This window comes from Nannobrachium achirus (assembly GCF_963921795.1).
Source record: "Nannobrachium achirus genome assembly, chromosome: 13".
Classification (NCBI taxonomy): domain Eukaryota; kingdom Metazoa; phylum Chordata; class Actinopteri; order Myctophiformes; family Myctophidae; genus Nannobrachium; species Nannobrachium achirus.
The window spans coordinates 50,446,127-50,568,022 of record NC_137833.1 but is presented as its reverse complement, the minus strand read 5'-3'; the positions used below and the strand labels follow the sequence as shown (position 1 = coordinate 50,568,022).

The following is a 121,896-nucleotide window of genomic DNA, read 5'->3' as shown; positions in this document are numbered from 1 at the left end:
TGTACATAACCTCCACACAAACTTAGGACATCAACAAAGCATGCGTCATGAAATAAACCTTTTGTAGCAGTACAACATCCCTCCCTTACTGTGCGTTGTTATTATTGTAGAATAGATGGTTTACATATAATATTCCGGCATTGGTCTCGGTTTCTCTAGCTGCCCTGGGGTTAGGTATTATTAAAGACCCCAAATGAACTAGGTTCACTTTTCTAAGGATCATATGACAGATAAGTCATATATAGTAGTGTAAATTACGAGTCACACATGAACACATACTGTACATACACAAAAGAATAAAGGCTCGCCGCTATTCACTTGTCAGTTTACAGAACATGTGCAAGTAATATTTTTGAGCAGCTACTCAGGATTATATTTGGCAATGCCCATTTATGGCCAAGACAGAATTTGTTTTCAAATCAAGACGGCTGACTGGTTTTTCAAAAAACATTAGGACTTGAAATATTCAAAGACTTGCACACATTTTCAAAAATAGCAGATCTATAAGCTCGCTGAGCTTGTACATCTGCTGTTTTTCAATAGTTAAAGCTCAAAATAATGCGTAATAATGCATTCCCAGTTCCCCCTATGAAGAACATTCACGGGGGGCCCGCAGTGAATCCTTGTACCCAGGGCCCAGAATTTGGTGCGACACCCCTGCCTGCAATAGCAAGGGGGCAAGGGCCGAATGACCGTAACTGCTGTAGGTACTCACAGCTGGGCGCCTCCCTTATCACCCTGAGAGAGGGAGTGGAGGCCTAGCTACTACTGTACGCAGGGGCGTCACAAGGGTAGGAAAGTGGGACTGAGTTACCAGGGCAGAAGGTGGAGGGGCCCAAGTAACTTTAGCTATTGAAAAATAGCAGATCTACAAGCTCACATCTGCACATCTTTGAATACCGGTAAGCGAACATTTGTAACTCAAATTTTGCTTCCGGGGGGGGTCCCTGGAACTAAATATTTTGAGATGGGGGTCCGTGGCCAAATTCATATCATTTTGGGGGTCCTTCACATGAAAAAGTTTGAGCATCACTGACATGGAAACATGGGTTTCTTGCACACATTTTCACAATTTTTTTCGAAAATAGCAGATCTACAAGCTTGCAGCGCGGCACTCGGTGCCGCGCTGTGAGCTTGTATATCTGCTATTTTTCAATAGTTAACATTCATGGGGGGGCCCGCAGTGAATCCTTGTACCCAGGGCCCATAATTTGGTGTGACGCCCCTGACTGTGTACATAAAGTCTGTGGTGATGCTGACACTCGGCTTGTGGTGCTGCAGAGTTTGCTGCAGGTCGGTGGCCCGAGGCAGAGCGGTGTCTTATTCCTACAGTACACACGGTTTCCAGTTTCATACACACACTCGCTCACATGACTTTCAAGTCAAACGAGCCGTCGGGTCATTGGCTGCTGAGGTGTCCAGGTCTTTCAGTACTAGTAATGCACTGAAATCTGTGTATGTTGTAGCCCTTGTGTGCTAAATAACTACATACTGTACATCATACATGGGCAACTGGCAGCCCGGGGCCACATGCAGCACCCACCTTCACTTAATGCGGCCCTCAGGTTAATACCGGAATACTGATGTATTATTGATTTCAGCTGTTATAATTCAAAACATGACCTGCCATATTAGTAGCTTAATGACTAGTGTAGTAGTATTAAAATGTATTTTTTTAATGTCCAATGTATTCGTATTTAGATTCATGAAGTTAACATGAGTATATAACTAAATACGTTTGAAAATGTTACATTTCAGGATTCCAATAAAAAAAAGAACAAAAAATAATTCAGGATTCTAATTCAAAAGAGCCAAAAATAGCCGATCTACAAGCTCAAAACTTGAGCTTGTAGATCTGCTATTTTTGCTTCTTTTGTACGAGATACTAGAATGACAAAGTACGTATAGCAATATGCAATGTGGCCCTCTGGAGTGAAGGTGGAAATATAGTGGCCCTCGCCATCATCAAAGTTGCCCACCCCTGCTGTACATGGTTTAAGTGGTTACGCTTTAGCCTGGCAATGGCATGGCCAGACAAATATCGCTGCTTCTCTCCTCATTTTCAGTTTTCATAATCTGTGCAGATGTTTTATCTTCTCCTCGTCGATTCTCGTCTAGATGTCCAGCACCTGGCCTAAATACAGGCATGTGCACACAATCTTCTCTGTGAACAGTGTTCATCATCTCAAATTCAACATGGTTCGGTTTGTGCCGGCTGTGTTGGGCCGGTCTGGGCCAAGATGCCAGGGCCGAATTTATGTCCCAGTCCGGCCCTGACCTTGAGTATGGCACTGAACCGACAAGTGCTCCCGGTGCGCCGCTACTGTAAGTGGCAGCCCATCACTTTACCATCTCTCCTACGTTTCAAACGTGTTTTATTTGAGCAAAAGATGCACCGTCTCTCCTTCTATAAGCCCTATGCGTGCATATGGTGGGCCTGTATGTGTAAAAACCTGAGTGGAAAAATTATTTCCCCACAGGGATATTAATAATAAAGGTGTTAAATGTTCTATCTTCCTCATAAACCCCCGGCAGCAGGACCCCCTCGTTGCCAACATGTGTAAGGCTGGAACCCATGTGGGACTTCGCCGTATTCCATTTTCACACGAACATGAAACTGCAGGAATGACATTTTCGGGGGATTGGTTACTGTCTGTTAAAGAGACGGGACAATGCTAAAGAGAAGGGCTTTAGGGGGGTCTCCCGAGATGCAAAGAAGAACGTGCATGTGTGATAACATAATGCAACCCGTGTGCCACTGTTCCCAGAGCCGCTGGTTTACAGCGGGAGAGAAGAGAGGCTGGAGCGAACGCCCCCCGAGGCTGATGAGGAGAGCGAGAGAGAGAGAGACACTTCTCTATAGGTAATTGTGTTGGAAGTTGCTGACGTACAGAGTCACAGCTGGATCTAGTTTCCACCGGCCTCCCATAGCTATGGGCCACAGCCACTGCAGTAATGTAAAAAAAAGAAAAAAGGTATGTAGTCGCAGCACAGTGGTTCATTTTCAAGGACCCTCAAACTGACATGTAGTATTTGGCCACGGAGCTGACCCGCATCTGAAAATATTTTGTGGCAGGGACCAACAGAAGAGAAGCTTTGTGTAATTTTTTTTTTTTTTAATTATTACAAATTCTTCAAATGTCAAAGTTTTCCCCCAAACTTAAAACATAGACGATCTACAAGCTTGTAGATCTTGTGTAGATTGTAGGGCAGGGTTCCCCAATTAGTTTTCCCCAAGGGCCGAATTATGTCTAGGGTACCAAGCCGAGGGCCACAACATTGCTTGGGGCGACTGTGGCGTTCCCGCTACTCCAACGACGGTTCAGATATCGTCGTCGTTGGGTGAAAATCTTGTATGTCCAAAACCGTTCGTTTTGCATTTATCATTTTAAAAATGATTTAAACTAGTGAAAACAGCCGATCTACAAGCACACAACGCCTCGCACCGCGAGGCGTTGTGTGCCTGTAGATCTGCTGTTTTCACTACTTTTGTGCGACGGCCTTGTATGATGAAGCAGGGCTTTACTTTGCGAAAGAACGTACACATTTGGAGATACGAGGTTTCCACCCAACAACGACGATATACTAGTGTTGTAATGTTGTTGCTGCTCTTATACCACCATTATTACTGGGGTTGGTGGGGGCCAGACAGTAGCCCCCTGCGGGGCCGCAAATGGCCCGCGGGCCGCCTATTGGGGAACCCTGTTGTAGGGGTTAAACTGATTGTTATGCTGGGTAGCCCTTGACCCTTTGAGAACCAAGCCCACAACGCATCGAGGCAGCGGCGCGTTGTGGGCTTGTATGCCGTTAAATGTTTGGGTGGGACTCCTGGGCCACGGTAGCCTGTGATTGGGCTACTAGGCCAGTATTCAGATGATAGACAAGCCAGCCAATCATGTGATGCCTAATTGCCTATCTGCTCTGTGGGCCGGTGCTACTGAAGGATTAGCCTCGGAAACCCAGACTTCTTTAGGCGATCGGAAAGAAAAAGAAGCCTGGGCGATCGCGTTATGATCACTGTTGTAGGAAGTGTAGAATTTCCCTAACCAATCAGAGTGCAGAGAGCGTCGCACCAAATGTGTTGACGTCATGACGCACCAGTGTTCTCTGCGCTGAGCAGAGGAGCAGAGGGGGGTGGGGGGAGGAGAACACATGCTATTGGCTGGAGACTTGCGGAGAGACTCACCGCGCCCGCCCATCTGCCTACACTAAACTGTCCGCGTTTGGTTAGAGTGCTGAAGGATTGGCCCTCTCCACTTAGTGGCCGCCAAGCCCAAACATTACTGTAACTATCCTAAGTCGGCCCACAGGGCATATGCCCGGTATGCCAGATTCCCAGTCCACCCCTGCTCAAGGGCACCTCGGCAGTGCCCAGAAGGGGCATCGCTCCAGCTACCAGCCCGCACACACACCCAAGTCCACACTGTGATGAGGGAATAACAAACTGAATATTCGATCCCGACTCCACCCTAAGGAACTAGTCCAGGGGTCTTCAACGTTTTCAGGCCAAGGACCCCTTAGTTGAGAGAGAGAGATGAAGCAGGGACCCCCACAATCTGTTCATAGATTCCATATAGTTTCATTGTTTGACAGCACAATCATCAGTGTATTTTGGATTCATGTTAATTTATGTTTTCTGATATTTAACCACTTGAACCGTCAATACTTAATAAACTTGACCTTTCACTGTACTTAGTCTGCTCTTTTTCCCCTCCAAAGCTATTTGCCGAAATTAGCCGATCTACAAGCTTACAACGTGTGTATGAGCTTATAGATCTGCTATTTTTGGCTAAAGTTCTCAGAACCATATTCTGAGAACTTTAGCCAAAAATAGCAGCGGGGGGGGGGAACAAGTTTCTAGCACGATTTGGAGGACCACCTGTAGTAACTCTGAGGACCCCCTAGAGGTCCCGGCCCCCCTGTTGAAGACCCCTGGACTAGTCCTTCTGTTCTGTGAAAACTGTCAGATTTTCTTGTTGCATGCGTTGACTCTCCAAATATTTGGAGAGTCGTGGTCTGAAAAGGTTGAGAACCAGTGCCCTAGATCACTAAATAAAGCATAACATGACTGTCAACAACACAGGTGATGTACTATATAATGCTAGCAGGTGTAAATCCTAACTATACATTTGTCAAGAGTTTAAATGTGCACTCTTATCTTATCATTGACTGTATTAAGAAGTCTTGAACATGAAATCGGAGAAGCTAGTTGTTCTTGTCATCATATAAAGAAATATCTTATATTTTTGTGTTTGCATAGGTAATTTACATAGCATGAGTGTATCTAAAAACTACACATAACTGGCACGTTTGTACCTGTCCCTTAAAGGTGATACACCATGCATTTAAAAAGTATTTATGTCATATTGTTTATGTCCCAAAAACGTTTTTCAAAAGGTTTGAGGCTAAATTACCACTCCTGAATAGAGAGCCCCTCTCATTTTTGAATGGCTCTCAGAGCATTTCAGCTGCAGTACCACCTTTGGCCTGAACTGCGCCACCCCCCCCCCCCCCCCCCCCCCCCCAAATCTTTAGGAAAAAACATTTTTTTTTTTAAATATTTTTTTTTGGGAAAAAAAAAATGTTTTTTTTTTTTTTGTGATGACGTCACAATCGGCAGATGACGTCACAATCGGCAGCAAATCTGGACAGCCTGTTTTGAGAACCCGTGGGATACTTTTAACCTTCGCCTTCTCAAAACCAGAGAAAGACACAACGGTCAGAAATGGGACTTTGTGAGGATAGAAGGTGCTAGTGGGACCCCAAAAAAAGGTTTTAAAATAGGAAAAGTGAAATTTCATGGTGTATCACCTTTAAGTCTTTTTATGAGGAGTGACATATAAATACTTTTATAAGAAAGCAATGCATTTGATCACTTCATATTAGAGTGCAGAACAATAAACAATTAGACAGCTCTCATTAAAACATATTTATTCATTAACTCATTCTGTGCCAATCACGAGTATACACGTGACAGTACAGTGGGATCTCATTGTAGGATAATACAAAAGCAAAATTGCTTACCAATAAGGCACTTAAAGGTAGGGTAAGTAGGGGTGGGCGATATGGAAAAATACAATATCATCGATATTTTTCGAAGCTGTATCACGATACACGATCTTATCACGATTATTATCACGAGAGTTACTTGACAAGAACTAGACTCTCTGGGTTCCTTTTTGGAGGTCTAAGTTGAACTTTACAAGTATGTAACTCTGACAGTATACAAATGAAACCAAATGGACCCTTACGGGTCCATTTGGTTTCATTTGTATACTGTCAGAGTTAAGTGGAGACCTTCACATTTTAAAGTTTGAGAACCACTGATTTAGACCAAAATGCAGGTTTAAATTGAATTCTGCAATGAATCTCTGTATTAACGATTAAACAGGATTTTTTACAAGGCTCCCTCAATTGTATCACGATATATACGATACCTCTGAAAATGCATATCGTGGAGACATTGTATCGTCTCAACGATAATTATCACCATATCGCCCACCCCTAAGGGTAAGTGATATTTTTTGGTGAACCCATTTAAACCTGGAAAGCATCTAGATTTTAGCTACATATTGTCTTTCCGGTGGAAACCTCATCTGTCCAAAACTGTTACTTGTCAGTACATACTGTACCTTTCATACAGTTTGGGGGTCCCCGACACAAAAAACCTGCCTTATACCCAGGGGCGTCACAAGGGGGGGGGGAAAGTGGGACTTAGATACTAGGGCCCAAGGTGGAGGGGCCTTAATTATTTCATACTTTAGTTATTGAAAAATAGCAGATATACAAGCTCACAGAGCTTGTATATCTGCTATTTTTGAAAAGTCGTGAAAATGTGTGCAAATCTTCGATTATATGTATTTTTTTTATGCAAACAATTGTAAATCAAATTTTGCTTCTGGGGTGTCCATGGAACTAATTATTTTGAGATGGGGGTCTGTGGCCAAATACATATCATTTTGGGGGTCCTTCACATGACATAGAAACATAGGTTATTAAAAAAAACCTTAGAAGGATTTGAAATATTCATTAAAGACTTGCACAAATATTCACGATTTCTCAAAAATAGCAGATCTACAAGCTCGCAGCGGGGCGCTTGCAAGCTTGTAGATCTGCTATTTTTCACTAGTTAAAGCAAAAAATAACGTGTAATAATTTGTTCCCAGTTCATGGGGGCCCGCAGTGAATCCTTGTATGCAGGACCCCGAATTTGGTGCGACACCCGTGCTTATACCAACAGTATTACGGACCTGACAGGGATGGGATCAAGTGCTTCCAGTCGGTCACGCGGTAGTTTACAGTTTGCTCTGAGCAGCTTGTAACCTCCACACCTTCCTGACCCCTTCTCCTGGCGAGTCCAAAGCGCCGAACACCTGGACGTCCCCCGTGCGCTCGAAGTGCTGCAGCAACGCGTGGAACACGGTCCCAGGGATGCTGAAGTTGAGGTGAGGGTAGGTCACGGCGGCCGCAAAGTCCCGCGTGTTGCTGGACACGATGCCTAGAACACAAACGCACGACTGAGACCTTAGTCAGGGACCCACAAGCCCAAAAGCTCAAGGAATAGGGTTGAACCTGTGATGTCTTGCCGTATCGGCCCCCACAACTGTGAAAAGTGAAGATTTTTTGATGACTCATCACTTTTTACAATTTTGGGGGGCCAAAATTTAGCCAAAGGAATGTTTTTCATGCAAAACAAATGCTTGCAATGGATTCAGAATCACGAAGAACACCTAGTTTTACCCCTCACATGCTACTTAAAGCACATTTATTTTTTGTATTCTTTTCAGAAATAAAACAGAAATAAAAAGTACGGCAGAACATCACAGGTCCTCTCCCATTATCAGGGACTGGGTCCCTGACTACCTCTGCTATGTAGACCAGGGGTCTTCAACGTTTTGAGGCCAAGGACCCCTTAGTTGAGAGAGAGATGAAGCAGAGACCCCCCAAAACTTTTTCATATATTCCATATAGTTTCATTGTTTGACAGCACAATCGTCTGTAGTATTTTGGATTCATGTCAATTTGTGTTTTCAGATATTTAACCACTTGAACTGTCAATACTTAATAATCTTGACATTCTTTTTCCTCTCTACACCAAAATCTCTTTGCCGATCTACAAGCTCACATAGCTTGTAGATGTGCTATCTTTGGCTAAAGTTCTCAGAATATGGACGCTATAGGATTCAAGAGGTTCATATTAAAAAAATCACACCCGTGTGAACTGAGCGGTGGTCGTGGAGGCTGTGCAACAGCACTACTGGGTGGGTGCAGCGGGGTTAGTGTGCTTTACAATGCTGTAGTTTCTTCACACACTCTAATTTATTTGACCCTAAAACATTCAGTTTGTTAATAATAATAATAATACTTGACCACACATGCTGACCCACCCTTCCCCCCTGTGTGTGTGTGTGTGTGTGTGTGTGTGTGTGTGTGTGAGAGAACAACAGCGCCCCTCCCTTAACATGTGTGGTCAGAAAAGGTACTGCAGGCTTGAGGCTACATACACGGACGGCCGGACGGCCGGACGGCCGGACGGACGGATACCCACACACACGGCCACGTATAGGAGACGGTGTGACCACTGCTCAAAAAGGAGAAAAAGGTTTCTATCACACACAGATTTGGAAGACCCCCTGTAGTGACTCTGAGGACCCCCTAGGGGTCCCGGACCCCCTGTTGAAGACCCTTGATGTAGACCATTGTTTCTCAAAGTGGGTGCTTCATATTATTGACAATATAAAGGATTTGGGGATTGAGGATCACAATATAAATAGGCAATCACACTTGCAATTTCACAGAATGTCACCTTTCTAGTTTGGATAACTTCTAGCCGGTGAAATAACAGTGAAATTAACAGCTTTCAAACGGTTGTCCACATTTTGTGCATGTCATTATAGGGCAAAGATTTTCACATTTCCAAACATGTACACAAAACAAATATCGATAATATCCGATGCACAAGCACTGTGTATAATCACGATGAGTTGTGAGCTTGTATTGGCCATTTTAGCCGTTTCTTTTTAACATTTCTGAAAGTATAAAACAGGGCTTAAGTGGTTGAACTGTTCCTCATTTTGCTGGTGTCCCCATGGAAACCCCATCAAGGACCCCTGGGGGGCCCCCAGACCCCACGTTTGAGAAACCACTGCTTACTATATAATAGCACTGGAGAAAGCACTATTTCTGGAACATGCTGCTATAGATGTTGGTCCATGTACTGTATTATGTCAAGCACAGTAAACACAGTCACACTAGAGATTTCCATGGACAACAAGTGCCCCCTAGTGATCGGAAAAAGGCCTTTTTCTTTTTTACCCAGCAGCTCTCCTGAGTGTTTCCGCACAACAGCGCCCCCACTGGCCCCTGCCTGCACTGCACAGGTGGTCTGCAGCATGACAGGCCGCTGGTTCCAGCTGACAGCTTTGGAGAGGATTCCAGAGGTCAGAGAAGGGCCAGAGTTCTGACCCAACCCGCCATAACCCAGCACCACCACCTCCTCACCTGCAAGCACAACCAAACACACAGGGAGAAAGGAAAGTCCTCGATTGTTGTTTCAGACAGGGTTCCCACACATTTTTACCAATTCATTTCTAAAACTTTTCCAGAATATTTAACCCAATTTCCAGGAACAATAACAATAATACAATAATAATAAGAACAATAATTCAGCTCAATAACAGGTCGCTTACTCCTATATGCGCAATGCCCAAAGACAGGTAGTGTATGCCAGTGGTTCTCAACCTTTTCAGGCCGTGGCCCCCAAAATAATCATATTTTAACTGGGGAGTAGAGGAATTTTGTATAACACGGTTCTATTGTGAAAATAGCAGATCTACATGCTCACAACGCCTCACATGTAGATCTGCTATTTTCACAATTTCTGCCTATTTGACAATTTGGCCAATTTGATTTGTCATTTCAGAGGTATCAACAAAATCAATAACCAAAGACAATGCATAGCTATTTTTTCCAGGACCTTCCAGGACCCTTGATAAATTCCAAAACCTTTCCAGTACTGGAAAAATATTTTTCTAATTTCAAAATATTTCCAGGAATTTCATGACCGTGGGAACCCTGTTCAGAGGTCCTGTGAGGCAAGGCAAGGCAAAGCCTATTTGTATGACACATTTCAATGACAAGGCAATTCGATGTGCTTTACATAAAACATTAGGCAAAAGAACACATCATGAGTAAGAGGACATTTGAATGCAGTGAAAAGGACGGGAAAAAATATGTTAAACACCTATCTCTATGAAAGCTATTCAAGACAGAGTGACATTTGACAAGGACATTTGAAAACAAGAAGAAAAAGAAGTGAAAATAAAACGGGGAAAAGAGAATAAAACTACAGTGCAGACTAATAGTTAAACATCTTTCTAAAAGGCAGCAGCAAAAAAACTGACTTTAGCTCTTAGAATTTAGAAGAACAAAGAGGCGATAAAACTGCCCACCTAATGCACATTTAATAAATGGCATGTATCGTTATACATATGGGCAAACTTTATGGTCTATGACAGGGGTCTTCAACAGGGGGTCCGAGACCTCTAGGGGGTCCTCCAAATCGTTGTGTGATAGAAACCTTTTTTTTCTCCTTTTTTATAGCATCCATATTCTGAGAACTTTATCCAAAAATAGCCGATCTAAAAGCTCACAAAGCCTCGTGCTGCGAGGCGTTGTGAGCTTGTAGATCGGCTATTTTTGGCAAAGCGGTTTGGTGTAATAATAATAATAATAATAAAGCTTTATTTGTATAGCACCTTTCATGACATGAAATGCAGCTCAAAGTGCTTTACAGAGCAGAAAATGAAGCACAGTTACTTAACAGAAAAAATAAAATACACATGAATACAATAAAGCAGAACAATAAAAACATAAAACATTGAAGAACAATTTCAGAACAGTGTGGACGTCAATAGCATCAAAGAGATAAAAAAATAATTCAGCTAAAAGCAAGAGTAAAGAAATAGGTCTTGAGCTGTGCTTTAAAGCTATCCACAGAGGCTGCCTGTCTTAGGTGTAGTGGGAGTTTATTCCAAACTGTCGGTCCGTAGAAGCAGAAAGCTGCTTCACCATATTTTTTATATTTCATTTTAGGCACATCGAGTAGGTCAGCACTAGAAGACCTGAGTGGGCGGTTTGGAACGTATCTATGCAGGCAGTCATAGAGGTACGAAGGTGCCAGACCATTTAGAGCTTTATAAACAAGTAAAATAATTTTAAAATCAATCCTAAAAACAACCGGGAGCCAGTGTAGCGACGCTAAGACTGGAGTAATATGTTCTCTCATCTTAGCTTTAGTTAAAACTCTGGCTGCCGCATTTTGAACAAGTTGCAAACTGTCAGTTGTTTTCTTTGGCAGACCAGAGAGAAGTGCGTTGCAGTAATCAAGCCGAGAGAAAACAAAAGCGTGGATCAGCGTTTTTGCATCGTCCAATGTTAGATAGGCTCTAATTCGCGCAATATTTCTAAGGTGAAAGAAGGCAATCTTGGTGACATGATTAATGTGTGTATTAAAATTCAATTCAGCGTCAATGATCACTCCCAGGTTCTTTACAGAAGTGTTACTTTCTTTAGACAGGTTACCAAGTCTACTTATTATTGATTCTCTCTGCGCAGTAGAACCAATTATGAGAACTTCTGTCTTGTCCTCATTTAGTTTGAGAAAGTTCTCACTCATCCAGCATTTTATGCTAGACACACACGTCAGCAATGGGTCTAGAGCACAGGGGTCGTCCGGAGCTACCGAAAGGTACAGCTGGGTGTCATCAGCATAGAAATGGAAATTCACACCGTGAGCGGAAATAAGTTCTCCCAGCGGCAGTATATAGAGGGAGAATAATAAAGGACCAAGAATTGAGCCCTGTGGAATACCAGAGCAGATGTTGTGTTTGTTTGACTCAAAGTCAGCTAGATTAACAAAGTAGCTTCTGCCTGTTAGGTAGGAGTAAAACCAGGACAAAGCTGTGCCTGACAGCCCTACCCAGTGTTCAAGACGTTGTATTAGAATTGTATGGTCAATTGTGTCAAAAGCCGCCGTTTGATCCAGCAGTAGGAGAACGGATACATTTTTGTTATCAGCAGACACCCTAAGATCATTAATAACTTTTAAAAGTGCAGTTTCTGTGCTGTGTCCTTTCCTGAAGCCGGATTGGAATTTGTTGTGCACCTTATTGTTCTGCAGAAATACATCCAATTGATGAAAGATAATTTTTTCTAGGACCTTGCCCAGAAAAGGCAAATTGGAAATGGGTCTATAATTACACAGCATGGACGGGTCGAGGTTGTGTTTCTTGAGTAAGGGCTTAACTACGGCCGTTTTCAGTGTTTCTGGAAAGACACCTGATTGTATAGAGTTATTTACTATTTTTAGGATATCTAGAGGGAAAAAAGAGCAGACTAAGTACCGAGTGAAAAGGTCAAGTTTTGACGGTTCAAGTGATTAAATATCTGAGAACACAAAACGACATGAATCCAAAATACACTGATGATTGTGCTATCAAACGATGAAACTATATGGAAAAGGTTGTGTGGGGGTCCCTGCTACATCTCTCTCTCTCTACTAAGAGGTCCTTGGACTGAAAACGTTGTAGACCCCTGGTCCATAGTTTCGAGCTTGTGGATCTGCTACTTTTGCTACTTTTGTGTGACGCTTGTAGGATGATCAAAAAGCTAGAATATGGTTTCTGAGGTTGCTTCCCCGACAGCAACGATATGATGAAACACTGCTGTTACCTACAGTTCCTACAGTTGGTTTTAAATGAAAGGTACTGTAATAACACCACACCTGGCTGGAAGCACGTGGCCAGCTGTGGGATCACCGCCTGCGGAGCAGAGGCTCGCAGTCGCACCACAGCCAGGTCATACGGTGAGGACGAACTAGTGGAGAATAGAACATCTCCAGCGACATTATGGAACCTGTGGAAGAACACAATGGAGCCACAGTGAGGTAGGGCTGTCACAATTATTACATAATCGTCTAATCGTGATTATTTGACATTATCGCAATTATTTTGTCATAATCGTCATAATCGTGAATGTTGAAAAATGTCCGAAATAGTGGAAATAGCAGATCTACAAGCTCACTACGCGTCGCAACCCGACGCGTTGTGAGCTTGTAGATCGGCTATTTCCACTATCAAAGTTATTTTTTAAGTAGTAAGTTGTCAAATATGTCAGTAATTTCTTTGTATATTTAGGTTATGTGTCATATCTACCACGTACAACTTCAAAGCCTAAAAGCCAAACAGAAATGTAATTATCAACGACAAAAACACAATTAAATCGTTAATCGCCAATTATTTGAGTGACAATTAATCGTCATGTAAAATGTCATATTGTGACAGCCCTACAGTGAGGCCTGACATATCGTCACGGTTGGAACGTGACCAAGTATGCTGGTCCCTCATTGTCTGTTGATGGTGACGTCACCAATAATGCTTGTCCCCGATTGGCTATGGGCGTAAATACAAACAGATACGCCACAAAACACAGTACTCGCGCACTCTGCTGGCGCGAGTAAAAAGGGAGGGACTACTAGTGGAGAAGAGATCCAGTAGAACTAAAGGACAAATCATTAGTGTGGTTGCCTGACAGGTAGGGGTGGGCGATATGGAAAAATACAATATCACGATATTTTCCAGAGCTCTATCACGATACACAATTTTATCACGATTCTTTTACACGTTGGTTCTTATGGTTATTTTTCAAGTTACTTGACAAAAACTAGACTCTCTGGGTTCCTTTTGGGAGGTCTAAATTGAACTTTACAAGTATGTAACTCTGACAGTATACAAATGAAACCAAATGGACCCTTACGGGTCCATTTGGTTTCATTTGTATACTGTCAGTGTTAAGTGGAGGCCTTGACATTTTAAAGTTTGAGAACTCCTGATTTAGACCAAAATGCAGGTTTAAATTGAATTCTGCAATGAATCTCTGTATTAACGATTAAACAGGAATTTTTCCAAGGCTCCCTCATTGTATCACGATATATACGATATCTCTGAATGCATATCGTGGAGACATTGTATCGTCTCAACGATAATTATGACCATATCGCCCACCCCTACTGACAGGGCAACACACTGTAGTAGTCCTGGGGGAACTTTATTTTCTCCAACTTTTTTGTGAATCAGATGCCATTGGAAATTGATGTAAATCAGATGCTGTTGGAAGTTGAAGGAAAAACATTTGAGGAGTGGTGCTAGCTCGAGTATTGGTTGAGCTTCACATGACAGTTAACTTTCTGCAGAAATATAGTCACGGCACCACGCTTCCAATTTCCAATTGCATTCTTCTAGTTTTATTGAGCGGTGCAAACCGCTCCTATAAGTGGCTGTGCGTGTGTCCGTAGCCTTTTTCCTCAGCGTTTTGCTATAGTAAAGCGTAGCATCATGTTTGTCTAGTGATGTCATATGTTGTGTGTCTGTAGCCTTTTTCCTCAGCGTTTTGCCATAGTAAAATGTGTGTACGTAGCATCATGTTTGTCTAGTGATGTCATATGTCGTGTGTCTGTAGCCTTTTTCCTCAGCGTTTTGTCATAGCAAAATGTGTGTACGTAGCATCATGTTTGTCTAGTGATGTCATATGTCGTGTGTCTGTAGCCTTTTTCCTCAGCGTTTTGCCATAGCAAAATGTGTGTACGTAGCATCATGTTTGTCTAGTGATGTCATATGTCGTGTGTCTGTAGCCTTTTTCCTCAGCGTTTTGCCATAGCAAAACGTGTGTGTGTGTAGCATAGCCTGTACATCCTAGACTCAAATCCTAGTCTGAAGAAGTTATGCAAGCACGACCACCGCTCATTTCACATTGGGTGTGATTTTCTTTTGTTGTGCTCAGGTGTTGCGCTCTGAAAATAGCAGATGTGTGTGTGTGTGTGTGTGTGTGTGTGTGTGTGTGTGTGTGTGTGTGTGTGTGTGTGTGTGTGTGTGTGTGTGTGTGTGTGTGTGTGTGTGTGTGTGTGTGCGTGCGTTCAGTACAGTACCCGTCCCTGCGGTGGAACCTCAGAGTGACAAATGACTTCCCGGCGACGACGTGCCGGCAGGTCAGAGCCAGCCGAGGGGCGACCAGGACCCCGGAGCCCCAGAAGTGTCCGCTGTCCACCAGACACACCGTTGGATACGTGTCTGCTGCCTGACAGCTGGGAGGAGGAGGAGGGGCCGTGATGCTGCTGCTGCTGCTGGACAGATAGCGGCCAGTCGCTCCCCGATGGAGGACAGACGTCAGCGCGTCTCGCTGGGGGTCTTCAGTCTTCATGCAACACACAATGTTCCTGATGATCACCTGCAAGGGGCAGAGGGGTGCAAACAGTTAACTAATGCATTTACTCGATCATTACAATTTTAAAAGAAAATGATAAATTAATACAATATAAATGGTTAACCCATTTAGACCTTTTGACCGATTCTAAAAAAAGTTTGCTGAAAAACGTATGTTGCTTAGGGCTGCAACTAATCGGACGATTATTTAAACGATTCATCGATTAATCGGATTATGGCACTTATTTAGCTATCACCTTATAAATTTGATTTGAGGTTCTTTTAGACATGTTCTAACTAACAAAAAAGACATTAGAGATGAATAATTCATGAAAAAAATACATCATTTATTACATTTTGCTCAGCTGCCGATTAGGTTGCTAATAAAAGACAAATAAACAAAATAAATACCCTTTTCTGACCGCATACATTTGATTAAAGAATAGCTACATATTTCTCAGGCTAAACAAAGGTTAACAGTACTCTTTTCAAATAGGTAATTTAATATAAATATAATAATCAAGTCATAGTTTTTGTTCTTGACCCTATATATTCCTGCACGGTATTAATAGAAATTCTAGCAATTAGTTGCCGATTCGATTACGATTACTATTAGTTGCAAACTAATTTAATAATCGATAATTCGATTACGATTAATCAATTAATCGCTGCACCCCTAATGTTGCTATATACAAGACATGCTGGCTTCTTTGGAATCCAAATGACTGAAATTAGGGATGCGGTATTGGTACTCGTGGTATCGGTACTCGATACCGATACCGGCCTATTTTGCGGTATCGGTACTCGTCCGATACTGCTCACAAAGCGCCCGAGTACCCTGTGTGTTCCGCCAATTCGCCTTTCTCTCTCTCTCTCTCTAAAAGTATCAAAAGTAAAAATACAAAATGTTTGAGCATAGCAGATCTAGAAGATCATGCACAGTACAGGAATTTCCATGGGCTAAACCTGAAAAAAAAAGTGAAATGTGTGGCAGTTGTGCCATGTTCTGGGAAAGCAATGCAATTTAATGTGTTATATACAGCCAGAAAGTGAGGAACATCTGATAAAAAAAAAATAATAATAATAATTTAAAGACATTTTGTATTATTAATTCTACTCGTATCGGTACTCGGTATCGGCGAGTACTCAAAATGAAGTACTCGTACTTGTACTCGGTCAGCAAAAAAGTGGTATCGGGACATCCCTAACTGAAATCAATCGTGGCGACAGAGAAGTTGAATCCATCCGCCCACCTGTGCCGAACACACGAGGGTGAGTCCTATCCACTCGTTGGCCTTCCAGCACAGCGGAGACACGATCACGCCGACCAGGTCCGCTCCGCCGCGGTTGCCCCCGCGAGGGAGGAAGAGGCCCCCGCCCTCTGTCCCTGGCAGACAGCGGGCGTCGGTGAGGATGAGGGCGTTCTCCTCCCCCGCCAGGTTGCTGACGATGCCCCTGCTGAGCGAGCTCATGAAGATATCTGTAGACGCAGAGCAGGGTTACTGTTATAACCCATTTAGTCCTAGAATTATTGAATGCTTTAACCAGTGAAAAATAGCAGATATACAAGCTCACAGCGCGGCACCGAGTGCCGCGCTGCGAGCTTGTAGGTCTGCTATTTTTTGAAAGAGTCATGAAAATGTGTGCAAATCTTTGAATATATGTATTTTCAAAGTGAACGTTTGTAACTCAAATTTTGCTTCTGGGGGGGTCCCTGGAACTAGATATTTTGAGATGCGGGTCCGTGGCCGAATACATATCATTTTGGGGGTCCTTCACATGAAAAGGTTTGAGAACCACTGACATGGTAGTCCCTCAAGAACAGACCAACTGAGCTCCAGTTAAGTGAAAAGGACCTTTTCTTTGACGATGGCTGGCCAGATTGCTGACATAGAAACATAGGGTTTTTCAAAAAACCTTAGAAGGGTTCAAAAGACACTTATAGAATCGGGTCAAAATTCTAATTTTCACGATTTTTCAAAAATAGCAGATCTACAAGCTCACAGCGCGGCACCGAGTGCCGCGCTGTGAGCTTGTATATCTGCTATTTTTCAATAGTTAAAGCATAAAATAATAATACACTATAATGTGTACCCGTTTTAAACTCACAAAATAACGAAAACCAAAAAAATCTAACTGGACAGAGAAAATTTGTTCTTGGCTTTAGTCTTCTTTGTCAGTATTTCATACATGAAATCTTCCTGTTATTTTACGATTTTTTTTTAACTGAAGATCAAAATAAAATCTTTCTCACATTTCATTGGATCACGGCGCATTGTGAGCTTGCAGATTGGCCATGTTCACTCTTTTTCTGAACTTTTGGTAAAGAGACCACATGTTTTAAACTTAATCTAAAACTAAGCCTTAAAAAATATATATAAACTAAACCAGCAAACCCACTATCAAAACTATACTGAAATTATAAACATAAGGGAAAAATTGAATAAAAACAATGGCGCCCGCTGGCCTACTGGTCCAGTCGCATACCACTTAGGCATTGCCACATCGGCATGAATGCCTGGCGGCATCGCCGGTTCGATTCCTGGTCCGGACGACCTTTGCCGTGTGTCACTCCCCGTCTCTCCCCCCATTTCCTGTCAGTCTACTGTTCTATCAATAAAGGCATAAAAGCCCCAAAACAAACCTTAAAAAACAATATTAAATGAAGATTTCTAAATCTGCAATAACAACCTTGGCACAGAGAACCAAAGGGGGTTCCACACGCAACCACCGTGAATCCCTTCTGGAGAGACGAACTCCTGGTCCAGGGCAGAGGCCTCGTGTCTGAGGCACCGCCGTCCACAACGACACGGTCAGCCTAGGGGTGGGCGATATGGTGATAATTATCGTTGAGACGATACAACGTCTCCACAATAGGCCTTTTCAGAGGTATCGTATATATCGTGATACAATTGATGGAGCCTTGTAAAAAATAGTGTTTAATCGTTAATACAGAGATTCATTGCAGAATTTAATTTAAACCTGCATTTTGGTCTAAATCAGTAGTTCTCAAACTTTAAAATGTCAAGGTCTCCACTTAACTCTGACAGTATACAAATGAAACCAAATGGACCCGTAAGGGTCCATTTGGTTTCATTTGTATACCGTCAGAGTTACATACTTGTAAAGTTAGATTTAGACCTCCCAAAAGGAACCTAGAGAGTCTAGTTTTTGTCAAGTAACTTGAAAAATAACCATAAAAACCAACGTGAAAAAGAAATCGTGATAAAATCGTGTATTATGATATACAGCTTGGACAAATATTGTGATATTGTATTTTTTCATAGCGCCCACCCCTAGGTCAGCCCTGAGCACCGCAAACCAGCCCAGAAACTGGCAATCTCTGGCCAGCTCCTCGTCCTCCTCCTCGCCACCGTAGAAACGCCACTTGTCGGCCTCTTTGAAAAGCGCCAGGAAAGCCTTTCTGAACTCCGGGCAGTTGACCAGCATCACCAGCTCAGCGCTGGTTTCACGTTGGCGCAGCCGCGCCGTGCTGCTTTTGGAGACGGTGCATGCTTGATGTAATGTCGATGCCGTGCACGGGTTGCCGTCTACGTGGCGCTGCTGCTCGTGGAATCTGACGCCGATGTCGAGCTTTTCGCTGACGTTGTGCGGCAGCATGAACCTATGGTCTGAAGGGAGAGGCTGCTTATTGTTATCACTGTCAATGAAACGGGAAAAGGGGAGAGCGTTGCAGATCACCATCCCAGACTGGGGGTTGAGGATGACTCCACTGCAGCTGATGATGGCGCCGTCATCATGTTTATGATGATGATGATCAGAGGTCTTCACAGTCACAACACAGCAGGCCTTCTCGACCACCTCCATTCTGTTCTGTGAACAAACATACATCAATGAACTTTGGGCTCGATTTGAATCGGGACTGTACCTATGTTCCCCAGGTTCTATGTTCACCAAGTTCTATGTTCCCCACTTAACCCTCTAAAAAAGGTTCCATGTTCCCCGCTTACCCAAAAAAGTCCTATCTACCCCAGGTTCTATGTTCCCCACTTACCCCCACAAAAAAGTTCTATGTTCTATGTTCCCCACTCTTCCAAAAATGCAGGAAACATAACTCTAAACACACATAAAGGAACATAATGGGGAGATATTTTGAATGCTAGTGGCTCAGGGGGGAACTAGGGACATCTGCGCACCATATGACTGGAGACATGATCTGGGCACTAGGGACACCTGGACGAGTGGGCACCTAAATTAGGATTGCCCACATGTTCTTAGTGCCCAGATCATGTCCCTCCATTTCCTGCATTTGAGTTGGGAACATATACCTTTTTTTGGTATGGGGAGGGTGGGTGGGGAACATAGAACCTGGGGAACATAGAACCTTTTTTGGGGGGAAGTGGGGAACATAGAACCCGGGGAACATAAGGAGGACCCTGTTTAGGGAACATATTATCCACTTTCTTTTGTTGTTATTGTATTCTAATGTGCTAATTATTATTATTTATTTTTTATGAAACAATTTGTTTGTTTTTATCAATATTATAGGACATGACAAGACAAGACAAGACAAGACAAGACAAGACAAGACAAGACAAACTTTATACAATCTTTAGACATTATTTATTTTACACAGAAGCAAATACAAAACAACAAAAATACCAGACAGACACCAAACAGAAATCATTGAATTATTATGTCCTGAATTAATTAATGTTTCCTTTGCTTAATGTTTTTTTTATGTAAGGCACATAGAATTGCATTGTTGTTGAAATGTGGTGCTATAATACAAATACACTTGCCTTGCCTTAAGTTGTTTCAAAAGTGTCAATGGAGGCGTCGTCATCCACGCTGAAGATAAGTGTAGCTTTGCAAATCAACCCGATTATTAACTAGCAGTCCCATAATACTGTCTGGAAACTATTAATTTACTTCAAGAGCTCTATAAAATGCGACGTAGCATTTTGTAAACATTGAAGAACCATGTTGGAAACAATTTCCTGGCTGTCCAAAGGCCAACAGTCCTCATTGGTCGAGTGTAATCTGACGACCATATTCTGAGCCAATTGCGTAGTTAGGTAGGCGGGGTCATAGAGGATGCTTGTTTTCCTGTCTGGTGTATCCCTGTACTGTAGTAACAGAGATACATACAGTGACACATGAATGAATGAATGAATGAATGAATGAATGAATGGACTAATTGAATAATTGACTAATTCATTAATTCATTAATATTGTATAGAATATATTAGTTCTCAAACCTTTTAATTTGAAGGACCCCATAACCCCATGTACTTTTCTACACTCTCAGAGTTACAGACCTGTAGGTCCATTTGGAAGCCCCTAAAGCAGGGGTTTTCAACAGTGGGTTCTCAAAGCTACAGGGCTTGTAGTTCGGCTATTTTTGGCAAATAGGTTTGTCGGTTTGGTGTAGAGGGGGAAAAGAGCAGACCAAGTACAGAGTGAAAGGTCAAGTTATAGGCTATCAAGGGTCCAAGTGGTTAAAAGTGGTCTGAAAATACACATTAACATGAATCCAACATAGGCTAACCTGATGATAGGGCTGTCAAACAAGTCTATGAATCTATCTATCTATGAAAAGGTCTGCAACATAATTTTATACAATACGTAGTCGGGGTCCTTGACCTGAAGATCGTTGAAGACCCCTGCCCTAAAGGAACCGTGAGGGTCTCTGGACCTAGCCGCAAGCAACTCACGACACTAATGCTCTGATGCATTAAGGAGAACTCCTTCTAATGCTATTGACCAGAGCTAATCTAGACCTTACTTTGAGAATCACATATATAAAAAAATATATAATAATAATCACTCAGGTAAGACTTTCAAAAATATTTATTAAATCCAAACTCCAAACATCTTTTCTTCCCAAAATATGTACCCTAATTGTCTGACAGATCCATCACAAAATGGCATTATAATGTAATATTTACAATTAAGTGATAATAATATTGCACTCATAGGTATTTTACCGTATATGTGTACTTTATTCATATTTTTCAGCAGGCCTACCACCCAAGTACTCTCATATCTTAACTGCACTGTGCAGGCAATATTCACCAAGTACTCAAGTCCATTCACAGTAACTAACCACCAATAAGAAAAGTAACCGGAAGAGTGCGCACCTCAATGTTAAAGTGTCTTTTTATTTCTTCTCAAAATATATACGAATTTGTAAAATGGTTAGAAGTAATCTGAAGCTATACATGATTGAACATTTAAGGCGTAATATTTCTACAATTGATACAAAACCGGCTAGCCAGTATGGCCATAATCAAGGGAAGATTTTCGTCTGATAATAATGTATCGTGCATGTTAAAAGATTACTTTATATTACTTAAAGGGGAATACCACTCATTTTCAACAATGTTCGGTGAGTTAAGACCTTCCGACATGCACATTTCCGAACTCTCATTCGGTCGAATGCTTTTCAAAAGTCTTGAGTGACGTCATGTTGTAGTCGAACCGGACCTTTTGACCGAAAAGGGTGGTTTCGGTCAAAGTATGGACAGGCCTTTAGAGTTGTTGTGTGGAAATAAGAAAAAAGTCCCTCCGCTTCTGTGTTGCCTAGAACTGGAGTATTGATTGTGGGGTGATGTGATCATCACCCACATCATGAAGATGTATTCTTTGGCTTGCAGATTACATCTTCATGATATCACTGATCACATGACCCCACAATCAAGACTCCAGTTCCATTATTATTAGGCTATAATTATTACTTTTTACATCGAGGTGCCCACAATGTTTAGGTGCCCACTCTTCCTGTATCCATAAGAACAGGTAGGTGGCTGATAACGGCCATCACTTAATTGTTCTAATGCTGTTAACAATGTGCACTGCAATTATAAAACATTTCTCTGTAATATAATAAATAAATAATGCTCACATCAAAACAGCTGATAATGCACTTGTGGTCACATTCCTATAATCGGGTTGTAGTGGTAAGGTAAACTATTAATTGAAAAAGAAGAAAAATACATTTCTTTTGTGGTATAAAGTAAACAATTGATTCCAAAAAATAAAACTAATTTACATTCAAAACGGTTTGGTATATTGAGAGGTAGAATAAAGCCCCTATCATAGTAGGCACCGCGGTGATAAGCTATCCACCGCGTTGTAGTCTTTTTAAGTCATAAAACTACAACATTACGTCATTACTCGCGATGAAGAGCTAGCCACCGCGAACCCCGACACATCTCTCTGTTTTTACTATCAGACAGATCGGCCCATCACCCCGTTCACTGATTGGTTGATCTAGACAAGTCAGTCACAGTGATAGGACTTCACCGTGACTGACTGTGATGGCACTCCACTTGTTTTCTCACTTTAGGTGGATAGCTTATCACCTAAAATTTGCGGTGAATAGCTCTTCACCCTGGACTCTGATAGAGGCCTAACTGTCTTGTCATGCTATCATATGGCACCCAACAATTTCGACAGAAATAATGACATTCTTCAGCCATAATCCATAATCAAACAGTGCGGATTATTCGAATGCACCTCTTACATAAGAAATTTAAAAGAAATTCTACTTTGCAGTTATGACGAGTGAGAAGGGAGCTCTCTTTGACGTGTACCGACAAAGTATCCTGCTTTTCAATTTTGCTAAATTGGGAAAGAGCAGCTCTGACAACAGAATGCCAACCAAATCGACCTTCAGTGTAAGCCAACACCGAGCCCTAAAAATAAACCTGGGTCACAATCTGGCTCACAGCGCTGACATGTTCTATATGGAGGAGACGACTGCTCCTTACAAAGTACCAAGAAGAAACCATTTAGTGTAGCATAATGTCGTCGTACTGTACCAGGGACGTGCTGGGCCCCTGATTCAGCCCGGGAAAAATAGTTGGAAAGGCCCTCATTGCGCGCTATGGAGAGATCTCTCTCTATAGCGCTGCTGCTACTCAAAGATTTGCCATTTCAGATCATGACAAGTGACAAGCCAGTGGGCCAATTATATGAATTAGGCCTATATTTCGTTGTTGTCGGGTGGAAACCTTGTATGTCCAAAACCGTTTGTTTTGTATTTATCATTTAAAAAATGATTTAAACTAGTGAAAACAGCCGATCTACAAGCACAAAACGCCTCGCGGTGCGAGGCGTTGTGTGCTTGTAGATCGGCTGTTTTCACTACTTTTGTGCAAACAGTTAAATTTTTACTTTTATGCAAACAGTTTAATTATTTCCTAATGGCCCGGCCTGGACCGGCCGAGAATGAACCGGCCGTTCGGGAGTTGTCCCGCTTTTCCCAATGGCCAGCACGTCCCTGTACTGTACCCCGCTCAGAGTCTAACGGTTAGGTACACCGTAAAGTCCTCCGTGTTCAATTCTGAGAGTGTACAAATGTATAAATGAACACAGGAATTTACAGTCAGTCAGAGAATATGTCTTATTCACAACAACTGAATAACAAAAATAACTGTTGAACTAATCTTTGCCCTTGTGTATGACTAGGGATGGGACGATAAGCGATATTATCGTGATAAAAAACACTTGCGATAATCTTATCGTGGAGATTTAAATTCATTGTGAAATCATCCTCCATCCTCTATTGGTAAAACGTACCTATAATATACGTACTTGATAGTCTTTTTTTTCCACACTCTACCAAATCTCTTTGCCTAAAAATAGCCGATCTACAAGCTCACAACGCGTTGCGACACGTTGTGGGTTTATAGATCTGCCATTTCTTGGCAAATGTTTTGCCCCAGGGTAATGGATTTGGATTATCGCGATAATATCGTAAATCGCGATTTCCATTGTCACAATCATCGCGATATGACATTTTCATATCGTCCCATCCCTATGTGTGACTGACAACATGATTGCCATTACGTAATTCGAAAATATATAGTCTGAGCCTTGAATAAATATAGTATGTAGTGTATGTATGAAAATATCTTTCCAGCAGGTGTTTATTTTGTGCAGGACCTGTTCTCGTGTGCATAGAACAACTAAATGGTAAACCTTTTAAAAAAATTAAAAACGCTACAACTCAATCGATATATTGGGAAAGCCAGCGGAATCCGTCCCCGTAGCCTTGTCTCTTCAGCACGCTGCACATGAACACCTCCATGGGCCTCAGGTTCAGCTCCTTCAATGATACATTGCCCTAAAAACAATAAATGAAAGCACACAATTGAAACAAAGCAAATGAATCCGCAACAGATTAGCCAAACCGTGCACTGTACATGTTAGACATGCAGTGAAGTTTAATCTTGACTTGAGTTGTTACAGCTTCAATCCAGAACTTAGTTTAATCAATTAATAAAACATTATTGTTGTTGTGTGTTAATATAGTTTATACATGGCTTGGTTGAATGCTTGATTCTGATTGGTCAATCGCTGAAATCAGCTGTGAATTATATCTGTATAAAGAATTTTATGCAGTATCCAACATGACAGCCATGTAAACAAACACACAGTGTCATTTACAACTCAAGAATATTTAAAACATATTTGCAGCGAGAAATAGACGATGCAGTAACAGAAAATTGATTCAATTTGACCAACACTTCCTTGTTTTCCAAGGCAACCAACCGTATTGCGCTGGGGGGAAGCCCAACAAGGAAATACTTTGTTTTGTTTTGAGTTTTGAGTCAAATTATTAATTTTATTGAGTAGCAGTGTAATAAGCGGGATAATGTCTGGCTGAGACCGACCGCTCAGCCAGATCCCTTACATAACTAGTATGTCTGCAGGGGTTGGAGGAGGTGGGCTCCATACCAGATTTAGACCCTGGTGTCACGTAAGTCGAGGACACGTACAGGTTGACAACGACAGTGACGTAATTTGAAGCGGACTGCGCACAGGATTTGACAGTGGTGGAAAAAAACTTCCCTTTTCAAGTTTTCAAATGTATAAAAATCTTTTGAAAATAGCCGTTCTACAAGCTCAAATTGTGTCGCATTGTGACGCATTGTGAGCTTGTGGATCGGCTATCTTCAAATGGTCGAAATGTATGTAGGGCTGAAGTGGTAAAGGTAAGTTTTGTAATGATAATCAAAATCTAAAGGTTACTAGTAACTAAAGTCGTCAAATAGGCTAGATGTAGTGGAGTAAAAGCACAATATTTGCCTCTGAAATGTAGTGGTGTAGAAGTAAAGGTATTGAAAATCGGAAATACTTCAATAAAGTAAAAATACCTCAAAAATTGTACTTAGTTATTGGTTATGGCATAGTTGCAATTACCCTTCTCAGTCGGACATCAACATTTGGATTTTTAGCTTTAACCCTAAAGCTCTCTACTTGTGAACAGTCAGTTTTCATCTACAGGGGTGTCACAAGGAGGGGGGGGGGGGAGTGGGACTGAGTTACTAGGGCCCAAAGTGGAGGGGCCTTAATTATTTTATACTTTAGCTATTGAAAAATAGCAGATATACAAGCTCACAGCGCAGCACTCGGTGCCGCGCTGCAAGCTTGTAGATCTGCTATTTTTGAAAAGTAGTGGAAATTTGTGCAAATCTTTGAATTCAATTTTTAAGCCAACATTTGTAACTCAATTGTGCTTCTGGCGGGGTCCCTGGAACTAAATATTTTGAGAAGGGAAACAAAGGTTTTTCAAATTTTCACGATTTTTCAAAAATAGCAGACCTACAAGCTTGTATGTCTGCTATTTTTCAATAGTTAAAGCACATAATAATTGGAAATAATGTGTTCCCAGTCAATGAATCCTTGTACCCAGGGCCCAGAAATTGGAGCGACACCCCAGCTTGTGTACTCATGCGCTCCTCACCTTTCCAGTTGTGTGACCGTACAGACCAAACATTCCTCGCAGGGTGTCTTCACTGACGGCTTCTGGGCGATCGATCTTGTTCCCCAGGATGAGGACCGGCACGTTGTTGATGGTTTCGTCTGTTAGCAGAGCCTAGAGAGAGACAGGAAAGAGTCCATAAACATAAATGAAGCATAGCGTTAGTTGGTGCAGGACACGTGAGTCTTGCCCGCCTCGGCTGTAATCAGCTGTCAGTCAGATCCTTTCCTATTCCTCATTCACAGATCTGCTGATCATTACATCACACTGTTATAATCCAATCAGAGCTCTCTCTCAGTAGGCTTCTTTAAATACAGCTTGCATTCACTATATAGCTCTGCTTGTCTTTGATCCGAAGCTTCGGATCCGCTGCTGCTTAGCTGCCTCGTCCACCCCAGCCTCCACCTTTTGATCAGAGTCTGGCATAGGCTCAAATACTTGTGATTTTATGTCTGCTGATTCAAGCTAATATGTTTATGTATTGCTATTGTTCTACTATTGTATCCCTATAGGGGGTTTTGCTTAAAGGCCCACTTCACCTCTGGGACAACCAGGTCTTATTTTACTGTTGTTTGGGACACGATCAACACAATCCTGAGTTATTTTTTGTGTTCAATCTGTGTTTTGAGATATTTTAGTATTTCAGCATGACTAGTGATGCATTTTGCGTCATAAGATGCAGCATGATGCATCATATGCACGGTTGTCCCAGAGGTGAAGTGGGCCTTTAAAGGTCCCTGATTTTGCATAGCAAGATTCAGGGAACATGTCAGATCGCGGAGCCCTTTTATGCCAAGTTCAACTGTATTCCATTTGTTGCAGTAATGGTTAAATCTACTTTGACATAAGTGTTCCCGACTAAACTACCAACTAGAAACAAGTACAATGACTGTTCTAGTGGGGTTTTAAAGATAGTCAATAGGACTCACATCAAGTTCAACCTTGGCCTCTGCTAGCCGTGCGTGATCAGCACAGTCCACCATGTAGACGATGCCGTTGATGGCAGGGAGGTAGTTCTTCCAGATTCTTCGCGCTGCAAGAGTCAGACAACATGAATTAGATTCATCGTCAGCCAACAGCATCAAGCATAGCCTCAATGTGACTTCAAAGTTTCACGTTATAATTTTACTACAGTTCAGGGAAAAATAGAAATTCTCTTGTTATGGATTCTTATAATGGTCCACCATGGACATTTTCATCATTTTAAAATAACTTTTGACTGTACTACCTGTCAATCAATCAATCAATCAATCAATGAAACTTACAAGAAAACATGCTTCCACATCCACTCAAAGGCAGGTGAACAAGACAGGCAAAACAACAAATGAAATAAACGCACTGCAGACAACAGTGTTCACTATAGCGTGCAGACCTTTTCCTTTGCCCGTCTTATGTGTGACGACCTACCTTGTGTATGACCACCAAGATCAAATGTGGTAAATGTCATTCCGGCAATAGTCAGCTCCTCGGATGCTGAAGAAAGACAATTTCACAGACATGAGCTAAGCGATGAAACAGATTCATTAATCTACAGTGATAACAACGGGGCTGATTTCCTAAACTGCAGATGAATGCACTGGTTACTTGGATGCAACGTGGGCACGTGTTGTCCCAGCCGGTCGTCCCTGAGCATGTGCAACAGCGTGGTCTTCCCTGCATTATCCAGACCCAGAAACACCAGCTTGCCACTCTTCCTGTACAACCCTGAGGACCGAAAAACACAATAATGTCAAAGTTCTATCGGCAGAAAGAGGCATACAGGGGCGTCACAAGGGGCCGGGGGAAGTGGGACTGAGTTACTAGGGCCCAAGGTGGAGGGGCCTTAATTATTTTATACTTTAGCTATTGAAAAATAGCAGATATACAAGCTCACAGCGCGGCACCGAGTGCCGCGCTGCGAGCTTGTAGATCTGCTATTTTCGAAAAGTCGTGAAGATGTGTGCAAATCTTTGAAAATAAGTATTTTTTAAGCGAATACATTTTGCTTCTAGAGGGGTCCCTGGAACTAAATGTTTTGAAATGGGGGTCCGCGGCCAAATACATATCATTTTGGGGGTCCTTCACATGAAAAGGTTTGAGCACCACTGACATAGAAACATCGTTTTAAAAAAAATAAAACTTAGAAGGATTTGAAATATTCAAAGACTTCACGAAACAAGCGCGGCACTCGGCACCGCGCTGTGAGCTTGTATATCTGCTATTTTTCAATAGTTAAACCACACAATGTGAGTGAATCCTTTCCTTGTACCCAGGGCCCAGAATGTGGTGCGACAGCCCTGGAGGCATATAGCGTAGCAGAGGAACTCAATCTGAAAGCCCAAATGCCTAATATATCCCCTGGCCAAGGGAGGGATTCCCTCCTGACATAAGCGGTAGCTGTTTGGCTTTTACCGTAGCCTCATGGGAACTCCGGGTTTGAAACTCAGCCAGGTGTTACAATACCATGGATAGGTCGCGAGTTCAGGAAATCACTCAAAGCCTGGGTTCCCGAGGCTAGGAAATCACTAATATCATCTCACATTTTAGCAATTAAGTCTATCCTTGATCGAGTAATACTGTACCTAATAGCTGCAAGACGCTGCTGACACTTCTGTAGAGCCAATCGAGGATGAAAGACATGTCTTCAGCCTGCTGAAATATAGATATATTATCTGTTATCACATGACAGGAGAGAACCAATAAAAGGTCTGATCTACATTTAGTTTTTTTCAACCTTTATTTACCCAGGGTAGGTATGCTGAGCACAAGTGCTATTTTTCAGCAACACCCTTCTTCACACTCACACAAACACACACATTAAAACCCTGGGAGCTGCCCAGTGCAACCACAGTCTTATTACATTATTATACTGTTGGTCACTTAGCAGCTCCATTGGAGAATTTGGGGGTTCAGAGCCTTGCTCAAGGGCACTTCAGGACAGCTATGTTCACTGAAACATCTTTAGGACATATATACATACCCATACCCATACGCACACGCACGCACACACACACACACACACACACACACACACACACACACACACACACACACACACACACACACACACACACGCACACACACACACACACACACACACACACATACACATACACATACACATACACATACACATACACACACAGATACAGTTGTTGTCGGGTGGAAAACTTGTATGTCCAAGACTGTTCGTTTTGTATTTATCGTTTTAAAAATGATCTAAACTAGTGAAAATAGCCGATCTACAAGCACACAGTGCTTGTAGATCTGCTATTTTCACACTGCTGCGATGGAGTTTAAAATCACAGGCCAATGTTGACTTGTACTTGCCCGTTTTTCAATCGAGAGCTTCTGGTAACTCTGATTAATGTTGAAGTAAGTAATTACTAAATAAACTGTATAAAAGAGGAGAAACGTGTTAATCCCACCTGGGAAATTCCGTTTCAGCTTCGACCTCAACTCAAAATGTACCGCAAAGGCTCAGTCACCTCTGGTTTTTAGCCTAGTCTTAGCAGCAGCAACTGGTCGGCCGACTTTGGATGGGGTGAGAGCTCGGAGGGGAGCTGATAGGGGTTATAGAGTCTTGCTCACTTCCACATGTAGACATGGGAAGGCCTGTCACAAATTCAATTATCACATAATCGCCTAATCGCAATTATTCCGCATAATCGTCATAATGGTTTCCAACTTTCCATGTTGAAAAGTGTTCATACATTTTCAAACATTTCCCAAATAAGCTTACAACACGTGTTGTAAGCTTGTAGATCAGCTATTTCCACAGTCTTTGACGTCTATTTGAAAATTTGTATTCATATTTTCCAAAGTTCAATGCCAAAGAAAATGTAAATCTTATTTGCGTGACAATTAATCGTCAACTTATGAGTTCATTCATTAAAGGAGCTATAGTCAACTTTTTCTTGAAAAACGGATGCTAAAATAAAAAATTATGTTTCGAAAATATTTTATAAAAAAAATAAGCTTCATATATGTGTTTCTATTCAAAAATCCACCACAGACCACAGAAAAGGGTAAAATAATGATAAAATAATCATTTTGGCCATTGTCAGACCGACACTTTGTTTACATTCTAGTCTATAGACTAGGATGTAAACAAAGTGTCGGCCCTACAATGAAAAAGTTGACTAGAGCTCCTTTAAGTATCACGCAAAGCTTGGCCAATGTGAACCTAGGCGTACAACCCTATGCAACAAACGTTGAGCACTTTGTGCCAAGATGTATGTTGCTTTATGTGTATGTTTTTGGGGCCCAGACATTTTTTGGGGGCCCAGACAAAGCCAGATGTTGGAGCTTAGCTCCTCCCAGGAGCACCACTCAAAAAGCACAGGAATATACAGTTCAATACAGGGTCTGCTAAGGGGATTTTAAACCCAACAAAGCCTATGGCTTGTTTCCATGGGGGTCCTTTTGTACTCAATTGATCAAAACTTCACCAGTATTACCAGTAAGACTCCCTAATCGGGAGATAAGCGACCGTCAGGTCGCAGCGTGATTTTAGGGCAATATCTGTAGGGGCAGTGTCCAAAAATGTGTTTGAAAAAGTCGGGGCTTTTAAGCCGTGACATCATTTTGTAGGCAGAGGAGAATCTGCCCCCAGAGCATTTTCCGTCCCTCGCTATTTAAAAAAACAAAGACTAAAAAATAACGACTAAAGTATAATTCTAACACTTTCCTTTCAACAACAAAGAGAAGAAAAATGTGTAAATAGTAAAAATAGTAAAAAGATTCACAGAAACTGGGGGCAGAAATTCTCCTCTGCCTACAAAATGATGTCATACTTAACAGCCCCTATAATGTTGATGACATGAGTGTAGACATACTGTGTGTGTACCGATTTGCGTGATTTTAGGGCAAAATCTGTAGGAGCAGTGTCCAAAAATGTGTTTGAAAAATTGGGCCTAGATGGCCTGCCTTACAGCCTCAGCCATGACCACACTAATACGACATTTAACATACAAACACTTTTGCAATAAGGATACTATTGCATTGGAAATCTTGCACTGAAGTGCATTGTTTGCCACCAACCCCCCCCCCCCCCCCCCCCCCCCCCCCCCCCCGGACCCTGGATTACGTTACTGGTATGTGTAAGCCCTGTGGCGCAATCACACAAGTGGAACAAACTGGATGCTGCCTGGGGGAGAAAACAAAGCTATAGCGCACCACCCAGGGGCGTCACACCAAATTCTGGGCCCTGTGTACAAGGATTCACTGCGGGCCCCCCATGAATGTTAACTATCGAAAATAGCAGATATACAAGCTCACAGCGCGGCACTCAGCTTGTAGATCTGCTATTTTTGAAAAATCGTGAAAATGTGTGCAAGAAACCCCAAGATGATATGTATTTGGCCACGGACCCCGATCTCAAAATATTTAGTTCTTCCAGGGAACCCCAGAAGAAAAATTTGAGTTAGAAATGTTCGCTTAAAAAATACATATATTCAAAGATTTTCACACATTTTCACAACTTTTCAAAAATAGCAGATCTACAAGCTCGCAGCGCGGCACTCGGTGCCGCGCTGTGAGCTTGTATATCTGCTATTTTTCAATAGATAAAGTTATTAAGGCCCCTCCACCTTGGGCCCTAGTAACTCAGTCCCACTTTCCTACCCCTTGTGACGCCCCTGGCACCACCACCACCAACACCAAATGAACTGTATGACTGGGTTGTTCACAGAGCCATTAAATGAACTGTACTTTATTCTGAAAGCCGTTTTAATGAATCTGTAGTTTGCAAAGAGGGCAGCATGTCTTATTATTAAATGTACTGTGTCTTAATAAATAGTAGCCTAGTACAGGGGTCCTCAGAATTACTACAGGGGGTCCTCCAAATCTTTGTGTGATAGATTTTTTTCTCCTTTTTTATATTAACCACTTGAATCCTATAGCGTCCATATCCTGAGAACTTTAGCCAAAAATAGCAGATCTACAAGCTCACAACGCCTCGCAGCGATCGGCTATTTTCGGCAAAGACGTTTGCCGTATAGAGGGGAAAAAGAGCAGACTAAGTACAGAGTGAAATGTCAAGTTAAGTATTGACGGTTCAAGTGGTTAAATACGTAAGCCTATCTCTCTGAAAACACAAATTCACATGAATCCAAATTACAATGATGATTGTGCTGTCAAACAATGAAACGATATGGAATCTATGAAGGGTTAGTTAGGTTCTCAACATAAGTGGTCCTTGGCATGATAACGTTGAAGACCCCTGGCCTAGTACAGTGATCAAACTACAGTAGCTACTGTAGTTTGATCAGATATGGCTGTCTAAATAGATAGTAGCAGTAGTTTGTTTAGAGAACAGTCTGTCTTATAAAGATAAAAACATAGGCTATTAGAGAGAGATGTCTGTCTGTGTTTGTTAAGAGTTGTCTCAATGCAATCTCTCTCAGTCTGAAGTCTCACTGTAGGCTATGTGTGTGTTCTTCATGCCCAGACTATTTTTATGACAAGTTGTGGCTCTGACACTCGATCGCACCACGTACACACACGCACGCACGCACGCACACACACACCCACACACACACACACACACACACACACACACACACACACACACACACACACACACACACACCTGTCACTCTCAGTTGAAAGTGATGCAGCACTATTACAATGAATACTGATAAAAACTATTTCTAGAAGATAGAATGCAGTGGTATTTTCAGTAAGTGTTTTCTTAATTATAGCCTATGTGTTAAGTGCGCTATAGTTCATTAATAGGCTAGAAAGTGCGCCATTGAACATTTAGACCTACACATAACATCTTCAAGTTAATTTAACTCACTGCATTTACATTTAAATTACATACACGGCTAAACCATGCGAGAGAACCAGTAAACAACGCTGTTGTTGTAAACAGCGCACTGAGAGAGTTGCGCGGAGCCGCTCAACAACAATAAACTCTATAATAAACTCGCTCACTCACACACACACGGATCTCTATGTAGGGCAGCTGTCTCTCTATCACACGTTCAAGTTCAATGTCATACAGACAAGATGATCCCACACTGGACGTTCTCGGGTTTTTACCTTGATTTGAGCGTTTGATCAACTCCAGATGAAACACTCTTTGGTCCAAAGCTGCTCTGCCCGTCGATCGGCAGGTTACAATGTTACAACATTTGACAACTCACCGGAACTGCGTAACAGTTTTTTGGGGGAGAGAGGGGGGTCGGATGGGAGGGGGATGGGGTGTGGTGGGCCGTGGGGGGGGTCACATGCCGAATATGATCCTTTTAAATTAAACAAGCATTAAACTCACACGACGACAGCCTTGCCTAATAGGCCTACATAACGTTTTGGCTAATGAACCCCAATCATACAGCACAAATACATATCATCTAAAATATATATATATATTATGTAAGTTATTTTTCTTCTGTAAAATATATTTTTTAAAGACTTTCATATATTTTAGATTCATTGTGCATGCAGTGAAATATTCAAAAGCTATTTTTGTTTTAGATTGTTTTAAAATTCATATTCTCAAAATATTAGAATATTCCACATGACCACTCAAAAGAAGGATTTATAATACAGAAATGTCAAACTTCTGAAAGGTTATGTTAATGTAGGCAGTATGCACTCAGTGACTACTAGAATACTTTTGAACAAATGTCTTCATCATCAATGGGGTGTGGCATGAAGGTGGTCAGCCTGTGGTACTGCTGAGGTGTTGTGGAAGCCCAGGTTTGCTTTGATAGGGGCCTGCTCCTCTGTGTTGAGTCTGGTGGTGTCTCTAGTCTCATCTTCCTCTTGACATCACAACACAGATTCTCTGTGGGGTTCAGGTCAGGCCAGTTTGCTGGTCAGTTAAGCCCAGTAATACCGTGGTCAGTACACCAGTTACTAGTAGTTTTGGTTCTGTCGGCAGGTGCCAAGTGCTTCTGGCTAAAGGAAATCAGCATCTCCATAAAGCTTGTCAACCTACGGAAGCACAAAGTGCTCTAAAATCCCCACTCAGGTAGATGGCTGAGTTGACTCTGAACTTGATAGGCTAAAACACACAGTGGACCAACACCAGAAATACAATGCAATGCTGGTTTTTCCCACACAACTCAATTGTAAACTAAAGATAGGAAAAAAAGTTTACACACACCTGAACCGATGGTTCTACTGATGACACCACAACAGGTAATTCAGGGCAGTCACCACTAGGGGAGCAAGTAGCACCATTTAAAAACTATTATTTTTGAGTGGACACCAGGGGGCAGTCTTGCAATGCTAAAATGAATGCATGCCCATTGGTCCCAAAATGAAATAAACACAATGAATTAAATACATTTAATGTATTACTAATATGCATTAACCTTTACATTTATTAATTTCATTGTGATTTATTTCAGAGGCTTATATATACTGTATATCATTTTGGTATCAATGATCTTCCATATAGAAGTTAATACAGGACACCTGGGTCTAGGCCTCTTACAGCAAAATGTATCGTGCTCTCACACCCAAGGGACACAATTCAATACACATTTTCTAATACTTAAGAAATCCACACTATTTTAAACGGAATAGCTTTATTAAAGCAGTTGAATCTCATACAGTACACGTTGTAGCTACTGGGGAGGGAGAAACTACCTGTACCATGTAGTTCACAGCACATCTCAAAAGAGATCTTTGTTTTAACTCTCAAATACCTGGAACGCGCCCGAGTCGCGTTAGATTTTAACCACTTTAACCATGATTTTATGCTTTAACTATTGAAAAATAGCAGATATACAAGCTCACAGCGCGGCACCGAGTGCCGCGCTGCGAGCTTGTAGATCTGCTATTTTTGAAAAATCGTGAAAATGTGTGCAAGTCTTTGAACATCTTTGACCCGAGCTTTGACCCGACTTCTAAATCCTTCTTCTAAATCATGTTGTTCTCAAACCTTTTCATGTCAAGGACCCCCGAAATTACATGTATTTGGCCGCGGACCCCCATCTCAAAATATGTTGTTCCAGGGACCCCCAGAAGCAAATATTTGAGTTACAAATATTCGCTTTTAAATAGATATATTCAAATACTTGCAAAAAAAAAATCTTGATTTTTCAAAAATAGCAGATCTACAAGCTCGCAGCGCGGCACTCGGTGCCGCGCTGTGAGCTTGTATATCTGCTATTTTTCAGTAGTTAAATCAGTCAATAATCCTAGGCCTAAATGGGTTAAATATGTGGAACATGGGCCAAGACAAACAAAGTACAGTTCACGATATTCCGCTCTACAGTTATCTCCAATCTACAGCAGTTGTCCCACAGCCCCATCCTACGATAGCTCTAAGTGCTTCATCTTCAAGTGCGTCTCCATCAGATGACGAGACATGCGTTCTGGTCCACTTCAGGTAGCTTGTGGGCTACTTCCTCTCGTAGTAGAACCATTGGTCCACTGTAAAGAGGGGGGAAAAAAAGAAACGTTGACAACACACCATCAACAGGATCCTCTTAGTTCAGGGGTCTTCAACGTTTTCAGGCCAAGGACCCCTTAGTCGAGAGAGAGATGAAGCAGGGACCCCCCACAACCCATAGATACCATATAGTTTCATCGTTTGACGGCACAATCATCATTGTATTTTGGGTTCATGTACATTTGTGTTTCCAGATATTTAACCACTCGAACCGTCAATACTTATTAAACTTGACCCTTCACTCTGTACTTAGTCTGCTCTTTTTCCCCTCTACACTAAACCTCTTTCCCGAAAATAGCCGATCTGCGAGGCGTTGTGAGCTTGTAGATCTGCTATTTTTGGCAAAAGTTCTCAGAATATGGATGCTAGGATTCAAGTGGTTAATATAGAAAAGGAGAAAAAAGCATCTATCACACAAAGATTTGTTGTAAATTAGACACAGACGTTTTGGGGTAGGGCAGAGCCAAAAATAAATGCTAATTGATCGGTTTGGACAAGGACTTAAGGAGGATTGATTTCAACATCATCAAAATGATAATATTAAGCACCACACGTTGACAACTTTACATTTACAGACGATCAGCTGGTCTGGCAAGATATTATTTACACGCTTTCTGGTTAATGAAGTGTCCCTGTACTGCTGTGTGCATTTACACTACTAAAGGTTTTTACAGCTACTGGCTGTAAAAACAAGAGGCAGGAGGCAGACAGAAGCCTGATTTTGCATGGCGAAGCATGGTGCTGTCTGCCGCGCACCGAACATAACAGATCTGCAAACCCAGAATACAAGCCAGATGAACAAGTTTTGGGTTTATAGATCTGCCCATTCTGCTGCTGAGAGAGAACTAGAGATGCATGACAACTTTAGGTCAACTTAAGCCAATTTTGTGCAGAACATAGCATGTTTTATGAACAACTGAAAACGTGAAGTTGCCATTTTATTATATGTCTTCTCACTCTCTCACTCTGCTCTAATTTGAGACACTGGCGCTGCCTACTGGAAAATCTTTTATTTATTTTTCTGCCGAGCCTTAATTTTCAGGCCAGTTGAGAACTCTAGTATAAATTAGACAACAGACCTTCACGACTCTGAGAGTGTTCAAATGGACCCAAAATAATCTGCAAGGATCCATTTGGTTCCACTCTCAGAGTTACAGACCCGTACAGCTCCATCTGGTTCCTAACTATGAATCACGCCCTGAAAACCCCCTCAATGACCCAACTTGGAGAACCAGCGGTTTGAAAGGTGAAATCAATAACCTTTATAATCATTCAGCTGGACATAAAAAGGAAGCTCCTTACCTGATGAGGGGATAAGGTCTTCTGTTCCACACGGACAGGTCTGAAAGTGGACAGATATACTATGTAAATATCTTGGATCAAAGAATAAAATATGTATGATATTTAACATAATGAATAATACTAGCAAAAACAAACTAGAAGAATCACACTGCGGTTGCATGCCCCTGCCAACTATAGCATATGCAGTGAAGACTTTGAAGGGATTTAACCCATTTAGGCCTGGGATTATTGAATGCTTTAACTATTGAAAAATAGCAGATATACAAGCTCACAGCGCGGCACAGAGTGCTGCGCTGCGAGCTTGTAGATCTGCTATTTTTGGCTTTAAGTTGAGAAAATGTGTGCAAATCGTTTGTAACTCAAATTTTGCTTCTGGGTGGTCCCTGGAACTAAATATTTTGAAATGGGGTCCGTGGCCAAATACATATTTTGGGGGTCCTTCACATGAATTAGTTTGAGAAGCACTGACATGGTAGTCTCTCAAGAACAGACTAACTGAGCTCCAGTTAAGTGAAAAGGACCTTTTCTTTGACGATGGCTAGCCAGACTGCTGACAAAGAAACATATATATATATATTTTTTAAACCTTAGAAGGATTCAAAAGACACTTGGGTCAAAATTCAAATTTTCCCTTTTTTTCGAAAATAGCAGATCTACAAGCTTGCAGTGCGGCACTCGGTGCTGTGAGCTTATATATCTGCTATTTTTCAATAGTTAAAGCATAAAATAATGATACACCCGGTCAAAATGGGTTTTAATGGATGTGTTTTGTGAGGTCACGGTGATCTTGACTTTGACCTCTAATAAGTTCATCCTTGAGACAGGCCAAGTGGACATTTGTGCCAAATGTCATGAAAATCTCCCAAGGCGTTCCTGAGATACCTCGTTCATAAGATGGGGACTGACAGAAGGACGGAAAAATGATGCCATAAAAAAAAGATGTATCATAGCCTTAAAAATCACACTCGTGTGAACTGAGCGGTGGTGTGTGTGTGTGTGTGTGTGTGTGTGTGTGTGTGTGTGTGTGTGTGTGTGTGTGTGTGTGTGTGTGTGTGTGTGTGTGTGTGTGTGTGTGTGCCCCCTGTGTGTGTGTGTGTGTGTGTGTGTGTGTGCCCCCTGTGTGTGTTTGTGTGTGAGTGTGCCTGGCCTATGCCTGGCCTATCCTGAACAACAGCGCCCCTCCCTTAACATGTGTGGTCAGAAAAGGTTACTGCAGGCTACATACCGGGAGACAGACAGACAGACAGACAGACAGAGACAGACAAACAGACAAACAGACAGACAGACCCACACACACGGCCACGTATAGGAGCGTTGTGACCACCGCTCAAAAATCAAGATAGTGGCTCCAACTGGCATGGTATCAACAGTGAGTCTGCAGTAGGGCATTAACCAAAAAGTCGACAAGTCGACTTCATTACACAAGTCGACTCCCACCAGGGAAAGTCGAAAAATTAAAAAATTAAAACAAACTAAAAATGTATTTTTTCATCATTATTTTTGCTCCATGTGTGTGTGTGTACAGCATTCAAACCGTAGGATTGCTTATCGTCAAGGAAAGAATGATTCCTTCCTTTTCCAACTGTGTTTTTTCAATGGAATTGAGCACAGGGTTTGGGGTTTTGTCTCCCGTTCACGCACAATGTGATGACGTCATCAAGTCGACATCAACTCAACTTTTTACTGAGTAGAGTCGACTTGCAAAAATCACAAGTCGTTAAATGCCCTAGTTTGCAGTTCTAATTGCAATGGGGAGTTCATTCTACATTTTGGGAGCCAGACAACGCTCCACACGTCCCAGACTCTTCTCCCTTCTGGCTCACAAACTGAGGAATGAACAACTCCTTTATTGCAATTAGAACTGCAGACTCACTCCCAATCTCCCGCCGTAATCTGAAGACACCTCTTCAGACTCCACCTTAGCCTGTGGCACTTGCTCTAGACAAGGCTTATGCAAAGTCTAAATTTAGATCATGCATGTTATATAAAGAGATGCCAGGTCATTGTTGACCTGGCATCCTATAGTGTGTATAGTTTCAATTTGGGATATTCTACTCTAAACGTATGATCCTAGATTACTATTTCTATGCATTTGATGCATTACCTTGTGCTTACTGTAAATCGCTCTGGATTAACCCATTTAGGCCTAGAATTATTGACTGCTTTAACCAGTGAAAAATAGCAGATTTACAAGCTCACAGCGCGGCACCGAGTGCCGCGCTGCGAGCTTGTAGATCTGCTATTTTTGAAAAAGTCGTGAAAATGTGTGCAAATCTTTGAATATATGTATTTTCAAAGCGAATGTTTGTAACTCAAATTTTGCTTCTGGGTGGTCCCTGGAACTAGATATTTTGGGATGGGGGTCCGTGGCCAAATAAACATAATTTTGGGGGTCCTTCACATGAAAAGGTTTGAGAACCACTGACATAGTAGTCTCTCAGTCAAGAACAGACTAACTGAGCTCCAGTGAAGTGAAAAGGACCTCTTCTTTGACGATGGCTGGCCAGATTGCTGACATAGAAACATTGGGTTTTTCAAAAAATCTTAGAAGGATTCAAAAGACACTTATAGAATCGGGTAAAAATTCAAATTTTCAGGACTTTTCAAAAATAGCAGATCTACAAGCTCGCAGCGCGGCACCATATCTGCTATTTTTTTTATAGGCCTAAATGGGTTAAGAGCATCTGATAAATGCCCAAATTGTAAATTGTATCATACCCACAATGCATTGCGAATAGCCAGAGGTGAGTGGGATCTAACGTTTAAATACTTTTTTTTTGGCCAACAGGGATGCATATACACTGTATGTATATTTTGATTATTTGACCCATTTCTATCCCGTGTTTTTCTTTTTCTTTCTATCCCGTGTTTTTCTCCTTAATCTTTCTCCATCTCTATCCCCCTCCCTTACCTACAAAAAAACTACACGTGATGTGACAATAAAGTTACTTCTGATTCTGTTTAGGTATTGTGTTAGAGATGGTTACATTGGGTCCGGGGATCTAGGCTCCAATGTAGCCCGACAGCGCGTCGCGGGTTCAAGACACGATCCAGACAGACTAACTCCACTCTAAATAAAGCCATGAAAAGACCAAAACATAAATGTAATGTAAAAAAACTAAAAGTAAAAAAACATTTAGGTTACATTTAGGAGCAAGTGCACTGAGCAGTAGCACGTTCCTTGTGAGCAGCTAGCTAGCTAGCTGTTCAAATCCAACAATGACTCACGAGTCTCCCCTCTCTCCTCATCAACATAAAGAACAGCAACTGCCAAAACATAATGTCTAAATACATAATAAACAATGGTTGCGTTTAGGCATTAGGTAAGAGATGTTTTAAGTTTAGGTATGGTTTTGGTGTGGTTAATGGCAGACACAGGCAGTGTGACCTAAAACTCTTGGTTCCGGAGCTTGTAGACATTGGAATGGATACTGGTACCAATTCAGGAGCCACACCCGAAACAAAAAGCTACTGACCTCATCAACAACAGCTTTGGCCTCCTGCGCCGAGCAGCAAAAAGGACTTTCACCAGTGGAGACGCATGTGTTTTTGCTGCATGGGGAGGAAAATACATGGTCATTCATTATCAAGAAGCTTAAACTGTTGCACTATCACACGTCTACTAAGACTCAGTGTACTTGGGATTACATTCTTTAAAGCAGCGATTCCCCAACACGTCGGTCTGGGCCCTGAGGATAATGCAAATAACTGCAATATACATCTATATATATATATTATTATTATTGTCTATAAATTCCAGAAACGGTGTCCGCCTGTGTTTACGCCCGTAGCCAATCACGGGCCGTGTATAACCGTGGCCAATCAGAGAAGGGCAAAAGGGTGACATCAAGGCAAGGCATATGTACGGCTGCATATGGGTAGTTATGTTGTGTCATGTTTCCTTTTTCTTCTTCTTCTTTAAAACCTTGACAAACAAGTTCCTACTGTGATACCGTCAATCAGCATAATAATAGTAATAATTACTATAATAGTAACTACTTACATTGATCCCAATATGGGAACCCATCGTCAAATTGAAATATTGGTCATCAAAGATTTTGTAATATGTGAAATATACCATACATACTGTAGCTGAAGCTATGAAGGAATGTACATGACGATCAAAATAAAAACATAATTTCAATAAAAAAAGCAATGCGACAAATACAAAAAGACATTATTGAAAAACAGCGCCCTCTTGATTACACTGATCCAAGCTGGAACACAATCGATCGATTGATCATTAAAATAAACATGCTCAGAAAATGCACACAGTCAACCCATCTGGCCACTTAGCATGTTTTGCTGAAGGCTTGGAACCGCTGCTTTAAAAAGGTAGGATTGTCACACAAAAAAGCAGCACGACGTGTTTCTGCTCGTAGTCTCATAGTCTCCTATTGTTGGTAAATCAGTCGTGGTGACGAGAACTTTAATCCATGTACTTTATAGCAGGGGTTTTCAAACTTTTTTGTCTCTGGGCACCCCTATAAATATTATTTTCATCCGAGGCACCCCTACATTATAATTTTCACTCCCAGCACCTTATATTTATAGCATATTGTCATTGTCGGGTGGAAACCTTGCATGTCCAAAACCGTTTGTTTTGTATTTATCATCTATACAATGTACTAAACTAGTGAAAACAGCAGATCTACACGCACACAACGCCTCGCGATGCGATCTACAAGGCGTGCTTGTAGATCGGCTGTTTTCACTAGTTTTGTGCGACAGTCTTGTATGATGAAGCAGGGCTTTACTTTACCAAAAGACACATACATTTGAAACTTGGAGATACAAGGTTTTGGCCAGATAGTGACGATATTTTAGTGATTATGTTATGAGGAAAATGTTGAGATAATTGCCATTTTGGTTAGAACTGACTGAAAATATGTTTGTACTTCAAGTTTAAAATGACACTAAATATTTCTTCAAGTGTCCAAATAAATTCCAAATATTATCAAATGATCTCGCGGCACCCCTTGACTGCCGTCGCGGCACCCCAGGGTGCCCCGTCACCCACTTTGAAACCCCCTGCTTTCTAGAGTGAGTTGCAGCCACCACTCTAGAGGAGTAGGTCGTTTGCATTCATGAACCGTTCTGGTACACCTATTCAAGTGGCCACTGAGTGTATGTGGCAGCGCGGTGTGGTCTGTGGCAGGCGGTAAGGGGAGAGTGGCACTCTGAGGCAGAAGGCATCATGGTCCAGCAGGAAGGAATGTGGTTTACCTGTTTGGAATCAGGCTGGTCGGCTGCCAGGCTATAAAAGCCTGGTAAGCCCTCCCTAATGATCTGGGTTAGGTTCCCCAATAGGCGGCCCGCGGGCCATTTGCGGCCCGCGGGGGGCTACTGTCTGGCCCCCACCAACCCCAGTAATAATGATGGTATAAGAGCAGCAACAACACTAGTATATCGTCGTTGTCGGGTGGAAACCTCGTATCTCCAAATTTGTACGTTCTTTCGCAAATCATACAAGGCCGTCGCACAACAGTAGTGAAAACAGCAGATCTACAAGCACACAACGCCTCGCACCGCGAGGCGTTGTGTGCTTGTAGATCGGCTGTTTTCACTAGTTTAAATCATTTTTAAAATGATAAATTCAAAACGAACGGTTTTGGACATAAAAGATTTTCACCCGACAACAACGAAAACTGACGCTGGAGTAGTGGGAACGCCACCATCGCCCCCTGCAATGTTGTGGCCCTCGGCTTGGTACCCGAGACATAATTCAGCCCTTGGGGAAAACTAATTGGGGAACCCTGGTCTAGGTTGTCTGGTGTTTTGACAGGGAGAATGGGGCCACTGCGCTGAAAGAGTGTGACATTACTGGACTATCCCTTGGTCAATAATCTAACGTCCGTTTCCTTATTAAACTTTTGAGGTTGTATGTATTGGCATGGAGAGCAGCTTATTTTACGTATCACAAATGGACAGACAGTAAATTAGACAATGTTGAAAGCAAAACCCTGCCACCGTCAGTTCACTCCAAACAAGGCCCTTTAACTAAATGCTCTACTTACCAGTTCAGTCCTCCAGCATTGGTCTTTTGAGAGATGAGGGCTTTCCAAAAGGTGTTAGTGCTCTTGATTGTCTCAATAGCGAAGTCCTGAAAACAGAATAAAAGCAATCGTTAAATTAAGTAAAATATGTCATCATATGTTGCAACATATCTGAAAGGTTCATTTAGAAAGATGTGACCAAGTCATAATGTGAGGTACCTTGTCTTTGAATTCTCCATTGAAGGCAAACTGGTTCTCTGGTTTCCCATCTGGAACTTTGTACCTCCTGAACCAGTCGACTGTGGCGTCCAGGTAGCCAGGTTTCAGTCTTTGTACGTCACTAATATCTAAAAATCACAAAAGAGCCGTTTGTTTAGACCAGGGGTGCCCAAAAGGTAGATCGTGATCTACCAGTAGATCACCAAGGGTGTGCAGGTAGACCACATGACATGCCTCTAAAAATATATAATTAAAATATTAAAAGAATATGTCAATATGACATCAAGAAGGGCCTGTCAGCTCTCTTCATGCCTTCTAAAGTAGGCAAACCTCCAATGCAATACTTTGTTCAAGAGTCAGTAGCATTACAAAGAACCCCAAAACCTACCACTTCCATACAGAATGGGATGAAGACATTTCCCCCAGTATTTCCCATTTATTTCCCCCTTACAGTAAGTGTGTTTGTCTAAAATGTAAGGCCAGTGCTGCTATTCCAAAGCCTCCCTCAGGCCCTCAGCTAAAACATTTTGGATGGGTAGATCATGTTGAGCTAGTCCTTTTAAAAGTAGATCTCACGTCAAAAAATCACACTGAACTGAGCGGTGATGTGTGTGTGTGTGTGTGTGTGTGTGTGTGTGTGTGTGTGTGTGTGTGTGTGCAACAGCGCCCCTCCCTTAACATGTGTGGTCAGAAAAGGTTACTGCAGGCTACGGACACGGAGACAGACAGACAGACAGACAGACAGACAGACAGACCCACACACACGGCCACGTATAGGAGCGTTGTGACCACCGCTCAAAAAGTGTGGGCACCCCTGGTTTAGACTATAGTTTAGACTCCCCAATCCCCTACAACGAAGGGACTGTCTCAGTTTACACCTTTGTTTGGTCTTCCATGTTTGATGGAGAAGGCCGCTTCTCGCCATACAGATACAGTATGATGAACAGACGCATGGAGTACAGAGCAACTGCACACAGTTTTTCTAACATTTTCAACCTATCCACAACTTTCCAACATCCCATCGTGCATTGCGCAGAAGTTGCACGGAGCTTCCGGCTCCGCAGCCGAGTGTGATCTACAAGCTCACAACGGCTGCGACGTGTGCTTGTATGTCTGCTGTTAACCGGAAGTGTGGTGCAAAGAATTCTCCAGTAAATTCCCGCGGAAAGAGGTGGATAGAGGGCAGGATTTCAGCTGATAACGGGAGACCTTTGTTATAAACACGTAATTTCAATAAACACTTGCTAGCATTATCAAGAGTACATTATCTTTTTTGGCACTCGAGTGGCACAGTGGTTCAAATCCACTGTGGTACATTTGGCTTTGTAAAGCGTCTACACGAACATGAACAGAACAGGACACGAACAGGTCACCGACTGCGTGTAATCATACGGGCTGGGGCAGCACAGATCAGCAGGGAGTGTTGGGTGGGAAGAGTAGGCTCTGCGTACTCCCGGTGAGGGCTCCTCAATGGCAGGTGAGTCAGAAATGTGTGTGGGGAGGACTCAATTGGTATAACGGAGAAAACAGGGTAAAAAGAAAAAAAATAAAGGTTTTAGTATCAAGTTGCTCTATATGTAAAGGGAAGATTGTGCTTACTGTTGAAGCTGCTGGCTTCAGGGTCTTCTACGTTGATTGCAATGACTTTCCAATCAGTCTCACCCTCATCAATCATGGCCAAAACTCCAAGTACCTTCACCTTGACCACCTCACCTCGGGAACACACCTAGAACAATGTCAAGTCAAACATATATATAAACATCCTATATACCAGGGGTCTTCAACATTTTCAGGCCAAGGCCCCTTAGTTGAGAGAGAGATTAAGCAGGGACCCCCACAACCTGTTCATAGATTCCATATAGTTTCATCGTTTGACAGCACGATCATCAGTGTTTTTTGGATTCATGTCAATTTGTGTTTTCAGATATTTAACCACTTGAACTGTCAATACTTAAACTTGACCTTTCATTCTGACCTTTTCCCCTCTACACCAAACCTCTTTGCTGAAAATGGCCGATCTACAAGCTCACAGCCTCGCAGCGCGAGACATTGTGAGCTTGTAGATCTGCTATTTTTGGCTAAAGTTCTCAGAATATGGACGCTAGGATTCAAATCGTTAATATAAAAAAGGAGAAAAAAAGATTCTATAACACAAAGATTTGGCGGACCCCCTGTAGTAACTCTGAGGACCCCCTAGGGGTCCCGGACCCCCTGTTGTAGCAACGATGCACAAAATTCACGGTTCGGTTCGGTTCGATATTTTGGTGTCACGGTTCGATACTTTTTCGATACAAAAAATAAACAGAAACGTCCTTTATTTATAAACGTATTATAACTATGTATTTTTGGGTTTTAACTTTGAACAATTCGGTACCCAACCTATAGGGTAGTGGTTCTCTAAGTGGGCTCTGGGGACCCCTAGGGGTCCTTGAGGGGGTTCCAGGGGAATGTGGATGTGGAGTGGTATTGTATTGTATTGTTCGGTACAGGGTCATTCGGTTCGATGTTTCTCGGTTCGATTCGATTTTCGGTTCGATATGTTGCACCCCTAATAAACATCCTATATACAGTATATATGTTACAGTACAAGTGGGAAAACAGTACAAGTGAGAAAACATTTAGCACTAAGGGTAGGCCATGGGGTTCACCATGCCAAATGGTAAAGGACTAGGTCGGGGTGCCAGCTGAGCGAGCAGTCAAAAAAAAAAAAAAAAAAACAATAACAATGCGAATGGGAGGCAGACGCTCTCCGTGTTACATTTTCTCGCTTGTAAGGCTGGGACTTTAACTGATTAATTGCGATTAATTAATTACAGAAAATTAACGTGATTAAAAAAATTAACGCATTTTAATTGCACTTAGTTTTTGCACCACAGAACCTTCAGTTTCGGGCATACCGTTCATAGCAATGCACCAACCAAAAGAGACAACAAACGCAAAGGGAGAAGTAGCGCTTTGCTTGGCCCAGTGGATGCGAAATTTTGATTCACTCGTACAACAAAATGTGTTTTACTTGAAAAAAAAATGCTTCTCAGGTCAAATATTGATGTGCGATTAAATGCGATTAATTAATCACAGAGCCTGTAATTAATTAGATTAAAAATGTTAATCGCATCCCAACCCTAAAAATAAGTAATCCATCCCCTGTACATTAAATATATGTAATCGTTGTTAACCGGAAAAGCTATTTCATAGATGTATCATAACCAAGCTGGGGGTCGTTAACCACCGGCTCAGTCGTTGGATAATCAGACATATTTAGAAGTATAAGCAGCTGTTGTACCTTACTACCGATCTCACAAACATCGATGGGGTCGTTGTCACCACAGCAGCCAGTGTCTCCATCTTTGTGTCCTGGGTCTTCCCATGTCTACACAGACAGCAAAGAATTATAATCAGAATTAGGTTATAGAGTGCTACAATTTGGTCATTCCTCATTCTGTGTAGGGTGCAATACTGGTGGCAGAGCGTATTATTTATAAGGATATCCTGGTTAAGCAGCTTGTGTACATACTTTCCCCCCCCCCACACATAACAGTTATAATAGCATTCAGAGAAATGGTTGCATTGTATGTTACTTGCTGTTCGAACTGAGGTAGGCAAGATGAGCTTGTTTTAATCAAGGACTATGGTCTTGGAAATGATTAGCAAATTGCAGCCAGGCGAAACTTTAATTGGATCACCTTGTCTCATGGGATCTAAAAGGGGCAAATAATGGAAAAGCTGTCTACCTGTATGTTCTTGGGGTCCGCATCAATATGCCGACGGGCCGGTATTCCGACACTAAAACTAACCCTAACTCTACCCCCAACCCTAAACCTAACCTCAGTAAACCTTACCTCAGTAACTAACCTGCCGACGCTAAGTAACTAACCTGCCTTACGCTAAGTAACTAACCTGCCTTACGCTAAGTAACTAACCTGCCGACGCTAAGTAACTAACCTGCCGACCATGTCGGAACAGCGGATAGTCGGGATAGTGAGCGGACCCCATGTTCTTGCCCATGTGCTCAGAGCATTAATGCGCTAATGAGCACTACTGTTAGTTGAATTTATCTTTTTTGGTTGAATTTTTTTGTTGCACCATAAAAATAAACAATTTAGTTCTTTGTTGTACTGCTTTGGCCCCGTCTCACTTCTGCAAAAGAGGTTTCATACATCAATGTGACTCTCCTTGTAATTAAAGGTTACATATTTTCGGGAAAATGAGCTCAAGTGGAGTTAGGAGGTTTTGACCGAAGGGCTTTTTGGTTCAATATTATTTTAACCAACACACAGACGTAAAGGGCGTTCAATAGCACATATTCATGGAAAAAAAGAGGGCCAATCGGGTGGAGTTGGCTGGTTTGGCAGAAAGTGTGGAGTTAGGAGGTTTTGTCCCAAGCACTTTTTACTACTTTCTATTGTTTCAATATTATTTTAACCAACACTCAGCTGTAAAGGGTGTTCAATAGCCCTGATTTATGTCAAGAAATCTAAAACCTAAAAAATTTAGTTAAGAGGTTTTGGCCAGACAGTGACGATACTGTTGGTGACAAGTATTACAGTACTTTGCTTTAGATCACGATACCGCTAAATCAACTGTTTTGAAATTAAAACTTTAATAAAATAAACAATGCAATATCCTGGAACAGATTTAACATGCACCGCATCTGGCAGGTAAGCGTTTCCCCGATTTAGCCTCTCAGTGACTATATACGTTTGTTTCCATAGTCGCCATACATATATACATACAGTTTATTTTCCTAAAACGCAATGGGTTCCCTCGCTGATTTACAATTTGTATTCCCCTCTCCGCAGAGCTTGCATCAGCCTAAGAGCGCTTAGTGTCAAATAAATCTATTCAATAATATTAACCAGGATAATGTTCCAATTTAACATGTCAAAGCAAATTAGATGGAGAAATAATTCCTGCTAACGGGTCGAAAAACTAACCTGTGGTATCGCTCCATAGTTCCATATGTACCCTTTGTGTGGAAATACGTTGGCAACATAACGCAGTTTACCCTTCTTCACATCTTGCTTTATTGGGTTCAGAGGGTCTTTTGTAGCGATCTGAAAGTAAACATGGTTAAAATGAAGTTATTAGTATTTTCTCATCACCTTTGATGACTGCCAAATAACTAAGTGTGTTAATGTAGGCCTATTACTTAACTATGTGCGACTGTGTACATTTTTACAATAATGAATTTGTATAATAATATATGGTCCCAAAACATTTTTGAGGTCATTTGAGGAGCCTACCTCCATCTTTGCATTAGTCCATCTTGGTACCTCGACGACCACGTTAAAGATGTTCTGGACGAGAGAAGAAGAGATATTTGTCACAATGATATCCGTCAATTTATTAGAAAGGTAAAATTGTAATCATTACAACATTGCTCCTATTAATCGGTCTCAATTCTGATTTAAGCGCATGCCATTGTGTTACATATCAAGCTGAACAAAACAAAACAAAAATACAGAATACTCAAATTATTAGGCCGGACTCACACATATGCGTGAAACATCTTCTGCGTATCGTCTGAGAATGAGGGGGGAGGTCCAATGCATTGTCAATGGAAGGTTGTTTGGTTTTTTGTCGTTGCCGTGTCTCTAGCTCAACCACAGGCTGTCTTTTGGCCAAGAGACACGGCAACGACAAAATACCAAACAACCTTCCATTGACAATGCATTGGATCCGCCCCTCCCCCGTCAATCTCAGACTACACGGACACGATAGCTGTCGCAACTGTGTGTAGGGCGCCTTACCATTTGCATTTACAATCATCATTATGTCTGAGGATGGCTTTGTGTGAAATGAAACATAGATATTACACATACGGCATTAGTTGTTACTGATAAGAGCAATCACATTAGATATTGGACTGGGCAGGTACAGAGTAGAGGCCATTGCCCCGGCAGACTATGAACCTTGCTGTTCTCCACAGGAAAACTGTGCTAAACAGAAAGGTTTCATTTTCTTTGTCTTTTCTTTACTCGTGTCATTTTACTGAATATAGGATAGTGTAGAGCAAGGGTCTTCAACAGGGGATCCTCAAATCGCAAATCAAATCGCAGAAATAAATTGCACAGGAAAGTGAGGTCTTTGAACTGCGAACATTATACAATTATACATCATATAATAATAAACATGATATCAAATATAATATGGATCAAAATAGAAAAACATCTGCGCGATTTAATTTTTTTTTTTTTTTTTCGGGAGCGGGATGTGAACGGGAGTGATTTTGACCAGGAGCGGGATGGGACCAGGAGTCATTGTACAGGAGTGGGACAGGACAGGACAGGATTTATCTTTTTACTCTGGCCCAGGATTGGGATGGGACAGGATTTTTTCTGCGGGAGTGGGACGGGACAGGAGTGAAAATTCACTCCTGTGTCATCCTCCAGTGTAGAGAGACAGGCAACCGTGCGCAGAGAGAGAGGAGAGACATGCGAAACAAGACGGGAGTTGGATTTAAACTCAGGTGCTCTCGCTCACAGTCACAGCACAGAGCATTATGGTCTGCACACTGTACTGGCTGAGTGACCAGGCACCCTGCCTGAACAGTTTCATTTATACTCATTTGAAAACCAGCCTCTGGTCAAAATACTTCAGTAAAAGTCCAAGGTGGAAGTTCAGTCCCAACCACCCTGGTCATCATTATGCAACCAGTGGATATGAATTAAAGCGATGATTTTATTTTACCTGGCCTTCATCAGCATACATTGGTATGTCATGGAATGGTGAGATGTACTTTCCTTCAGCATTTTCTGTTGAGACAAAATAATCACACACTCCGTTAACACAGAGAGCACAGACGAGTCGTGTGTGTTACGATTATATAACAGGTACACAATAAATGACTACAGTGGTTCTATTGTGAGAATCCCTCCCCCTTAAGGGTCTTTGGGGGTTTCCAGGGGGTCCACAGCTAAAGGATTAATAGTTAGGAACCAAATGGATTCAGAAGTGTACAAATGGGCCCGGCCAGTTTTATGGGGAGTGTGGGTCTAAAAACTGGGGGTCATTTCCAACTTTTTGTATTATGTTTTGACACTTGCTTTGACAATGTAAACATGTGTCTTCTCATGCCAATAAAGCTCCTTTGAATAGAATTGAAATAATTAAAAAAGTATGATAAACCACTAAGTTATTAAATGTCCATTGCCCAAATGTCTTAAAACTGTGTTCCTAGATGTTGTCTAGGAAAGGTCAGTCAACTGCAGAGAGCCAGAGACCCCATCAGTAAGGGCTTTGTATTGTACGTTGCAGTAGTGAGTTACATCAGATGCATTTGCAGGCCAGAGAGGGCGTTGTCTTTCCACAACGCATTACCCTGGAGGTAAATACGAAACCAGATATATAGGCTACTACAGTGAAGACACATCTAATCTCAGAAATCAAACCCTAGTTCATTCCTCAAATGATCATGATGCCCCAATTTACTGCATCTATCATCATGATTATTGGGTAGTAAAGATGCAATTACCTCATAAAACTTGAGGATAAGGACTGTAGCTTTAAATGTGGGGTAATACAAAATCGTGCTGCCACAACCCGGACAGACCGGCATCATCTTTAGCCTGGCTTGGCCAGACTATATACTAATGCAGCTAACTAACCACCTTGTTTTAACATGGGTGGATTGTCTGGCTGAGCTAGCCTAGTACAATCTGCCTGGAACAATCACAAATTCACAGACAACTTCGTTGTTGTACGTGGTGGTCTATTGGTCTAACCCACCCACCAATGGATAGAAGTGACACGTGGGATCATTGTATGTGGTGAAACCCCCTAGGACTGTGGGAGCTTTATGGGACTTCTTCGAGTCGATTCCCACAACTAGACGAGCTAAAAAGAAACATAAAGACGTAAAAAGCAGTGACTTACTGAAGAACAGGCGGTAGCTCAGGGTGTTGGGGTTCCCCCTCTCCTCGACCGTGAAGCTCATGGTGGTTTTATTCACGGTGGTTTTGCGCTGCGCGGACCGGTAGATTTCACTGATGCTTCGGCTCAGAATGAAGCTCTGTGAAGCTCGCGTCACCGCCAAGGCTTTCCGCACGAAGTGCAGCGTGGAAAGCATTTGGTCTCTATTTGCTGCTCTTTGTTAATATCCGGTCTGACCCACTTACTGCATCCGGTACTTTTCACGCACACATAAATGTACCGCTAAACCTTTTCCGTGTCCGCTCTGGATCGGATCTGCGATCTTCAAAGTGAAGCAAATAATCCCCAGTTGAATGAACGTTGTCGTGCGCACGCGCAGTATCGCTCGCCCCAAATGGACAGATCTGTAAGCGGAGGACGAGTCGCACCGGGACAAGTAGCGACGCGTCGTGAGCTTGTAGATCTGTGCTCGTTGGCGAGCGAGCGATGCCGTCGTACGAGGGAATGATAGAGCTTGTGCGAGCGAGGTGCGTTTGTTTTTGCCCAGGCGATTCGCCGATTTATCCAAGAATACCAATTTTATCATAAAACAATGCATCTTTGAATGAAATAAAAATGAAACCAAATAAAATGAAGCAAGTAAAAGAAAATAATAAATCAAATTTAAGCTTCCAAATTTACTGTGCATCTATTACGAATTATTGTTGTGTTTATTATTGTGACAAATGTACAAAGTGTTATAGGCCTACAGTTTTAAGGGGTGACTCGATATGATTGATTGAATACTTTATTGGAAGTTTGCATAGGAAAAAGTACAGGACAATAACAGTTCACTGATATAAGGTCAACTAAAAGGATTTGAACCACAAGAAAACTCAATGGCTTGTTTAAATTCGGGTCCTTTTAGTACTCAATTCACAATTCATATACTTTCGTTTGTAATAGGGTTTCTACTAGAGTTTGAATCAATAATGTGTGCAATGTAAATATAAGAAAATACAGCCCAAATACATCAGCAATAGCAAATCAAAGAATGCCTGTCCTACATATTCATGGTTTAAGATACAGTAATAAGAGTATACAATACAAGTTCACCATAAGAGAATTAAAATAAAATAAAATGTAAATCAAAACCCAAATACGTAAACAATAGCATTTTTTTTTTTTTTTTTTTACCAGTTGAGGGATCTAAAATCCCTATGAAGCTGTTGCCATTAATACATGTATAATAAGCTGCAATTTGACTGGTATACTGTTATAAAGTATTAGGTTTAGTATTACGTATTATGTTTCTACTAGAGTTTGAATCAATAATGTGTGCTGGCATAATTTCATCAGCACAACAACCGTAATGCTTGCAAAGGTGCTTTAGATCACATAATTACAACATTATAACATGTAAGAGCTAAAGAATAGTAGCCTTCAAGTAAAAAATCAAACCTCGGTTCGAAGTGGAGCGGTGAATCTGTGTGTGTGTGTGTGTGTCTGTGTGTGTTTGTGCCTGCACAACAGCGCCCCTCCTTTAACTAGTGTGGCCACTCAAGGTATTGCCAGGCTACAGACATACCCAGCCAGCCAGCCAGCCAGCCAGCCAGCCACATAGCCAGCCAGCCACAGACATACCTGTCTATTGGGAGCGCTTTCACCGCTCCAAAAAAAAAAGCCTACAAAAAAATTGACTTCATATCCTGGCTGCGCGTGTATCGCTTCCTGCCTTTGCTCTTTTTGCTCTGCTGCTGCTGCTCGGTGCTGTGCTGTGCTGTGCTGGGGAGCTGCTGGGTGCTGCTGACGGCTGCTAGCTGCCCTGACTGGGAAGAAAGCAAAGGAAAAGACCCGAAAGACAAGGGGAGAGGGATCTGTCGGGATCAGAAGAAGAAGGAGCACCCCGGGTTTGATCAGATCCGTCCCCCAGTCAGTCAGTCAGTCAGTCAGATCACAGTCACCATCGACACATTGACACCATGTCAGGCAGTCGTCAGCTGAGCGAGAGCAGGGCCATCCCGACCAGAACCATACTGATCAGCGACACAACGCAGCTACCTCACGACTACTGTACGACCCCGGGAGGCACTTTATTCTCCACCACTCCTGGAGGTAAAGAATAAAATAAAATACCTTGTGATTTGGGGACTTATTGTGTTTTCTTTTATGTTTTTTTTAATCGATTATTTACACTGTGGATGTTGGCCTAGCTCGTCATGCAGCCCCGTTGTGTCACCGATCAAAACAAAAACAATGCCTTGAAGTCCCGCCCCCCCCTGGCCTACGTCGATAAAACGGGATTGGCTGCTCTGCAGCGCATGCAGTGATTCTGATGAATGAATCTTTGCATTGTGCTCAAGTTAGGATTTTTCATTACAAATTAGGATTTTTTTTTAATGTCACAAATAAATGACTTGCACTAAAACAACCTTGTCAAATAGCTTAATTTATTATAATAATCAACATAAAATGACTTAATTGTCATTTAGTGCTGGATCTCTTCTCCACTAGACTAGTCCCTCCCCTTTTAGTCTAGTTTTAATTTGTTTGACGAAATTGTCAATATATTTAGTCGTAGTTTAGTCATCACAGCTTAGTTTTTATTCGTTTTCGTGATTGAAAAAAGGTAGTCGACAAACATCTTCCGCCGTAGTTTTAGTCTATGACAGGGGTCTTCAACAGGCGTCCCCAGAGTTACTACAGGGGGTCCTCCAAATCTTTGTGTGATAGAAACCTTTTTCTCTTTTTTGATATTAACCACTTGAATCCTATAGTGTCCATATTCTGAGCACTTTAGCCAGCTCACAACGCTGCGAGGCGTTGTGAGCTTGTAGATCGGCTATTTTTTGGCAAAGAGCTTTGGTGTAGAGGGGAAAAAGAGCAGACTAAGTACAGAGTGAAAGGTCAAGTTTATTAAGTATTGACAGTTCAAGTGGTTAAATATATTGAAAACACAAATTGACATGAATCCAAAATACACTGATGATTGTGCTGTCAAACAATAAAACAATATGGAATCTATGAACAGGTTGTGGGGGTCCCTGCTTCATCTCTCTCTCAACTAAGGGGTCCTTGGCCTGAAAACGTTGAAGACCCCTGGTCTACTAAATTAACATCTGTCTTCTTTTCGCAGGAACACGGATCATCTACGACCGTAAGTTCCTGCTGGACAGGCGTAACTCCCCCATCGCTCAGACCCCCCCAGCCCACCTGCCGGTCATACCTGGGGTGACCAGCCAAAACGTCCTGAGAGAGAACAGGAAGAACCAAGCCAACAACCACGTCAACAACCACGATGGCAAGCCAGGTGCTGGTCAGAACATAATTAACCTCTTTTGAGCCTCATTTTATGGCTGCTTGGGTGGCGCAGGGGTCACGTTCCAAACTACACAATCAGGGGCGTCACAAGGGGCACCGAGTGCCATGCTGCGAGCTTTTAGATCTGCTATTTTTGAAAAAGTCATGAAAATGTGTGCAAATCTTTGAATATATGTATTTTTTAAGCGAACATTTGAAACTCAAAATTTGATTCTCTGGGGTCCCTGGAACGAAATATTTTGTGATGGGGGTCTGTGGCCAAAATACATATCACTTTGGGGGTCCTTCACATGAAAAAGTTTGAGAACCACTGACATGAAAACATAGGTTTTTCATAAAACCTTAGAAGGATTTGAAATATTCAAAGACTTGCACACATTTTCTCATGATTTTTCAAAAATAGCAGATCAAAATCGTTCAGCGCAGCATATAAACACAAAACAGTGAAGGCCTCAACAAACTCTTCCACACAGTCATTTCAAAGCCGTCTCGGCAAGTTTGTTACTGTAAATGGAAGCAGCTGTGTAGTTGGGTGTGTGTGTGTAGGGCACGGGCTGCCCCGTAACAAAGACGTTGGTATGAGTAGCTGTTGTTGACTTCTATCGCTCTAACCAGGAATGCACAGAGCATAGCGTTAACTTATATATAAACTAGTGAGCGGACTGCCCCGCCCCCAGCTATTCATTTCAATGCACGTTGCACAGCGGAGTTTGAAGCACCTGGAAGAACGCTCAACTTCAGCATTTTTTTCTGCAAGAGGTTTGCATAGGAAAAGGACAGGACAGTACAGTTCACTGGTACACGGTCAACTAAAAGGATAAACACCACAAGAAAGATTTAGGCTTTAAAGGACAACTTTGTTTTTTTTACAACAAGGGTTCATATTTAGATAGTCATTAGAAAAAAGAAAAGATGAGTGTTAAAATGTTTTCATTACTTCTTTCTATCGTTTTAGTGAATTAACGATTTTGATTTGCATGCATGCCCCCAGGTTGGGGAAGACATATTTAGCCACTTGTACGCATGCCCCCACCCACTGAAATCAAAATACTAAAATCACTAAAACAATAGAAAGCAGTAAATGAAAACATTTTAACACTCATCTTTTCTTTTTTCTAATTACTGTACAATCTAAAATATGAACCCTTGTTGTAAAAAAACAAAGTTGTCCTTTAAATTGGGGACCCCTTTTACAACTCATACACAATGCTTTGTCTCTGGGGGCTTGCTGCAGACCTGCTACAAAATAAAGAACTGTAAAGGTGGGAGCAAAAATCATTGGCACAAAACAAATTCATCACATTGTCACCTCTCACTGTAAAAGGGAAAGCCCACAGCGGGGGAATGGGAAGGTCAGCGATTGCTCCCCTTGGCCGCCCATCCTTGTCCTCTGTATGCGTGGAGGTGTCCCTGCAGAACACACTTAACCCATAACTGCTCCCTTGGCGCGTCGCTGAATGAATGGAATTCATCGCTTGCATTAATGGGATGGGTAAATAATTCAGAGGACACATTCTATTATTATGTGCAATATTAGGGCCTGGCGATATGACTTAAAATGAATATCACAATTATTTCAAACGTTTGCATCAATTATGATAACCTTTTGTTTGTTTGATTTGGTTCTAAATGTCTGACATCATAGTACTGTACATACATAGTGTAGTACCCGCTGCAGTTTGAATTATTGCGACCGTCACGTCGCATTTACTATGAAAAGCTCCACCGGCTGTCCGTCCATCCGTCCGTCTGTCCATCACGTAACGTAACGCCACACCTTTGCCCAGTGGCGAAACTAGCCAGGTCAGTGCCCCAATGCGGGATTGTCCAGGTGTGCCCCCAACCCCCACCCCTGCTGGTGCTATCTGCGCGATTCAAACTCATCTCAAGCAGTTAAACCATTGCTGGTTTAACATCGCCTTTCCCTGTTTTTCTGACTGATTTCTGATTTATAATTATGTAGCCATAGACAAGAAACAATTCGAGCCAAAACAAATAAAGCCTATATCCGTCTACAAGGCCAAGGTGGGCAAAGAAAACTAAATAGGCCTATAAAAAGCCATTTGAAATGCTTATTAAAGTAAACACATTTTCTTTTACATTTAATAATTACATTTTATTTTAAATTATCCAGTTCCCTCATGTATAATAATTGAATGCACAGTTGCGTAGAATGCGTACACAGATATTATAATCAGATATAAGTCCTTCACAATCAACACAATAATGTCCATATGACACGACACAGCCCACTTCAGCACCTTGGATAGGGTTTCTGGGTTGAGAGGAGACAAGAAAGGAGAGAGGAGAAAAAAGAAATGAAGATAGAGGCTTAACATTTTGGCGACGGCGCGCCACAACAACACAGCCAGGTTAATAACGTAGTGATTATAGAAATAAATGAAAGGAGGCTCTGCCTCTGCCTTACCTCATAGCTGAATCTTCCTTGATTTTCGCTCTGCAAAGTCATTTATAATGTCCTTCAGATCCAGCTGGCGTGCACGGTCATTCTCGATGGACAGTGTGGCAAGTCCACTAAGGCGTCCCTGTCCCATAGTACTCCTCAGATAACTTTTGACCAGCTTTAATTTAGAGAAGGAACGTTCGGCTGTTGCCACTGTGACTGGTACGGTTAGGAAAAGCAGCAATACAGTGCAGACTTCGTCGAAACTGGCACTAATGGTGTTGTTTTCTACAATAAGCAGTTTCGTTAGCTCTTGAATGGTCTTGACCTTTGCAATGCCGTCTCTTAAACACGCACGGAAGGACACCAGTTGTATCGGGAATTCGTGAGAACCCTCCTCAACCTCAGCCAAGTTGACTCGGTCCACCGCCGGGTCGGAGCTGCTTGTCGCGGGGGCCGCCGCTCGGTCCACCGCCGGGTCGGAGCTGCTTGTCGCGGGGGCCGCGGCTCGGTCCACCGCCGGGTCGGAGCTGCTTGTCGCGGGGGCCGCGGCTCGGTCCACCGCCGGGTCGGAGCTGCTTGTCGCGGGTGCCGCGGCTCGGTCCACCGCTGGGTTGGAGCTGCTTGTCGCGGCCGAGGCTGCCGCAGCATCCTCCTCTTCTTGTTCACCGGCGGCCCCCTCGTTCGGCTCAACACTATCATCTTTCTTTTTTAAGAAACTAAGTATTTTGGGAAGTTTTGCTCTTTTTTTCTCTGCTTCTTCTTGCAATTTTCGCTTCTGACAACCGCTTTTCTGTTTCTGCTTCCCCATTGTTATTGTGTCTCCACTCTATCGCGCCATTTACACCTATAACCTGTGACCTGTCTTTATTCTTCCGGCACCTTTGTCTCCAACGCCGGGGACAGCGCCGCCGCCTGCCCTCTCACATAAAAGTATAGCAGCAATGGTCCGAATATAAAACATTATGTTTTTGCAACATGAAATCAACCTTGGTTAATGATATTGTTTAAGGGGCCCGCCGGCACTCTTTTTTTTTTTTTACTCCGACCTGCGTGTGCCCCTGAGCGCCATGGGCCCTAATGCGCATGCGTCGGCCGCGTCACTGGTAGTTACGCCCCTGCCTTTGCCCTACTCATATCTCCGCCACCGTTGCCCCTATCCATGCCAAACTTTGCACACACACTCCTTGGTTGCCAAACCACAACCCTCATTTCTCACATGGCCCTCTTCTAGCGCCACCATGAAGCCGATTTCTGCAAATCACATTTTTGGACACTGCTCCTACCGATTTTGCCTCCAAATCACGCAAAGCGGTACACAGTATGTATGTCTAGTCTAAAGTCATATCATCAACATGGATCTTTCCCATTTCCCATATTCCCTCCTGATTGGCTACAATTGCCTTCTAAAGTTTGTGTATGCGACCTGGCGGTCGCTTATCTCCTGATTAGGGAGTCTTACTGATGCTATGTATTATTTGGTGTGTTTCAGGTGACGACGCTCAGTTTGAGATGGACATCTAACCGAGCGGATCCACACTGGAGAAGAAGTAAACGACCTGGCAGATGTGTGCCAGTGGCTTGGCTTGTAGAAAAACCAATATTGTGAGCCATCGTGGCAGCCATCTTCTTTCGCTCTCTGTTTCGCTGCTGGGTGTAATGTGGGTGTGTATGTGTGTGTAAAGTAAGACATGGTAATACCATACTGTATGTCATCAGGAATGCTATGGCTAACCTTGGAACCTAGCTAGAAGACTGCGGTCTAGTGGAATAGCTTCCATTGTTACCAGTAGCTGTACAAATGAATCGGGAGAGTGTTTTTTGCAGGTCTTTCAGAGTGTATCAAAAAGGCAACTGGGTTAAAGCAGCGGAAGCTTGTGATTGGTTGCGCGGAGGTGCCAAAAGAATTGGGTATAGCAAGGTATGGCAGCTGCCATACCTTGGCTACAGGGGAAAAAAATAAAATGTACTTCTTAACTCATCTGGTGCCGATCCCGAACTAGTTCGGCTTTATTTCAATCCAATACAATCTTTTTTTTATTAATTGCGACCGTCAGGGAGCAGTTTACTATGAAAACCTCCACCGGCCGTCCGTCCGTCCGTCCGTCCGTCCGTCCGTCCGTCCATCACACGTCACACGTGACCATCAACAAACGTCACACCTTTGTTGATGTTTAAATCGAAGAGTCTTGGTCAAATACTTCTGTTGGTTTCTGCACTGATCATTTATACAATTCAGCTGTGTTTGCTCGTGTCATCATGATGAGGTCATAAATCAGCCATGCCCAAATATAGATTTGACGGGTTTACATGCTTACTCAGTTATTCGTTATGTGAAAGTCCTATGACGTCTATGATATCTGACATCATCATACATACATTCCCTTTTATGCCCATAAATGGAGATCCCCTCTGTAGAACCAGCCACTGACATCACTGTAATGTCAGGGGAAACAAATGCCTTTTATGCCCATATATGGAGATCCCTGTGATGCCAGGGGAATCAAATCCCTTTTATGCCCATATATGGAGATATGGAGATCCCCGTGTTGCCAGGGTAACCAAATCCATTTTATGCCCATATATGGAGATCCCTGTGATGCCAGGGGAACCAAATCCCTTTTACGCCCATATATGGAGATCCCTTATGTCATCAATATTAAGCCCATATCTGTGAATATCTTTGGGTACCAGATGTCTCCATATATGGTTAAATGGTCCGATATACATCACTGGCCAGAAGACCAAGAAATGGTGCAACCTCGCCCTTTGCTTTTCTCCCTTAGGCATCTTACTGGTAGGTAGTTTAATGAGGAATGCAGTATGGTGGTAGGTAGGTAGTTATGGCCTTTGATGTAAGATTTTCACTTTCTAGGATAACTATATTTGCTATTCCCAGATGATGCCCTTTTAGGGTACCCCTCATGCCCATATATGGAGATCCCCAGGCTTTACTAATTAACATAAGTTTTATGCCCATATATGGAGATCATTGTCCCAATGTCATCAGATATATGGGCATAAATGGACACAGGCAAACTAGATGGGCTGTATGGATATCCAGATGTGTGATGTAAGTGTTTTATTCCAAATGTGGCACCCCACAGACATATTTCCAGAAACAAAATCCCTTTCATGCCCATATATGGAGATTTCTGATGTCATCAATCCCAGGCCCTGTAAAAAACATGGTTGCTATGGTAAACAGTTGGTTGCTAGGGTAAACAGTTGGTTGCTAGGGTAAGAAAACATGGTTGCTATGGTAAACAATTGGTTGCTAGGGTAAACAGTTACTAATCTGTCGGTAGATAATGCCGGTCTTATATAAGGGTCATTTGTGTACGGTGTGATGTCATACTGATGTCAGCAGTGTGACAGGAGATAAGCGACCAACGGTCGCTTATCTCCCGATTAGGGAGTCTTACTGGTTCACTTACCCCGAGCTGCTTGTAGAGTCGTGGGTGGTCCTGGCTCGCTAGCCGCTAGCCAGCTAGCCGTTCTACTCTGTCCGACGATATATTCCATTAAAAATGGTTTAAAATACATTTTTGAGCTCCCCAATCGGCGCCGCTTCCGATGAGTACACAAGTGTGCCGATCCCGAAGTAGTTCGGCTTTATTTAATTAAATGAATAAAATTATAAGAGGCCTTCTGAAGCCTGGCTTGATTTTTGTAGCTACTAGCCGAAAGCTAACAACGTCCCGGCCGGCCGTAATTTGCGAACGCAATCGCCAATCTCCGCCTAATCCAATGAAAGACCGCATCTTTAAAGGCTTATATCTCTTTTTTGTGTTTTAGGAAAGCGGCGCGAGGTTTATTTATGGCGAAATCGCCCAAAAATGATCTTTTAGATGACAAAATGGGAATAGCCATTCTGTTAGCATCTTCATCCGGGACATTTCCATGCCGTGCAGGAACGTGAGCACGTCAGGTCCTGGAAGCTGAAGTCCTGGAAGCTAAAGCGCTCGCCTATGAGAGATGCGCTGGCATTCTTTGGCCCCTAGAGGGCGCTGGCGCTCAAAGAGTTAAAACAAGTTCATCATGCCTGTTGCTAAGGTATAGCAACATGACTGCTGTCTTGCACGCGCGTTCAGCTTTTGCTGAACTGACGCCACTGGCCGAAAGTCGGGGGGACCTAACCTTAACCCTAACCTCAGTAAAACTAACGCTGGTGAATGCTAACCTGGTGAAATGCTAACCTGGTGAATGTTAAACTGGTCAGACCAACGGTGCTTAACCCAGTTCGCTTTTTTGATACACTCGACTGAAATACCTGCCAAAAACACTCTCCCCAAATGAATCACACACCAAGGGGAAGGGCCTGATTTGAATGTGTCCTCAACATTTGTTTTCCAATTCCTAGACGAGACGGAATCCATCTGAACGTTTCCTGTGCGAGCGTCGTTCCGTAAGTCGCCATCCTTACGAGATCACAGCAATACACATACAAATATCACTGTACACATGCAGTTTTATTTGGTGGTCCTAAGAAACTGTTCATTAGGACAGTCAGTGGTTCTCAAATGTTTTTAATTTCAAGGACCCCCATAACTCTTGAGTGTACACAAATGGAACCAAATGGACCCGTAGAGGTCCATTTGGTTCCATTTGTACACTCAGAGTTAGGTAGGTAGGTAAGAGGCCATTTGAAGAACCCCCATTTTGAGAACCACTGTGCTAGAACAACGCACCGGTCTTAGAATCGGTTCGAATGTTTGAAATTCATCATCAGAATGTTTGGTTTTGGAAGGCTGTGTTTGGAACACTCTTATTATTTAAATGAAATTTGCTGCTTTTGCTACTCTGTGAAAAAAAGCTCACCAATCTCTTTTATCAGTTATTCAGTCTGCTCAGTTTTTCTTTTCACTTGAAGCTATGTAAAGGGATGCTGTGTTTTTATTTTCAACAATCTAACAGAAGATTTCATACCGTTTTATTTTTTGGCACCGACACAAGCCTTGTGTATTTCATGTTTTAGGGTGAAAATATATATTTTTCAACTCCTCTTTGTTTTTTCAAACAATCAAACCGTTTTAAAAAGCAGTACACTGAATGTAATTTGGCTTTTAATTTAGATTCAGTTCAAAGATGTAACACAAGTATCAAATCACAGTAAATAATGATTTAACGTACACATTTATTTTCCTGGCAAGACACATGTATAGCCTGCTGTCAATGGCGTGACTTGCTGCCCTCTGTCCAGTGTTTTAAGTAATCTTGCTTCACATACTATACAACTTGTAGTACAATAATGGAAACGATTGAAACATACATTTCTGGTTAACTATTGGGGGAAACTTTTGAAAACTTGAAACTATCCAGGTCTTTTATATGCATTTTATTTTTTTAATACCCTTTATTTCTTAATTTCCAAAAGAAAAAACAGATTCAGGAGACTGACCGAGTGTATGAAAAAGTAACAACAAGTCATAAATCATTTGCCATGTTACACTTGTACACAGATTGTTAACGAGTGAGTACTTGTTTTTTGGTATAAGACCAGTCAGGGCATTTGATGTGTGCTCTTTTCATTTCCACTACTAGAACTATAGGTTTCAGATATGATTCTCAGAAGCGCATTTTGGGCCCTTTGCTCACTGAGGTGGGACTATTGGTTTGATGCGTTCTGGCTACACAGAAACTGAGAACTCATACTTTCAATTGTTTTCTAAAATAGCAGCCCTACAAGCTCACAACGTGTCACGTTGCAATGTGCTGTGAGCTTGTAGATGGCATAAACTCCCACTTCAGCGGTGGTCCTGGTTGTAATGTAAATGTAAACAAAACAAAAATAACTTCATGGGTTCTAACCGTTCTGGAAAGGTTCTGGGTTATTCTTTGTAGTAAAAAAAGAACCAAATTGTGAAGGAATCAAAAAAGCTTTGTTTCAGACTGATAGGTACTGTAGATAAAATTCCTTAAACTTTGTGTCTCTCCCCACCCTGACCTTAATCCATTGTGTTCTTTTGCCAAGTACATCTGCCTGTGTCTTACTTTTACTGAAATGGAATGCCAGAAAAGTCGACCTCTTTCAAAGTCGACCCCAAACTCGTTTCCCAACGGGTCTGAGGCCTTAGCTAGATGCAGAATAGACAAAAATCAAATATTTGCTTCTGGGGGTCCCTGGAACAAAATATTTTGTGATGGGGGTCCGTAGCCAAATACGTATCATTCTGGGGGTCCTTCACATGACAAAGTTTGAGAAACACTGATGGCCACATACGTTTTTTTCAGAAAATTGTTATGATTTAGAAGACATTTGTAGAATGTGCCTATCAGTGGTTAAGGACCCCCAAAATGTATTTTTGGCCGTGGACCCCCATCTCAAAATAGTTTGTTCCACGGATGGACCCCTATTGCAAACGTTTTTGTTCCAGGGACCCCCAGAAGCACAGATTTGATTTTAGTCTAATATGCATCTAGTTTAAGGCCTCAGACCCGTTGGGAAACGAGTCTGGGTCGACTTTGAAAGAGGTCGACTTATCTGGCTACCCTGAAATGCAGTTACTAAAACCAGGTTCCTTGTCATCAATTTATACTGTCCATCAGGTATATGTTTCTCATTCTCATTTTCAGCAGTTTAATATTTTATAAAGCTGTTGAGAAACAATCACACACTGAGGAATGAGGATTACTTTTGCTTTGGTTATGATTCCGACACATTATTTGGCTTTTCACAATGTGATGGCTTTGCCTACATGTCATGATTTGGGATGATTGAATTGGGATTTGTCAGATTAAAATTCTGTGGGATTTATATGAGCTTACTTTTTTTTTCTTTCTTTTTCAAGAATCCAACATGCTTAGTTCTGACCACATTTTTGTTTTGTTTTCCTTGACATGATCTTAGCACTCGCACTGTTTGATGGTTGCATTCTGTCCAAATGGCAGCTAGGAATGAGCATGCAAACAACTCATGAAACATCAGTTTTTGAGGGACGTGATATCTATCAAAAAATATTTTTTGTTTTATTTTTGTTGCTCATCTGGACATGTTTGATTTAAAATGTGCTGATGGCTTGCTTTGTTTCCATTTTGCATTGCACATGGCTGAGGAAAATGAATGCATTTGGGTTAGCATCCTTTATAGCATCCTCATAATTCTTGGGAGATTCATTTGAGGACTATTTGGTTTTGACATCGAGGACCTAACAATTAACATTGTATGTTGCAGAGAGATTTGAAAAAAACTAAACAAAAACAAACAAAAAAACGTACTATAACTTTCTGTTATGATTTCAATTAACTTTATTTTCAATGGAACGCCAATGCCAGTGGACACTGTTGCAGCAAGATCAATAAATCTCCTTAACTAAAATGTGGTTTCATTTTTTGTGGGTTCAAGTGTTCCATCCCAGTTTTATCATTATTGCGACCGTGAGGTCGCAAGTTACTATGAAAAGCTGTCTGTCAGTCCCTCCCTCCGTCTGTCCGTCACGCCACGTCACACTTTTGGCCCTACTCTATCTCCGGCACCGTTGCCCCTATCCATGCCAAACTTTGCACACACACTCCTTGGCTGGCAAACCACAACCTCCAGCCCTGATTTCTCACATGCCCCTCTTCTAGCGCCACCATGAGGTTGCTTTTTGCAGACAACATTAATGGACACTGCTCCTACAGATGTTGCCTAAAAATCATGCACAGCGGACTTACAGGCCAATTTGTGTATACATGTGACCTGACAGTCGCTTATCTCCCGATTACTTACTGGTTGATACCAGACCGATGATGCTATAGCCTACTGTGTTGTTAAATTGATAAAAAAAACAAAAAAAAAACAATGTGGGTACTTCTTCCAATACTGCTGTAAACCTGAGAGATGGGAAGTAGACCAACAAGCGGTTTGCCTGCTAGCTGGTCATCTGCATCTGCTCATCACCATGGCCTGCACTACAGTATGGATTTGTCGTTTTTCACAGAGACATACCATAGTACGTCTACACACACTGTATAGGTATCAGGCACAACCATAAATCAATGATGTACTATCTGGCTTTGTATCTCATTTCAATTAGGGTAATGACTTTGGGGGGCTCACTGGATGTCAGAGGAAAATGGAAAAAGGAAAATTACATTCTGGTGTCAACATGGAAATGAAATGATCAGGCATGCTGTCTGCCATGTTGATCACCTTGAGTCAAGAGTGCGTAGGCTACACACACCACTGGAGAACCAGAGGAGGTCCAAATTGACGCTTGCTCGTCTGTAATTTAACTTGGAGAGTGTACAAATGGTCTACTCTCTGAGTTCAATTAATTTTGAGGAACTGTAGATTGGGGTCCCAGATTATTTTTGAAAAAGGTATCAAATGGGGTTCCGTGGCCTAATGGATATCAAACAGGTGCTCCTAGAGAAAGGTTGAGAAACACTACTGCTACTATTTCTGTTGTCACACAGCATGGTATAATGAATTACACACACAAGTGTAGGAAGTAGAAACAGCTTATTACATGCACCACCCCCATTACCGTGTAAACATTGACATTTAATGGTCAAGTGCCTCCTTGGTTCTTATCAGCGCTGCTTTACACAAACTGAACATTCCACTCTGTTTTCAAGGCCGAATTGTTGGAGCATTTAAGCACATCTACTCTAGCACTTCAACAACTGTAGCTGAAACTGCTCTATGGATATAGATATTTGTAATGTAATGTACATTTGACTGATTCATTAACATTGACACTTTTTTGTCTACATTTTAATTTCTAGATAAATACTTAAGTAAGTCTTACAGTGTGTCTAATTGCATAGCTATGTTACATACATTTTTAAATGTCTGTAACTCGGAGAGTGTACAAATATAGTTCCATGTTGTACACTCTCTGAGTTATGGGAGTCCTTGAAATGACAAAGTTGGAGAGCTAGATAATGCAATGTATTCAAAACAAAATGTTACACTGTGCATAACCTTTACACGAGCGACATCTAGTGGACAATAGAAGAAATGTGCGTTGTTTCTCATTGTGTGAAGTTGAATTATTCCAATTTATATGTGGTATTCTCTATTCTCGATTTTTTTTTTAGGCTAATTATTTACATTAGTACATTAGTACATTACTGAACATCCATTATATTCTCTAAATATACACAATAAATAATACAATAGTTCAATTATATGAATACATTATATTTTAAGTCATATACATGCTTCGTTTTTCTAATTAATTATTATAAAGTACTGCATTTTCAAGTACTGGACCGCGCGGGCATAAATTCGAACACATTTCAGAGAAATGATTTCTCTGAACTTGATTAGTAATTTACGTCAGGCAGACAGGCACACCGAGAGCGTACCACTATATTCTGTGCAGGCATATATCCGGCCACCTAAAGGTCCTTCCTTCTTTTCCTCATCCCTGAGCAAGGCCACCGCCAAGATGGTGAGTTTTGGGGTGAAAAATGTTGACAAAATCCACCGTTTATCAAGTTCATCCTTCACCCGAATATCATAATAAACGTCTCAACTTATTCATCCATGTCATCGCTATAGATTAATGCCGATATTAACCAGGATACGTTTACTGTTGGTTAGTTTGGGGAGTTAACTCGGTTGGTGCTTCCGAAACGCTATGTTGACTTCAGTTATAGCCACCTTCTCTGTTCGTTTCATAAGCATTAATGTATGACGAGGCCGAAATGTGCTCAAATGAACAGTAATTTTGCCATGTGAATTCAGCTTTAACCCTATTTATAAATATACAGTCGACAAACTTGAGAGAAAGCTAAGTGAATGTACTCTGAGTCTCTGATTAGCCGCAACGCTTAGCGTTAGCAAACATGGCATACACACACAGCATACATTAGCCAGCCGGGTGTGCATGTGAGGAAATAAAGCTATTGTACTCGTTTAAAGACTGGTTATTGAATGGTTATGCATACGTTGAGATGTTTGAGTTCAAGGCTATGCTGTTGAATGGATCTGAACTGCTAGTAGAGATATTTATTTACCAGTAAGCTACATTAGCTAACTGTCACCTGGTCATGATGCAGAAGCAGATGATGAAGTGATGGAGAAGCTGTTTGTTTTGGGGGGTAAACTAAAGGATGGTTGCTTGAAGCAATGTCAGCACTTGGGAATTAACTTTTGCCCAGTTTGTATGAAGAAGGCAGCATAACTGTACAGTACTTTTGCCCAGTTTGTATGAAGAAGCATAACTGTACAGTACTTTTGCCCAGTTTGTATGAAGAAGCATAACTGTACAGTACTTTTGCCCAGTTTGTATGAAGAATCATAACTGTACACTGTACAGTGGAGCGAGGTTGTATTTAACCACCTCAAATCTGTGATATCATTCTAGTAAAACAACGTTGTCAGTCAAAATGCTATTATGCATCTTGGCTATTCATTGTATAACCCAAGTATTAAGGGCTGATGATATGTTTAAAGATGTGATGCTGGTCAAGTTACTGATTTTCATTCTTTAACACTCGTTTCTACAGAATGACACCGTGACGGTCAGGACCCGAAAGTTCATGACAAACCGGCTGCTTCAGAGGAAGCAAATGGTAAGTTGTTTCATTGTGGAACATGCAACACTAACACGCTTGCAAATACTAAAGCTACTCAGTATCAAGTATAGAATGTAAGTGTTTAAAATGTATGGAAAAAACAAGTGTGTGCTTGCATGGGAGTGGGGTCTTGGGAACCACTAGACTGCATTATGCCGTGTTCATCTTAGCGTAGGACTTGTGCATCACTGTCTTGCTCAATTTATCCCATTAGAACTGGGAAAGCATCTGCATGATTTTAAACGTTTGTTGGTTATTAGAAAATGGCAGATATAAAGGCTCACAGCGTGGCTTTTATAGCTATTTTTGAACGTCTTGGAAAGATTGTGTGAGAACTATTGATCTAGAAGACATTTGGAGTTAATTGGACTTAATGGGTTATACTGATTATAACAGATCAACAAGCTATATGCAATGTGAAACGTTGTTGGCTTTGAAGCCCAGCTATCATTAAGTGACAAGTGTGTGACTGTGGTAAAAATGGGCCATCTCTCTCTCTCGCAGGTCGTCGATGTCCTCCATCCAGGCAAGTCCACAGTCCCCAAGACTGAGATCAGGGAGAAACTCGCCAAGATGTACAAGACCACTCCCGATGTGGTGTTCGTCTTCGGCTTCAGGACCCAGTTCGGTGGCGGCAAGACGACCGGTTTCGCCATGGTTTACGACTCACTAGACTACGCCAAGAAGAATGAGCCCAAGCACAGACTCGCCAGAGTGAGTGAACAAACATTAACCACACAATTAAAAAATCATATTAAAAAAAAAAGGATGTTGGACAAATTTGGAGGGTTTTGAAGATTTTAATGTCTGTCTAGATGTGTCTAAAATCACGAGCATTGCCATCCTTGAAGGGAAATGTTGCGGATTTTGAACCTATACCCTACTCAAATATTAGAGGCAGAAATTGTGAAAATAGCAGATCTACATGCTCACAACCCCTCGCAACGCGAGTCTTTGTGAGCATGTAGAGCAGCTATGTTCACAATAAAACCGTGTTATACAAAATTCCTCAACTCTTAGTGCTCGCCAGGGTCCCCAGTTCAAATATGATTTTGGGGGTCACAGCCTGAAAAGGTTGAGAACCACTGGCATACACTACCTGTTTTTGGGCATTGTGCATATATAGGAGTAAGTGACTCATTATTGAGCTGAATTATTGTTATATAGTCCTGGAAATTGGTTTAAATATTCTGGAAAAGTTTTGGAAATGAATTCGTAAAAATGGGTGGGAACCCTGCTCCTATATTCCACTGTATACTGAAACCAGTTGGCACAGATAGATTTTTTAGCAGGGGAATGAGTGTCAACACACTAACCTGCACCCACCAATGTAACTATATTCTTTTGCATGCATCTTCATGAATATTGGGAGCTTTTAAAAAGAAATCAGAATCCCAATACTGCGTGCTTGATTCTGATTGATCAATCGCTGAAATCAGCGGTGTGAATTAAAGCAACAAAAACAAGATGTTGTCCCTTATGTATGAAACAAGGTCAAACTCGTCAACATTGTGGCTGTATGGAAAGCTTGGAATTATCCTTTCTATCTGCAAAGAGGTTGCTTAATAAAAATCCACCGTAGACACGTCATGAGCTACTTTCTGTCAAATTCCGTTCAGGTGATAATTTCTCTAAGTGTTGAACTATGGAAGAGCTCGTCTTCAATAATGCAATGTCCTGCTGCCTCCTGCATTATGGTCAATTTAGAAACGGGTGGTACATGGGACCGTTAAGTGAATTCCAAACACTTAGAAAAATAATGAACTGCACAGACTTTCTTGACAGAAAGTAACTCATGTCTATGGTGGATTTTTATGAAACAAGCTTTCCATACATACAGCCGCAATGTTGGTGCGTTTGATGTCGTTTGATACAATCAGATAGCAAAACTCTGTTTGATGCATTGGCTGCCAATGGCTGGTATTGCAACCCTAGATTCAACCCATTAAAGAAAATCTAGAGTTGCAAATGCAACTTGCAGCTAGAGGGATTACCATGCTATCCAACAAAGAGAATTACCCATAATGTGTGTCAGTTGCGAGAGAGGTCACAAGTGGAGTGTTTACCTACTACGCTAATAATGAAAAAAATGTCTTGACTTTCAGCATGGTCTCTATGAGAAAAAGAAGACCTCCAGGAAACAGCGCAAGGAGCGAAAGAACAGAATGAAGAAAGTACGAGGCACCAAGAAGGCCTCGGTCGGCGCTGCTGGCAAAAAGGTAACGTGACTTTCCTTAAATTGTCTCCCTCATGGCCGAGGGAACCTGCTTTATTTTCATCACCTCTGAGGCCCATGTCATGTTGAATATTCATTCACTTGAGTTTGAGTTTCAATATTCATTGCTCGGTTCTTTCATTAGCCTGCTAGTTTTGCTTCTGGTGTTTTTAATTTCCTTTGTCATCTTTTCCTCTATTCAAATGTTCTTCTGGAACTGTAGAAGGTAAATCCTGTTGTTTCGTTGGTAGACTAACTGCTGTAAGCAGCTATAATACAGGATCAGGGCTGAGCTGAAGGTCCATTTTTCTCTTCAATGGAAATCTTCCCCACGAAGCTTCGCTTTCTTAATGTTAATTAATCGTGGTATTGGTGCCACAAATACAGTATTTTACAAATGTGCGAGTGACGCAATAAACAATGTGAGGCTCGAGCCAATCTTTGTTTCATTGAAACGACGATTAAATTGAACAGCAATTGCGTACACCTTTAAGAACACAAAGCAAACAAACATTGTTGCTTTCGGGTGGAAGCTACATATGTTAAAATTCAAAATTGTGACGTGTGCTTTTTAGGTATGTTGTTTTTGGTGCAGAGGGGTAAAAATAATATAAACATTGCAAGTGGTTGACTGAGTGATTTAATAATAATTAAAACACAAGCTAAAGTGATGATCAATGGAAAAAAACAAAGCGTCAGAGCTCCTAAACAACCAATGACTCGGCTCAGCCCTAGACAGGAGTGATAGTCCTAGCTAACTTCTAATAGCACATCCCCACCTACCAATTTGACAAGTAAAGCCAGTCGTTTTCCTTGGTGGATGTAAGGTCCACAGCAAGGGAATTGGTTAATAACACTTTAATTGTGTTTCAGACTGAGCGCTAATGGTGTCTTAACTCCTTCTGGAAACATAATAATAATAGTACTGAAATATACTTTTAATTGAACTAGAAAGGATCTCTGAAAGACAAACCCCAGCTGGGCTGGCTACTCTGGTACTTTAACCCTTTTAGACTGGGTACGCATTATTGTGTATTATTATTTTATGCTTTAACTATTGAAAAATAGCAGATATACAAGCTCAAAGCGCGGCACCGAGTGCCCCGCTGCGAGCTTGTAGATCTGCTATTTTTTGAAGATTTGTGTACGTCTTTGAATATTTTGACCCGATTCTATAAGTCTTCTAAATCCTATGTTTATTTTCCTGCAATTTTTTCAACAGTTAAATCATTAAAAAATTCTAGGCCTAAATAGCTGTTAAATTCAATGTTCTGTGGCTTTATTTAATGTGATTGGTTCAAGTCTGCCCACGGGGAGCCAATTCAGAGATCCTTCTAGTGTCATATCCAAGTACCCAATTTAACATTTATTTTCTTCCATTCTTTTTATTTTATTTTATTTTTTTATTGCTTTTGCTTCCCATGGATTTCTTTTAGGGGAAATGATGTGTCAGTTTCAGGTATAGCAGCAGAACAAAGCATGGTGTGCTATTGTTGTTGCACATCGACTGTTAGACTGTTTGACCCACAGCTGTGCATGTTACTCCATTCTTATATACCCCTAGTTTTGTCATCTTACCCCTTATGTCAACCCCTTTTGTATTAACATTACCCTGTACCCTAAATCCCTTCCTTTACTGTTGGAGGCCTCTGTTTATACTGGCCCCCCCCTCTTTGTCTTATCTCGTTGCAACAGTGACTACTTTTCTGGATGCAATTAAAACAGGTGCAAGTTAATCTGCCCTTGAATGACTTGATGAACTTAACACTTGATAGAAGCAGAACTAAGGTTGTGAAGCATGTCATTCACTGGTTTTACATCTGTGCCGTGTGATACAACTGAACGTGAATGTCTGCTAACAAGTGAATTCTCACAAAAGTGATCTATAAAGTGATTTATAAATCCTGTTTGTCACTGAGAATCTTAATTGGACAATCTTGCCCTAGTTAAGTCATTCATTTTAAAGTTTAGTATCAAAGATTTAAAGCAACAATACTAGGGCTACTTAAATGGTGTTAATGATAGCCGGTATTATAGTCTCCCATGTATTTTGCCTTAAGCTGGATTTGTATGTATGTAGCTGTATATGAACCCCTAGTTTGTAGTGTAGTTTATTATAGAGTTGTTATTCTGTTGCCATTGTCACTAACTTTGTTCTTTCTGTCTTCCTACAGTGAGCCTGGATTCAGGGAGGATCTTCATGTTCAAGATGTTCTTGTATATTGTCATCGAATAAAAAAAGTTTGGAAAAAATTGGAAAAAATAACTTTGTCTCTTGATTACATTGAATGTCAAATTCCAAATACATTTTTCACAAAAACATGTTATTTCTAAACTATTCTATATGAAAGGTTCTATAAAATGAAGAACAGATTTGTTTATAGTTTTGGACCATTTTGTGAATATGGTTTTGGATCATTTCATGAATATTTTGACAATGTTAACTTTTGGACCAAAAGATAGTTAAAGGAGGACTTTGCCACCTTTCAACCCATCTTCATATAATAGGTCCTCACTAATGTTCATAATAAAATGGCAAAAAAAATCTACTCAGTCCAAGTCTCTTAGGAGAGCTGTGGGAAGTTCAGAAATCCATCGTCTTGACATCATTTAAAAAAAAAAAAAAAGAATATCAATATTTTTGAAAAAAATGTTTAGATTTGTATTATTGCGAGAACAATTGCAACTTTTCAGGAGAAGAAAGCCTGCATTTTCTATTAGCTTGGATTCCCAAACGACGATGTCACAAGACGATGGGTTTCTGACCTGCCCACAACCCTCTGAGGAAAGAAAATAATAAGCTATTTTTTAGTGAGAACCAATTATATGAAGATTAGGTTGAAAAGTGGTGAAGTACTCCTTTAAGTATTTTTTTCAGGCCAGGCATTTGGCAGATGCTCTTCATTTGAGGTATTTGATTATGATTATCTTCAACCAGTGGTTAACTGTTCAAGAATCACAGAAGGAGAATGTTCTTGGTAAAGAGAAATGTTAACAAGACCTGTGATGAGTTGTAAAGAGCAACAGCTCAAAAATCCACATCAATATCAGAATATTACATTTGCAACTAAAAGGATTTAATACAGAAATCTGAGAAGCATGTTAATTTATGCACTCAATATGGAAGGACAGGTTTGCTTGATAGCAGCCTTAAACTCATCTGTACTGTTGAGTCTGGTGTCTCACACTTTCCTCTTGACAATACAACAGATTGGGGAATTCAGGCCTGTTGGTCAGTAAACCATTTAATAGTTTTGACAATGTAATGGGCAGGTGTCAGGTCCTGCTGGAAATGGAAATCATCTCTATAAAGGTTATCAATATATGGAATCAAAGTCTCTCAAATCTTCTGGTAGATGACTGTGTTGACTGGGCTTGATAACAGACTGCATCAACACCAGCAGAAGAAATAGACCCACTATTGTGATTACACTAAACTAAACTTCAACATTGTGACTTAAATCAAATCGGTGTTAAGCTAAAAACAGCAAAGCGTCTCTCTACCCACAATGCACCAGGTTCAGGAAGTGTTTAGTTTAGTAGAATCAGCCACATCATGATGAAGATCAGAGTGATGTTGGCTTGTACAGTCACACTGTCTCCACCAGGGGGAGACGTTGCTTCAGGTCCAGCAGTGGGTGTTTGCTCTGTGGGTTTCACTGAAAACACAACAAGGGTTCAGTTAAACATTCAAACAGCTGACAAACAGTGTTATTGTTTAACAAGATGAAACACAAACTTGTATTAATCTTGTAATAATGAGCTATTCTAATAATATAGCATTTTTGTTCAGCATTTAAAGTGTGCTTGTTTGGCACGCATGCACGCGCGCGCGCGCGCGCACACACACACCTGTGACAGTGAGCTCCAGTTGTCGTAGGTATCCACCCATGGGGATATCACAGTTGTAAGGCCCAGCATCGTTCAGACTGACGTTCATCAGAACCACAGAGAAGTTCCCCTCAGCGTAGAGCTCAGGGAATGAACGAGTTCTGCCCTGGAAGTGGTGGTCCTGATGAGACAGGTCTAGCTTGCCATCAATGACGTCAATGAGGTTCTGGTATTTTCTGTACCAGTAGATGTTGAGCTTTGGCAAAAGTTTGTAGGAACAGGGCAGAAGAATGTCTTCACCTACAAACACACTGATCCTCTCCTGACAATACACTACACACGCCGCACGCGAACACACACACACACACACACACACACACACACACACACACACACACACACACACACACACACACACACACACACACACACACACACACACACACACACACACACACACACACACACACACACATTAGTCATTTCTCCAACAACTGGTCTGCACATTTGGAGCCACTATTCACCACTTTACAGTAATCAATCCAACACAAACATAACCCATACAAATGAATTAACTCTACTTTTTTTTTTTACTTTATTTCTTGAGTTGTGAATGTGCAGTTATTCTACCATCCACCAAGAGGTGCTGCTGCACCCTCACCCATACCTTCCACAGCCTTAGTGAAACCAAATGAACCCAAATGTGTATTGTGTGTAGGCTACTGTATTGAACTATAATATGAACTGTATAGTATGTTATGATGTTAATATGAACTATAATATGAACTGTATAGTATGTTATGATGTTAATATGAACTATAATATGAACTGTATAGTATGTTATGATGTTAATATGAACTAAAATATGAACTGTATAGTATGTTATGATGTTAATATGAACTATAACTGTAGGCTGTTATGGTGTTAGTATGAACTACTGTATATGAACTGTAGACTGTATGATATAATGTTAATTAGAACAGCAGACTCTTGATGTTGATATTAATTGATAATATAGTGTTTGTGATCTCTCTTACCTGAGTTCAAAAGGAACATCAGAACCAAGACACGGTTGACGTATCTGTGAAATAGACATGCATGTTAGTAACACTTAACTAGAAGCAGTGCTCTTCCGAGTTGGGGTCTCCGCAAGGTCAGGTAGGTTATTGTGGCCTCCTGGTGGCGCTATTCCTTGACGTATTGGGAATGTGCATGCAGAATTGCACGGAAATCACAACCTGCGTTGGTGATTTGAGGCATTTTGTTCAAAACGGACCAATCCTGCAAACTTTATAAGCCAATGTAAGCCAACAATGGAATATGAAATATCGGACAGATCAGTCTTGATCACTTGACTAGAGATACTCTGTACTGAACAAATCTGAAGGAGTAATATAAAAAAAAATGTTTTACATAATTGTCGGCCTCCTGGTGATGCTATGAAAAGAAGATGTGAAAATGCAGGGAATAGGTTTTTCATGGCCTCTAAGGAGTGCCCATGCAGTTTTTATAAAGTTTTACACCTACTGGTGGCGCTCTAATACAAGCTCACAATGCGTCACGATGTGAGCTTGTAGATCTGCTATTTTAAAAAGATTTGTATACATTTTGAATACTTGAAATGGGGACATTCTGCATAATGAGCCTACTTTTTAAGTACATTTTGATACCTTTACTTTTGTACTTTTAGTCAAGTCAAGACCTTTACTTGTAGGGGAGTATTTCTACATTACAGGATCATCTACCACTGACACACACACACACACACACACACACACACACACACACACACACACACACACACACACACACACACACACACACACACACACACACACACACACACACACACACACACACACACACACACACACACACACACACACACACACACACACACACACACACACACACACAGCAGCAGGCAGCGTGCAGCCAGCGAGCGCGAGGATGCGCGCATTTGTCTCTCTCTCCGCTACAGTGAAAACAAAAAGCTTAAACTTTCACAAAGTTGATCTTCAACTCAGACTAATAACTCATATAAACACTCACACAGTCACATGTGAACCAAGCAAACCGATCACAATAAAACACGTACGACATAATAACACACCACTTAAACATTATAATCCACGGAAGAAGATGACTAGGCTATACGATATAACTGAATCGCGCACAATCGATTTTTTATTTGCAACGTTCCAATGCAAACAGCAACACATCGCATCGTTTGGCTTTGTATCGTAGCCTACCTATTGTATTAAACAAACAGACCATTATATATTAGAATCAAATGAACCAAATGTGCGCTACATCATGCATACACATGTTGCTGCAGCCTAGCTCTGCTCACACACTTAAAACAACTTAAATCATTAACATACATGCATAATTAAATCAACTACAGACATCATTAATAGGCCACCGCATGCGTAATGTGTGATCTGTCATGAATTGAGTACAAAAGACCCCGATGTAAACAACAAAGCCATAGAGCTGTCTGAACTGTGTAGCGCACTGTCTCTCAAACTTTTACATTTCAAGATCTCCCCTTAACTCTGACAGTGTACAAATGCAACCGGTTCATTAATTTGGTTCCATGTGTACACTTATGAGTCCGGGGCGTGGTTTTGCCTTAGCTCTCCTAGAATTTAGAAACTCGCGTCCCGCGAGTCCATTTAGACCCCCATAAAGGAACCCACACTCCCTGGAATCCACTTTGTAGCCTGCACTGTTCCTATCCAATTAAGTGTTCAATCAATCAATACACCGCAATAATTCCTTCAATCTTAAATCCACCGAAGACATCATCATTATAGCAGACCTTGTATCTGAAGTTACTGTAGGCTACTGCCCTGTATGCTACTTTTACTAAATGCCAACTTCAAATAAAGTATTCAATAATCAATAATCTGTTAAATCCACTAAAGACGTCATTAGCCTATTAGCAGACCTTGTATCTCTGAAGTTACTAACTGTCCCGTATGTTTACTATACATGCAACCTTCTCATAAATTATTCAATAATTCAATGAATCAATCTTGCAGTTAAATCACCCAAAGACATAAATAAGCATTAAAGGCATAAGGTGTGATCTTACCTGTGTCTCGGCCGCCGAGCCATAATAACAATAAAAAATAACAATAAAAGAAATGTAAACTTTCACTCTCGCATTGACAAGCGTGCGTCCCGCTGTCTGTATGCAGCCTGAGTGGGTAAGTCTCTCTCTCTCTCTCTCTCTCCCGCTGTCTGTATGCAGTGGGTCTCCCTCTCTCCCCCTCTCTCCCGCTGTCTGTATGCAGTGGGTCTCTCTCCCCCTCTCTCCCGCTGTCTGTATGCAGTGGGTCTCTCTCCCCCTCTCTCCCGCTGTCTGTATGCAGTGGGTCTCTCTCCCCCTCTCTCCCGCTGTCTGTATGCAGTGGGTCTCTCTCCCCCTCTCTCCCGCTGTCTGTATGCAGTGGGTCTCTCTCCCCCTCTCTCCCGCTGTCTGTATGCAGTGGGTCTCTCTCCCCCTCTCTCCCGCTGTCTGTATGCAGTGGGTCTCTCTCTCTCTCTCTCTCTCTCTCTCTCTCTCTCTCTCTCTGGAGAACATTAAATTAACTTCTGAAAAGGCTTATAAGCCTACACTATAGCCTACTAAAAACTAGTGGAACCGCGATCTTGCCACACGTGAATAATTGGTTGTAAACAATAATACAGACAATGTAAATCCTTAGTCCAGTTGTGGGAAGAAAAGGTTATCATCATGGCCCCAAATAACTTTTAAATATCTTGCAATTGGCGACGAGTCTCTTACTAAATCGGCAAGAGTGCCTCTCATCCTCAATACATAAAGGCTAAGCTATATAACTTCCCCATCATCAGCAGTCAGTGGTGCGTGTTCCCCACACTCCCAAGTCCCAAGCCCCCACCGTTGCGCACAGATTCACCGACAATGAGGCATGAGACATGAACTTTCCCCCAAACACATTGACATCTATTCATAAGATCAAAGGAAATAAAGGCAAGTATGGTACAAAATGACAATATTTATTAAATACCTTGTTAACAGAATAAGTTATACAGTTACCATTATATATTATAGCATAATGAGTAAACATTAAATGTGCTACACATACAAAACAGCCTTCTGGCCAGTGGGCGACAACCATTTACAGGGGCACTAACTGTAGGCCAATAACTATGCCCAGCCTAGGAGCACAGCACACGATGATCATAGTTAAACACACACACACACACACAGCATGAGAGAAAGAATCAGAGCGACACCGTGAAAAGGTGCCACGCAATCACGCCAAACAAACCTCTAAGGCTACAAAGAGTGAGACCTAGTGAAGCCCTCTGTAGTATAGGTCATCTGCACCACTCCGCTCTCAGGCTCTAGGTAAACTGCACGATATGTGGGGGGAAAGAAACAAATATTAATATAAAATAGCTCAAAACCAACAGTGCCAACACTAAATTCAATATAAACAAAGCAGCAGCGGTGAAATCTAAAGGAGATATAACCAAACACATATTATAAACACTTATTGTACAATATAGCAACAATACATCATTTCAAGTTGTCAAGTTGTTTGTTGTGTACCTTAGCTGTCCATGTATTTCATGCCCTCTTGCAACAAATGCAACTCGGCACCTTAGTGTGAGGCATGGAGCAACCTGAGTGATCACAAGATGATGTCATTATAAATACATGTCATTATAAACACTAAAACATATCCCAAACATACATGCAACATAACTCACCCTGACATAACACAGAATTAAAACTGGAGACCCAGCAGGTCACAACTCACAAGACCCACAGCCTAGTAGCTAACAGCCAGCCTATGTCTGGTATAGACTGCAGGGTATTTATACCATCACATTGATTGGCAATGAGGAAGTGGCTGAGCTGTCCTATGGAGGCCCCTGAGGCTCAGCTCTGACTGGCTACATAAGGGAGTACTTTTATGTTTTGTCCCTCCGGCCTATGGGATATATGTATAGATATATATATCCCATCAGGGACGTTGAAGTTTCAATATTGAGCTGGGTGCTCGTTTTTATGGAAAGCTAAATCTGCCGTATATAGAAATAAATAAATAAATACATGAATAAATGAGATTGTAAAGACAGAAATGCAAAGTTAAATAAATAAATATGCAAAGAAATGTAAAAATGTATAATGAAATGTGTATATTTATGTAACATTTTATTTAATTATTTATTTATTTAAGCATTTATGTATTTATTTATATATATATTTATTCATGCATCTATTTATTTATTTATGTATATATTTATTTGCATATATATTTATTTGTGTATTTATTTATTTATTTATTTATGCATTTATTTATGTATGTATTTATTTATGTATATATTTATTTATTTATTATGCCTGTATTTATTTATGCCTGTATTTCATTGTGTATTTCATGAACCGTATGTTAATGAGGGGGTGTGTCTTGCCCATTCAGGCATTAGCAATCAAACCCAGATTGATCAAATCCCTGATTAACCCTAATCCTAAAACCCTGGGTTTGTGTCGAAGTGTCCTTGATTGATTGAAGAGTTTATTAGCAGTTTGCAATAGAAAAAAGTACAGTTTCATAACAGCACAAATCACTGGTACAAAGTCAACTAAAAGGAGATCCTAGTAAGCTTTACAGCTTATTTACATAGGAACCGCTTTATGTATCTCATATAACATTGAAAGACAGAAGGATAGAACAGGAGAACATCAATTACAAAAGCAGAAAAAGGGGGCTTAGTCTCGAGTAGCAGCCGCGGCGCTTTGATTTGTTATCTGGAAATAAGAAAAAAGTCCCCCCACTTCTGTGTTGCCTAAAACTGGAGGATTGATTCTGGGGTTTGGCTTGCAAAATATACACTGTGATGTTTCTCCCCTTTAAACTAGCAAAATAAAAATTTTCTCTTGCCATCTTGATCCACAATTAAGAATAATAGGATGTTCATGTTCAATATGTTTCAATATCTAAGTAGTTGGCTGGGTAGGTGCAACTTTTGTACACAAATGAGCTTGTTCAGATGGGTAACTTCAGTTACATTTTTATTTCTACAAATGTATCTTCTTTGCAAATGTGCTGGTTTCATGTCAATATGTATTTTCATGTTCAGCACACCAGTCCTTAGGAGGTGCCAGCTGATGCAAACTTTTTTCTTTTCTTTTATTTGTAATTATTTTGTTTAATGTGTATTTTCAGACATTAGAACAGCTATCATTGCCACCCCTGCAGTAACTCTGCAGACCCCCTAGGGCCCACAAGGTTATCAATCAACTGTTGATGACCTCTGCCCTACCAGTAAGGCTCCCTAATCGGGAGATAAGCGACCGTAGGTCAAAAATGTGTTTTGCCAAAATCTTCCTGATCCATGTTGATGACATGAGTGTGTAGACATACTGTGTAGTGATTTTCGTGATTTTAGGGCAAAATCTGTAGGAGCAGTGTCCAAAAATGTGTTTTTAAAAATCGGCCTGGAGGTGGCGCTATATGGGAGAGATTCATGTTGATGGGATGAGTGTAGACATACTGTGTACCGATTTGCGTGATTTTAGGGCAAAAATTGTAGGAGCAGTGTCCAAAAATGTGTTTTGCAAGAATCGGCCTCATGGTGGCGCTAGAAGAGGGCCATGTGAGAAATGAGGGGTGGGGTCTCCGCGCCGGCAAGGCGGACGAATAGGTACCGGCCCCGGCTGTCCCGGTCGCTCCTAGCCAGAGTTACGGCATTTTATGTGAGCTGCAGTGTAGGGGGTCCTCCACTGGGGGCGCCGCCACTTTTGCATCCGTTCTGGAGCACCAGGAGTCGGTGGTCCCCGGGAATTCCCCGTGAGCAGCCCCGTTGGGGTGGTCATTTGGTCAGTTTAGCACATTTGGTCATTTTTTACATCTGGGGGTCCCCCAGGGACCTGGGGGTCCCTGGAGCTCCGGGGGTCCTTGGAGGTTGTAGTTTGGCAGGTAAGGAGTGTGTGTGCAAAATTTGGCATGGATCGGGGCAACGGTTGCGGAGATATGAGCAGGGCAAGAGTGTGACGTGTGAGGTGTGACAGACAGACTGACAGACAGACGGAGGGACGGACGGAGTTACTTACACTTTGTGCAGGGTTTGATAGTAAATGCGACCTACGGTCGCAATAACAATGATTACTATCAGAATATATTTGAACACAGACAATCACTGCATTTAAGCTCTTAAACCCTATATACCGGTACTTACTTTACCAGTCAGGGTCTCTGAGGTCTCTAGGTCTGCCAAATATAGCTGATCTCCAGCTAGGACCACAATGGAAACAAGCCCTTAGAACTCTATGCGTTATCCTTGTAGCATCATTATATAACCGTACCACTGTAGGCTACTATTTTTCAAACTATCAATCAATATACAATTTAGGCATATCATACAGTACAGTCTTACACAGAATGACTTATGAGTGCAGGATCATGTTAAATGACACAAAGCCTAGCGGTTTGTTTAAATGTATTTTATTCGTGTTATCAGTCCTCCTGGCATGTGGTAGATGGATGTAAAGTATCTTCAGGAGTCAATGGCCTTGGCCGCTGTGGCAGGGAATGCGAGTCCTTCGTAGAAAGGTAGACTCCTCCACTGGCTCTGGGGCATCTGCAAAAAAGGATAGGCAATTTTTAAGGCAAGCTTCCAGAATTTTGAAGCACATTTCCGTCTGCGTCACAGAAACAAAAGTTTGGTAGGCCAATCAGAGGCAGTTGGGGCTGGGTATAAAAACACAACAAACAGAAGCCCTTGTGAGTTTTATATTATCTGCACAGTAGTAGTACTTTGTTCAATATTTAGGTCCCCTCAATGAATAGAAATGAATGAGGACCATGACACCTGGTAGCAGACAATTGTGAAAGCAGTGGTCACTAGCTTAGAACTTAGATTTATCATCATTATCATGTCCTCTAAATGGCATAGGATTGGGGCTGAAGTTTCAAGAAAACTACCTTTTTGTGGTTTTCTATAAGTATTATGTGAAGCCATACCGTATTAATTTCTGGTTGCCATCTACAGTATATGTCATTGACTGTAGGACAGATGACACAATAGGATCTGCTTCTCACAGTCTGCTGCCGTAGTGTGTGCATCTGAACCCCCTGTGGACCACCAAGCATTGATCCTTGCACACATGGTTCTCCAAGAAAAACTGGGGGGAAAGAGAGGAAATTTAAAAGGGTGCTTCACCCATGTTGGAATCACTTCTAATAATCACAACATATAATTAGGCTATTGGTCATGTCAATTCATAGGATTCAGAGGTGAGTTGAGCAATGTACAGTATACACATTTGAAAGTTATAAGAGGATAGATAAAATGACAAGAGTTTAGGCTTAAGCTGAAAGATGAGCAATGATCACTTACTTTGAACCTGTATGCCTTGTGTCTCATCATCTTGTAGTCAGTATTTGGAGGAAGACCAAGGATCTCACAGACCATTGCATCCAATTCATCTTCGCCAGTGTTGTCAGCCACCCTTAAAAATAAGATTTGATTGTGTTAACAAACACAACTTACTTTAATAGTTTATCCAGAGCACCGTTTCCCAAACAGTGGGTCACAAACCAATGTTATGTGTCATGACTCAAGTAAAAATCCTGTTCTCCTTTCTTACAAAAAATATATTTCAAAAAATGGGTCACAAGCTATAACGTTTGGGAACCACTGGTTTAGAGCACTGGTTCTCAACGTGGGGTTAATGGCAAGTCATGATTGCTAGTTAGTAACCAAATGGACCCTTATGTGTAATTCTTAGTGTACATATGGACCCTTACAGGTCTGTAGCTCCGAGAGTGTACAAATGGAACCAAATGAACCCTTACAAGTCTGTAACTCTGAGAGTGTAGAAATGGAACCAAATGGACCCTTACAGGTTTCTAACTCAACTCTGAGTATACAAATGGAACCAAAGCGACCCCTAAGTCTGGAACTCTGAGAGTGTACAAATGGTATTAAATGTACCCTTACAAGTCTGTAACTCTGATGGTGTACAAAAGGTGGCAAATGAACCATTAAGGGTCAATCTGTACACTCTCATAGATAAATTAACACCCAAATTATTATTAACACTCATTATTTTTGAAAAAATATATTTAGATTTTTATTATCACAAGAACAATGGCTTCCACTTTAACATTGCAACTTTTTCAGGAATAGAAAGCCTGCCGTTTCTATTAGCTTGCATTTCCCATTGATGATGTCACCAGTAGTAGGATTTGACCCACCCCCAGCTCTCCTATGAGACCCAAACTGAGTAGAAAAAAATTGTGATATTTTATCATGAACATTAGTGAGGACCTATTATATGAAGATAGGTTGAAAAGTGGTGGAGTGCCCCTTTAAAGGCCATAGCTAATCATTTCCTGGAGAGTCAGACAAGTACAATCGATCTGTGAGCTCCCACATAGATTATCCAATGGCTGTTAACTCTTTTACTGCCACAGAATTGAACAAAAAGCTCAATCCACTGCCAGCTAAATTGAGAATTGTCGCTCATCTTTGAAGGCCTACTGGAGAAAATTGGTTTCGACTATAAAGACAACAATTATATGGCAACGTAGAATAGAATGTCTACTTTGCAACAGAAAAAGATTTCGAGTTTTTATCTTGATCTGTTCATTAGCTAGAAGCTGCAGAATGTGGCCTAAAAACAGCTCTTTGAGAACATAAAGCTGAGAAAAATGCATTTTTGTGAAGAATACATTTTCAGGCAGAAATCTCTCTTTAGCCTTTTATAGTTGGCTTCAGTAACATCACACCTATGATCAGTGGTTGTTTACAAACAAATTCAAAAAAATAAAAACAAGAAAAAGTGTCTTTTTACACACTTTTAGTGTGTAAGAGAAGTAAGAGCAGTAGTAAGAGCAGTGCAGAACATTGACACAGTGACATGAGCTTCAGCCTGAATCCTGCTTCAGCTTTCAGGGTTCTCTTTATCTCACTGTGACACTACATGTCTACAGAGTGTATATGTGTGTGTGCGTGCGTGCGTGCGTGCGTGCGTGTGTGTCATTCAGCCTGCACAGGGCCTGGGGCTCCATTCTGTTTCACTCCAGCCAGGCTCCTCCGGAAGGGCTCCACCGGGTCTGCTGAACTCGTACACGAGCCCATGGTCGATCTGTAAATTATACAAATACATAATTACTATAAAATACATGAAAAATAGTACACCTTCAAGCTCACAACGCGTCACAGCAGAATGCGTGGAGGTTGGGGGCCTACTATTTTCATCAAAAGGCCGTTTTAGAAATGTCAACCCCTGCCTCTCTAACATTCTATGCACTTCCTGCTTACCACACATATATATATATATATATATATATATATATATATATATATATATATATATATATATATATATAGTAATTATGTAAAAACAGCATTCATGGTCTGGAGAGGGCACTTTTTACAGATGGATAAAAGGGCAGGGGCTCAAGCCCCCCTTGATGTCTATGTGAGCATGTGCATGGTGCTAAGTCTGATTTACAGAAAAAAGTTTGTTTTTTCTTTACCTATCCTTGTCCTTGGACGACCACGATGTGGAAATGAAGAAGTAGGCTCATCATCATCGTCGACTCATCATCTAAAATCATAGCCAGGAAAATATCAAATAGTTTATATCTAAACAAATCAATTTACAATTTTGACATTTAGCAAATGACTTACAATAAGTTCATATATAACATAAAATGCAGTTATAGTAAATAGTTACCATGCATTTACTGTCACAGTGAAATTCCCTTTATACCCTGTATACCTATATAAAATGTCACAATGCAACATAGCTCTGTTTACACAAAGCTGTACTCCCTCCAACTATGTTCCCCATTTTCAACAGTTTTTATTTGTAACACTTGCTTTGGCAATGTAAACGTATGTTTTCTCATGCCAATAAAGCTCCTTTGAATTGAACTGAAAAGCTACATCATCAGCTACTGATGATGATGATGATGATGACGATAAAAAGAAACCTCTCCCTCTCTCTCACACACACACGCATCGTACGCACGCACACACAAACTAAGCCAATAAATCCTAAATTCCCATCAAATAATCCTAGTAGGCTGTGCAGTGCACGTACACTACACGCGGTACGTGCACGCGCGTGATAGGAACTCCACGTGTGTCCTGAGTAGCGACAAAAACAAACCAAGCACGTGGATCCTAACTGCTTGGATCAAGTTACTGATCCGGTCCGGATACGGAAACATTTCTTGCATGTATGTGTACGTGTAAATAGCCGGATGCAGTAGGCGGGCTCTAGACCGGATCCCAATGTCGGAGTGGCAACACGTCGCAATGGAAAACCGTTACCCTATCTCACTGATCACTGACCATCCCCCCATCCCAGGCTTCCAGTTCCACACGGATGCTCTGTTATCACACAGTATACAACTATATACAGTATACAACTATACAATACATACATGCACTGGATTGGAAGTCTTACTTTGGACAGTAGAATCGTGGCCTCTGTTCTCCGAGGGGTCTCTACGCGGAAGCCATTCTTCATTGGCCAAATCGCCCAGTTCGTCCGTCTTTTCGCGGCGGTACATGGGTCTCTGCTGCTGCGGCGATGTGAGCCCCCGGGCGGGGGGATCCATCCTACACGGGGGTCGAGCTCCGTCGGGATCGGTTTCCACAATATCACGAGGCTCTTGATCCATTTTTGGACCCCGGTTCTTCGCGACTGGCACCATCTTCAATCTTGTTATCTTCAATAACAATGGCTACAGTGATCTTTTTCTCTTCTTCATCATCATTATCATCATCATCATCATCATCATCACGACCACCACCACCATGGGCGCTGGTCCTGGGTCACCAACACGGGTAGGTTGTGTAATCCTAATTCTAACAAAGTTTATTTCTATCGGTCAGGGGGGGTTGGGTCGCACTTCGGCGGAATGATACCAGCAAGTTGAGGCTGAGTTGGCCTAATACATCTCAATATTCTAGTACTGCTAAATACTACTACCTACTACAATTACTATACTACTAATACTATAAAACAACTGATTTCCGACAAAATGATCGCTTTTACCAACGTTTCTCTCTCTCTTTCTCTACTAACAGCCCGATGCATAAAACAATATAGTCCCTCAAGGCTGCTAGCAGCTAGCAGTGGCGTCAGTTCAGAACAAGCTAAGGTATGGCAACATGACTGGTGTCTGGTGAAGACACCAGTCATGTTGCCATACCTTAGCAACAGGCACGATGAAAAGTACATTTTTATTATTTCCCCCTGTCAAGGTATGGCAGCTGCATACCCCTGCCATACCCAATTGACGCCCCTGGCAGCTAGGCAGGCGCAGAGTCGCTCTGGGCAGGCGGAGCCAGGACAGTCTGTTTACTTTTTTTTTTTATGAACGGTTTCCGGCTGTCCTCAAAACGACACCGACGACCAATTATGCATTCAAAAGTTGCGCAAGGACGTCTTTTATCATAATCCATAAAAAACATCAAACGAACGAACGGCCGTATTGGCCCTACTCGACCTCAAGAATTGGGGCGAACAGGAACGTTCAAAGCAGTATAAGAGTTAAGGGACATCATCAGGGTCCGCCCCCTCATTAACATACAGTTCATGAAATACAGGCAGAAATAAATGAATAAATAAATGTATAGATAAATGAATACATAATTAAATAAATAATTAAATACATAAATAAACACATAAATAAACAAATAAATTAGGAAATGAATAAATATATGTACAAATAAATATATACGTAAATAAATACATATATAAATAAATGTTTAAATACATAAATAAATGTATAAATACTGAAATAAATAAACAAATACTTAAAATATTGCATAAATATATACATTTAATTATTTCTTTTTGTATTTCTTTGCATATTTATGTATTTATATTTGCATTTAATTCTGTATTATGTAATTTATTCATGTATTTATTTATTTCTATATATGGCAGATTTAGCTTTCCATACGTTTTTGACCCCGCCCCTTTTTAAGTAGGTTTGTACTTTACTTGAGTATTTCCAATTTCTAATACTTTTACTTCTACTCCACTACATCTCGGATCCAAATATTGTACTTTTACTCCACTACATTTATTTGAAAACTTTAGTTACTAGTTACATATAAGTTATAATATTTTAAAACACACATTAACCACTTTAGACATTATACCTAGGTTGTTTGAAAATAGCCGATCTACAAGCTCCAAACGCATCATATCACGACGCCTTGTGAGCTTGTAGATCTGCTGTTTTCCAAAAAATTGTACTTTTACTTTTGATTGATTGATTGATTGAAACCTTTATTTATTCTCGAAAAGAGCATTGAGGTTCACCCTCATTTGCAATGCTGACGAGATTACAATACAAAAATCAACAATTAAGACATACAAATACACAATGACAACAAAAAATAAAATAAAACATCATAAGGAAATAGTAGGTTAAAAACAATTGCATACTGAGGTAGGGAGATTTAAAAGCATGTTATTAAATTGACCATACGATATTGGAGCATTAATTTTTAGCATGCATTGTAGATTGTTCCATGAAACAGGAGCATCAACACAAAAAGCTGTTTTCCCTAGTTCTGACTGAACAGGTGGAACCTTAAGTGAAAGCCAGTCACTTGAGCTGCTGAATGGTATACTGTGTCAAGGGGTAAAAGGGTAGTAGGGGCAGCATTTCTATAGATAACATCCCCATAATCTAATACTGATATAAAGACAGCTTCCACAACCCTTTTCCTGCAGATCATTGGGAAGTTTACTTTATTTCTATATAGAAATCCAATTTTCTGTCTTAGTTTGGTTGAAAGTTCTGAAATGTGATGATTAAATGTAAGTTTATCATCTAGCCAAATACCCAGATATTTATATTCTGCAACTCTATCAATGGAGGATCTACTTAGAGTATCAATATGAAGACAGTCGGTATTTATATTTTTGGCTCTTGAAAATAGCATAAATTTTGTCTTGCTTGAGTTTAGAACTAGTTTAAGTGAGATGAGAGCATCTTGCAGGGCGTTAAAAGCATTTTGTAATTTTTCCATTGCTACTTCAACCGAATTGGCTATACAGTAAATAACAGTATCATCTGCATATAAATGGGATTTACAATCTTTTAATTTGTATACTATATTATTTATATAAATAGTAAAAAGGACTGGACCCAAGACTGAACCTTGGGGCACAGCTTTAGTGACTTGCAAAAATTCAGATTGGGAATCCCCTCCTCTAACACATTGGCGCCTCCCTGTCAAGTAATCACTAAACCAACGATGGGCATTAATATCGAGGCCAATATTTTTCAATTTCTCCATAAGAAGTCCATGATCCACAGTGTCGAATGCCTTAGAAAGGTCAACAAATATAGCAGCACAGTGCTGTTTATTATCTAATGCTGTGGCAATATCATTTTTCACTAAGGTGACTGCTGAAATAGTGCTGTGATTTGGTCTGAAGCCTGATTGTTGTGGGCTTAAAATAGAGAATTTTGAAAGAAATGGTTTGAGTTGGTTATTTACTAGGGTTTCCAATATTTTAGCCAGACAGGGTAATTTTGATATTGGCCTATAATTGTTAACATCCTCCCTATCACCCCCTTTGAACAGAGGGGTCACATGAGCTGTTTTCCATAAGCTAGGGAAAACACCTTGATAAATTGAAAGATTAAAAATATGGACAAGAGGCACTGTAATAATTGGGGCAGCTAATTTGATAAAAAATGGATCCAGGTTATCCTCACCTGGTGAACTTTTTGCATTCATTGATGCTAATTCATCAAAGACTGCACTACAGGTGAAGGGGTTAAAAGAAATGTCATTTCTTTTAATCATGTCAAGGGTGTGGTCGACTATGTAATCATAGATTAAGGAGGATTTTTCATTTAGTGACCTTATATTTAAGAAGCCAATTTTAAACTGATTGAAATTATTACCGGTTGTTTTTCTTTGTAGCATAGTTTTAACAGGATGTAGATTATTTAAATTTAAGCTGTTTCTGTTTGGATGATTTTTTCTATTTCTTATTATAGTTGGAATACGATTAATTTGGGATTTATTTATATTTATATTGTATAAATCTGCATTTGTGGATGGAGGCCCGGGCCCAGTAGGAGTAGGAGACCTGTCCGACCACCAGGTGGGGATGTGGTGCTTCTGTGCAATGGTATGGGACTGCCCGGATGTAGCTGATGTAATAGTGAAATCAGCTGCTGTAGTGATAGAGGTAATCAACAGTCAATGTTGTTTGGTTTGCGTATGTGGGGCTATTGAGCGACCCAAATTCATCGTCAGCATTTGGCAACCATGCTTGCTAGGATGGAGGCCATCGGCGGCATAAAAAGATGGACGCTCCCAGAATAAGTAAAAGTTGTGAATGTAGAAAATGTTGTGTGAATGGCATGCAGACTGGAGCCAGCGATGTAGAGCCAGCAGCCGACTGGAGCGGAGATCTCCGCGTCCACTGCACAGCGTGGGCAATGGACCAGAGACATATATGGACCTTCCACTTTTACAGAGGAGGTCAAGGAGGGACGTAAAATGGATTTTTGTTAATTCTGAATGCTGGTCGTTGGTTCCGACATGGAGGATAATCGTTTTAACGGAGGAGGGAAGAGAAGCCAGGATTTCGGGGGTTTTATCAAGCAGACGAGCGGTGGTTGCCCCAGGAAAGCAGCGTGTTATGGTGTTTCCGAGTTGGATATGTTTAATGATCGAATCGCCGTAAAGTAATGCAGTTGGGGAGGACGAAATTGATGGAGTGGGCACTGGGGGCTGCGGCGAGGGGGGTGGTTGTGGCGAGGAGCTACTTTCCAATGTGGGCTTCTGTGATGATGACTGGAGCCCAGGCCATTCCCAGGTGTTGGACAGTGTGGGAGGGGTGGGCTTTTTTAATGGAGGATGTGCCCTGGAGGGACCCTCTGAGCGGCGTTTAACAGCGTTTTTTAACATTTTATGGCGGACCTTTTTTTGGCTGGTGGTGGACAAGGTGGCCGTGGGTAATGGGCGTGTTAGCGAGCCGTTGGATGATGGGACCAGTGGGGGGAACTCGTCCATGTCCATATTCTCCAGAGCGGCATATGTATTACTAGTGGGTAGCGGTGGTGGTAACCGGGAGTGGGATTTCCCATGGTGACCTCGGGGAACTGTTTTCCAGGGCCGGCCTGGAGTGGAGCTGGCCGAAGGCAGGATCCTTTTTCTGACACTCTCGGTCCAGCGGACAGGGGCATCCAAGCCAGGCGCAGCTGAGCCGAGCTCAGCCACTGCGGCGAAGACACTCGTGTCCAGCTCGGGATGTTCGAGTCCAGCGGCGGGTACGGTGTCATCCAGCTCCCGCACCTTGGAGGCGGGGAGGCGGGGATGGTCGGATTCAGCGGCGGGGACGGTGTCATCCATCTCACGCGTCCTGGCGGGGACCGTGACATCCAGCTCACGCGTCCTGGTGGAACCTACCAAGATAGCGCTGTAGGACGCATCTTGTTCGGGGGCTGTGGGAACGGGTTCATGGCAAAAGGAGTATAATGAGTCTATGAGCAGCTCGTCGTCCTGAATCTGGTGGAGTACGGATATTCTACTCTCCAGCTCGGACACTCTTTTCTTCATTTGAAGACATCCGCCACAGTAGTCCCTGATAGCGACGGGAGTCTCCTCCTTGTGTTCTGGCCAGCCCCCCAGCACCACTGACCTCAGCATTTGGAGACACACGTCCTCCTCCGTGTGTGTCCGAATCTGTGCTAGGTGTTGGCTGCTGACGTTCAGATAGTCCGCTTGCTGAATGGCCGCTGCATCACAATGTTCCTGCTGCATGCTGCAGACCATCTCTCGTCGGTACAGCGTGTCGGTTCTCCGTGGCGGTGTAGTGGCTCTGCTGAGCGTGTCACTTATGTACATTTCAGGGCCTGGCTTGTATACCACCACAAGGCAGTAGCTTTGAAGTGTGAGGAGCATGCTCTGAAGGCGCTTTGGCGCACTGAGGAGGGGCTTCGTGAAAATGGACACCAGTGGGCGATGGTCGGTCTCCGCAGTAACTTCACCCCTCCCATATAGGTAATAGTGGTAGCGCTGGCATGCAAACACTATGCTCAGACACTCCTTTTCAATCTGCGCATAGTTTCGCTCTGTCTGGGTCAGTGCACGGGAGGCGAATGCAACAGGCTGACCCTCTTGAAGCAAGCAGCAGCCCAGACCGGCCTGACTGGCGTCGCTCTGAATGGTGACCGGTTTGCTGACATCATAATATCTGAGAACTGGCACCGCTGTGACCGGGGCCTTGATTTCCTTCATGGCGGCGTCATGTTTGGGCAACCAGTGCCACGGCACATCTTTGTCCAGCAGTCTCCTCAGGGGTTCACACACCTCTGACAAGCGTGGCATGAACCTGGACAGGTAGTTCACAAACCCGACACACCGCTGGACCCCCTTTGCGTCAGTGGGGTTCGGCATGTCCAGAACCACCCTGACCTTGTCAGGGTCAGCCTTGAGGCCCTCCGCAGACAGAACGTGGCCGTGGAATCGGACCTCCTTCACTCGAAACTGCAGCTTTTTCAGGCCCAGCCTCAGCTTCACTTCTCTGCACCTATCCATCAGAGCAATGAGGTTTGTGTCGTGGTCACGATTGGCCTCCTCGTCTGTGTCCCCGCAGCCAACAATGAGGATGTCGTCGGCTATAGGCTCGATCCCTGTCAGGCCCACTAGCAGCTCATGCTGCTTCCTCTGGTACAATTCTGGAGCAACTGACACACCGAAAGGGAGCTTCAGCCAACGTTTTCTACCCCACGGCGTCAAGAATGTTGTCATCAGGCTGCTCTCTTCATCCAAGCGGCACTGCAGGAATGCGTCGCGTGCATCCACCAGCGTGAATATACGTGCCTTTGGCAGCTTATAAAGCACATCATCCAGTGTGGGCATCAGGTAATGGGACCGTTTCAGAGCTCGGTTGAGGGGCTTTGGGTCAATGCAAAGTCTCAGTTTGTCTGGCTTTTTCACTATGACCAGGTTGCTGATCCAGTCTGTGGGCTGAGTGACTGTGGTTAAGTGCCCATCCCTTTCGTATTGATCAAGCTGCGCTTTAACGGCCGCCTTGAGAGCCACTGGAACATTCCTGGGAGCGCACTGCACAGGTGCCACAGTGCTGTCCAGCTCAAAGTGAACATCACCGGGCAGAGACTCAACAGGGTCAGTGAACACGTCGTGGTAGGTGCCGACGAGACGCTCTTTAGTCAGGTCCCCCTTCCAGCAATGCTCCACCTTGTTTAGCTCCTCCGGAATGGTGAAGCGTATCAGACCAAGTCTCTCACATGTCTCCCCTGAAAGCAAGGGCCTCTGATCAGTGTGCACAATCTCAAAGTCCAGCTTGTGTGTCTTGCCCCTAATGACACATTGCGTACTGTATATGCCCAGCGAGTTCATCCACTCACTGTTGTAGAGTTTCAATTTAGTGGGGCTCTTCTGAAGGGGCACTCTAGGGGCCAGTCTCATCTTGTCCTTGATGCTCATCACATTGCAGGTGGCTCCAGAGTCAAGCTGGCACCTCTGGACCAGTGCAGTGGCAGGTTGACAAACCACTTTTTCCCTTGCGTGTTCACAGCCCCCACGCTCTCAGCTGTGTACACATCTCTCTCCTCCCGGTCACTGTCCTCCTGTTCCCCTGTCAACGGGTCATCCATAGCATTCAACTGGCGTGCCTGCTGGCCTCTCTTCATGCATACCTTTGCAAAATGATTGGCAGTCCCACATGAGCGGCATGATTTACCAAAGGCAGGGCACTGGTCTCGACCCCGTTTGTGCCGCGTGCCACAGTATTTGCATTCACCTGCATCTCTCATGCTTTGTGTCTGTGCAGGTGTGTTGGTGGGGCCGGATGGCCTGCTGGAGACAGACCTCCGCCAGTTTCGCTGTCCTTGTGTGGCATTAACGCTCTCCCCTGGTCCGGAGCTGCACAGTGACATTGCTTTCATCTTGCTGTCCATGGCCTCTGCTGCACGGCAAATGTTGATAGCCTCATCCAATTTAATATCCTTTTCCCTCAATAAACGACGTCTAGCGCTCTCGTCATTGATCCCGAGAACGAGTCTGTCCCTTATGAGTTCATCTTTCATATTCCCATAGTTGCACGAGGCAGCCTTTTCTCTCAGTCTAGTCACAAACGCATCCACAGGCTCCCCGTCCTCTTGTTGAAGTTTGCCAAAGACATATCTCTCGAAGATAACATACCTCGCGGGTGTGAAGTATTGCTCCAGTGCCGTCAATATAGCAGCAATGTCCTTTTGCTCGTCAGTTGTGAGTCCCAGGTTGTGTGTGTACACATGGCGGCAGTCACTACCCATTAGCCTCCTGAGCGCCGCTGCTTGTATTGGCTTCTCTTGCTCGCTCAGCCCGGTCGCAAGCAGATAATCCTCGAAGTCTGCTCGAAAGCTCATCCAGTTGCTGTGAATATCCCCCGTCATCTTCATAGGCTCCGGCGGCGGGATGTTGGATGCCATTGTGCCGGGCGCGACGCTACTGCTAACAGGCTAACAACACTGAAACTACTAAACTTCACAAAACAAATAAACGCACGCCGTTACCTCGGCAGACCGTATATAGTTCACTTCAGGGTCCTGCATGGACTTCTGACACCATGTTGTAGATGTAGGTGTGTAATAAAGAGGCAAGACTCAGACTGTGTCTCGGTGCGTTGTATTCACAGCATGCAGGCAATACACAAGTGAGCTGGCTCACGTGAGGCAGTACATACATAAACATATGCTCAGTGCGTCCACAGGGTGGGGCTGTATACTAAGACACCCTGTAACATTAGCCCTATACTTAGGGTGACCATATTTTCAGCCACTCAAACCGGGACACAAAACACTGTTGCCTAAAACTGGGACCCTAAAAGCAATGCGCACGTTACCGCGCACGCGCATGCCCATTCTCTAACGTTCGTGCACGCGCACACACGCACCGCAGGGTTTTAAACAGGCAGTGCGTGATTGACAAACAGCCTCAGCGTTGAATTCAGACACGGAATGAATTTGTTCCTTTTTTCTGATTGGTTAGGTGAGCATGTTTTCATGAAAAGAACATGATAAATGTCTATGCAACCACTGAAAACAGCTACTATTATTTTAATTCTGGCGAAAACCGGGACAATTTTGCAGTGAATGTTGAAAACCGGGACATAATAGTGTTTTAGAGATAATTGTCGGGACACTGGGACACGCAGCTTGAAAACGGGACTGTCCTGGGTAAAACGGGACGTCTGGTCACCCTACTATACTCTAATTGAAAGGGACAAAGCCAACGTGTGAAAATCGGCCGAGTGCCAGGAATGCGGTTTGGCCAGTTTGGGACAAAGTGAAAGTGAACTTGTGAAAACTGCGGAGTGCTAGGAATTTTCGGCGAGAAATCAATGGTCACATCCCACTAAGCAATTTGGGGGTTAAATCGCGTTCAAAACACGTCTTCGCCCTAACCGGACGTCTAGCTAGATCCGGTCTGTGACGAGTTTAAATTTTAAAGTTTTTTCAACGGCTATACATAGACAAGACATTGTATCACCGTCATATAAACGCCGGCTACATTTCACCGTTAGCGGCCGCCGGAAAGTAGTGAAAATGATGGCAGCCAGCAGGGTTTAAAATCACTATTCCTTGGTTCTGAGAGCCGTATGCTTCCTGAACCACCGCAGCTGATCGTATTTGTATTGCATTCTTGCACTGTTATTATTTGACACAGGGAGTCGACGGGGTTCAAACACGGGAACTTCTGTTAATGAGACCTTTGCGTTACCGCTGGACCACGGAACAGCTTATAACCTGTATGTGTACCAGCAGCTATTAGTAGTTGACATATCGCCTCCCGCTGTTCGTTTTAGGTCGGTGCATTTTGTTTGACAACACAAACTAACTTTATATTGATGCATAGCTATAAAACGATTTTATTTAATCATTATCGTTTGGTGGGGGTGGGGATATGACCGGGGAGACATGCAGTCTTGTGTGTTTGTGTCTGTTGGTGTCAGAATGAATTATGTAACTCAGAGAAGTAATAGTATGCTGTCATGAGCAGCACCACGGCATTATTTCATTATTTATTACACTTTTAGAATGTTTCAAAGGTATTGCCCAGCACGTCTTTTAGTCGGCTAAAAGATGTGCAAATATGGCCAGAAAACTGCTCAGTGGATGCAATTAAACTACAACTATTAAGGTAGAACCGGGAGATACTGTTAGCATCCGATAATGAACAACTTGATAAAAATGTATAAAAAAAAAAGATGGTCTAACACAGTGTTTCTCAAATGGGGGTACGTGTACCCCTAGGGGTACGCAGAGGTACTACAGGGGGTACTTGAGAGAATAAGTAAAATGGAAACATGTATTTTACTGTTATGTTTAATGATGAAACTTTGACACATGTATGTGAACGTGCTGCTCCATAAAGCTTTAAACCAAATTAAGTTACTGAATAGAAAACAGGCTACTTACTTTTATTTTCAGCATATTGACATAAAAGATTGACTTTTGATGTCAGTATTTTCGAGTCAAAACATTGTTGTCGATTAAAGGGGGTACTTGGATTCAGATATCACGAAAAGGGGGTACTGAAGCCCAAAAAGTTTGAGAACCACTGGTCTAACACACGTTTGTCCTAAACGGTGATATATCGTTTAAATGGAGGCGTTCAGATGACGGCTACAACTATACTACTATATAGTGAAATTGGCTCTTAAAATTACTTTAGTCCAATATTTGAAAACCAGGTGTGGATATTAAAGCTGTTTTTTTAATCAACAAGTATGGAATAATGGATTAAATGTAATCAGCTACAATCGGTCTATAGACAGACTGACGATAGACGGTTCAAATGAGGGCTAACCATAACCATAGGTCTATATGACGTCTGGGATAGCGTGACGCATTGTGAGCTTGTATTAGAGCGCCACCAGTAGGTGTAAAACTTTATAAAAACTGCATGGGCACTCCTTAGAGGCCATGAAAAACCTATTCCCTGCATTTTCACATCTTTTCATAGCATCACCAGGAGGCCGACAATTATGTAAAACAATTTTTTTTTATATTACTCCTTCAGATTTGTTCAGTACAGAGTATCTCTAGTCAAGTGATCAAGACTGATCTGTCCGATATTTCATATTCCATTGTTGGGTTACATTGGCTTATAAAGTTTGCAGGATTGGTCCGTTTTGAACCAAATGCCTCAAATCACCAACGCAGGTTGTGATTTCCGTGCAATTCTGCATGCACATTCCCAATACGTCAAGGAATAGCGCCACCAGGAGGCCACAATAACCTACCTGACCTGGCGGAGACCTCAACTCGGAAGAGCACTGCTTCTAGTTAAGTGTTACTAACATGCATGTCTATTTCACAGATTTATGTCTATTTCAGGTAAGAGAGATCACAAACACTATATTATCAATTAATATCAACATCAAGAGTCTGCTGTTCTAATTAACATTATATCATACAGTCTACAGTTCATATAGCCTACAGTAATTCATATGCAATAATCCAGCCCCTCTTTGACTACGGAGTCCACGTATGGTATCGTGACGCCCCACAAGCCCTAAAAACTAAACTCCAAACAGCCCAAAATAAACTAATTAGGGTCCTGCTTAACCTTCCCTATCAGACTCACCTCACCGCTACTCACCAGTTAAAAGTGGGGTGGCTCAGAGTAGATGACAGAGTACAGCAACTTGCAATGGGCCTGGTGTAGGCTACAAGATACACTACACCACTATGATACCCAAATACCTGTCAAAATACTTTATAAACGTTAAGGATGTCCATAATTACAACACCAGAGGCAGTGCCACAGATCACTGGTTTCACTAAGGCTGTGGAAGGTATGGGTGAGGGTGCAGCAGCACCTCTTGGTGGATGGTAGAATAACTGCACATTCACAACTCAAGAAATAAAGTTTAAAAAAAAAAGTAGAGTTAATTCATTTGTATGGGTTATGTTTGTGTTGGATATTGATTACTGTAAAGTGGTGAATAGTGGCTCCAAATGTGCAAATTGTTGGAGAAATGACTAATGTGTGTGTGTGTGTGTGTGTGTGTGTGTGTGTGTGTGTGTGTGTGCGCGCGTGCGTGCGTGCGTGCGTGTGTAAGGGTGGCCCAACTCACATTAACCGCCAGTGTTTAAACTGGTACCTTTGTCATTACCTTGTTACTGAATTTGCCAATAAATAATTGTAAATACACCTTTTTGGTTTGTTGTATATTATTAAGTATTATCATTAGCAGATTATATAATTATAAGTTTCCGACAACGCCACCTCGTTTAAAGAGGAAAGTAAGTGCACAAAAGGCACAACCTTTAAGGACACACAAGTTCGTTTACGGAGTACCAGAGCAATATATATCATGAGGAGAGAATGACCAGGACAACAGTTTAGAAAAGTATAACAATCTTTATTTCCCTATACAAGGGCATCTAAAATAGCCGAAAACACAATAATAAAATAAAAAGGGAACCCCTAAAATCCTACGGCGCCACTAACTAAAACCTAAAAATAAGAACACTTCCAACCATAGGGCATCAATTCAACCCCCCCTTTCCTCTTATCGTATCGGTTCTTGTGGTAGATAAAGTGCACTTAATATATGGTACCGGCTCGTTAAGGCCTCAAATCGTAATAGTATAATAATTACGATAATTAATTATAATGCAAGGAGCGCAGATTTAAGGACGAATAAATGTTATATAACTAAGCAGATATGAAATAATAGGCAGAGTATCGTTTCAGCAGGTGGGAATAGTGACTTCTACAGCAGGTGGGATGGCACACACAGCGGCACACAGCTCATCTTTGGTCATCTACGTCTTTAGTCCACCGTTCTGTGAATACAAAGAATACGCCAGTATCCTTGTCGTGACGACTATACAGCTCAACTCTAGGCCAGTGACTTTAGTGACAGTGGTGTACAGGATTGGATACTCACACGCAGGCAGGCTTGTGACCTGCCGCTGCGAATAGTTCACACGACACCACAGTAGTCACAACGACCCCTCTCGTTAGCCGGGTAGCCGGTTCGGCTCGTCAGGACCCTCTCGCTCGTCTCTGGATGGCCGGACCCTGCCTGGTACCGCTGACACCCGGATCACCGTCTGGAATCCGCTGGGTTTGTAAGGTAAAGCGCTACTCGGTCCTAGCACTTTAGTTCAATAAGGTTCAGTTCAGTTACTGCCTGGCTCGGCCTGTGCCTGTCTCTCTGCTCATCACAGCCGGCCACCTGAGTCACTTCCCTCAGCCTGCTCCACACACACGTCTGCGCCCCTTGCTTGTCAACCTAGACTGAGCCTGGCGTTCCTCTTAAAGGGCCGCCTCCCACTCTGCCAGCCGCCCATTGGCTGGTCATGACGTTAGTCCCCCATACGTTGGCCAGCACCGGCGTCTAGTTATCCTATCAGTTCGCATTCAGACTCACACATGGAAAGAGAGGAGGTTTTAAAGGGGGACAGCAATACAACATTATAACCAACCGAAACATATTATACAAATTATACAAAACATGTTCAACAGAAGGAAATAATTGTAAAAACAACAATTATTAAAGGAAATAAAAATAAAAAGAATAACGCTGCTTTCCACCCCCTCACACGTGCGTGCGTGTGCGTGCGTGCGGCGTGTGTAGTGTATTGTCAGGAGAGGATCGGTGTGTTTGTAGGTGAAGACATTCTTCTGCCCTGTTCCTACAAACCTTTGCCAAAGCTCAACATCTACTGGCACTACAGAAAATACCAGAACCTCATTGACGTCATTGATGGCAAGCTAGACCTGTCTCATCAGGACCACCACTTCCAGGGCAGAACTCGTTCATTCCCTGAGCTCTACGCTGAGGGGAACTTCTCTGTGGTTCTGATGAACGTCAGTCTGAACGATGCTGGGCCTTACAACTGTGATATCCCCAAGGTTGATTACCTACGACAACTGGAGCTCACTGTCACAGGTGTGTGTGTGTGTGTGTGTGTGTGTGTGTGTGTGTGTGTGTGTGTGTGTGTGTGTGTGTGCGTGCGCGCGCGTGCATGCGTGCCAAACAAGCACACTTTAAATGCTGAACAAAAATGCTATATTATTAGAATAGCTCATTATTACAAGATTAATACAAGTTTGTGTTTCATCTTGTTAAACAATAACACTGTTTGTCAGCTGTTTTGAATGTTTAACTGAACCCTTGTTGTGTTTTCAGTGAAACCCACAGCTGGACCTGAAGCAACGTCTCCCCCTGGTGGAGACAGTGTGACTGTACAAGCCAACAGCACTCTGATCTTCATCATGATGTCGCTGATTCTACTAAACTAAACACTTCCTGAACCTGGTGCATTGTGGGTAGAGAGATGCTTTGCTGTTTTTAGCTTAACACCGATTTATATATATATATATATATATATATATATATATATACATATATAATTTGCACTAACAATACAACTAACAAGCTTTTTTTTAAATTTATGTTTATTGTTTTTGAGCGGTGCAAACCGCTCCTATGACCCGCTTTTTTACGAAAATTATGATGTCACTAATGATGATGACATGAGTTAGCTAGACCAATGAAACACTTCGATTCTGTTGATTTGTCCATGATGTCATAGGCACAGAGGCACCCGATTGGTTCACCCTGATTTAGAACGCGTTTAGGCCGGAGAAAAAAACGTCATAAAAAAAGATGTCATAGACACGGAGGCACCCGATTGCTTCACCCTTTAGGCCGGAGAAAATAAACATGGTTCCAATCAAATGCTTACTTGATTATGAATTGACCAAACTGAACAGACCAATGAATTTGAATTTCAAAATTGTATTAAATGAATATCACCCATAAGCGGAGAAAATAACCACACTTTTAGACAGACTGTGGATAATTTCACAGGTTATAAATGATAGGCAGCTAATACAAGTTTAAAATACAAATAAACAGCCTTTGAAAAAAAAGTCTTGGCTTTGAGCTCTAGAGGCAAATAAGGTCACATATCGTTGTGACTTGGTTGTCTAACTGACGATAAGGACCACCAGAGTCCTCAGGCTCTGGTAGCAGAGTTGGTCCAAAACTCTTATAAGGTGCGATATTACTAATATATTCATCCTCTGGCCTCTTTGGTTCTCGAATGGTTCTGCCTTCAAATACTTCGGCTTTGCCGAAATGTTACGGCCCTATGACCTTATAAGGGTGTTAATTCCCCTCTCTGAGTTTCAGTGCATGGTGAAGGAGAGTGGCTGTGGAGATGACTGGAGGAGTGGTGTGCAGTTGGGGCCCCGCCTGGACCTCATTCCCTCTAATCACCCGGTCCCTATATAAGCCTGATGAAAACAACTTTCCAGCCTCTTTTGCCATTTGCCACCGACTTGTTGAGACCTTTGACCATACTGTATACTGCATACTCTTAAGAACTTTGAGAACAACAGCTCAAACTTTTGGGAAACTGGTAGGGGTGTGGCGCCTTTTGTTTTGTTCCCCCCTTTATCCTCTGTGTTTTGATCAGGTAGGGAGCATAGATTGTATTTTTGGTTTTGGGTGTAGTGTAGTTTGTTTTATTTCTAGTTAGGATTGTACATTTTGGCATTGGCCACCCTGACGATTAAGTTATCCCTGTTTAATTGAATGCCCTTTTCAAGATGGCCGCCAAGTACCAGGATGCCACGTTCCTAAATTTCTAGTGCACGGATCAATTTTTAGTGCACGGATCGTGCACGCCCATGCACCATATATGCACCATATGTGTAGTACTTTTTAACAGCTTTCAAACAAAAAAATCCGCTTGGAAATCCGTTTAGGCATTCATGAGATAGAAGCCTTCAAAGTCAGACAAAACAAACACTGCCACCTTCCTAAATTTCTAGTGCACGGATCAATTTTTAGTGCACGGATCGTGCACGCCCATGCCTAGATCATGCACCATATGTGTAGTACTTTTTAACAGCTTTCAAACAAAAAAATCCGCTTGGAAATCCGTTCAGGCATTCATGAGATACAAGCCTTCAAAGTCAGACAAAACAGCAATTTTTGACATTTTGAAAGATGTGTTTGTTATGGGGCTAAACATGCAATTTCGCAATTGCGATCATGCCTAATACATTTGAGGCAATTTTAGAATTTTTTTTATAAAAAAAAATTAAAAAAAAAAAAAAAAAAAAAAATCTTTTTTTTTTTTTCAAAATGGCTTCCAACTCGGGAAACTCGGGCTGTGGCAGCCTGGGAGTACTGTAATAACTCGCGAAACTCGTGCCTTGGCAGTCAATGTTAATTTAACCCGTTCCTGTAATAAATATTAATTTTTCCGTTGCTTCTGTTGTTTCATTTTCACACCGTGTTACTCCTTATAGTTTTCACCTCTAGACGCCATATAAGGGCGTAACACGAAATAATTAGTATAGTGTCATAAACAAAAATAAGTACACTTTTAGATAGATTGATAACTTCACAGGTTATAAATGACAGGCAGCTATTACAAGTTTAAAATACAAATAAAGAGCCTTTGAAAAACCTCTTAGGCCTTAGTTTTGGTGTTGAGCTCTAGAGGTATGGCTCAAAGTATCTAAATATCCATCCATCTATCTTTAACCGTTTATCCGGAATCGGGTCACGGGGGTAACAGTTCCAACCATAGGCGACTCTAGCCTCTTCCAGCAAGGGGTGCACGACCTCTATTACCTCATGCACGCGCGCGCAGCGCGCGTGTACGACGTTCGCGCGCGCGCGAAAAAAATTGCGGATATTAGCGGTTTTGTAATGTTGTTTTAGCGGATTTCTGCAGTTAATTTTGTACCCAAATGTAAAAATAAGTTACTTGCGGTTATCGGTTAGGCATCGGTTAGGCATTATGCATTTTTTCAAGTTAAAATCGGTTCGGTTCTACACGGCGGCAGAACCATTTTGGGCTTAATATAATAGGGTTTATAAAAGCATGATCTGACTGTCTTAGTCTTACCTTGGGCTGGTCAGGAGGAAATGGTTCAGTCACGCACAGTGAGACAAGAGTCCTGGCTGATAGAGCCTGAGGTCTGTGTTTTGTAGAGGAAAGTCAGGTACAAAATGATCCTCTCCATGTGATGTTTCAGGGCAAGCAGCTATATTATAATATCTACCGGTAGTCACGTCCATAGTAGTGAAGAGCTCGAACTCCATGCTTTATTTTTAACAGATGTTGTTTTCAATTTCAATACTGGCGCGTGGATATGACATCACATCAGGAGGGGAGGGGGGGGGCTGCCTGGAGCTGCCAGCCTCTATCACTACCACTAGGGGGTGTTGTTGTATTCGGTCTGAGTGGATGTAAAGTTACATTACAAAAAAAAAATAAAAAAAAATGGCCGCCTGGCGGCCAGGGGTTGCACGTGCACCCTAGGACACCCCTTAAAATCGCCTATGGTTCCAACTGTGACTTCCAAAACTGGTCATGTTATAAATTGACCAAACTGAAAGACCATTGAATTTGAATTTCAAATTTGTATTAGATGAATATCACTGATAAGCGGAGAAAATAACCACACTTTTAGACAGACTGTGGATAATTTCACAGGTTATAAATGACAGGCAGCTAATCCAAGTTTAAAATACAGATGAACAGCCTTTGAAAAACCTTGCTCTTGCTCTTGGCCTTAAGCTCTAGAAGCAAATAAGGTTCCAAACGCTGGTCACCTTGTCCTAATGGCTGGTTGGTGTCTTCTGAATCTTCTGGGAGTATTCTGGGTCTCTCCGACATTGAATGGCTTAATAACTATTAGTTATCATTGTGGGCTCGCCTATAAGGCGAGCACACTTTAGATATTGTCATTATTTATTTATTTATCTATCAGTAGACGGGAACTTCGGTTCCTTTCTACTCCTACATACTTAGTGAGAAAATGAAAATAAAAACATCAATGTGTTCAGTTTACAGTGGCGAAGTGTGCTATTATTTTCTATAGCAATCGGCCAAATGGTGGCGCTGTAGGAAGCCTTCGAATGTGTGAACTTTGAACAGATAGAGCTCATGCTCTGTTTGAGGTACAGCCATGAAACGGTACAGCCATGAAACCTGTATACACGTATGCGTCTCCTCATGCCGAACAACTTTTACGCTCTGACTTTTGACCTCTGACCTTTAGATCCCCCAGAATTTTTAATTATATGAAAAACAGTACAAATCTATCTCCTCCTGGGATTTTTGCATAACGCGCATGAAACTTTTTTCACATGAACTTTGGACCAATACGGTCAAACTGTCTGGTCGGATTTCTTTTAAAGTGAAACATTATTTTTAATAATTCAATACATATTGCGGTTTTATGCAAATTATTCTTCGGCCTCTAAATCATACATGCAAAGTTACACGTTCATGGCATTTGGCAAAGATGTAGAGGGTTAGTCAAAGTATCACTGAAACCAATTTTATTCCAATCGGCCAAAGGGGGGCGCTATACGAAGCGTTTGAAAATTCAAACTTTAAACGGTCATAAGTCATGCCTCGTTTCGTTTGAAGACATGCAACTTGCTTACACGCGTGCTTTGACTCAAGCGGAAGACATCTGTGTCTTTGTTAAGTACGCTCCGCCCTTAGATTTTCCGCCATTTTGAGCAGTTTGTAAAACGCTTAAACTCGCTTTTATTCTGGAATTTTCGCGTCACGTCCACAAAACTTTTTTTACATGAACTTTGGACCAATATCTAAAGATCTGTCAGATCGGATTTTTTTAAAAAATTGAAAAATGCTTTTTTAATAATTCAATGAATATTGCAGTTTTATGCAAATCAAAAGTTTATCTAAATCATACATGCAAAGTAACATGTTCATGGCATGGCATTTGGCAAAGATGTAGTGTTAGTCCAAATATCACTAAAACCAATCTAAAGCTGGTTGCACACTGCTGCGTTTTTCGTTGCGAAATGCGTTTTTCAGGGCAAGGAGAGAGAGAGAGATAGAGAGAGCAAGGGACCGAGTGGTGCGCGAAACGGGCGTCAGTGTGCAAACGTGACTGACATAACGTGAGGTTGATTTTTTTTTCACACGCTCCGAAATTCACTCCGATATTCGGCCCGTAAAACGCAGCAGTGTGCAACCACCTTTACTCCAATTGGCCAAAGGGGTGCGCTATATCATTTTGAGCAGTTTGTGAAACGCTTAAACCCGTTAGGATTTTTTTAGCAATTTGCATGAAACATTCTACACACAATCTAAGGACCTTTATCTAATATGCCTATGAAGTGCACACACACACAAAAAAATAAAATAATAATAAATATAGCTGCAAGCAGCGATAAAGTGGCCAAAGCCAAAAACACCTCAAATCATGAACATAGCCTGCAATGTGCGTGAAATCTTGCAAGCACATTCCCAATAGGTCAAGGAACAGATACCACCCTTCTTACATTGGCCTGTTATAGCGCCACCAGCGGGTCAACTTTTGCACAACACATTTTTGGAACAAAATGGACCAATCTTTGACGTCAGTAACGTCAAAGAGAGCACTGCCTGCGATCTTGACATTTTGTACTTTTATAGCCATTGTTTTCTGGCTTGAAGCGAGCCCACAATTGTTTCGAAGGAACAATATTTTTCTAGTTATTATCATTATCATCTATTATTTATATTGTGAATGATGTCACACTTATGTCATAGCTTCTGATATAATATTTTGAAGGCTTTATTAAATGTGTTTCTCAATATACATCATTAGTATTAACCAATTAAATTTCATCTGAGAGATGACGTTATTATGATATCACAATAAATGTTAATATAAATAAACTCAGTCATGAAAGTGTTATCATTATGACATCATATTATGTGTTATATAATAGGTTAATCTATACAAAATAAGTAAGTAAATTATATATAATATTAATTCTGCAAGTAACTGTAGATTGTAAGTTGGAATTGGAAGCTTTAGTACAGTACTGCCTCAACAGAGCACAGCACAACACAGCCCACCAGAGCCCAATACATACAACCCACCAGAGACCAATTAGCCGGGGACCCACAAGCCCAAAAGCTCAAGGAATAAGGTAGGACCTGTGATTTTCTGCCGTACTTTTTATTTCTGTTTTATCTATTAGTTCGGTCATTAAGGTCCACAGAATGAGAGGCCTGCTCTGCTGGAAACATCGCGAAAAAAAGTTATGGACATTTGTATATTCACTGTCCCATTGACTCCACTAGAAATATTAAAAAAAAGGAAAAACATCTGCTTTAATTAGCACGTGAGGGGTCAAACTAGGGGTTCTTCATGATTCTGAATGGAATGAAGAACCCCTAGTTTGACCCCTAATTTGTCTCCACAGCACCCATATACACCTCACAAAGCTGTTCAAAATCGCTTTGTCTACCCCCACTTATATACATATATATATGTAAGTCAGTCTCTCCAGCCCAATAGAGTTCATGAGGTCTGTAGCAACTCATAATGTAATAACGGCTCATAATGTAATAAGGGCTCATAATGTAATAAAAAAAATGTAATAAAAACTCATAATGTAATAATCAGCTCATAATGTAATAAAAAAACGAGCGCATAACGTAATAACAGATTTTTCAATAATGTAATAATGTAATAATGTGTTACATTAAGAACCTCCACATAGGAGGCTCATAATGTAATAAAACTTCATAATGTAATAATGGCCTATTTTTTTGGTAAATATCATGGTATTTGCGACCGACCTCCAGGGACCCCCAGGGACCCCCTTCCACCACCGCCAAATAGTGCAAAAATGACCAAATCAACACCCCAACTGGGCTGCTCATGGGGGAATTCCCAGGGACCACCGACTCCTGCTACTCCAACAGTCCTTCACCTTCATTGGTTTAACTTTGCCCCGCCCCCTCCCCTCATTGGCCGAAAGTTTATTTGGCTTTACTCATCAACTGTTTGTCGTACAAACTTGTGGGTGGTGTCAATTGACTTGATTAAGAGTCCTTAACCTTAATTGGTTTAACTTTGCCCCACCCCCTCCTCTGATTGGCCGAAACTTTATTTGGCTTTACTCATCAACCATTTGTCGTACAAACTTGAGGGTGGAACCAATGCCACTCACAGGCCTTTTTGTGTACATACTGTGACCTGATGGTCGCTTATCTCCTGATTAGGGAGCCTTACTGGTATCATGGTAGTATCATGTCAGTATCATGGTCATTATCCTGGTCAGTATCATGTCAGTATCCTGGTCAGTATCATGCCAGTATCATGTCAGTATCATGGTCAGTATCATATCAGTGGCATGGTCAGTATCCTGGTCAGTATCATGCCAGTATCATGGTCAGTATCATGTCAGTATAATGACCGTATCATGTCGGTGTCATGGTCAGTATCCTAGTCAGTATCATGCCAGTATCATGGTCAGTATCATGTCAGTGTCATGGTCAGTATCATGTCAGTATCATGGTCAGTATCATGTCAGTGTCATGGTCAGTATCATGTCAGTATCATGGTCAGTATCCCAGTCAGTATCATGTCAGTATCATGGTCAGTATCCTAGTCAGTATCATGTCAGTATCATGGTCAGTATCCTGGTCAGTATCATGCCAGTATCATGCCAGTATCATGGTCAGTATCATGTCAGTGTGATGGTCAGTATCATGTCAGTATCATGGTCAGTATCATGTCAGTGTCATGGTCAGTATCATGTCAGTGTCATGGTCAGTATCATGTCAGTATCATGGTCAGTATCCCAGTCAGTATCATGCCAGTATCATGTCAGTATCATGGTCAGTATCATGTCAGTATCATGGTCAGTTTCAGTCAGTGTCATGGTCAGTATCATGTCAGTGTCAAGGTCAGTATCCCAGTCAGTATCATGCCATATCATGTCAGTATCATGGTCAGTATCCTGGTCAGTATCCTGGTCAGTATCCTGGTCAGTATAATGTCAGTATCCTGGTCAGTATCATGCCAGTATCATGTCAGTATCCTGGTCAGTATCATGCCAGTATCATGTCAGTATCCTGGTCAGTATCATGCCATATCATGTCAGTATCATGGTCAGTATCCTGGTCAGTATCCTGGTCAGTATAATGTCAGTATCCTGGTCAGTATCATGGCAGTATCATGTCAGTATCATGGTCAGTATCATGGCAGTATTGTAGGCTATATCATGTAGGGAAGGAAGGTCACCAGTCTCTGTCTGTCTGTCTGTCTGTCTGTCTGTCTGTCTGTCTGTCTGTCTGTCTGTCTGTCTGTCTGTCTCACTATCAGCAGGATCACACCCTTATTACTTCATAATGTAATAAAAGTTATTAATGTAATAATTGCCAATTGTTTTTGAAAACTATCATAATTATTACCTCCATTGAAAAAGGGCCAAGACAGAATGTCCGTCCACATATATAATTACAGTCTTCTTGAATTCTTCACCAGCATAAATGTATAATGCAATTCCTTTTAGTCTCTAATGTATCTTGAAATATTATCTATACAATCAATATAGTGTAGGCATATGTATATATGTGCATATATTGTAGGTAATAATTCAATCAATATCTACAATATTATCTACAATCATCTCGCTTGGTGGACTAACTTGCTCGGAAACAAGCAGTTATGCTTCTGTGTGTTCTATTTTATTTTTAATCGTCAACACTATGCTAGCACTGCTCAGGGTGTACATATACTGTATATATTTTGTTGCAGACTGTGGAGCCTGAATTTTCCCTGCTGGATCAATACAACAGAGACTGGTGACCTTCCTTCCCTACATGATATAGCCTACAATACTGCCATGATACTGACCATGATACTGACATGATACTGACCATGATACTGACCATGATACTGACATGATACTGGCATGATACTGACCAGGATACTGACCATGATACTGACCAGGATACTGGCATGATACTGACCAGGATACTGACATGATACTGGCATGATACTGACCAGGATACTGACCATGATACTGACCATGATACTGACATGATACTGACCATGATACTGACCAGGATACTGGCATGATACTGACCTTGATACTGGCATGATACTGACCTTGATACTGGCATGATACTGACCATGACACTGACATGAAACTGATCATGATACTGACCATGATACTGACATGATACTGGCATGATACTGACTGGGATACTGACCATGACACTGACATGATACTGACATGATACTGACCATGACACTGGCATGATACTGACCATGATACTGACCAGGATATTGACATTATACTGACCAGGATACTGACCATGATACTGACCATGATACTGACATGATATGGCATGATACTGACTGGGATACTGACCTTGACACTGACATGATACTGACCATGACACTGACATGAAACTGACCATGATACTGACATGATACTGACCATGATACTGACATGATACTGGCATGATACTGACTGGGATACTGACCATGATACTGACATGATACTGACCATGACACTGACATGATACTGACATGATACTGACCATGACACTGACATGATACTGACCATGATACTGACATGATACTGACCATGACACTGACATGATACTGACCATGATACTGACATGATACTGACCAGGATACTGACCATGCCACTGATATGATACTGACCATGATACTGACATGATACTGGCATGATACTGACCAGGATACTGACATGATACTGACCAGGATACTTGACTGGGATACTGACCTTGACACTGACATGATACTGACCATGACACTGACATGAAACTGACCATGATACTGACATGATACTGACCATGATACTGACATGATACTGGCATGATACTGACTGGGATACTGACCATGATACTGACATGATACTGACCATGACACTGACATGATACTGACCATGATACTGACCATGACACTGACATGATACTGACATGATACTGACCATGACACTGACATGATACTGACCATGATACTGACATGATACTGACCATGACACTGACATGATACTGACATGATACTGACCATGACACTGGCATGATACTGACCATGATACTGACCATGCCACTGATATGATACTGACCAGGATATTGACATTATACTGACCAGGATACTGACCATGATACTGACCATGATACTGACATGATATGGCATGATACTGACTGGGATACTGACCTTGACACTGACATGATACTGACCATGACACTGACATGAAACTGACCATGATACTGACATGATACTGACCATGATACTGACATGATACTGGCATGATACTGACTGGGATACTGACCATGATACTGACATGATACTGACCATGACACTGACATGATACTGACATGATACTGACCATGACACTGACATGATACTGACCATGATACTGACATGATACTGACCATGACACTGACATGATACTGACCATGATACTGACATGATACTGACCAGGATACTGACCATGCCACTGATATGATACTGACCATGATACTGACATGATACTGGCATGATACTGACCAGGATACTGACATGATACTGACCAGGATACTTGACTGGGATACTGACCTTGACACTGACATGATACTGACCATGACACTGACATGAAACTGACCATGATACTGACATGATACTGACCATGATACTGACATGATACTGGCATGATACTGACTGGGATACTGACCATGATACTGACATGATACTGACCATGACACTGACATGATACTGACCATGATACTGACCATGACACTGACATGATACTGACATGATACTGACCATGACACTGACATGATATTACTGACCATGATACTGACATGATACTGACCATGACACTGACATGATACTGACCATGATACTGACATGATACTGACCAGGATACTGACCATGCCACTGATATGATACTGGCCATGATACTGACATGATACTGGCATGATACTGACATGATACTGACCAGGATACTGACCAGGATAATGACCATGATACTGACATGATACTACCATGATACCAGTAAGGCTCCCTAATCAGGAGATAAGCGACCATCAGGTCACAGTATGTACACAAAAAGGCCTGTGAGTGGCATTGGTTCCACCCTCAAGTTTGTACGACAAATGGTTGATGAGTAAAGCCAAATAAAGTTTCGGCCAATCAGAGGAGGGGGTGGGGCCAAGTTAAACCAATTAAGGTTAAGGACTCTTAATCAAGTCAATTGACACCACCCACAAGTTTGTACAACAAACAGTTGATGAGTAAAGCCAAATAAACTTTCGGCCAATGAGGGGAGGGGGCGGGGCAAAGTTAAACCAATGAAGGTGAAGGACTGTTGGAGTAGCAGGAGTCGGTGGTCCCTGGGAATTCCCCCATGAGCAGCCCAGTTGGGGTGTTGATTTGGTCATTTTTGCACTATTTGGCGGTGGTGGCAGGGGGTCCCAGGGGGTCCCTGGGGGTCCGTGGAGGTCGGTCGCAAATACCATGATATTTACCAAAAAAATAGGCCATTATTACATTATGAAGTTTTATTACATTATGAGCCTCCTATGTGGAGGTTCTTAATGTAACACATTATTACATTATTACATTATTGAAAAATCTGTTATTACGTTATGCGCTCGTTTTTTTATTACATTATGAGCTGATTATTACATTATGAGTTTTTATTACATTTTTTTTATTACATTATGAGCCCTTATTACATTATGAGCCGTTATTACATTATGAGTTGCTACAAGGTCTCGATGCCACATCCTCAACGTAGGGGCATCAACGCTTTTCCAGCATAATGCCACCACTCTTCTAGCTTGGAGAAGACCAAAATCTAAGATTTTTGTTAGTTTTGCTGGCTGTATAAAGTTCCTCGGATAGATTCCAAGAATACAGAGTTTAGCACAGTGGAACTGTGATTTTAAAGATTCCTGACACTTCATGACCAAAAAATGTGCATCTTAAAACACTCCCACATACAGTGAAATAAAGTGCCTTTCTCAGTTGAACACTTAGTACTGACATCTGTGATATTTGCGAACATATGATATAATTTGACAGGAGTTATGTACATTCTCATTAACCATTTATATTGGAGTAATTTAAACCTTGTATTAATTGTCTGTTTTTGTGCTTTTACACATGCCTGTTTCCACTCTAGGTCATCAATATCTTCCTGAATGTCCAATTTCCATGCGTTTAATTTATCTGTTGTCAGCAACAGATACATTGAATGGAAATTAGAGCATGATTTATGATTCATGATTTATGGATATAAAACTTTACAAAAACATTATTAATTTTTTTAAATTATATTTTCCTGTGATTAGGACTCCTACAACACCATCTGATTTTTTTTAATTTGTTTTAGCCAGTAGAAATTAATTCGGGCCTTGCAGGGTTAAACTGTTATTATAGTATCTGTATGTGTGGATTTTGGTGTTAATTGTTGTGTAACCATAAATGTTTTAATATAATTATATATCATATAACATATTCGACTATTTTCGAAAATTAACAATAATAAATGAATGAAATTCGAATTGGATTATAGAGGGGAACTGACAGGCCTAATATATATATAAAGATTTGAAATAGATGCTTGTTCGATGCTTACCCACCCTGGGGGTGAAATAGTATTAAAATAATACGATGCAGAGGTTAGTTGTGCTGCCATATAATACCATCTAAGATTGGGCAGCTGGAGTCCCCCTCTTTCATAGGGCAAATATAATAAATTAAGACGTAGTCTGGCTTTCTTACCATTCCAGATGGTTGTCAAAGAACATATTTGGGAGTGGCAATGGGATTGTTTGAAAATAATATCGAAATTTGGGTAAAATTGACTTTTTTTATTATATTAATTCTTCCAATCATCGATATGGGCAAATTTGACCATCGATCTAGTGTTTTTTTTGTCCACCAGGGGGTTATAATTTGCTGGAACTATTTCTCCAATATGAGGGATACTAACAAGCTTAGTAAAAGTGTCAAATGTTACATTATGAACCAGTTAATACACAAGCTAATTTATTCAGAACAGAATCAAGTAGACATTTTAAATTGTTAATTATTTCCAAATAACACATTTTCCACTTTATTGTCTTTTACATTTGACACCAATTGTAAGTGTATGAAATTAAACAATGTTCCCCTGGCTTAAAGGAGTCATCCAGACCAAAACACGTATAGGGTTAAATCTGTCTTTTATCATACCCCTTTATACCTGCTTTAGTCGATTTATTTCATAGCTGCCCCGTTGCTAGATTTCGGCTTGACCTCACAGGCACCCTTACTTGTCAAACTGACCCCTCCCTCCCCTCCCTTTCTAGCCTCTCCTCTCCCTGCTCTGGTGCAGAGCAGAAGCCGTTTGACAAGTAAGGGTGCCTGTGAGGTCAAAACAGCAGTTTGGTTGGTCTCAGGACGTTGTGTAAACACAATCCAATAAAAAAATACTAACTTTGAAGCTGAAGAAATAACCGCACTAGTATAAAGGCTATACACTCTGTTAGTTATGAGAGGGCCCGCAAAATCTAGCAACAGGGGCAGCCGAAATCTAGCAAAGGGGGCAGCTATGAAAAAAATCGACTAAAGCAGGTATAAAGGGGTATGATAAAAGACAGATTTAACCCTATATGTGTTTTGGTCTGGATGACTCCTTTAAGCTGAAACACAGTAAAATAAAAAAACAAACTACTGTAGTCTTGAAATACAACATTTTTTTCCAGGCATTGAGAAATGATGGTCTTTAAAATGATGTTTCACACTTGTGTAAAATACAGAAATTAGTAAAGGCTGTACAAAGAGAGTTGGTTTTACTGTGACTGTAATTAAGTCTGAAGAGATGGGTTTAGTAGGATCTAGGATGGGATCTTTGTGGTGATAGTGATAGTTCACACTGCAGCAATTTGCTGTGGAGGAGGCCAGCTGAGAGAGAGACAGTGTAGGAGAGACAGACAGTATGACATCTGAGAGAGAGACAGTGTAGGAGAAACAGACAGTAGGACAGCTGAGAGAGAGACAGCGTAGGAGAGAGAGACAGTAGGACAGCTGAGAGAGAGACAGCGTAGGAGAGACAGAGCACTCACACCTCGACAGTGCAGTCTAGTTTCAAAGGACGGTTTGCAACCCTCCTCTGAGTAAGGTGCTGCTTTAACTTCCTGCGTGGGTGTTTCATGATGAACCGGACATCACAAACAGGAAGTCACAGCTATAGTATTCTCTCAGTACCTACATTCAGTTGATTTGAGGTTATTGCTGTATCATTGTTGTTTCCAAGGAGGCTTGACTGACGTCAAACTTATTTTAAAGAGGAAGGCATACCGTTGTCATAGCTCTATTGTATTAGTCATTAGGACAGTTGAGACAGACAGTAGTTGTCTCCTGGTTTGTGTGCTGAACAACAAGATGCAGAAACAGGTTCAGATGCTGTTGTTTTTCTGTGGTGTTTTTATGAGCTCTGTCCACACTCTGAAATGGACCAATGTACCTGTGGACCTGGGACAAGACGCCATCCTCAACTGTTCTCTGGATGAACACAATGTAATCTGGAACATGCAGCTACTGCATGGAGGAGATCCTGTTCAGATCCTGAGAACATACCATAGGTCAACGGAGGACACTAGATATTTCAATGAGACATTCAGAGACAGGTTCTCTGTGAAGCCAGGACACCGTCTGTTCATTCACAAGGTGACTGAGGAAGACATGAGATTTTACTACTGCACTGCTAGACAAAATGACACCACCCTTGAAATCTTCCGCCTCGTCTCTGGTAAGCATGACAAGCTTCATGACTTTGGAAAGATTAATTTGAACATGAAAAATGTTATGCAGTTCACCCCCAAAATTATGTTTTTTTTTTCTTCTATTGATTACTCACGCCATGGAGACTTGAGTTCAATAATATTTTTAATTTTTGTGTCACATTCCTAAGACAATAATTTGATTACAATAAATGTACCCCCTTTAATTCAGGATGGGGACCATAATGCATTTGGGTCTCCATCCGCAATCAAGAGGTACATTTACTATAATCTATGTTTTGTCTTAGGAATGCGACAAATACAAAGAAATATGATTGAACTCAAGTCTCCATGGCGTGAGTATAATCAATAGAAAAAAAAAAAATTTGTGTGTGAACTACTCCTTTAAGTAATTAAACTGATCATTATTTCTCCCCCCCCCCTCCCTCCCTCCCTCCCCCCTCCTCTCTCTCTCTCTCTCTCTCTCTCTCTCTCTCTCTCTCTCTCTCTCTCTCTCTCTCTCTCTCTCTCAGCTGGCGAGCTACCAACCAACCAGATCAAAGACTGTCAGAAGGATGTCACTGTTTGGCTGTTTGTGTCCCTGGCTGTCAACTTCATTATTATCATATCACTAGCAGGTCTGTCAACTTCATTATTATCACATCACTAGCAGGTCTGTCAACTTCATTAATATCACATCACTAGCAGGTCTGTCAACTCCATAGTGATCTCATCACTAGCAGGTCTTATTATCACATGACTAGCAGGTCTGTCAACTTCATTAATATCACATCACTAGCAGGTCTGTCAACTCCATAGTGATCTCATCACTAGCAGGTCTTATTATCACATCACTAGCAGGTCCGTCAACTTCATTAATATCACATCACTAGTAGGTCTGTCAACTTCATTATTATCACATCACTAGCAGGTCTGTCAACTCCATAGTGATCTCATCACTAGCAGGTCTGTCAACTTCATTAATATCACATCACTAGCAGGTCTGTCAACTTCATTATTATCACATCACTAGCAGGTCTGTCAACTCCATAGTGATCTCATCACTAGCAGGTCTGTCAACTTCATTAATATCACATCACTAGCAGGTCTGTCAACTTCATTATTATCACATCACTAGCAGGTCTGTCAACTCCATAGTGATCTCATCACTAGCAGGTCTGTCAACTTCATTGTGCTCACATCACTAGCAGGTCTGTCAACTTCATTGTGCTCACATCACTAGCAGGTGAATGTAATGCACAATCTCTGCTAAGTGCTTTGGATAGAATATGTGCTTTATAAAAGCCATTTACAACTTATAGAAGGTCAAAGGTCCTAGCAGGGTTCAGATTTCATATGATAATTAAACCTGTTATATGTGGATTCACCTGATACACGTGTTATCATATCCTTGCTATGGGACTGTTATCAAAATTGTCATACCTTAGAGAAGGCTCAGTAGTCAGACTACCAGCTACCAGTAGCTGGGTAGTCCCAATATCAACCTTAATATCAGCCGAGAAGAAAGAAAAAAAAAGTTGCTCCCGAAGCGAGATTCGATACCGCGCCCAGTGACATCAGCCACCCGACGCTACCGTTCACGCCACTATAGACGACGGAGCCGCGCCGTCTCAGGCGCCGATGAGCCCCGTGAGGAGCCGCCGAGGCGAGCGATAGCGAAGCCGAGTCGCCGCGACGAGCGGTGCGAACGGCGCCTGAGCCGACTCAGCGGCGTTACCGAATTATGTGCCGTTATGGACAGAATAGTAAATTTTGACCAGGGGACTGCTCAAATAAAGGAGTATCCACGTTGTCAAAAATAAAAGCAGACAAAAGAACGAGCGATTTCTAACCGTCTCGTTAGCTCAGTTGGTAGAGCATGGGACTAGTAAAACTCAGACCCGGGTTCGATTCTCACAGGGAGCCACCAGTACGTTATTCCAGAGAACGTGCGTTGGCGCATGCGCATTGCAATGACAAGTCTATGGGTGATATCGGAACTACCAGCTCCTGGTAGTTGGTAGTCTGACTACTGAGCCTTGGCCAAGGCATGACAGGGGTGATTAAAGTTACAATGCTGTTCGTGATTTTTTTTATTTTAAAAACAGTATTTTCTCTCAAATGTACTATTTTAACACTTCTGGTGTAAGCCAGCAGAGCTAGAGTTGGATTTATGTCTAAACTGTTCTGCATAAAAATGTCCCAGAAACACATTATTTATTCTAAACAAAATGCATGTCTTTAACAAATGCTGTTCTATGATGTGAACATTAGTAATGTACACATAAACAACTATAATATAAATGTGATTAACAGTCACATTAATACGATTATTAATACGTGTGTGTTTGATGCGTTTGAAGGTTTTTGTTATTCAGTCAGACGTCACCATGGAAACCCCTCCCCCTCTGGAAACCCCTCCCCCCCTGACGTAAGTACAAACAAACATATTATAGCCTACACATGTTTTAACACTGTTAACACTCATACACTGGTTATTAAACAACCCTGTATGATTGTACACGTGTTTATGATATAGTATTATACTGTACATTAATGTTGTTCTCAGGCAGACTATGGGAACGTTCCTTCTGTCTCCTCCCACCAGTTAGACTCCGCCTACCAGACTCTCAACCCACGCACTATGGATGACAACACAGCCTACTCTACTGTTACACCTACACACATGTAATACACACACACACGCATACACACACGCATACACACACACATACGCACACGCACGCGCACACGCACGCGCACACGCGCACACACACACACACACACACACACACACACACACACACACACACACACACACACACCGACCGACACGCACACACGCACGCACGCACGCACGCACGCACGCACGCACGCACGCACACACACACACACACACACACACACACACACACACCATGGATGACAACACAACCTACTCTACTGTTACACCTACACACATGTAATACACACACACACACACACACACACACACACACACACACACACACACACACACACTGATATGTTTTATCTATCTTTATGTTTGATAATATCACCATTTAACTTTAATTACAACATGTGTTGATGACATTCTCCCTGGCATTGTATTATGGGCAAAAGTTGTCAAATGTAGAGCTCGCAGATAAGCTATTTTGTTATTGTACAAACAAGTATAGGGTTTAACTTGTTAAGAAATAGAGTTTTTTATCTTCATGGTCAAGGTTCACTAAAACAGTGTTTCTCAAAGTGTGGTTCAGGGACCCTCATGGGTCCTCAGAGGTCTGTAGCTCTGACCATGTAACAAACAGAACCTTAATGTTTATAGGTTTACTGTGCTTTAGCAACTCATTTACCTGGGGACCCCCTGGAACCCCTCAAGGACCCCTGGACCACACTTTGAGAAGCCCTGGTTTAACCTTACTGTACATACAGTATGTCTGGTGTCTCAACGATGCCTCCTAGTGGTGACGTGGGGAAGGTTCCTCAATTATCTTTACATTTAAATGTATTCTTCCACTGTTTCTCAAGCATTGGACCCATTTTGAGGTCATGGACAAGTTTGTTATCTGAAAATGTCCATATGTTTAAAAATATATACATTTTCAAGTAAAAGAAACAAATATATATTTTTGGGGATTGTAAATGTGTGTTTTTTAATAGACACCTATACAGGCTGCAATACATTAGCTTAGATATCTGCTCTTTTCACCGTTATTGAAATAGGGCTTAAGTGATGAATTTATGATTATCTCAGGAACATGTAGACATGACTCAAGTACTGCTGAATACTGTGTTGTGTTCACCACTGGATGCTGCTGGAACCTCGAATAGGCCTTTATTTTTTAGATTATTGTTGCTGATTCATTCACCATATGTGTTCAATTATGTGGCATTTATTTAACTGAAATCATGGCAGTGAGGACCACTCAGTTAACCTTGGGAGTTTCACCCAAAGAACTAATAAAAAGGGCTAAGGCAGGGGTCTTCAACGTTTTCAGGCCAAGGACCCCTTAGTTGAGAGAGAGATGAATCAGGGACCCCCACCTTTTCATAGATTCCATATAGTTTCATTGTTTGACAGCACAATCATCAGTGTATTTTGGATTCATGTCAATTTCTTTTAACATAAATTTCACCACTTGAGCCGTCTAATGAACTTGACCACTTAGTCTGCACTTGCAGACTAAACTTGCACTTAGTCTGCTCTTTTCCCCCTCTACACCAAACCTCTTTGCTGAGAATAGCCGATCTATAAGCTCACAACGCCTCATGCTGTGAGGCGTTGTGAGCTTGTAGATCTGCTATGTTTGGTTACAGTTCTCAGAAGAGAATATGGACACTAGGGTTCAAGTTGTTAATATAAAAAGGATTGGAAGATTTGGAGGACCCCCTGTAGTAACTCTGAGGACCACCTAGGGGTCCCGGACCCCCTGTTGAAGACCCTTGGGCTAAGGTAACCATACTGAATTACAATACAAGTTAGTTTAGTAAGAAAAAATATATTTAATAGCAGAAAACAGAGCACAGGAGCTATGCAGATGCATGTTTACATAAATCCTCATTCACATTCAATCTGTCAAAACAGTTTATATGACATTTAAAACGCCTATTTACATCAAATAGTACAGGAATGAACTTTTTCTATTTCACAAATGGGAAAAAAAGTAAATGCAATATACATTTGTAGGCCTAGATCTAATTTTGAAAAATCTATTTTTTGAAAAAATACTCCCTCTGGAATAGATTCAACATAGTTCAAATGATTTTGTATGGCTTGATGAACCATTAAAACATTTCAGTGAAATCTAGAAAGTAAAACTTAGGAGACAAAGTTAAAGTTCATATCGACACCCTGGTTTGAAACAAACACTTAGTAAACAAACCACTTGGAGGCGCTGTTATACAAATAAAGACCAGTTCTAGCTCTGTTTCTACTCGGTGGAGACATTGCTGCTCTAGAATCACATCATTAATGCCAACAGTAAACACACTCCATAAAACACTAAAGACTAATAGAATACATTTGTGAAATTAAAATGACAAATTCAAAGCTCAACAACTGAATCAATAACATTAGCAAAATTTAAAAGAAAGTAGTCAAAAGTCAACATCTAAAAATATCAAACACAGACAATGAATCAATATTATGTTTTTGTTTTTTTTGCGGTGCAAACCGCTCCTATGGCCCGCTTTTTTTTTAACCAAAATTATGATGTCACTAATGATGATGACATGAGTTAGCTAGACCAATGAAACACTTCGATTCTGTTGATTTGTCCATGATGTCATAGGCACAGAGGCACCTGATTGGTTCACCCTGATTTAGAAAATACGTCATAAAAAACGATGTCATAGACACGGAGGCACCCGATTGGTTCACCCTTTAGGCCGGAGCAAATAAACATGGTGTTCAATCAAATGCTTATACTTGATTATGAATTGACCAAACTGAACAGACCAATGAATTTGAATTTCAAAATTGTATTAAATAAATATCACCCATAAGCTGAGAAAACAACCACACTTTTAGACAGACTGTGGATAATTTCACAGGTTATAAATGATGGGCAGGTAATACAAGTTTAAAATACAAATAAACAGCCTTTGAAAAATATAAATTATGATGTCACTAATGATGATGACATGAGTTAGCTAGACCAATGAAACACTTTGATTCTGTCGATTTGTCCATGATGTCGTAGGCACAGAGGCACCCGATTGGTTCACCCTGATTTAGAACGCGATTAGGCCGGAGAAAATACGTCATAAAAAACGATGTCATAGACACGGAGGCACCCGATTGGTTCACCCTTTGGGCCGGAGAAAATAAACATGGTGTCCAATCAGATGCTTACTTGATTATGAATTGACCAAACTGAACAGGCCTTGGTCTTGGTGTTGAGCTCTAGAGGTATGGCTCAAAGTATCTAAATATCTATCCATCCATCCATCTTCAACCGTTTATCGTGAATCGGGTCGCGGGGGTAATAGTTCCAACTGTGACTTCAAAAACAGGTCATGTTATAAATTGACCAAACTGAAAGACCATTGAATTTGAATTTAAAAATTGTATTAGATGAATATCACTCATAAGCAGAGAAAATAACCACACTTTTAGACAGACTGTGGATAATTTCACAGGTTATAAATGACAGGCAGCTAATACAGTTTAAAATACAAATGAACAGACTTTGAAAAACCTCTTAGGTCTTGCTCTTGGCCTTATACGCTCTAGAAGTAAATAAGGTCACTTATCGTTGTGACTTGGTTGTCTAACTGACGACAGGCTCTGGTTCTGGTATCAGAACTGGTCCAAACTTCTTATAAGGTCTCAAAGTATCTAAATATCCATCCATCCATCTTCAACCGCTTATCCGGAATCGGGTCGCAGGGGTAACACTTCCAACTGAGACTTCCAGATTTCCTATTCCGAGCAACTTCCGAGGCGTTCCGAAGCCAGTTTGGAGATATAATCCTTCCATCTGGTCTTTGGTCTGTCACAGGGTCTCCTCCCAGTGGGACGTGCATCGAGGACCTTCCTAGGAAGGCGCTTGGGGGGCATCCGTACTAGATGCCCGAACTCCTTTCCAAGTGTAGAAGCTGCGGTTTCTCTCCAAGTCTCTCTCGGGTGACTGCACTTCCCACCCTATCTCTAAGGGAGATACCAGCACCCGCAACCTTATACTTTCGTTCATGACCCACACTTCATGACCATATAGGTGAGAGTAGGAACGAAGATTGCTCGGTAGACAGAGAGCTTTGCCTTCCGGCTCAACTCTTTTTTTCTTCACAACAGTCAATTTAGCGACTGCAAAACCGTTCCTGCTGTCTTCCCCTTTCTCTCATTCGAAGAATCTAAATATGACCTATTTATTATATTATTTATATATATATATATATATATATATTGACGGTGATGTCATAGTTTGTCATACTCCCCCTCCTCATTAGTGTTTGCACCGCTCACTTTGCACGGGTGCGATCTTTTTTATAATGTTCGCCTGTAAGGACATAATCAAAATAGGAAAGGCAACTGGAACGCTCGCCCCAAAACATCCTTACCCTCATTCTATCCGTAGACCCCCCAGCGGGGGACCACCCTCCCCCAGCGGGGGACCACCCTCCCCCAGCGGGGGACCACCCTCCCCCAGCGGGGGACACTCACCCCAAAACACCCTCGCCCTCATTCTATCTGTGGACCACTCGCCCCCAGCGAGGAACCACTCTCCCCCAGCGGGGGACCACCCTTCCCCAGCGGGGGATGTTCACCCCAAAACACCCTAACCCTCATTCTATCTGTGGACCACCCTCCCCCAGAGGGGGACCTCTGCCCCCAGAGGGGGACCACTCGCCCCCAGCGGGGGACCACTCGGCCTGCTTGGTGAGAACAGACTACAGCCCCTAATATTAAGTTCAGAAGTAGCGGCAATTTAAAACTGATACAACGACGGAGACGCCGTCTAAAGCGGACTCGAGCCACGTGAGGCATCGGTGAGGTGACCGGTCGTTAGGCGAACGAGTTGCCGTGCTGAAAGAATACAGATGTATTCTTTTAAAGGTAACAAGTCTGTTCGCTCGTCCGGCCGTTCGCCAATTATTATTTGCTGTCCGTTCGCCTGGAGTTTTCGCCAACATGTTAATGACATTAATGTGCTCACATTGTTATGCACAGCAATCACCATTCGATTTGGAAGATTTCTACGTGTGAAAAACACGCCAGCAAGGCTTGATGGGTGGGTCAAAGCAAAGTCAATGAATATTGAAAATAGAGGCAATTAGCTTGTGCTGTACATCAATCAATAAGAATAAGAATAGGTCATTCCTGGGCAAAAGTTGTGCGAGCACCTGGCAAAAGGTCGGGCGAAATATCCAACTTTTTTGGCGAACGGCCAGGAGGGCAAACAGACTTGTATTGCTTTTAAAATGGCTGATGAATGCATGGCTTTAGATTAGAAAACAGATGTTGTAGACGTAAGGGCCGTGAATTGAGAAGCGATAACATTAGAGACAGTGCCAATCTAAAATCAGATTAATCCCAAAAATATACATCGAAGAAAAAGGAAACGTTCTGACTTGGAGAAAATACACATAAAATAACTGAATTTGAGGTTAAATGCAGACGATATAGGCAGGGTGTGGCAACTGCAAACCTCTGGGACCAGAAATGACAGCCTTGCAGTGTCATTATTCTTTTGGAAACCGTTTCATTCATTTTAAACTTTGAATGGAAATTCCTTCCAATCAGACCGAACCGAACCAGATCAGAATATTCTCTTCCAAACTGACGTGTTTAGATGAGTAATTTTTATTCTAATTGAGCTGTCCAAGTGTCTAAGTCTAAGTGACTCAATTCTAATGGGGTTAAACGCTCAGTCCGATTAGTGTTTACAGTCACATTAGAATGTGGCTGTAAACACCTCATTCAGGAGAACAGTGGGAGAAAGGGTTTAAAATAAGGCGAGCCTCGATCCTTATCAGGAGAGATGATGGCTAACAGGAGAGGTGGGCACTAGGGACATCTGGGCACCAAAATGTAAAACTGACTAGAAGTTGACAAGAAGTTGAAGGATATAATTGAGTCTAATAATGATATCGTGCATGTTCACATCATGCATACTTTACGTTACTTATGTTTTGACAATTTTGACAAAATAGCCAATTTTACATGGAGGTGCCCAGATGTCCCTAGTGCCCACCTGTCCTGTACCTCACTGTGCAGTAGGTGTAGGGACAGGCATCTGGGCCTTGTGGTAAATACACTCAGAAGATGGACCGACAGCAGAACCAACAGCAGAACCAACAGTAGAACCAACAGTAGGTGTAGGTGTAGGGACAGGCATCTGGGCCTTGTGGTAAATACACTCAGAAGATGAACCAACAGCAGAACCAACAGTAGGACTAACGGTAGGTGTGGGTGTAGATGGAGGGACAGGCATCTGGGCCATGTGGTAAATACACTCTGGAGTCTGGACCCACAGTAGGACTACAGTAGGAGTAACAGTAGGTGACGGTGTAGGTGTAGGGACAGGCATCTGGGCCTTGTGGTAAATAGACTCAGAGGATGGACCTACGGTAGGACCAGTGGGGAGCTGGGACACAGGCACTGTGACAGCGCCACCGCGAGGTGATGTCTGGGACTGCACATTGTGGCACTGGATTTCCTCATACTGAAACACAAAGACAGAATATATATATATATATATATATATATATATATATATATATATATATATATATATATATATACTTTAGTACTCGAA

At 41.8% G+C, this 121,896-nt stretch overlaps 5 protein-coding genes across 8 annotated transcripts; 2 read left to right on the top strand and 3 right to left on the bottom strand.

Moving 5' to 3' along the window:
• Positions 1–6,788: 6,788 nt before the first annotated feature.
• On the bottom strand, positions 6,789–19,085 carry tysnd1 (trypsin like peroxisomal matrix peptidase 1; the record flags this gene model as incomplete). 2 transcript variants are annotated; one of them, XM_080740241.1, is made up of 7 exons in its annotated part: positions 6,789–7,498; positions 9,316–9,501; positions 12,785–12,915; positions 14,984–15,282; positions 16,511–16,737; positions 17,949–18,075; positions 18,552–19,085. In XM_080740241.1, 7 exons carry the CDS (start codon positions 19,083–19,085, stop codon positions 7,296–7,298), a joined length of 1,707 nt encoding a protein of 568 aa, XP_080596367.1. In that variant the 3' UTR covers positions 6,789–7,295. The 2 variants fall into 2 exon arrangements, with proteins under 2 accessions (XP_080596367.1, XP_080596368.1); XM_080740242.1 differs by lacking the exon at positions 9,316–9,501.
• A 4,852-nt stretch (positions 19,086–23,937) lies between these two features.
• Positions 23,938–33,112, bottom strand: sar1ab (secretion associated, Ras related GTPase 1Ab). 2 transcript variants are annotated; one of them, XM_080739862.1, is made up of 7 exons: positions 33,019–33,112; positions 28,554–28,620; positions 27,577–27,696; positions 27,400–27,465; positions 26,922–27,025; positions 25,975–26,106; positions 23,938–24,351 (listed from the first exon to the last, which is right to left on the bottom strand). In XM_080739862.1, the coding sequence occupies exons 2-7, from the start codon at positions 28,609–28,611 to the stop codon at positions 24,235–24,237; spliced, it is 597 nt and encodes a 198-aa protein (XP_080595988.1). In that variant the 5' UTR covers positions 28,612–28,620; positions 33,019–33,112; the 3' UTR covers positions 23,938–24,234. The 2 variants fall into 2 exon arrangements, with proteins under 2 accessions (XP_080595988.1, XP_080595987.1); XM_080739861.1 differs by having other exon boundaries at positions 28,554–28,623; positions 33,019–33,099.
• A 2,032-nt stretch (positions 33,113–35,144) lies between these two features.
• ppa1b (inorganic pyrophosphatase 1b) lies at positions 35,145–50,903 on the bottom strand. Its single transcript, XM_080739706.1, has 11 exons — positions 50,776–50,903; positions 49,591–49,655; positions 48,144–48,197; positions 47,835–47,954; positions 46,184–46,270; positions 44,500–44,626; positions 42,901–43,028; positions 42,703–42,788; positions 40,162–40,237; positions 36,686–36,725; positions 35,145–35,364 (listed from the first exon to the last, which is right to left on the bottom strand). The coding sequence occupies exons 1-11, from the start codon at positions 50,834–50,836 to the stop codon at positions 35,333–35,335; spliced, it is 876 nt and encodes a 291-aa protein (XP_080595832.1). The 5' UTR covers positions 50,837–50,903; the 3' UTR covers positions 35,145–35,332.
• A 1,619-nt stretch (positions 50,904–52,522) lies between these two features.
• eif4ebp2 (eukaryotic translation initiation factor 4E binding protein 2) lies at positions 52,523–63,787 on the top strand. The gene is made up of 3 exons (XM_080739704.1): positions 52,523–52,866; positions 53,888–54,061; positions 57,969–63,787. The coding sequence occupies exons 1-3, from the start codon at positions 52,734–52,736 to the stop codon at positions 57,998–58,000; spliced, it is 339 nt and encodes a 112-aa protein (XP_080595830.1). The 5' UTR covers positions 52,523–52,733; the 3' UTR covers positions 58,001–63,787.
• Positions 63,788–65,826: 2,039 nt separating this feature from the next.
• rps24 (ribosomal protein S24) lies at positions 65,827–71,469 on the top strand (the record flags this gene model as incomplete). Of its 2 annotated transcripts, XM_080740254.1 has the most annotated exons (5): positions 65,827–65,859; positions 66,920–66,985; positions 67,493–67,702; positions 69,094–69,207; positions 71,378–71,469. In XM_080740254.1, exons 1-5 carry the CDS (start codon positions 65,857–65,859, stop codon positions 71,378–71,380), a joined length of 396 nt encoding a protein of 131 aa, XP_080596380.1. In that variant the 5' UTR covers positions 65,827–65,856. The 2 variants fall into 2 exon arrangements, with proteins under 2 accessions (XP_080596380.1, XP_080596379.1); XM_080740253.1 differs by lacking the exon at positions 71,378–71,469 and having other exon boundaries at positions 69,094–69,216.
• Positions 71,470–121,896: the final 50,427 nt, after the last annotated feature.

Coding starts and splice junctions, on each gene's coding strand:
- sar1ab (XM_080739862.1), bottom strand. CDS start 28,611: ATGTCTTTCATCCTCGATTGGCTCTACAGAAGTGTCAGCAGCGTCTTG. Junction 27,697..28,553: donor CAGCGTCTTGCAGCTATTAG/GTACAGTATTAC, acceptor TTCGGTCCTCAG/GGTTGTACAGGAAGAGTGGC. Junction 27,026..27,399: donor TCTTGGTGGTCATACACAAG/GTAGGTCGTCAC, acceptor TGACTCTTGCAG/CGCGAAGAATCTGGAAGAAC.
- ppa1b (XM_080739706.1), bottom strand. CDS start 50,836: ATGAGCTTCACGGTCGAGGAGAGGGGGAACCCCAACACCCTGAGCTAC. Junction 48,198..49,590: donor TGTATGCTGATGAAGGCCAG/GTAAAATAAAAT, acceptor TCTCTCGTCCAG/AACATCTTTAACGTGGTCGT. Junction 47,955..48,143: donor GGACTAATGCAAAGATGGAG/GTAGGCTCCTCA, acceptor GTTTACTTTCAG/ATCGCTACAAAAGACCCTCT.
- eif4ebp2 (XM_080739704.1), top strand. CDS start 52,734: ATGTCAGGCAGTCGTCAGCTGAGCGAGAGCAGGGCCATCCCGACCAGA. Junction 52,867..53,887: donor ATTCTCCACCACTCCTGGAG/GTAAAGAATAAA, acceptor TTCTTTTCGCAG/GAACACGGATCATCTACGAC. Junction 54,062..57,968: donor CAACCACGATGGCAAGCCAG/GTGCTGGTCAGA, acceptor GGTGTGTTTCAG/GTGACGACGCTCAGTTTGAG.